Consider the following 134,857-nt stretch of genomic DNA (forward strand, 5'->3'; position numbering starts at 1 on the left):
AGAATGAATGTTTGGGAGAAGTCAGGATGACCGAGGACAGGGGCACTGACTAGTTTGCCTTTCAGCTTTTCAAAAGCCTACTGACTATCATTTGTCCGTAGAAATTCGTGACCTTTTTCTGTCATTTGGTGAAGACACTTAGCCGTATCTGAAAAAATTCTAATGTACCGGCGATTATAGCCACACAAACCTAAGAATTATCTGAGCTCTGTTACCTTCTGGTAGAGATAAAGACCCATCCGTGTGGCAAATGCCGTTTTAGGGCGATCTGATTGCTCTACCTGCCAATATCCAGAACATAAATCCAAAATGGAAAACCACTTGTTTCCTGACAACTGTTCCAGTGAATCATTAATTCGGGATAAAGGATACGCATCTTTGATAGTACATGCGTTTAACAGTCTATAGTCTACAGAAAATCTAGTGGTCCCAACCTTCTTTCTAACCAAAACTATTCCGGAGTACCATTGTCCTTCTGAGGGCTTTCTTTCCAACACATCGTTAATAGTTGATCTACTTCATCCCTAAGACCTATTTATTGGCATTGCAGCACCAGTGTCAATCATGTGCTTCACAATATTTGTATGTCCAATATCTGAATCCGAAAGGTGTTTAAATTCCAATAATAACTCTAAGACTTTGTCCTTATGTCCCTGCTGAAGACTCTCACTAGACCTATTTAATAACTTTTCCAATTCATTACTGAGAACACAATCCTCATCACTGTCTACCTGACTTACAACTTCAGCTCCGCTGAGATTTCCGACCAAGTACCGGCATTAGTTACTTGGACACGGTCACTTACATTCAAAAGCCTAGCAGGAACTATCTTATCAGATGTTACAATACTTTCCTACCAGAGCTTTTCTCGATCAAGAAATTCTTCACTTGGTTCAATAATGCCAGTAATCTAACAGCTGAATCATAGTTCAGTACTTCGCCCTGGATTACTACTTCCGATCTTGGGGCTATGCTAATTTTATCCTTGACTGCTACCTGATAAACGCCTAACTTTCCCTTTAGTAACAAAGGTATTTGTTGATTATCCTTTTCTATCACTCTTTTGCCTAAATCAACTTTGCAACCCTTTATTTGCAGAAAATTTAGTCCAAGAATAACTTCCACTGATAACTCTGCTAACACCTTCAATGACCGTGTGAAAGCTTCCCAACTAACAGATCACAGTGCCTTACCAATGGCTTTTAAAGACTCATTTGCCACTGTTATTTCCTGAGTGACCTGTCGTACACTTGGCCTATCACGAGACTTAAATTTCTCAGAAAGAGTATCCGACACCAAACTAACTATAGCTCCCTTATCAACAAGAACCATTTATCAACAACTCTACATAGAGCCCTGCTTCACTATTTAGTGTATTCGAACCAAGGTACACAGATTTACGTTTCCATTTACCACTACGGTTGTGCATACGCTTAACTGAAGGTCCTGGCGGTCCTTTGTTGTTCTGTCTCCTATTTCTAGGAGCATTAAAATTTCTCGCTATGTGACCGGGCTTACCACAATTAAAGCAAGGAAACTCCGACCTATTCTTAAATTCATCTAACTCTTTACGCATACTTGCCAATGGTCATTGAAAGATGCTAACATGCCCTCCTTTTTATCTGACAACCTATCATGAGACTCAGACTCTCTTACCATCTGGTCACTGTCGTCTACAACTCTTAAATGGGCTTTTCCTACTTCAAATTTCTTTTCTGCCTTGTAAAACGTTTCTAACTCTGCAGCTTAACAGATGGCAGAATTAGGTCAGGGGTCGTGATTGTTTGATTTTTTATACGCATTTCGGTATTAATCAATGCGTCCAAGAAGTGTTCTATAGCCAACGTTTACTTAATTTCTCCTGGGGCAGTGGGGGTACACCTCATTCACCAGCCGGTGTATCATTTCTTAACTCAGGAAGCGACTCCGAAGCCCTTTTTCAATTGTAACCTGTACAACTCTGACTGATTTTGGGGAGTAAACCTCTCTTCTAGAGATCGAACCAACTGGTCAAAATGACTTTTCTTGATAAATCCTAAAGAACACCTTGAGCGTGACCCTTTAATGAATATGCTAAGTATTACCCTTTCTCTTGATCACCCCAACCGTTAATAGAGGAACAAAATTATGTAACGTGCAGGGGGTCCTACACGCCAGACGGTACCAGGGTCACTTCCCTGGATTTGTTGTGTATCGTTGGTTAACCCTAACAAATGGTAACGTGTATCCTGGTCTTAATTTAAACTAAGATATAAAGGCCTAACGAGAATGAAAAAGATTACTTCCGGTAAGTATACTATATGGGACCCTTAACCTAACAATGGATTACAACACGAGGGACGGATTATTTAAATTAAATATATGACTGTTCGCCTATTTGCCTTACAGTACTTTAGTACTTTGATTCTAAGGTAATATATGAAATTATGGTATCCAGTGCGCTCCTGGTCCTTGTTCAGACCCACGGTGTCACTGGTCCAAAGGGGCAGTATGACGTTGTCACCTTAACTATATACCACAGGACAATATGTCACCACCTTATTTATATAGTGCAATTGGCTCATGCTTATGTAAACTGGTAAGCTACTTCTTATTCAGAAATAGTTATAGTTACCTTTTCTTATGTCTTAACTTTTTTTTTTTTTTTTCTTTTTTTTTTCTTCTTTCTTTTAATAGCACTCAGATTGTTGTTGACTTTAAAGGGGGGAAAAAAATATAATATATAAAACAAAAAGAAATAATTCAACTAAGAAAGAATAAAATGTAGTGAGTTATAAAGAATTTGAGTTCAGTTTAGTTGTGATTACATATGCTAAGAAGGAAGTCTAAAGATAGAGTCAAAAATAGATTACAACTTAAATGTAATAAAATTCTTAAGGTAAAAAAAAACAAATTTTAACATCACTTCGATCACCTATATTAGGGTCGATGCTGATGGTTTTATGTCAACTTTCTCCTCATTGTGCCTTTTTATTTAAATTTTATTTTGAGAGAAATAAACTACTGTACAATATTATTCAAATGTTTGTATAAAAGTTCATCTTTATAGTATTTTAACATAAGTATTTGTAATAAGTGTTCTTCTTTTGGCATATATCTACAAGTCCAAATACTATGTGCATACCCATAAATATATGGAATCAAGTCTATATCTATATCAAACAGTATACATGTATTTGTATTCATACTAAAATTTTGACCTTTTTTTTCTCATTTTGTATAATACTACAAACTAAATTTCTGAAATATGTCAAAGTTACACATTTTGTAAATAAATGTTATAACGTCTCAACATGTTTATTACAATAACAACATTTATATGTTTGCCTGTAAAAATTTCTCCTTGAGAGCCACGCCCCTGTTGGTAGTATCATATTGACAACTTTATAAATAAAATCTCTTATATACAGATTGTTCACCCTTTGTAAGTTATTCCATATATGTTGGAATTTTACATTCGGGTATTGTATTTCAACCATGTTTTTAAGATTGTTTAGTTCCAACAGCTGCAAAAAGATTCTTTAAAAACTTTTGTTATTAAGTATAATATTACTTTTATATTTTAGATATATGAATTTCAATCTTTCATATTGCCCTATAGTAACCACAGAGTGTCTATACACATTTTCTGCTAAATTTGGAAGTATTGCTCTTGTGGTGATTCCTATAAAGTATATGAATAATGATGTCCATATAGATTTATTTCCAGTTAAAACTAGGGATATTCTGTATAATAGTAAGGCTTCACATTTCATTTTGATGTCTGGAACTTGTTGCCCACCATCTTTATATTGTTTGATAATTGTTGTTCTATTTAAAAGCTCAATACTGTTCAAGAAAAAAATCATAAATTACTTTATTTATTTTCTTTATATAATATTCACTAGGTGGATATATATTCTTGCAGTATACAAGAATTTGCTAAGTACATAAGTGTTGAGAATTAAAACTTTATGTTTATATCTAAGTTTTCTTTTTTCCATTTGTTTATCTGATTAATTAGTCCATAATATTTCTTTTTCCAGTTAATTTCCACTGCATTTTTTCCATACCATATTCCAAGGACTTTGATTTCGTCTTTAATTAATTTGTTTATATTGTCAAAGTTTGTTGTATTAGGATTTCCAATTTTTAAAATTTCTGTTTTGTTTTCGTTGATTTTCGAGCCAGATACCAACCAAAATTTTTCATAGTCTGTAAGATTCGTCGATTTTATCGAACAATCATCGGCGTGTTGAAAAAGTTTAACATTTGAATTATGATTAGGAATTTGTATTCCCTGTATATTATTGTTTGTACGAATTTTGCAAGCTAATGTTTCTATTATAAGAGCATATATACTCATACTGATTGGACATCCTTGTCTTATGGACCTTGAAATTACGAACTTGTCGCTAATTGCACCATTGATAATAACGTTACTTGATATGTCGGTGTAAATGATCTCAATCCATCTTATAGAATTTGGCGGAAAATTCATCGCTCTTGTATAACAAATTCGTGCTCAACACGATCGAAAGCTTTTTCCTGGTCAAAGGCAATTAATATACCACTAATGTCATTTAAGTCCATATACTCCAAAATGCTTTCTATGGATAAAAGATTGTCTGAAATTAATTTTTCTGGTCCTGTGCCTGTTTGATTCTTATCTAACAGTTTGTTTATTACTTTTGATAAGTTTTTGCTTAAGAATTTGGTAAGAATTTTATAATCGACACATAACAGACTTATTGGTCTCCAGTGTTTCAGGTATTTTCTATTACCCTTATTTTTATAAATTAATGATATCATTGCTGTCTTCATTGATTCCGTTAGTTCTCGGGGCCTCGGTGGCCGATTGGTCTAAGTAGTTCTACTACTGTAATCACTAGCCAGTCAACACTGAGGTTGTGAGTTCGAACCCCGCTCGTGCGGGTGCACTCAACTCCAATCTTAATTGACTAGGATTGTCAGTTTTCCTATCGAAGGTCGGTGGTTTTCTCCGGGCACTCCGGCTTCCTGCACCAATAAAAACTGGCCGCCACGAAATAGCCCAAAAGCGGTGCTTAAAAGTGGCGTTAAAACACCAAAAATCAAATCAAATCGTTAGTTCTCCGTTCAAAAACACGTTATTCAATACTTCAACCAGGTCTTCCCCTATTCAATACTTCAACCAGGTCTTCCCCTATTATATTCCAGAGTTTGATATAAAAGGACTTTCCGATTCCATTAACTCTGGGAGATTTATTATTTTTGAATTCCTTTAATAATTTAAAACATTCATCTTGTGTTATAAACGTATCAAAGTTTGTTTTATCTTCTTCTGTTAGTTTATTTAGTTCAAGGTCTTCTAAATAATCTGTCATTGATTGTCTATCAATGTTTTGAGACTTATATAAATCGGAATAAAAGTCTGTGACTACTTTAATCGCCTCACTTTTAGATGTGCATGACTTTTCGTTTTTGTCTAATACACTTTCTACTTCTTATCTCCTCTTTTTTCCTCTGCTTATTTAAAGAAATCGATGTTATCTATATCTTCTTCGTAATAATCTTGTCTTGAGCGTATTATTGTACTCATTTTTTCCTTATTTTCTAATTTAATTATAATTTCACTCAAGTTATCTATGGTGACTTGGTCAGGCTGAGTTTTATTTTCTTTATTTTCAAGTTGTATATATGTATCTGAAAGTTCTTTTCTTTCACGAGCTACTAATTTTTTGGAGAAACGTATTGTCATTTCTTTAATTTTTTCTTTCCATTTTCCCACAAATCTAATATAATATAGTTACTCTTCCTTTGTTTCCAATTTATCCAGAAGTTATTTATGTATTCGATATAAAGTTCTTTGTCCAATAAACTATCATTCATTTTCCAATAACCATTTCCCCATTTAGTTTTTTGAAGTTTCAAAGATATATAAACTATCTTGTGGTCACTAAATTGATAGGATATATGCTTTAGATCTCTTATTTGATGCTTTAAGGCTTCAGATGTACATATTTTGTCTATTCTAGTTTTAGCACCTCTATTACCTATAAAAGTATAACTTATTTTTTTTGGATATTTATATCTATAGCTATCAAATATATTTAACATGGTACACAATTCTTTATATAACAAAATTATATTGTTATCAAGTACTACATTTGGGTTTTTTTGTATCAATCTGTTGATCAATACAATTAAAATATCCTAACATAATATTTCTGTGCGATTCTTCATTTACACTTGCACAGTATTTTACCATTTCTCTATAAAAACTTCCTTGTTGTCCTGTGGATTTTGTAGGACTATAAATGTTCAATAAATTTAGTACTTTGTCATCAGTTTTAAAACTAGTATATACCAATCTACCTTTCAATATATTGTTGTTAAAGTAATGGTTTGTACATTCAATATCTTTTTTTACCAATGTTACCACACCTTTTGTATGCAACTCTCCTTGAGAAAAATATATTTTAAAGTCTGTATTATTTTCTAAATCGCTAATAACATTTTGCTTGATAAAACCACATTCCTGCAAACAAATGATTTCACAATCACCATAATCTTTAATAATACCATCTATTTTTGTTTCAAAACTCCTTCTAATATTCACACTTATAATTTTCAAAATACTTAACATTAGTAGTGTGCTATAAAGAAATGTTAGTTTAGCATGCATCATTTTGAAGTTTGAGTTGTTGGTGTTTGTACCTTTGTTTTCTTTTGTGAGTATTCTTGCTTTTTGCCATCTCCTGTTGAATTTCTTGACCTTTTATTTGCCATTGTAGTTTTGCTATCTGTTTTCGGTTCATCTTTTTAGTCTTATCACTGTGTGTTTCACCTTTTTTTGTGTATTTTTTTCACTTTTTGTCTTGTCTTTATCGCCTGTCTTTTCTTCAAGTTTCTTTTTCCCTACTTTAAATTTGTCGGTTTCGGTTTCGTCTGCTTCAACTGTTTTTTTGCTTAGGTTCACAAGACATTTCTATTATTTCACCAATTTGTAACTCATTCTGTTGTATGATTTCTTGTTTGTTTGTATTGTTGTCCTGATTTTGTTCTGTTCCCATGATTCTTCATTTTCCCAATTGTTTTCGTATGTTGTGTTCTCTATTTGGTATTGATTATTTGATTCTAAATTGTTATCAAAAATTTCACTTGTGACAAATTCCTCCGTATCTTCTATATTATCTTTTTTCGGTGGTGGAGGAAAACCCTGTCCAAAATACCTAATTCCCGAATCAAAGCTACAGAATTTAGAACGTGTTTAAGAGTTGTCTATATTTTCTGCTTCAGCATAATCAGAGGTATGATATGGGTTTGGGTTTTCTTGATCACTATTGCCATTGTCATTTGTGTTATTTGTATTATGTACATTTTTGTAATTATAACATTCTGTAGATTTGTGTCCATAACGGCCACACTTGAAACAATAGTCTTTTTGTTCCCATCTACGTTTTGGTTCATTTCCACAGTCTATAGCAATGTGACCGTAGCCATTGCATTTGTAGCATTTTTTCAGATTTTGTTGACCCTCATATCTTATAGTTACAAGCAGCCCCTGAATGTATATTTTTCTTGGAATCGGTTTTTCCAATGATGCAATTCTGACAATTCTGACTCCTGACTGAATAGAAGGAAAGTTTTTAAAGGTAGGCGATATCAATTTGATTATTTTACCATATTGACTTATTTTTTTGTGGACAATTGCAGGTTTAACTTCGAACGGCATACCGTATATAAGGACATCTATGAAATCTTTTTTGTTTTCCCATTTGAGAGGACCAGCCTTTTCTGTTGAAAATTCAGTGTTTCCTATTTGAAATTTAGCAAATTCATTCAAAAAACTTTGCAGACTTGTGGTGTCTTTGCAAGTTACCATGTATTGTTCTTGATTTATCCTTTGAAGGCAAATTATTAAGTCTTATACGTTAATAATTGTTTGAAAATGCGTCAGAATATCTGTTTTTCTCTACATTTTCTTTTTGTATTATGTTACTTAAATCTTCTTTTTGAAGCGGGCTTGTTTTTATTATTTTTGCAGTCAAATTCCTTGCAATAGATTTGTTTATGGTTATTCCATCTCCATATTGACTATCACCATTTTGACTGTTAGATTCATATTGATAACCGTCATAACCATAATTTTCAGTTTCCATTTTGCATATATATAATAGCAAAAGGAAACCTTTTAAAACAGGTAAATATTGTTCACTCGCTAATGAATGAGCGACACATTTAGTAAAACAAGAGTATCGAGTGTTCTTTTACGGTTTATCGTAATACTTGTTAATTTATGTATGTTTACATTTTGATTATTTAACATAAAACAGTACTTATCTCTATTTATTGTCTGTTTCCTCAAAGTGGAATTTCGAGAAAAAACACTAATTTTCACTAAGACTCCGGAGCAGGTGAGAAACACGTCTGTTCACCTGGACATGGCGAATTCACTCTCTTTACTCTAGGAGCTCTGACGACCGAACTGATTGACGCTGTGAGAAACTCTACTTATAAACTTGAATAATCTCTAACCAAAACGCATATAATCTCTAAACAGAAATAAATATATTCCGTATTACTAGTATGTTTTAATGTAACGGCTATAGTACTTTATTATCAATTCTAATATGACGTTCTTCTTTGGCTTTGGATACAAAGCCATGTTCTAATTCCAATAAAACATGGGCTGCACGTGATTGACGTCACAATTGAAATTGCAACGTCAGTTGAATTTTTGAACAACGCCGGAGATCAAAATGGACATTTGTGTTAGAGTTGCTCACTAGGAAAATAAATAAAATCAGTCTAAAAGTAAGTTTAAATGTATCTGTTCATTTTTTATCGTTAAACTGTTGATTTTCTATAACGTTTTTGGTTCATCAAATCAAAATGGCTGCCTTTCAAGCATGTATTATAGGTCCGCTTCGAAGTACAAAATTTCAATATTTTCCTATTAGAATCGAAATAATTCTATCATGCCATGTTCTATGCTAATTTTAACATGGGTAGGCATTATATTTGTCAACATTTAATACCTCGCTAACACTCGGTATTAAGATATTGACAAATATAATGCCTACCCATGTTAAAATGAGCATAGAGTATGGCATGAAAGAATTATTTCTTAAACACTTAATTTTCAATTAGGAAGGATCGGAACCAGTAACTAAACTTCGGAAATCGCTTTCCGTATTTAAACCGTAATTATCGTACTTTATGAACAAATAAAAGTAAAAATTGAATTTATTATGTGAACCTTCACTGGATTTAAACATTTGCCGTCTTTCTAACAGAGACACTTTGAACTCCCTAATATTATTAAGGTAACTGAATATTTTTCGTCATAAGCAACACGGGGTGATATAATGTGCACCAGAAAAGTCAGCATATCCTACTCCGCATGTGGCAGACGTTGGGTTTCTCATGGAAAGTACAAATTCGGTGTTAAAAGTCTATTCGGTATTGAATCTCTGCCATATATTCCATAAGCGTATGAGTTCTTATTAAAAATAGCTAGCTGAGTTACACATGACAGAACGACCGTATAAACGTTGATTTAAATCATCTGATGTTTCCAGCTGTTATATTGGTAAATAATTCCATATAACTAATATAAGTCATAATTTTCTTATTTGTGCCCAGTATAAGCCGTATTTGGTGTTAATTTTTATTGTATTGTATGATGGATTGACATTGATTGTTGTTATATTATTAACAATTTTCCCCTGGGTAAGGCTTCATGCGGACACAATTTTATTTCTAAAATATTGTAAGTTCCTAGCAATTTTTTTTTCTATTTTGAAAAAAATAAGTAAATTTTCTGTGGAATAGCTAGGTATTATTTACAATCCAAAGTCACGGGACCCAATATTTTCAAAGTGGTAAATTCCGAAATAGATTGGGTACTTCTATTAAACATGCGTACAGTTTTTACAAAAATGTTAAATTTAAAATATGATTTAGGAACCTTTATTTTCGTTTTTAGAACTTAATTTCTACATTGTGTAGCTTACTAGAGTTATGGATCTTAGATCACAAATAAAATAAATGAATTTCATTTTTTATCTTATGTTAGGATTGCTAAAAATGCTTGTATTATCACCCTGTATATCACGATACCAATAAATCCGGAAGTTGTGCGTTGCGAAGCGATAATTCAGACAACACTTTGGAATGCTTTTCTTAAACTAATGTAAGTACATATTAAGGTAGCTGGGGTGTCTTCCTCCATCTTGGATTTTGAAATAGCAGATAGTAATCGGTCTAGATCTTTAATGAAATGTGCAAATTTAGAGAGTAGTATGTAATTCATGTGTAAGACTTGTCATGTTAATATGAAAAATTATGTGTTTTATCATATTTATGGCTGTATTTTACAAAAAACAGAATATTTTTGTTTGATTCACTTTTTTCGAACTTTGCCACATAAGGGTAGATAACTCAGATATAAGGGGACATAACTCAGATAAAGTTACTTTTATAATAGAATGTGTTGTGAATTTACCTATTTTAGTATGTAGCAAGAAAACGAGTCTGGTGACCCCATTTTTTCTTTTTCTTATCTGAAAGCATATTATTAGAGCTATCTATTCATATTTTATCTAAAAATTCTATGGTGTAGTTTTCTTTTTTCGACAATTTTGCACAACCTGTAGCGTGATAAAAAGCCCGGTGACCCATACTTTTTATTATATTTTTGAAAAAAGCATGACATAAACTACATTTTGACAAATAATTAAAAAATTCTACGGATTTTAATTTAGACCCCCCATCTACCTTAAGCTGTACGTCACGCTAGTTTATTGAGGCCTTCATAACGTTTTTATACCTTTCAGACTCTGTATATGCCATTTGACAAGTGTCTAAAATCAAAACGCACAGATATGGTGTCAATTATGCTCCATCTTTAAGCTAAGCTATGCTGAATAGTTCATCTCACATTTATTTTTGCGAAACGATACTTAATTAAACAATCATTAATTATAACACATACAATGAAAACCAGCCTTCTCTAAAATTAGGAATAAACAATATACCATACTAGATAAGTCCATCTGATACTGTATTTTGCGTTGTGACAAATCGGTCATTTTCCTTGTTGATAACAACTAGTTAATCTCGTTCTTTTGTTTTTAAATGCATCGTAAAAGGCGAAATCAGGTCTAGTAACCGCTCGATTCCGTCCGTCCATGCTTCAGAATTCCTGTTTACCGAATACTTAAATAATTTAACACATAAATTGCCCATGTGTATGCATTTTTGTCTCATTTTTCTAGGGAACTATGGATAAGAGCTTCCTGAATATTACTATAAGTCTTCATGCGAACATGCTATACCGTGTTTCATCGATCCTCAACTTCCTGTTTACTGATTACTTATATATTTTAACACTGAATGGCCATGTATGAAATTTTCATGAATTCATATGTGTTTGTTACATTCATTTTTCACTATTTATTCATTGGTGTCAATTTTGAACTTAAATACACACAGGAAAGGAAAGAACATAAATGTATTTCATATTTACGAACATGTCAAAAGATTAGACTAAATAGATATAAGAAGATGTGGTATGAGTGCCAATGAGACAACTCTCCATCCAAGTCAAAATTAATAAAAGTAAACCATTATAGGTCACAGTACGGTCTTCAACACGGAGCCTTGGCTCACACCGAACAGTAAGCTATAAAGGGCCCCAAAAAATTACTAGTGTAAAACCATTCAAACGGGAAAACCAACGGTCTAATCTATATAAAAAACGAGAAACGAGAAACACTTATGAACCACATCAACAAACGACAACTACTGAACATCATATTCCTGACTTAGGACAGGTGCAAACAAACGCAGCGGGTTTAAACGTTTTAATGGTACCAAACCTTCACCCTTTTTCTGAAACAATAGTGTAACATCACAACATAGAAAGACACATTATAAAATATCAACTGAAATAGCTTAACTCAAGTAAAGGACATATTAACACCATTGAACATACACTGAACAAATAAATTTGACCTATGACACAATGTAAATACAAAATAAATAAACTAAGGGAAGAATAATAAAAGTAACATGTTATATCGGTAAGAAATGTTAACCAATTAAAGAAAAACAATATGCTCGAACAAAAATATCAGCCATTTGCAAAAACTTAAACACAGGTAAATGAAAATAATTTTGTTGTTAGGTATACGTGTACAGTACCAATAGAGAAAGGAAATATGTTTACAAAATAAATAAAACATACTTAAATGAATGTTAATTTAGACAAAGCACAATTCAATATAACGACGGATCCAAGATTCTGTAAAAGTTCAAATAAAGGAAAAATATGTTATTCTTAATTTTTTTAACAACAAAGGGGTTTGGGTATGGGTGCTCCAGTCCTATCCAAAACTATTGGGAAAAAAAGACAAAAAGTCGATAATACTTGGTGAAGATATTTTTGTCGTTGTTTTTCTTATCTCTTCCCCCCCCCCCCCCCCTATTTTCGGGCTCGAAATATGGAAATCTGGAAAAGCATCAGAATCACACTTTAATTTAGAAGTGACAAAACTTCCGCCATTTCACAGACACGCCAAACGATAAACAAGATACATCTCGAGAAATATCGAAAGACCTCTACATGCGCATGAGTATACGCATCATATTTCAGTCTTATGCATGCTGTGAACGAGATTCCAATCCTTTTTACAATACAACCTCATGATAAAATGAAGCATTTTTCTGATGAATTTCATTGGTCGATTATTAAATATGAAATACAAACTTTAATGTGCGTTCAATATAAAATGCCACTTTCGGCAAATATGGCAAACGCCGATTCTTTTTTAAGGTCTTTCCACAGTTTTCCAACAAGAGGATCTTTTTGTATTACTTAAGATTATTTGAATTTTCGCCATTTTTCCTCTTCAAAAAAAGAGTACGCCACATATCAAAATGATTTTCGATATCACGTTACGTATCGGGTTTTTCTTCGGGAGCGTACGTCAATGAAACAGCAACCCAGCGAGGACATAAACTGGGAATGGCCTGAAATCCAACGCACCGTGTAGAGTACCACACTTGCTGTACGTTAAAAAATCCATGCAACAGATAGGCGTCCAATATATCTGTCTCTATCCAATGTACCTTCCATTCCAGTGGCAGCTCAAATTTCCCGTCCTTGATCGCGGTCATCCTTCGTTTTTAAAACCTACTTATTGTTAATTTCCTCTCGTCCTGTATATGAATAAAATATTTGCAACTTAGCGTTAAGCAAGCAACAATCAATTTTGTTCTTATAAACTATTCGACATCGACCGTGGCAGACTGACCTATCTTTTCTTAAATTATCTCCCCGAACGCTCAAACGTTGTTATGAGAAACTGTATCAAACCGGTACAATTTTAAATAAAAACAAGAGAGCACACGCTGAATTGTCTCGCCTGCTTTATTTATCATGATTAAATTTCATACCATACACCCAATATAGCTATTCTAATGCTTATAGTATCTGAAAAACAGACATTATTACAAAATTTGAAAATTGACCAATGAACCAAAAAAATGGGGTCAAGGTCAGATGAACTTTGCCAGACAACATGAACACCATTCAATTATTCCATACACCAAATATAGTTGACATATTGCCTACAGTATCAAATAACAGGCCAAACCACAAAAACTTATTATTGTCCAATGAACCATGAAGTTGAGATCAAGGTAAGATAAAAACTTCCAGTCGGACATGTACACCTTACAATCATTTCACACAAAAAATATAGTTAACCTATTGCTTAGAGTATCTGACAAACAGATCAAACCACAAAACTTAACATTGTCAATGAATCATGAAAATGAAGTCAAGGTCAGATGAAACCTGCCAGTCAGACATATACATCTTACAGTCGTTCCACACGCCAAATATAGTTGATCTTTTGCTTATAGTATTTCAGATAAACACCAAACAAACAAAAAATCAACATTGACCAATGAACCATCAAAATGAGGTCAAGGTCAGATGAAATATGCCAGTCTGACATGTACACCTTATAACCATTCCACACACTCATAGTATATGAAATACTGACTTGACCACAAAAACTTAACCTTTATCGCTGATCCATGAAATGGGGTCCATGTCTGGTGAACCCCTTTCTGACGTACATGTAAACCTTGCAAGGATCCCATATACTAAATATAGGTATCCTATTACTCATAAAAATTGAGTATTTCACATGACAAAACATCTCTGAAAGATATTTTTAAGCAGTCGCTGAACCATGAAAATTATCTAGGGTCAAGGACAACGGACATATGACAGACGGAAACTTCGTAACATAAGGCATCTGCATACATGGTATGAAGCATCAGGTCTTTTACCATCTGAAATATAAAGCTTTATACAAATAGTTTACGCCGCCGCCGGATTGTAATCCCTATGTCGTGCATTCTGCTACTTTTATCGCAGGCGAGACAAAATTCATTTCACATTTAAAATACTTAACTATATACTTTTTTATTCGGTAGATAACATTTTCAACCAAAAAGAGCACTTCCGGTTTTTGAAATTGCCTACCAGATTATAGAACAATCATATATTTTTGGATGCAGCAGGGCATGAGCTCAGGTGAAACTTTTAACCAAATAGTGCTCTTCGTATCATCTGTTAACAAATGTAACTAGTTACAAACTATTTGATATTACGAAGGTACAGGCTTTTACAAAAGGCTGTTCTAAACACGACAAAGATCGCCCATCTGTTCGCTGCATGAACAAAAAGCCCGCTTTGATGTGCAGAAAATTAGCATGAAGATTTAAAACTGTAGAAATTTTATGTGTTCCGGGTTCGAAAAGTTCTTGTCTATATTATATGACAGGTGATAAGCCATTAAATCATTATACGTCCTTGTACTAACTGTTGACTTGTGGAATGCGTAATCTTGACAAAACAAAAAGTAAAGACAGATAAGGGCAACGAAACTAAAAATACTGAGCTACTGATTATATAATTTTATCTCAAGAACTCCCATTTACACACGATTTGAATTTAAATGCACTGCGCAAAATTATCTTACTTAGAAAATAAATGGCAATTGATCTGATCACGGGGCTATTATATTCAAAGTTCACGATATTCCTATTGGTTCGATAAATTAATCAAAATGTGTATCGTTTATCATACTTTATGATTGAGTATTTTGAAATTATTGAAACTGGACAATTTCGTCTAAAATTATTGAAACTGATCAATTTTGTCTATCAGTACTTTTTATTTATTGACACTATTCCAAGCTGAAAGTTCAAAGCCAATTTCAACAAATAACAATGCATAAACAATGTTTTCTCAGACTACAATATCAACCAGCACACATTCAACGTATTTTACATAAGACTTCTAGCCTTTATTTCCTTTCTCTGTTTGATTTGACGACTTTTGTATGGTTTCTTATAAAACTAAGAATATGTGGTATGATTGTCAATGAGCCAACTCCATCAGAGATATAAATGACATAGAAGTAAGCAACTATGAGTCTTGCTTATTATCAATTGTTTTGACTTGTCATGTTTTACTTAACTGGTCTTCTTTTCCTCATCTCGCCATCTTTGATTCTTTAGTTACAGGACTATTGATCTTCAAACATATTTCTATGACCAGGTCCTTATTTCATTACAAGTACAAGGATAGAGAAAGTATGCTTGTCAACATTACTTATGCAATCGAATCCTCTTTACTTTCTCTTGATGAATAAATCTTTGGAAGTCTCCAAGGATATTGGAATTCACAAGTTTTGGAGTAAATACGTCTATTTAGTAAGCTTCATAAAAGCAAAATATCTCCCATATTCCCATCATATATATGTAAATTGCCTAGTTATTTTAAGTCTCTCTCTGATATGTGAACTGAAATTTAGTTAAATCTTGCTTATATATAGCGTATGACCTGGCAAGCTTGGGTTTTCAAACAATCCATCCTGGAGATATTCTTGATAAAGATACTGACTGGTGAGAGTAAGGACAACTTTTATGATAATCCTTACTCCTATTTCAGTTGTCCCTTTTTGATTACTATATCCAAATATGCAACCCATGTAGTGTAAAATTTATAAAGAAATTACAATCAAATATACGACATAACCTAGACAAGTTAAAGTATTTTATCTGATAATCGGACATTTTACTATACAAATGATGGTGTACAAATAAAACTTATGCCAAATCTGTGCATTATACAAATATTGCCTCCAGTATCAATTATGAGCGATCAGTTTTTATTCAAAATGTTTCTTGCATCAAAGTTCCTTTTTGTTGTTTCTCCGGAACGCATGAATGACGATTTCTTGAGAAAAAAAAACATATCAAAGTAAACAAACATTTAAGCGTCAAGTTCATATGCTGGATAAAAAATACATACTATTAAACAATACACACGATATGGAACAGTACAGTAGATCGGCGAGCACACTGATCTTACTGCTTATATAGCTTGCAAAAATAAATTAACTTGTATTTTACGACAATGTGGAAATATTGTATATTCATATCAATTATCAATACTCGTTATTTTCTACTAAAACGACCTTGAGTATCAACGAGGGTCTCGCGCGGTCAACGTAAAGCCGTGATGAAGAGGCATAATGATGTGTTACTGTTCGTCCGTCCTTCCGTTCGTACCGAATGTCCATCCGTTCATTTGTTCGCTAAAGAGATATAAGGTTTATCCACTCTAACTTTGGTTTGAATTTTGCAGAATGTATTTTACGCATAATTATCCTTCATTATTTTATCTGTATGATTCTTTATATCATAATTGTATGTATTTGTCAAATTTTATTGTAGCCCTTGACTAGCTTATGAGTGTACTGTGAGCTTATAATTAGAGTGTAGCACTGCATTTTCTCATATAAACAGGATACATGTATATGCAATTTGAGCTTGTATTCAGTAACTGCAAGGATTTTTTTCCATAAGGTCTTGTTTATGATTGTTTTGTTTATTCTTTTGTTTGTTATCTGCCATACCATTATTTTAGAGACAAGTGCTTCTCCTGTAATGATATTTATTATATATTAGTTCTATTTTAAGCCTACTGATCGCGTTAAAATGCGGAAGGTTGAGTTCTAAAAGACTATTTCAACCCCGCCACATGTCCATTCGTCGGTCTGGAACATCTTCGGTATTCATGTTATTTTTGAAAGATTTGTTTTTCATGGCAAGACTTTGATAGTCTCTGATAAATTCATTTTTATCTTACACCGTCTATTGGAAGTCAACTAAGTCGGCTCTCATTTATTGTCGTTGACTTTGATGTCTCATTGTCATATACGTATAACCACATCTCCTTTTATTCGTCATTAGGATTTTTTTAGCAAACGAACGTGGATAAAACTTAATTCATCGTGGTTATGTTGGGAAGATAAATAAAACAAAAAATGTGTCTATGCATAGAGATTGATTAGGAATTAAAGTGCTCTCATTGTTCAACAGCAAACAGTTTTGGGGTAACTCGAAAACGGTGAAAGTGACGCCACCCAAATTCGAGCTTCATATGTGTTTGGTGGTATTGTGTATAAGTTTCAAAACATTTAGTTGAGGAAAGTAAAGTTAGAGTGCGGAAACGGCAAATTTACAATTTTTTTCATTTATAAAGGGACCTAACTCAAGAAAAGGTGAAATTATAGCTTCATCTGTATTTGATGTGAGTTGCGGTATTTTATTTCATTTTCGTGCAAAATTCAGTCCCAATCAGTCAGTTTATAGATGTAATACGAATTTAATGTAAATAAAAAAAAAAAGTATATTTCCGGAAGATACCACTGATCATTTAGACGGGCTTTGGCTACGATTTTGACATTATATGTTAAATAATTTAGGTACTTTTTATACACTAAACATTTACAAGAACGAAAGGTTGAATATTACAATTAATTCAACCTCATTAAGATCCGTATGTTTGCGATCTATATATAACGTAACGATTGTTGGAAATTGACTGAAACAAGGGAAGGCAGCAGCAGGAAGATCAATTTCTTTAATTGATTTGAAAAATATCAGTCTTATATAGGTTATGAGTTAATGATTTACATTATGTTTCTATCTATTTACTCCAAGATGTTGTTAAAAGAAATTGGATACCCTGCATTTATTATGCTTTTCAATAACATATGGTCAAATCGCTGAAAGACCTCCCTCCTAAATTATTAAAAACTATCATTCTGCATTGACAATATTAATATCTTGGTGTAAATTAGATACACCAAAATCGGGCTTATGCCCCATAGGTGTAACTAATACTTAAATGAGAACAAACTTCACTAGGAAAATCTACATTATACGGTTGCACGTGCTAACATGTCTATTTGTATTTTTGTTAACCTGTTTGTTTATATTTATTATTTTATCAGGGTCGCATTCCAATCGAGAATTTTTGTAGGTCATGTCCGATGTCGATGGCGTCCAGTCAGAAACACACACGAAATGTTGATATTTTATAACGATTCCATACATTGTGTATTATTATACTTTACTGTAGTAACCACTAATAAAATAACCATCACAAATAACCCCTCTTTCCCGCGGGTGACTGCGCGTAGGCAGAATAACTGTTAGGGAATATGCACGTCGAAAAAATAACCCCATATTTCCCGCGGGCAAATGCGTGTAGGCAAAATAACTGTGTGGGAATGAGCGCGTAGGCAAAATAACTCCTTTAGCGGCAATTTGCACGACGTCTTTCAAATAAAAACTTCACGTTCAGTTCAGTATAATAATACAGTTATGGCTTTCATAAAAGTTAATATCCAAAATTATTACATCTCGAATAAACTTATTTTTCCTCGGTCCTACAGACCTCGAGGAAAATAACCCTTTTCTCGATTTAATAATTTTGGATATTAACTTTTGATGAAGGCCATAATTGTATATTATTTTCTATGGAAAGTTTGTAGTTCTGAATTACGTTAAAGTATATATTATATCAAACTTGAGACTTTGAATCAATTCGATGGGCGTTAATTTGGTAGACAATATGACCCTTTAAAGGGGCTTTAAAGCTATCAAATTCATGTTCACCGATTTGAACAAAATTCTCATATTTTATTTATAACATACTAAAACGTATATCCAAATTACAAAAAGGTCCAAAAGAAACAATTAAAAATGATTGATTGATTGATTGGTGTTTACGCCACTTTCAGCACTATTGTGCAATTTCTTGACGGTCAGTTTTTATTGGTGGAGGAAGCCGGAGTGTCCAAGAGTACCATTGACCTTCGGTAGGAAAACTAACAATCATAGTCAATTAAGATTGGAATCGAGCGCACATTCCACGTGCGGGACTTGAACTCACAACATCAGTGTTGACAGGGTTCGACTACTTTTTTTCCCTTAGTAGTTCGACCACATAGACTACTGGGCCACCGATGCCCCTCAATTTCATAGAACGACATATCGCTGATAGTTTGTATATATATTTAAATAGTAATGACCTTCTTAATAGACATTTGCGGAAACTAGGTCTATACCTAGGATTACACTTAGACTTACGATTACAGTTGACGAAAAACAAGGGGTTCTCTCAAAATAAAAAAATAAACCCAATTGAGATACTTGGTAAAATGAAATGATGTTTTTTTTATCGTGTAAATAATTCTTTTTGACGACACATAAATGTTTTTAATTCTCCGAATGCGTGTTCAACCTCTACTCTATAGTGTGTAATATGTTATTTAATTTTCTACACTTCCTCTGCATATTCTGGGGTTTGTCTCATGTAAGGTGTCAATACTGGATATCTGTTCGGATATATTTTGTTGCCTAGCAAAAACAACTCAGTCGGAAAAGGTAGTTCTTGTACTTTATTTCAACATATATTGCTTATGCCAAAGAAATCTGCACTCAACATAACATATCCTGTCTTCATTCAATATTACAACTTGAGTGTGAATGCAGTGACAATGTCTGTGTCCTGGGAAATACTGTTCTTGTAGTTCGGTTATTGGCCACAAACTTTCTGTCGGGAGCACTTCTGCAAACGGAATTTGTGGTCACACACCTTGTAAGTTCTGCCAATAATCCAAAGAAGGCAAATAGATAAGACAGTTATATGTTTCTTGAAATAGGTATACATGTATGTGTTTCATCTTTGGTAGTCGAAACACTAAGGTCAACTATTTCAGAAATCATATGATAAGACGGGTACGATTGTAACCATAACATAAAAGAAGAATTATGTTTCCGGGGAAAGCTTATGATCCCGACCGGTTCTCTGTCTGAAGAGACCATTAACATCGGCTACAATTTAAAGTAACGTTTCAGGAGTTTCACCGGTAAAAGGAAAATCGTTTGATTGCAAAACAAGTGAACACATTTCTCCCATTCCAAAAGTATACATCATTGCCTATAATATTTCCCTGATTGTATTAAGATTGGTGTGTCGGTGGTCAAGCTAGGACTACCAGGGTTATAATCAGATGACGAATGAAATGTGTACCTTACATCTGGTGGAGTCTACATCAGGGCAGGTAATGCTGAGATGGTTAATCTGTGTTCCTCATCCATAACGGGGAAAAATAAAATAAATGCACGAAATGCATATACGTATTATTTATTTTAATGCTTATATTCTGCCATTGTTTGATTATTGTTGCAATATATGGGGTAGTTGTAATGAAAGTGGAATAAATAAACTGAATAAGTTATTAACGAAATCTGCTAGGGTTATAGTAGAAGCTGACATAATGACATCCTCCAGTTTATTGTTTAATAGTTAAAATTGGTTAGATGTGGAAAAACGAATTCAATATCAAAAGGCTATACTTGTATTTAAATCATTAAAGGATATGGTTCCTAACTATTTACGAGAAAACTTTCATTTTACTGATAATCAAAATTATAATTTACGCTCAGCTGATGAAAAACTATTAAAACTTCCGAAGCCAAAAACAAATTTTTGAAGAAAACTTATATATTCTGGTTCTCAAATAAGGACTGCCGACGGTCATAAAACCCGATATAAACATAAATATGAATATAAATAGAAGCTAGAACGTGTAATCGGATTTTTCTATGTCTGTTTGATTTCATTTTATAGGTTAGAAATTTATGTAAATCATCGTTTTACCTGTATAAGAAAGAGTTTATTGTGGGACAGATCAGTCAACGAAATGGTTATTCCTAGTGTCTCCATTTTTTCACTTTTCAATATTGACACACTTTTCGATTCAATGAATGCACTTGCTGACAACTACATGCTGAATACAAGCGCAACCTATCTCATTTAAAGGTCAAATTAAAGGTTACATGAATACAGATTCAAATGAGTTGAATTATTGACTTGCAAGTCAATAATACAACAGTGTTGTTTTAATATAAATATAAGGATATGTGGTATGGTTGCCAATGAGACAACACTCCAACAATGAGCAAAACCCAAACCGCATATAGTAAGCTATAAAAGGCCCCGAAATGACAAATGTAAAACAATTCAAACGAGAAAACTAACGGCCTGGTTTATGTACAAAACAATTAACGAAAAACAAATATGATATACAGCAACAAACGACAACCACTGAATTACAGGCTCCTGGCTTGGGACAGGCACATACAGAATATGGCGTGGTTAAACATGTTTGCTGGCGACAAACATTCCCCCTAACCTGGGACAGTGGTGTAACAGTACAACATTATTTTGATGAAATTGAACCAAACTGACTGTCGAAAGCGAAATATTATTTCTTTATACCGCTTTTATATATGTTTGAACCAAAAAAAATCATATTTAATTTTGTTGTCGAATTCGTAAAGATTATTTCCCTCACACGGTTAGTAATTTCTAACCGGCCAATCACCTATGCAATAAATACCTGTTGTGTGACGACTGTCATTATATATAAGGCATACATCAATCAAACTTAAGGTAAGATGTTATTAACAACCTTTCTATCTATTTCCAAGCAGTGGGACGTCTAATAATTAAAATATTACGCGTGCATTATATTTGTGTTCGTCGTATTTTATTGGAAGATACATTTATTTATCTAAGTAGATTTATGGAATAAACTGTGTTGGGGTTTTTTGACCATTTATGTAATTTATGTTCTTTGAAAAGAATAGTATCATACATTAAAGACGGATTATGCAATGAAAGGTGTGCAAGTAAGTACAATTCTACCTTATCGAACAATTTCTTGTTTTCAGCAAGAAAACGGATAGGTCCTCTTTGTTTTGTTACATATTTGCTTTACATAATATTTTAACATTTTCTGTGTGAAACACCACAAAAATAAATTTAACGGCATGTTAAACAATGTTCGGTTATATTTACATATATTGTCTATTCAATTAACACTTATAGGCATCGAAGGTCCGCTCGTGTTGTAGATGATTAAATTTTACTCTTTTACATTAGCTACCTAGAAAACGTCTTTGTCTCTGTACATTACAATAGGTAATTGCTGCTTTAGTCATAAAAAGTCTGTAGCTGTTCTGTTACTAGGAAAAATATCTGGCAAGTATATATTTTCAAGCGCTAGTCAAAAATCCGTGCCGTCTCTAGTTCTTTTCCATTAGCAAGACAATTGATTGATTGATAAATCATTTTTAGGGGGAAAAAAGAAGCTTTTTGTCAACACTGGCTTTCTCTGTTTGATGGGATGAAGGAATGAAAAACTAACATGTGTAAGAATTGAAAACTGTCTTTTATTATTAAAATGGCGAAAGAAACAATTAAAGATAAACAGATATAATTAAATCAATAAATCATATCAATAAGCAACATGTATATGTATAATAAAAAAAACCTTAGTGACCCATCCCATCAATGATTGGGTTACATTCGCCATCGTATTGTTACACAAGAACTTTCTTTGTTACAATATCCCCCATCCATGCCAGTGTCCATAATTTTTCCAAAACACCCAACAAAGGAAACAGAAAAATCAACAATATCTCTTATCTATATGTATATAAAAACTTTCGTTCTGGTTCCTAGAGGCCCATGTTCCAAGAGCAGCCAATTAAAAGCACATTCAATCTTGCCTCCGAACTCAACTGATGGCTAAACTACTTGTAACTCAACTATGAAACTGGTCTAATCTACGTGTATCACCAAACACGCCTCCTCCTGGTAGCCAGAGGCCACTGCCACAAAATCAAACGGTTCAAATATCGCCTCCTACACCTAAGAAGGCAAAACAACTACTAGGGTCCCATGTCTCCAAATGATAGGCCTCTAAATATGTACATTTATGCAATGTCTCACATGTTTTCCCCTTCAAGTCTTGTAACTTGCAAGTAATTCTAATATTATCTTAAATTTGAAATGGGAGCTAAAAACCTCATGCCAAATGATAAATTTATAGATATATGTATTACCAGCTTTAACATGGTTACCAGAGGCCCATGTCCCCATGGCAACCAACACATATAAAGAGCAAACATTCACAATCTTGACTCCTTATACACATTGCTACATACCTATTTTTCCAGTTTATGGAAGTACTAAGTGACAAAGGTACATGTCCCCATTGCACTTATGTTAAATCCGTAATGTTATTTTCCCTAATTCAATGTAACCGATGTGACTGTGTGTCCTTTAGAAAGTCCCAAGTTCGATTTGTGATTTCCTAATTAAAACATTTTACTTTTCACTAATCAACTGACAGAGGCCCATGACCACATATTAACCATATATGTATAAAAAATTACTAAATTCAGTAAATACTATATTACAATATTATTTCACCACATTAAAAAATTGTCATATTATCTGTCAAACACATATTTGAATGTACAATAAAATTGATTTTAACATCACTACCTACCTTCATACTAACATCATGAACATAATGAAACAAATGTCTATAGAAGGAAACATAAAACACAAGGAAATACAAAAACAACAAAACAAAACAAAAAACTTGTTAATTGTGTAACCCTATCAAACTGAACTGTATATAATAAATAACATAAAGAATAATTAAGACAGACAGGACTTCAAATTTCTGGCACAGTGGCAAAACAAATGGGACCCTTCAAATTTTTAATCATGGAAGAAAAGCTTTGTGCTGCATCAAAGGCCCTACCCCTATGATACAACACCAAGAACATGCATGAAAAGCTGACCCAAATGTTAAGAACTAGCATCCGTATATATATACGTTGTGTTTTATATATATATATATATATATTTAAAAGCATCAGAGTGCCATCTTCCCATTAACTGAATACAATCATTTGAAATGCCCATTACAGCTGCAGAAATAGCTGCCCCAATCCTAAATTCCTAAATGTTATAAATAAAAAAATAACCTTTTAGCGCCGGATTAATCCGTTCACCTGTATTTTCGATAGTCCATTTTAGCGATAACTTACCTGGTTGAATAATACCCACCATATTTCTAAAACAGTTATTTATGCTGGCTTAAGGTTTAATGGCTTAAGGTTCAAGTTGTTCGTATTGACAATGTGATAAAACATGTACATTAGTCACGGTTGTTGAAACAAACAGGAAATAAAAGTGCAATGTGTGATAGTTTTTCTGGAAACTACCATCAAATTACAAACAAACAACATATATTAAAATAATAAGTATCGATGGTACTGCATCTCAATCTAGACAAGATAAATCGAAGGAACAGTTCTTATCGCAATTTTATGAACAGTATTATTGTTTAAGGGATATATCAAGAGCTGTTTAGACCTTTTCTTAGATAAAAAAATCCTGGATAGACACGATATGTTTTATGCTGTTCTCTCTTGATACTACACAAATCTATTATTCTATTATGAACGATTTTTTGTCGCTAAAATTGGCATTGATAATTTCATTCTTCGCTGAAGAGAGTTGAAAATTTCGCGCTTAAATGGGTTATACTTGAGCGCTAAAACGTCTGATTTTTTCGCTAAACTGTCCTATATCAATACACTACAGTGTCCTGCGCCGGTAGATATTATTGAAAACACAACATTGTTTGTGATCCAAGAACTATAAGGGGTTATAGCTAGGACATAATATATTGACTATACTATTCCCAGGTAAAAGCAGAGACATATGAACTTACTTTAAATAAAGCTAATACTAACAATGACCACTGCCCTTTCCTCGATCTTGATATCTATATCATTAATGGAAAGCTTAATACTAAAATATATGATAAAAGAGATGATTTTTCATTTCCTATCGTTAATTATCCATTTTTAGATGGTGACGTTCCCTTGTCACCATCTTACGGTGTTGATATATCTCAACTTGTACGATTCGCTCGTGTATGTAACAATGTTTTAGATTTTAACGAGAGAAATTTATGTATTACTGAAAAATTATTACACCAGGGTTTTCGATATCACAATCTAGTCAAAACATTTACTAAATTGTATCATCGGTATAAGGACATCATTCGTAAATATAGCTCAACATGCAGACTTCTTATACGTTCAGGTATTTCACATCCAATTTTTTATGGAAATATTCTTTATAAAGCACAAAAATGTCAGTATTCACCTCTGAAGCTAACAAAACCTTTAAATAGACTTATTAAGAAGGGATATAGTTACGATACTGTTGTCAGGTCATTAAAGATTGCATATTTTGGCGTTAATATTGATTCACTTATAGGGTCTTTGCATCGGCACTAAACACTTTTATTTAAAAACCAGTTGTTGGCATGACACGGGTTATGTTCTTCTCATATATGTTATGATGGTATGATACTAAACCCCTAACGGGAAGGATTGTGCCTGATATTCATATGATGAAGACATAATCTTCCAATCAGTTTAATTGAAGTCTGGAGCTGGCATGTCAGTTAACTGCTAGTAGTCTGTTGTTATTTATGTATTATTGTCATTTTGTTTATTTTCTTTGATTACATCTTCTGACATCAGACTCGGACTTCTCTTGAACTGAATTTTAATGTGCGTATTGTTATGCGTTTTCTTTTCTACATTGGCTAGAGGCATATGGGGAGGGTTGAGATCTCATAAACATGTTTAACCCCGCCGCATTTTTGCGCCTGTCCCAAGTCAGGAGCCTCTAGCCTTTGTTAGTCTTGTATTATTTTTAATTTTAGTTTCTTGTGTACAATTTGGAGTTTAGTATGGCGTTCATTATCACTGAACTAGTATATATATTTGTTTAGGGGCCAGCTGAAGGACGCCTCCGGGTGTGGGAATTTCTCGCTGCATTGAAGACCTGATGGTGACCTTCTGCTGTTGTCTGTTCTATGGTCGGGTTGTTGTCTCTTTGACACATTCCCCATTCCCATTCTCAATTTTATATATACAATGTGTGTCTCTGGTTAAAGTAATGTTAAGAATTATTTTTTTGCTAGTGAATTGGTCTAGTTTACACGTCAATAAAGGTGGAAATTTATTTAATGCTCCAATATCTATGCAATGACTCTTCCACTGTATAATTTAAATGCAAAATTTATAAAAAAAAAACTTCAAAAATAACTTCATTTTGAGATCTTGTCCTAAATATTTAGATAGGAGTCCAGGCCTTATTCAATAAGATACTAGTATTTCACTAGATGTTGTCTTATTCAAATGTGGGTAAAATATCTTTTGAAGGATAAATCCTTGACTTATCTCGAATTTGTCCAAAAACTATGTCTTAATTGCCAATTTAAGTCAAATACATGTACATTGTATGTCAATTTCAACATGCATATAGTATACATGTATCATACATAGTGATATCAAAAGTTACATATCTGCAACAAAAGTGTCAAGATTATATCATCGTATCGTTTAGATTACGTACCGACCGTGCAAGACCCTCATGGGTAGTTAAGGTCGTTAAAAACTCCCCTCATCATCGTATCTTATTTTCAATAAAATAAATATATTTTTTTCAAGACTACATCTATACTATTTTGTAATTATAAGAGGCCAAATAATGGGTTTATTAAACCTCCTATTAGATGGTTTACATGCTTAGAAAATTTATTTAAATTCACTTTGATATTTTGTAAATGTAAACAAACTTAATAGATTTAGGACGTTAAACATAGAATCATGTGCATAACAGTGTAGCCGAGACCATTGATTGGCGCGCAAAAATATCCCATTGACTGGGTCAGATTAGGTGAACGTTCGTCTGTAACGCCCAAAACTCACGACGTATTTATTATAGACATTTAAACTGTGAGGTCACCAAAGGGTCTCAACGCCTAAATAAAATAATTCGAAAAACTAATCAGGAATAACCTTTGTGTTTTGATTTATATTGAATACCTTCACTGAACTGCGGTCAAGCTTAGCGAAAGGTCGTGCAACATAATCAGTCAAACAAACTTTATTAGATTAACTCGTTAAGGAACGATCGTTTTCATTGGTCAATTCAAACCTTCGACCTCACACCTGCGAAAATAGAACACGCGTACTATAAAGCTGAATGGACTGATCAGTATTCACGTAGCCGGTCAAGGTCGTTAAAAACTTCCATCGTCGTATTCCCGAACATGATTGTGTTCTTGATTATCGCATGGCAATTCTAGCTTTTATACATGTGCATGTAAAATTTTAAACTTTAATCTTAACAGTCACGTCGAAATATTTAATTCAACTGTCTCCTCTCAATTGGTCCTGGATTAAGGGAGTTACCATTTTATTTTGATTGGGGGTGAAGGACTTGGATGAAACATTTTGTCCTGCATTTTTTTTAGTTGTTATCTCTGTCCTGTCTTTCTATTTTTCAGTCTGTTAGGTCATGACTATATTTATTCGTTTATCATGATTTTTTACATAAATCTTCATCCTGCCTTTTTTTGTCAAGTTGCTCACCCTTCCTTATCTTTTATTCAATGGACTTGATGAATTAACGTTGTACTTGAAATGAAACCGTACTTAACTACAAAAATAACCAAATTACATACTAAAGATATTGCTCGATTTTTATAGTAAATGGGTTTGTGTTATAAACTGTCATGTTCATTATTCATATTCTTTCATAAGTTTTAGGATAGTGTGATTTTTTTTCTGATTTAGTTTACTTGATTTTGAAAAAAAAATCCCGAAATTCTAAGTAAATTCAGAACATGTAACCAGCCATGCTTTGTTTAGAGAAAAAATGGAGATGGCAAACCATGGCACAGTGGAAGGAAATGTACTTTATAAACTCTAGCGATATACTTTCTTAATTTATAATTAACTGTTTTGCTATCCTCGGTTGAAAATTATATATTGTAAATATTTAAATAGTTGCATAGAAAACAATCAGTTTTAAAAAGTGTGGTTATTCACTAAATGTATTGATAAAAGGTGACTCCATTTTTGTACATACTTTTACAGTAGTCATCCTTAATTTCTTAATATTTCGTTTATAAGTTTATCATACATGTATGATTTTGTATTTCATTTTAATACGCACGCACGCCACACGTTACTTTGGCGGATTGTTCAACAATGTTATGCAAAGCTCTATTCTTACGGTATGAAATTAAAGGATAAATTTTCAACCAATCAAAATCGAAAACAGTACATTTATATAGTTCCTTATAAACTACGACATTTCGCACAAGTATTTATTTATTTTTTAGTTCCACACATGCAAAAATAAAATCTTCGCCGATGAAACATTTCAAACCTTTTTACACCAACATGCCTTCACTGAATTCATTTGAATTTCGTGGTGACCATGATAGTACATTGCATAGTACATCTATATTCACGTGCACACATGGTACGATCTTTCGGGACAATTTGCTCGTTTATGACACGTCATTTCTGAATGACCAAACGCTTAGCTTCTTTATTTTCGTTTTATAGCATGAAAACAATAAAAGAGGAATGTGCAACCCATCATAAATTTGAAATGGATCAGTATTATGAGATCCTTATTATAAGTAACTACGACATTGTCAGGATAATAACCTAGCGTCAATATGAAAGAAATTAAAGTGGTTCATACATTCATCCGTATAAAAGCGGCACATGTATTTTATTTTATCCTTATATTTTTCATAGTGCGGTACAAGTGCTGCATGCATAAAGAATATTACTTAACACAAATTATTAGTATAATATTTCGACCCCACTATTTGAAATTCACAAAATACTTATTTAATTATTTCGACCAAAAATAATTGTTTTTTACGTTCGTAGTAACGTAGTACATTCCATTGTCGGTCACCTGTGTCAATTCACGTGCACACAACAATTGTTGTTGTATTTAAATCTTTCGGCCAATGAAGTGAGACGTTACAAGTTGTTTGTTTGTGATACGCCAGAATGTTGTCAATGAATTATCAATCGCTAAACTTGACTGCATTTCAGTGTAAACGTTCTTTACTTGTGTTTTCGTTATGTTTTGATAATCAATTTTTATGACATCGCACGTTCTTTCAACAAAAAAAAAAGGATTTAACTGGCTTTAAAAGTTACAATGCATGTGTTGATTATTATCTTTTTTTTCGGACGTCAAAGCGATTTAACAATTGCGGTTGCATGTCCAATTATGTCATCTTTTAACTTTTATCTGGTCAAAATTTTATTTTAGAACGAATGCATGATCAACTTTAAAAAGTGTGCGTACACAAAACATATAGACAAAATATACTTCTGTCCTGTCTTTTTCGTACTTGCAAGTTATTAGACAATAAAAAGGCTATTTGGATCAAGCCTTGTGGAATTTGCATTTACGTTTTTGAATAGGTAAAATGTATAGTTTGGTGAACTTTTCTGCTAACTACTATACTTGTGAAAAACCCTTGGCAACAGAAACATTTTCAGCTTTTTTTTTAATCGACCCAATTTACATAGTAATGGACGACTTCGTACATTTTATGATCGCAAATAAAATATGTATATAATATACTGTGCACTGTAGTTCGTATATATACTGAAACCCTTTGGCAACCCCACAGTTTAAATGTTTATAATAAATACGTCGTGAGTTGTGGGCGTTACAGACGAACGTTCACCTAATCTGACCCAGTCAATGGGATATTTTAGCGCGCCAATCAATGGTCTCGCCTACACTGTTTTGCACATGATTCTAGTTTAAACAAAATCCGTTACAAAAATCCCTTTAGGGGTCCGTAGGTGACATATATTTATCATATAGATATAGGGTTTTGAGCTTGGAAATTACTGTGATATTGGTTATTTATTCATTTAGGCCTTTATATATCAAAGGAAAATATCTATTCCTAAAAAGTATACCCTCTGTTTTCAGAACAAGTTCAAAGATCCCGCCCTTTATCCCTATCCGAGTTAACCCTCTTTGCGAACCTGCCATCATGTTTACTTTTTATTTTTTATTTGTACTCGTATTCGAGATAAATGACCTTTTTGCCATTAGACGTTGAACACTCAACATTTTATCAAGTGTAGTACAATGTACTTCGGAAAAATACGAAGAAGCGACCAGATTGCGATTGTGTCTTCCGTTCCTCAATATTTTTTTATGTCGTTTTTTCACAATTACAAAATCGTTTGATACATCCAGAGGCTCTTTCGATCCTGTATACTATTAATGAAAAGAAAGGGTGTAAATATCCATTTCATCTATTCGGAGATTCTTACATATCAGGAATGTTACTTGAATAACTATTGTGATATCATAATCTCGAAACAAACCAAAACTATTTGGAATTAAAATTGTAAGTCGATAATACTTTTTTCAGGATTTTCTTAATGAATAATCTTTATGTTTCAATTTTCTGATTTTTCAGAGAAAACCTTATTTCTAGGTAATAAAGATACCAATTGTTATTTTGTCTTGGTTAACGCACAATTTAAGCACACAATTTCAAAATCATCCGTGAATACAACTTCAATTTCTTTTAGTTAGTTCTCCTCATTATATAGAACTTATATTTTATTAAGAAATGGTGTCATTAACTGAACATCTGACCATACAGCTGATCTAAAACCAACTTTGAAAGTTAAATAAATTTTGAATTTGAGGAATCCTTTTAGTGACAAATTTAAACATTTCTGACAAATAAATTAAACAACTGGTTAAAATTGATATTCTTTATACTTGGAATAGTGTCCCGAGTGCCGTGAAGAAATTTCAATTATATGCCCAAAGACAAAAGCTTTGAAAATACATTGTTAATAACAACCTTTCCACCCGATCCTGCAATGTTAGCCAGTAATAGTGGAAATCTATTAGTAAAATTAGTCCGCTAGTAGTACTAATAACAGTATACTTTTATACTGCACAGTACAAATGTTAGAAGTTGTAGAACTAACAACGTACAATATATAGATATTACTTAGTACAAACACGGATCTTTTCCGGGATATTATGGCGTAGTATTACAGTTTCAGTGTTACCACTAATAAGGTTAACAACGTACTTGTTATATTACCCGGATCAACGCCGGGAACAACTTCTGCGGTAAGCGACTGCTTATGTCAGTTTTTGAAACAACACAAATTGTAAATATTGAGTATTACGATATTAGTCGTTATAAGCGACAGCTTTTATAGTTAAAACAATACTCTAAATAGTCCTTTTCTTTTCTTTTTTTAACGAATGCTTGCTATTCTAAAAAGACTGATTTTGCTTACTCGGAATCATAAAAAGTTTATTTATTTTGTAAAAACGGCTTTTTATTTGTTGGCTTTAGATATATACCTCCACATGAAGCTAGGCAATAGCTCTTTGGCCAATAAACATCAGACTGAAAAATGAAACTATATTCATTTTTTTCTTCCATCTTTTTAGGTTTTATTGGAAAATAGTTGCTATGACGGATCAGTTAGATGATACCTCAGTTCTCACTCCAGCATGATGCAAAATGTATCAAAATAATTGTTATGAAAAGTATGCTTCGCATTATGTCGATTGGATACGAAATTTATTAAATAAGCATTATATGACATAAATCGACATAATGCGAAGCATACTTTTCATAACAATTATTGACAATAATCTGTACATTGCATGTGCATAATATGTATATATAATTTTTTGAGAATATGTTCATGTGCCATGGTATTGTTTACTATTTTGAGCGCTCTTGAATAAAGAATATGTTATAAGACAATACACCTTATCGCTATTTGTCCGCCATTACTGGACATCACACAAGTTCCCGTAAAATTTTGACGTCATAATAGAAAATGTCTGACGCCACAATGGAAAAGTGATTGTTGTATGACGTCAAAAGTTCGAGCGGGACAGATTCTCGGGTCAAGCGGGAATAGCGATAAGGTGTATTTCGCAGTGTAATTTTTTTTAAGATATAGTTTTTCGTTTACATGAATTAAGACGCATTTTATTGAAAAAGCAGTTACAAATATATATCAAATTTAAACCAGGATTTATAAATGTTTTAACCTATTTATCGCCCCGTTTATCACTCGATTTATTTTTTAATATTCTAAATTATTTTTATTGGAATCTAGGCTAAACCTCGGTGCTACTTTTTGGTATGCACCCAGATCTACAACGTACGTCACGAGTCACGTGTTATTTGTAAGTTTCCAGCCGCCATTTTTGGAATTTTGAAGCGATCAAAGGTGAGTATTCTATGATTTATTTGCCATGAAATCATGTATCGGTAAAAATATATAGACAAGCACATAACAGGGGTCGATACTGACATGGTTTAGCATTACTGTTTCATGTTAACACGACCTAACTTTTCAAACACTCTCAAAAACCGTGAACGGATCCTGCATCGTCTGTACAATGTCAACATTGACATTTGTGAAATTACTATCTTTTCCCTCGTAACAGAATGATAAATATCCGAGGGCGGGGGGGGGGGGGGGGGGGTTCAAGTCAAATCGGCACCTGGTTAAATCGGCATCTAGTCAAATCAGAGACATATATTTATGGTCAAATCCAATAATATTTCATTATTTGATACAATATAAACAGATAAATAATTCAAAAAATCTCAGTAAAAATGTATAAATGATCTTTCTATCTTTAAATTATTGTTGAGGTTTGGCTTTATCTTTTTAATTCATATTACTCATTACATCTACATATAGCATGTATAGTTAAAAATCACCAAGCAGTTAGAATACATATTATAAGTTTTCTCAACAATCTATGACTGACGTTTTGAATAGTTATCTTTTCAATTGATATTAATAACTTTTATCAATTACAGTTATTATTACATAATTAACATGTATGTTGTTTTAAATCTAAACAGGTTGTTATTGATGTTTTTTTACTTTAAAAACTTAGTAAAATACATGAAGCCATTACACAAGCTGTTGTTGTTTGATCATGAGAAAATTAGAAGCAGGAAAAGGGGAAATTATGAGTCCCTTTCATTACTTTCACTAATCAACCTTGAATGTCAATTAAGGTGGGTTTTTTTCAGGAAAGTTTAAACAGCATTAAACCATTAATAATGGAAAATTCTCCTTTAGTCATGTTGGTTAAAACAGAGACATATACCGGTATATGTCTCTGGTTAAAACATGCATAAAAATATCTATGAATACCGCGAATACACATCAAGTTGAATGGAAAAAATACATGCACAGAAACCCCCCAAAAATGAAAATAAGTCAATATTTCTAGACAACGCCTTGTTTATTTTAATCTATTTGCTTCAAATACTGAAAATATTTAACATGGGTGGCGAAATGACTACATCGGGTGCCGATTTAACAAGGTACCAATTTGACCAAGTGCAGATTTGATCTCAGGTTACAAGGAGACAAAATTCAGCTAAATACCAAAATTGCAAATACAATTACACATAACCCAGAGATCATTATTTGCTTTCCAAAATAAATTACTGTACCAATCGGAATTTTAACCTGTGACCCTTTGCACAGAAAGTCTCTGCTCTACCAACTCAGCTAAATGAGTAATCCACAAGCACATGTTTAAGTATCAACAAGGTAAGACCTATAATGACATACCGTCAATGTCAACATCATTGACCCTGGCTGTGTAAGTGTAATTTCATTCCACCCTGTTTTTATTCCAGGTGACTGTTTTTCACTAGAGAATATTGGATGTAAATAGTGTGAAAGCGTCGATCTTGATATCATTGTTTTTGTCCAGCCTGTGACTATTGTCGCAGAAAGCTCGACATAGGGATAGTGATCCGGCAGCGGCGTTAGCTAACTTCTTAAAAGCTTTATATTTTAGAAGGTAGAAGACCTGGATGCTTCATACTTTGTATAAAGATGCCTCATGTTACGAAGTTTCCGTCTGTCACATGTCCATTGTCCTTGACCTCATTTTCATTGTTCAGTGACTACTTGAAAAAAAAGTTAAGATTTTTTGTAATGTTAATTTCTCTCTCATTATGAGTAATAGTATAACTATATATGGTAAGGTATGTGCGTAGCTTGCAAGGTCCTTATGCCCGTCAGACAGTTTTCACTTGACCTCGACGTCATTTCATGGATCAGTGAACAAGGTTAAGTTTTGGTGGTCAAGTCCATATCTCAGATACTATTAGCAATCGGTCTTATATATTCGGTGTATGGAAGGACTGTAAGGTGTACATGTCCAACTGGCAGGTGTCATCTGACCATGATCTCATTTTCATATATAGTTCAGTGGTTATAGTTAAGATTTTGTGTTTTGGTCTATTTCTCTTATACTGTATGCAATAGGTCTTCTATATTTGGTGTATGGAAATATTTTATGATGTACATGTCAGTCTTGTAGGTTTTATTTGACCTTGACCTCATTTTCACGGTTCATTGCTCAGTGTTAAGTTTTTGTGTTTTGGTCTGTTTTTCTTAAACCATAAGCAATAGGTCAACTATATTTGTTGTATTGAAGAATTGTAAGCTGTACATGTCTGTCTGACATGGTTCATCTGACCTTGACCTCATTTTCATGGTTCATGGTTCATTGGTCAATGTTTAGTTTTCTTGGTTAAGTCTGTTTCTTAGAAACTATAAGCAATAGGTCAGCTATATTTTGTGTATTGAATAATTGTAAGGTGTACATGTATTTCTTGTTTGGTTTATATGACAGTGACCTCATTTTCTTGGATCATGTTAAGTTTATGTGATAGTTGTAGTAAAGCTTTATATTTAGGACTATCAACATAATATCAATGATTAGTAAAGAAGGCGAGACATTTCAGGATGTGCACTCTTGTGTTTATATTAGACCAGTTTATTGTTTAATACATAAATTAATAGGTTAAAATTAGAATAGTTTTCAAGGAACCAGTTTCATTATAAATAGATATTGACATTGAAGATATGATTTTATATCGAAGTCTACCAAAACGCAAATGCACAGAAAAACTTTGGCAATCCAGTATATATGAATATTACAATTTAGTGACAATTTAAAAGCATATATTATATGATTTAATTGATGGTTTTCATTAGAAAAATTATCAAAATTTAATTTGTAAATAAATCATTATATTGTGTTATCATGTAGTGTTCAAAGTGAGTACTAAAATAGTTCATCAGAAGACATCACTTTATATGAATCTTAAATACTTAAGTGTGATAAATCCCAGTTCAAAGTAACTAGTGCAATCCTTCCAGGTACAAAATCACTAGTCAGTAGTGTAATAATTCCTGGTTCAAAATCACTAGTGTTATTGTAAGCCATAATAGTGTCCTGTGAAAAAGTGTCCAGTTGGACAGTTTTTCATAGAATTTTGGTATTTAATAATGTCCATTGCCATGATATATTGTCCCTCAAGTGGACAGATTTTTACTGCAAAAGTTATGAAATAGTGTCCACCCACAGGACAAGTTTTCATACTAGTTGCTATTAAATTGTGTCCTCCAAGGGGAGTAATACAAAGGTCATTAAAAAGTTTTATTGTACTTGAAATTTTAATAAAATCAGAAGGATTGAGTAGAAATTGATTTATATAAACAAACAAATAATGGATGGAAGTGAATATAGATACATTTAAGTTCTAAGAAATACCCAGCTAATGCTAATAACAATGAAAGAAGAACAATAAGAAGGGAGTGTGTAAAGTATAAAATCAAATGTGAAGAACTTTACTATATTTATCATGAGAAGAAGGCAAAAGAAAATATTGAATTTTGGTATTAAATAATGTCCATTGCCATGCAATATTGTCCCCTAAGTGGACAGAATTTTACAGCAAAAGTTATGAAATATGGTCCACCTACAGGACTAGTTTTGGTAGTAATTGTTATCAAATTGTGACCTCCAAGGAAAATAATATTGAACAGCATCTGTTACTTGTTTGAATTTAAATCATTATAAATGTATATATATATATATATATATATATATATGGCAGTCAGCAGGGTTTAAGAACATCTGTTGTTCAACCTGCTAGTCAAATGCGTTTTGTTAAAATATACTTTTTCACTTTTTTGGTCTTTTGGAAAATGTTGTTTGTGCTGTATTTAGACCACTCTACCAAGAAATTTGTTTTGCATGCACACGTATAAAAATTGCGGTTTTTATCCAACGCAATCATAGGTTTGAACGTTGTTTTCAATTTAGACTTGTATATATATATATATATATATGTGTGTATATGCTCGGAAACGGGCCCTTTAATTGGATTCAATAAGATATTCTTACTCGTATTCTTTTCAAAAAATTTCTGTCCAATTATGCATTTGAATTTTGTTAATATTAAAATAGATTAGTTAATAAACAAGTTAAAACATACAGTTTAAAATTTAGAAGTGTGTTCATTATTTGAATTAAAGACAGAGTGTGTATAATTTTATGTAGTTGCAGACTTTTTGATTAATTTCGTATTAAAATTAAATTTCTGGGTAAAACCATGAATTTCAATATATATATATATATTAAAAAATAAGAAGATAAGGATGGTATGAGTGCCAATGAGACAACTCTCTGTCAAAGTAACAATGTATTTAAAGTTAGCAATTACAGAATTATAGTATTAAATAATGTCCATGTTCATGGACACTTTTTCATACCTGAGGACATAATTTCATAGGAAATTGTGTCTGGGACACATTTAAATAAGTAAATATTGTCCATGGACAGTATTTACTATGAAATAATGTCCGGTGGACATTATTTCATGGGGGACATTATCAAATCCTACATTATCATTCCTGGTTCAAAACATTTATGTGAACATTCCATGGATGAAAAACACTAAGTTTACTTTGTCCATTTTTTACATAAATCAGCTATGCAAGTTAAATAGTTAATTCAAATATGCCCAAAAAATACCAAGCCCCATTTTTTATACATTTCCCCTTCAAAAAACTCTCTATAGAATTTTATCAAGAGTGGTGAATATTTTACTCTGGACCTGGATTAAACACCCTAGTGAATTTTTGTTGGTGGATTATAAACATTAGGGATTTTCATCCTCCACTGGCGGAATCAAACCACTGTTACAACTGCATGTTGGGTTTTACTTTTAACCAGTCCCTTGATTTTTTTGTGTGTTGCTTAAGTGTTTTGTGTGTGGTTATAAATACACTTTGAAAATATGGAAAAAAAATTCAAAAAGTTATAATTGCCATATAATAATAATAGTATAGGTAATATAATAATTACATATTGTGTGAAAAGATTGATTAAATGCTAATGGTTTGTTTATATTTTCTTTGTTGAAGCTCCCTGCCTAGACTGCAGTTTTGGGCAATTGAGGGGGGGGGGGGGAAACTTGAAACAGCAACCAAGATACAGATACATGTATGAACAGTTATTGAATATGTAAAACTTTTATTTTAGCGTACTCAACATCACCTGATTTTGTACTTGAATTAACGTTTTCTGGCTTTCTAATGAACATTGAAAATTTATACTACTCTTATTGGAGACTCAGTTGCAGCATACATTAAATTTAAATTCAAAAGAACACACATTCTAAAATTGAGAATCATTTGAGAACTGAAATGGGGAATGTGTCAAAGAGAAAACAACCCCACCAAAGAGCAGAAATAATCCAAAGGCTACAAATAGGTCTTCATCTCTAGCCAATGTAGAATAAACAAACAAACAGCACTATGCACAAGTCCTAGTCACATGTCAGAATAGGTACATTGTAAATGAAGAAACTAAGCAAAATGACCATGATACATAAATTTACAAAGTTCTACTATCAGTTACTGACATGCCAGTTCCAGATTTGAACTAAACTGAAATTTGACAGATTATGTCTTCATCATATGAAAATCAAGCATAATCCCTCCTGTTTAGGGTGTAGTATCATACCATGGTTAAAAATATGAGAAGAACATAAAATTGAGAATGGAAATGGGGAATATGTCAAAGAGACAACAACCCGACCAAAGAGCAGACAACAGCCGAAGGCCACCAATGGGTCTTCAATGCAGCGAGAAAATCCTGTATCTTGCCAATACCGGTACCTGGTTTTAGAATAAATGTGTTTACATCTGATTTAACGACCCTATGAATGAATCAATATTAATTCCAAAATATGCCATCTTTAATTACCCAAAAACAGTATCCTAAGTACTATATATCCCTTCTAAATAAGTCAGATTAAACTTTTATAAACTGAGGTTTACTGGGGTGACTGACAACATTTTTGTGCTTTGTATAGAATATTACCATAAAATATTTGATGTGAAATTTAATTGCACATCCAAAGTGAAATACCTGAACGTATAAGATGTCTTCATGTTGATCTTTATTTATGAATGATGTCCTTGTACCGATTATAATATTTCGTAAATGTTTTGACTAGTTAATGTGATATCAAAAACTTTGATGTAATAATTTTCAGTAATACAGAAATTTCTTCCATTAAAATCAAATATGTTGCTACATACACGAGCGAATCGAACAAGTTCAGATATGTATAAACGTTACTCCATAAGATGGAGAGAATTGAATGTCAATAAATGTTTCTTATAATTAGTTCCTGAATAAATTCCAGTAGTATTGCTTTTTTCAAAGATAATATTGTATTATGATGTCATTTTTTTGTGGGGAAAAAATCCCTCTAAACTATTCTATTAGTTAGCTAATTATTCACATACATGAATAAATCCTTATTTTCAGGTACAGATGCCCTTAAAGTTTTTGATGAAGTTAAGAGCAAGATACTATCCCATCCAGCAGTGATACGGTATGACCAATTCCCAGACAATATGACAAAGAATAACAATTGGACACCAACAGTTCACATATGAGAAGATGTTTTTAGGGTAAACCACATTGCCGGTCTTCAAATGACACAGAAATTAACAACTATAAGGTCACCGTACCCCTTCAACAAAGAGCAAAACCAACACCACATACATGACATAGTCACCTATAAAAAGCCCCAAAATAAAAAAAGTAAAACAATTCTAACGAGAAAACTAATGGCCTAATTTATGTAAAAAATAATATGTATTACTCAGCAACAAATAACAACTACTGAATTCGTAACATATGTTCCTGACATGGGACAGGCACATACAAATGTGCAGGGTTAAACTAGTTTGAAGACGCCAACCCTTCCCCTAACCAGGAACAGTGGTGTAACAGTACATCATAACAACAAACTATAAACTTTAAATCAGTTGAAAAAGGCTTAACTCATCTCATGGATACGAATAGAATTACATGTAACAAAAACACAAATTGGACATGGATGAGTACTTGTACATCACAACAACTAGAAAACTAACGGCCTAAAGTAATTAATGAACAAAAAAATGAACGAAAAACAAATATGTCAAGAGTTTTGTGCCGACCATCTTGTTTTGAAAGCCGACCACCTTTCCATTTTAGGAGGTGGTCAGCTTTTTTTTCAAATTCCGTTTTTTTTTTCGGTTCCACACCGTAAAAATTTAAATACTAATTGCGCCTCGCTGATTTGTTTTCATAGACAAAAATGGCAGATCGTCAAATTTCAATGTTTTCTTTTATTAATCGGGGGAAGAGAAAGTCAGATGACGATGGTGATAAGGAAAATTCTAGGCCAAATAAGTCAACTAAAATGGATATTTGTGTTGAAATTGAAAAAAAGCATCAAAACAACGGAAAAGGCACGCAAGCGAAGATAAATATGAACAGGACTTAAAATGGCTAATCGTCACAGAGGAAGATTATTACTGTTCTGTGTGCCAAAAATACAGCAGTAAAGCGAGGAACAGGACAGAAAATTGGATCGATAGGCCATGCATTCGCAGGAGAAGGGAGTCCTGCAGAAGCCATCTAGCTAGCTGCTATCCGAGATGCACAAAACTAATTTGTCAAATCAAATCAAAGAAGAATATTTGACAGTTTATGTGACTACATCTATTTATTTTTGTTCAATTCCATTAAATGTGAATACAATACTAATCCTTCTTTTTGTGACCCCCACCCACAGTAAAAAAAAAAACGGTTGGAAATGTTTTAAAAAAATCAACACCCGGTTGCAAGTGTTTTTTTCAAAACACCCACCTTACCTTAGTGAAAAAAGGGGAACACTGTATGTAACACAGCAACAATGGCAATTAAATAACCACTGAATAACAGGGTCCTGACTTGGACAGGCACATACACTAAGTATAGATCTGAGAGTACTCACAGTTACTGACAGCTAGTTCATGTAGTTCAAAGCCAATAACAACTAATAAAAAAAATCATGCATCTAAGACTAATTAAATTATCAATTAATACACATGCAACATCCATATATATGTATATAACTATATGATATTTAGTTTGATTTTAATTTACTGATAACAAATCAATATTAATACCAATAAAAGCAATATTCAAAGATCTAATTACAGTGTTGATTTTGGTAACCTTTTCGAATAAGTTTTTTTAAAGGATCTATAAGTTTACCAGTTTGGATCGTTTCTAAATTTCTGGGCTAGGAAAACAATTTAACATATGATCAACGTATACATTTGTACTGATATTTGTTCTTTTTTTCTTTTGAGGCAGACTTCATACATGTACAGGAGCTTCTAAGGAGGAGTTGAAAAGAAGATTGCATTATCCTTAACTTCACATTTTGCTATAAAGATGATTTCCTTTTATTGAATAATTCAAAGTATGGTGACTTTGTTGAACGCATGTATCCCATTGAACTTGAAATAAAGGATACAACAGATACAGGTAAATCTGCCTCATATCTTAACTGACATCTAGAAATGGACAATGAGGGTCTGTAAAGAACAAAACTTTTAAGACTAAAGAGATGATTTCATCTTACTAATTATGAACTTTATATTTCTGCAGTTACCACGATCCCAATATGGCGGAGGTAGAAATAAGTAAAATCGATTTCTGCTAATTTTCCGTTTAAATGTGTTGTTTTCAAGAACTACTCAGCCGCCAGGTTGATCTGTACGGTTTTGTTGTGTATGTGTGTTATAAATATCATGTATCATATGGCCTCATTACGGAAATAATATCCATCAAATATTTTAGGAAGATAATCGTAACTTAAATAAAAAGATAATGGTAACTTGTGGACAAATCGCTTGAAAGATTAATTGTAACTGCAGAATATTTCAATGATAATAGCTGTTGATTTTGATTAAAAAAAAAGAAAATCATCACTGGTGTTAAACTGATCATAGAAACTGCAGTTACCACTATCCCAACATGGCTGAAATAAGTAAAATCGATTTCTGTTAATTTCTCTGTGTAAACGTGTTGTTTAGGAGAATTAGTCTGCTGCTAGCTATGTTGATCTGTTGATGGGGACAGCGACTATATCTAAATGTTGCTTGAAAGTTTGATAGTGTTACCAGAAATAGTGCATACATAGTTATCTTAAACTAATTTACTTTTTGCTTTGTAGATATATATATTCTATATATTTCGCAAAAGTTTAAATTGAGGGTAAATATTGATTGGTATTGAGTATACTTAAAGAGGTAAAACATGTACATGTATTCATTAATTTAAATGATTTTAAAGTTTTATTAGATAAAAAAATCAATCAATCAATAACCGTTTTAGCATGCCCTTAGTACTGGCAACTTGGCTTGTGATACTCTCTGGGACTTGCAGTTCACTTACAGATATATCGACCTAGTAGTAGTTATAAGATTTTAAATAGTTACAATGATCTGGCGCTGCAACAGATGTGTATTTGACAACTCATATTAAGTCTTTTTTAAGTGATTCTCTAGACCAAAACCTAATATGCTACAAATGTCAATTGCCATAATTTGATCAAACTATCTTCTGTTTTTCTGGACAACTTGATATATCCTCTCTCTGAAACACAATTTGTTTTGACCTGCATCTCATTTTAGAATATAACTATGATTTCCCATTTTATGTTATGGCTTGATGGACAGACTGTATATCAAAAAGCTGTGATTAAAATAACTTGTCAATATTTTATGCTCAACCTATATATACCCATCACAATTTTCACAATAATTAAAAAATAAACATCACAAAAAATATTCATTTAAATGTAAAGTCCTATGCATACCAGTTATTTTTATTTTAAATGTGAACTGTAGAAGCTAGGTCATTATTTGTATTGATATGCCAGGAATAGATTGTCATTATTCACAGTTATACTGTGGAACTTGCTTTTTCCCCAATCTGTCAAAATTATATTAAAAAATGTCTACTTCTTTCAGGTGAATCCTTGCTGGGTCATTGAAAAACCTACTGGAAGTTCTTCTGATACTGGAAATTGAAATCAAATGGTCAGTATAATTACATTACCAGCATTGTATAAAATTCCTGTGGTAAAGAGGATATCGATTGCTTGGGTAAATGTCAAGCATTAATACATTGTACTTCATTTCCACTTGATATTGACATTGTTGATGTCGGTGAATAAGATGATATTATATATGATGTTTTACTGTATTACAAAGGAAAATAATAGATTTGTAAATTACCCAAGTTTATTCTGTTTATTTCTATCTTAATTTTCTCTTTCCTTTACAAATGTTGTTTTAACTTAATTAAGTGAGTGTTGAATGTAAAAAGATAGAGATGTGGTATGATTACCAATATGACAGCTATCCACAAATGATGTGGATATAAGGGACAATAAATAATGCCTTCAACAATGAGTATTAAAGATCTGAACTTGACAAATTAAAAAGAATAACGACCAGATTTATGACAAAATAAAATGAAAAACAATTAATATGGAAACTAACCACTGAATTTCAGGCTGAGCCTCCTGGTTCCAGATTTTGGACAAGCACATACAGATTTTAATTTGGTTTAACTTGTGAGCACTTAACCTAGGAATATTAACAATATGTAACAAAAAATCTCTCCTTTGGCTTACCTTCTATTGAGTTCTTGCATAAAGTTTTCCATTTATCAGGAAACTGACTTATTTAATTCAAGAAATCCACAATTATTTCTTTTTATTTTTCTCTTTATATATTGCATTTTTTCCTTAATATATCAAAAGCTATAATAGAAGAGAAGAGAACGATACCAAATGAACATTCAAAAGACCAACAGACAACCAATAGTGCACAAAACATATAACAGTAAAGACTGAGCAACAAGGACCCCACCAAAAACTGGGAGTGTTCTCAGGTGATCTGGAAGGGTAGGCAGATCCTGCTCCACATATGACAATTGTATAGATGTAGAGATAATTTAACTTGGTTTAACTTGTGAGCACTTAAATATCAAAAATGGTCTAGTTTCTGGTGTCAAAATTTATGAAACCTGAAACTGTATTAAATGTTTCTCTTTTGTTTGGGACAGAATTAAGTATTTGTTTATGTGCATCACTAAAATATGCAAGACAGGCCCTACACCTGACAACCTCATGTTTTTTTATATGACTGCAAAAATATTTTGGGGTTTGCATAATGCTATGATGCTGTCGTTGTCGTCGTTGTCTGATGACACATTTGGTTACTGGACAATAACTTTAGTTAAAGTGAATTGATCTCCATGAAATTTTACAAGAAGGTTCAATACCACAAAAGGAAGGTTGGGATTGATTTTTGGGGATATGGTACCAACAGTTCAGGATTTAGGGGCCAAAAACAAGCATTTTTATAGTTTCTGGACAATAAACTTGAATGTAAGTGTATGTGTAGGATTAAATAGTGTCCCCCATGAAATTTTGTCCAGGACAGAATTTTATTATAAAATATTGTCCACTTCTGTGTAAAAGTGTCCCTTGAAAAGATATTCTATTTTAACCTTTGTTGGATATTTTTTCATAGTGAAATCATGTCCAAATTGCATAAAAGTCTTGTCTAATACCAAACAATTTAATTACAATAAATAATAAGACTAAATCGACATTTGTTTTAAAATATACAGTAGGAATCAATAAACTGTTTTAACATCTTTGGATTGTCATTTTTAACAAGATCAATAATATCATGAATAATATTCATAAATACTCGAGTGTCGTTTCTTCTTGCGCATACGTTTCCTGTATGAAATTATAAGGCGTATTACGCCTGGAAATAAGGCGTAAACCAGGCGTAAGTGGTACTAACGTGTCTAGATCCAGGCGTAAGGGAGCAGGAAACGTAAATTTGTAGTCCTTACGGGCGTAGAAAAAAGTGGTAAACCTGGCGTAAATTGAAATAAGCAAGGCGTAAATTTTCTTACGGGCGTAAAACTGTTGGTATGGCATAAATCATAATACCCATAATGCTTTGTTTAAAGGATCATGGGAATTTTTTTCAAAATTTGGCTCTTTGGTTTTAGTTTGCAAGAGTTGGACTTATGGCAGCTTCATATGTTCAGGGATAATTAGCTTGTTTTGTGCTTTTTGAAAGAATTTGAAATTGGAAATATGGAATCAAATTGATTAATAAAAATTGTGAAAAAATGGAAAGTAAAACATGGTAAATAATAATTATGTGAGTATAACCTAAGTTATTAAGTTTTAAGTTCTAACAGTAATTTTGAAATCCCAAAACCTTTATCCTTGGATAATAACATTAAAATCTTTTACATGAAGTTAAATTGCAGTATTATCATTATATTTTAAAGGACATTAATTTATAAAAAAACTTAGTTAATTAAAATGCTTAAGTTTTATTTCAAGAAAAATTAATTGTCATAATTCTTATTTAAACTTTAAACTTATTTGAGCCAGTGGCAGTGTCTGTCTAAAATGTATTTATTTATATATTAGCTTCTTCAATGGTTAATATTTCCAGTTTTATGTCAAACAATGAGAAATTAAAGCAACAGTACAGAAGTTTGTATTAAATACACAAAAGAACACAGCTAGGGTAATACACTGATTTGAAATAAGTGTAGTATTATGCAAGGATATTACACCTGGTTTATTTATTGACCAGGCGTACTCATTTGCATATTACGCCTGGTTTTCTCTGGACCAGGCGTACTCATTTAAATATTACGCCTAATTTTACGCCTGGTTTCCGCCTCAGTTACGCTTGGTTTCCGCCTGGTTTATGCCTGGTTGACGCCTGGACATGCATTCCTTAAACACTGCAATGACGCCGGGATAAAGTATGATTTTTACGCCTGGTTTCCGTGTCATATACGGGCATCACAGTTCGTACAGGTTGGGTCTTGGAGGCATGTATATAAAACATTTCATTGTTTTTAATTTCAAATTGCTTGGCCTTCCTTCTAAATGATCTTCTTTCATTATTATTAAACTCTGAAGGGTATTGACCATCAAACAAAAAGTCATATAGCTGTTTATATTCACCACTTTCCATTTTTGTTCACATCTGTGTTGTCTTGATTTAAATTTCAATTATGATTTGACTAATTGATTAAAACATTTCAATGATTGCTAAATTATGTCCCTTCTTTAGGGACAGAAAAAACAGCTACACTATGAAAAATTGTCCCATGTGACATATTTTTATAAAACATCTATGAAATTATGTCCAAGTACTAGGGACAATTTTTCACTAAGGTAGACACTATTTTATTGTCCAGCCTTCGACTCAAGTCGAAAAAGCGAGACATAGCGATCCTACATTCCATCGGCGTCCTCGGCATCCACAAATATTCACTCTGTGGTTAAAGTTTTTCAAATTTTAATAACTTTCTTAAACTATCCTGGATTTCTACCAAACTTGGACAGAAGCTTGTTTATGATCATAAGATAGTATCCAGAAGTAAATTTTGTAAAAATAAAATTCCATTTTTTCCGTATTTTACTTATAAATGGACTTAGTTTTTCTGCCAGGAAATATTACATTCACTCTGTGGTTAAAGTTTTTAAAATTTTAATAACTTTCTTAAACTATCCTGAGTTTGTACCAAACTTGGACAGAAGCTTGTTTATGATCATAAGATAGTATCCAGAAGTAAATTTTGTAAAAAAATTAATCCATTTTTTCCTTATTTTACTTTTAAATGGACTTAGATTTTCTGCCAGGAAACAACATAATTATTCACTCTGTGGTTAAAGTTTATAAAATTTTAATAACTTTCTTATACTATTTTGGATTTGTACCAAATTTTTACAGAAGCTTGTTTATGATCAAAAGCTAGTATCTAGAAGGAAATTTTATAAAAAAAATAAATCCATTTTTTCCGTATTTTACTTTTAAATGGACTTAGATTTTCTGCCAGGAAACAAAACATTCACTCTGTGGTTTAAGTTTTTAAAATTTTAATAACATTCTTATACTATTTTGGATTTGTACCAAACTTGGACAGAAGCTTGTTTATGATCAAATGCTAGTATCTAGAAGAAAATTTTGTTTTCTTCCAGTTAACATTACATTCAGTCTGCAGTTAAAGTTTTTAAACATTTATTAGATTCATAAACTATCCTGGATTTTTACCAAACTTGGACAGAAGCTTCTTACAATCAAAAGATAGTATCAAGAGGAATATTTTTATTGATTTACTTCCTCATTTTTGTTGAGCCTGTGATTAACAGAAAAAGTAGGCGAGACACTGGGTTCCGCGGAACCCTTACGAATTTTAGTTTACAATATTGATATTCTGTCCCGTGAACGAAATTTCACAGATGAACTGTGAAATATAGTTCAAGAAGACACAATTTCATGGGACAATGGATCTCTCTGACATTATACCACAAGGCTCCATATCACAAAGGGAAGGCTGTGATTGAGCTTGGGGGTAATTAATTGCCCCAAACATGCAGGACTCAGGGGCAAAAAAGGGGCCAAAAACAAGTTTTGTTTTCTAGTTTCCAGACAATAATTTGTGTTTAAGTGTATGGATCTCCCTAAAATTTGCCTACATGGTTCCATTCTACAAAGGGAAGGCTGGGTTTGAGTTTGGGGGTTATTGCTCCAGGGGGGGGGGGGGGGTTCAAAAAAGAATTTTTTTCCAATTTTTTTAAGGGGTTCATATTTTTTTTTCAAACTTTTATTAATTTCAAATTTTTTGTAAAGTTTTAAGAAGAAATCTTTAAATGCACAGTATTGCGCAATTGATTTTTAAGATCTTTGACAACATTTGTTTCTTGTCAGAAACCTATATTATGTCAAAAATTTGATCAGAATCCAAATTTAGACAGTAGCAAGCTTGAATATTGTGTCCAAATTTGCCCCAACTGTTCATGGTTCTCCCTCTGCGGTCGTATCAGGCTGCGCTCAGCGAAGCATTTCATTAGTTTCTTTGTTGATTTCATAGGTATAGGGAAATCATGAATTTTAAATATCGAATAAAGTAAATATGTCTTGTGGTCTAGTGTGTTTTAGTTGCATTGCATATCATATCTGTTATCCCATGTAAAAGAAACTTTTCTTACGTTAGACTATTTTTTTTTCACAAAATAAAACAAATTATTTTTTCATATCACAACAGGGACAGCATTTTTTTTTACCACCACCACCCACAGAAATAAAAATAAATTAGAACAACACTCCCTTTGCATTTTGGTATTTCAAATACAACCACCCACATAAAATTAAAAAAAAAATACCTTCCCTGGGGGGACATAATATTTTCTGGAACAGCCCTTATATGTTTTTTTCAGGGGACATAGTATTTTCTGGAACAGCCCTTATATGTTTTAGTATAAAAAAAATAGATTTCAAATTTTATCTATTTCAAGTTGATAAACACAAAAAAACCTGTGATAAATTATCTATATTACTCCAACCCAGCTAGATATCAGATGTGGTATTAAGTTTGCCAAACGAGACAACTCTCCACCAGAGACCTAATGATGTAGATGTTAATGATAAACCACACATTGAAATGCCTACCTGCTCATTCTGGATATGACATCAAATTTTTCATTATCGAAACAAAATACATTTTACTATCTGTAGCTAGTAACATTATATTTATACTCTTCATAGATTAGTTTTTGCAAAATTAAACTATCTCTTGCAGACGGATTCTATAATCAGAGGGGAGATGTGAAAAAAATCTTTATTAAAGTAGGTTGATAATTCAAATTGAAAAATTCAATTTTAGCACTAACAGGTGGTTTTGCATTTCATTTATTAAAAGTATTATAATTAATAGCCATGAAACAATGATTTTATTTTCAGGTCATTTTGGAAGAAAATTGATAGAGGAAAGATACAGATTACAAGAATTTCATATTTGAAATGCACTTAATAATATTTCTTTTGTATATGATCACCAAATTTTGACAGTCAAATAAGGCCAATTAAAATTAATTGATAGATTTTCATCCCCCCCCCCCCCCGCCCCTCTGAAATTGTCCCGCCCCGATTTTTTTTATTTTTAAAAATATACGATTTCCAGATTTTGTTCATTTCCGTTACCGGTAACCGCTGATAATTTCGATTCATTTAAACTTCCTTTTTCAAATTTCGGTTTTTCGTATTTCTTCGAGTAATATAAGTCGACATATTCTTCTGCTCAATGATGACAACATTATCTTTTGAGAATATAGATTGATTACTAGAAGGACATAAATTATTCAGCTTATGAGTAATTGGCGTTGTCCAAGAACAGTAATCGCAGTATGTCATAAATTTCAGTGAATATAAAACCGTGGATTATTTTATTTATACAATGACATTGTGTAAGGAAATTTAGACTGTGAATGATATCCAAAGCGCAAAAATCGTGGAACGCATTGATAAAAAATCATGACTGGAATAAAGAAATTAACACAAGCACGAAATTGTGCGATTTATGACGTATATTGAGTACAAAGAGTCGGCCAACGTACAAAATGTATTATAGCTGCCATGGCTTAGATTTACCTCCAAAGCTGTCATTTCAGCCCTTCAATAGAGTTATTAAACAACTTTTTTTTTTTTGGTTCAGTTCATGTTTTACATTGTAATTATATTTGCACCTTGCATAAGAATCTTAAAAGCATGAACCCTAGTATTTTCAACACAGTTTGAATTTTCATTTCACTCTGTACTCATAATATTTGTGTTGCATACCAATGCATATGCTTCATTTTATGGGCACTATAAATCATAACTTAGAAAGCAAAAAATGATCTATGTAGTCTAAAAGAGAACATTTTTCCACGTTTTTGCTATTTACTAAAAATCGGTTTCTAAAGCGGCAATTACATGTAGAACAATGGTTGCCAATCGGAAATATTGATTTAAGAATTAAAACAAAAATGTAGAATTCCTTATATAAACATGATATAAGCTTATTATTACCCTTGTACATTGTGTATATGAACAACACGTCTCAAAATGGTTTAGGAGGAAATAAAAATTAAAAAAATAAAATCCTCCCACCCGCCCCATTTTTTTCAAAAATCTGGATGAAAATCTACTAATTAATTTTAGTTGGCCTAATGGTATCATTGTTATCTTTGCCATATAAACAAATATACCTGGTAAAATTTGTTCATTAGAGGAAACTTTAATTACAAATATCTATTCACATTAAATTTAGATGATTTTTTTACCAATTTTTTAATTTTAAAAATAAATCAATTGTTTTTATTCTGTGGGATTTAAAATGTTTTGCCATTTATGATAATCTATTTATTTTGAATAGTCTGAAATACATTTCATGAAAATTTCAAATTCAAAATAAGGCCTCTACAGTGCATACTCCATCACAAATTGAGGTAATGTTAGTATTAATTCTGAGGTAAAGGAGTAGGGGCATTAAGGCCCGGTTTTGGCACAAGAAAATAAAATGTTTGACAACTTTTTCAAATTGGCACATAATGTTTGGAAATGCATTGAGTGAAGAAATATAAATGAAAAACATAAGATTGTTTATATGATGACGTCACAGTTACGTCATAATATGTACCGTTTTCATGAAAAAGATGAAAAATGCAGAATTTGCGCAATTTTTCATCGTTATTTCCATTACGGAAACATTGTGCACAGCCAAGAAACAACAAAATAATTGAAGAGAAGCTTTATTATAACTATTGAAATAATCTCACCAAATATAAAGTTGTTTCTTGGGTCCGCACATACTTTGCCAATCTTAAATATACTTAGAATTTGATGAAAAACAAGGAAATTCAAGAAATTTTATAAAATATACAAATTTCGTCATGGTTTGTTGCCATGGTAGCTCGTTTAATGTGAAATTTGTTTTTATTTTCTGAAAACCTTGTACCTTAGTCTAGTTAGGACAAATTTAAGGATATGTATGATAACTTTTAAATTTGCAGTAATATTTGGGCCAAATAAGGGGCTTATTGCCCCTGCTCCTTTGTTGCATTTATTATTTTAATGTGGTCAACATATTGCTAGGTCATCATATTAGTGTGTCCAGCATATCGTGGATTCATGAACAGTAATGAGTGCAAATTAGCATAAATATGTGGTCAATTTATGCTGAGACTACATAATTTTTTATTTCGGTTATTATTATTATTATCCACAGTTGTTGTGCATCATAAATTTTTAGAAATGTCTTCTTATTACAGGATTTTAACAAAAACTTATATATAGATGTATTAAGATAAATTTATTAACTTGTATTAGGACGTCAGCAAAAATTGATAAATAATATAGGCCTATTATGTATTCCATGGGACAGATTTTGTTTTAGTCCATTTTTGTATAAATGTTGCACCTTTATTTTATCTTTTTCTAGATTTTATATGTGGCTCCACTCCTCACCCATTGACATGCTGGTTAAAAAGTAAAGAACACTATATATATATATGAATATTTCAGCAAATTATGGTGGCAAATCTGTTAATTTTTTTAGAATAGTCATAAATTTTGCCAAATTATGCAAAAAATATTGTTTTAACAAAAACCCACATACATTTTAATGGAAAAGCCCTCACAAACTTTCATTGCTTATTAGCATAGATGCAATAAGAACATTAACTAGTTGATTTATAAATTGTAATGTTTGTGACTCATGTTGACTGAAATGACATTGTATGAAATAAAGTGTGTGCCAAAAAATATTATTACTAGTTTGAACCCAGTATTATATGCAAATTATTAGTACCTTACTGATGAAGTCAAAGGGAACTATAGGTTTGCACGCCGTTTGTCTGACTATCAGATCAAGTTAACAGTTTTCCACACTTTTTCGTCAGGCTTGAAGATATTTATTTGATATCTCTTGTATAGTTCTGATTGTATCGAATGATTGTAAGGTGTACAAGTCAGTCTGACAGCTACATGAACTGTACCATATTTTTATGGTTCATTGGTTAATGTTAAATTCTCACAGTTTGGTCTGTTTCTTAGATACTGTAAGCAGTAAGTCAACAGTATATGATGTATGGAATGATTGCAATCTGTACATTATATATGGTCTGATATTGAACTCATTTGTATGGTTCATTGGTCAATGATCAATTTTCATACTTGCTGGTACTTTGATTTCTCAGATGTTATCAACTATCAGATTTAGTGTGTGGTACGATTGTTTGGTGTATATGACCTTGATCCAACAGAGATTGTGGATTTAAGCAATTAAAGATTATCTGGCTTTCAACAATGAACAATCGAATAACTCCGTCTCATAGGTGTATAAACAATGTATGAGGGCTTTTAACTAACTCCGACTCATTTAGGTGCATGAAGATTGTATAGAGTTTACTTATCGAAAAACTGTTTCATTGATATGTGAACGTTATATAGGTTCTATGCTTATCTGATAGCTCGAATAGCTCTGTTTCATTGGTGTATGAACGTTGTATAGGGTTTATACACCTCAAATAAATTTGTCTCATTGGTATATGAACGTTATATAGGGTTTATACCCATCGAATAACTCTGTCTCATTGGTGTATGAACGTTGTATAGGGTATATACCCATCAAATATTGCTGTCTCATTGGTGTATAAACGTTGTATAGGGTCTATATCCATCAAATAACTGTCTCATTGGTGTATGAACGTTGTATAGGGTAATATACCCATTACATAATTGTCTCATTGGTGTATGCACGTTGCAGAGGGTTTATACCAACTGAATAACTGTATCGTTTGTGTATGACCGTAAGGTTGTATATTGTTTATACCCATCGAAAAACTTTGTCTCATTGGTGTATAAACGTTGTATAGGGTTTATACCCATCGAATAACTCTGTCTCATTGATGTATGAACGTTGTATATGGTATATACCCATTATATAACTGTGTCTCATTGGTATATGAACGTTGTATAGGGTTTATACCCATCGAATAACTCTGTCTCATTGATGTATGAACGTTGTATATGGTATATACCCATTATATAACTATGAACGTTGTATAGGGTTTATACCCATCGAATAACTCTGTCTCGTTGATGTATGAACGTTGTATAGGGTATATACCCATCAAATATCGCTGTCTCATTGGTGTATGAACGTTGTATAGGGTATATACCCATTACATAATTGTCTCATTGTTGTATGAACGTTATATAGGGTTTATACCCATCGAATAACTCGGTCTCATTGGGGTATGAACGTTGTTTAGGGTTTATAACCATCGAATAACTCTGTCTCATTGTTGTATGAACGTTATATTGGGTTTATACCCATCGAATAACTCTGTCTCATTGGTGTATGAACGATATAGGGTTTATACCCATTGAATAACTCTGTCTCATTGGTGATTAACGTTGTATAGGGTATATACCCATTATATAACTGTGTCTCATTGGTATATGAACGTTGTATAGGGTTTATACCAACTGATTAACTGTGTATCATTGGTGTATGATCGTTGTATAGGGTTTATTCCCATGGAATAGCTCTGTCTCATTGGTGTATAAACGTTGTATAGGGTTAAATTTATACCCATCAGATATCTCTGTCTCATTGGTGTATGAACGTTGTATAGGGTATATACCCATTATATAACTGTGTCTCATTGGTGTATGAACGTTATATAGGGTTTATACCCATCGAATAACTCGGTCTCATTGTTGTATGAACGTTATATTGGGTTTATACCCATCGAATAACTCTGTCTCATTGGTGTATGAACGATATAGGGTTTATACCCATTGAATAACTCTGTCTCATTGGTGATTAACGTTGTATAGGGTATATACCCATTATATAACTGTGTCTCATTGGTATATGAACGTTGTATAGGGTTTATACCAACTGATTAACTGTGTATCATTGGTGTATGATCGTTGTTTAGGGTTTATTCCCATGGAATAGCTCTGTCTCATTGGTGTATAAACGTTGTATAGGGTTAAATTTATACCCATCAGATATCTCTGTCTCATTGGTGTATGAACGTTGTATAGGGTATATACCCATTATATAACTGTGTCTCATTGGTGTATGAACGTTGTATAGGGTATATACCCATTATATAACTGTGTCTTATTGGTGTATGACTGTTGCATAGGGTTTATACCCGCTGAATAACTGTGAATCATTGGTGTATGAACGTTGTATAGGGTTTATACCCATCGAATAACTCTTTTTCGTTGGTGTATGAACGTTGTATAGGGTATATACCCATCAAATATCTCTGTCTCATTGGTGTATGAACGTTGTATAGGGAATGTACCCATTATATAACTCTGTCTCATTGGTGTATGAACGTTGTATAGGGTATATATATACCCATTACATAACTGTGTCTCATTGGTATATGAACGTTGTAAAGGATTTATACCAATTGAATAACTCTGTCTCATTGGTGTATGAACGTTATATAGGGTTTATACCCATCGAATAACTCTGTCTCATTGGTGTATGAACGTTGTATAGGGTATATACCCATCAAATATCGCTGTCTAATTGGTGTATAAACGTTGTATAGGGTCTATATCCATCAAATAACTCTGTCTCATTGTTGTATGAACGTTATATAGGGTTTATACCCATAGAATAACTCTGTCTCATTGGTGTATGAACGTTGTTTAGGGTTTATAACCATTGAATAACTCTGTCTCTTGTTGTATGAACGTTATATAGGGTTTATACCCATAACATAACTGTCTCATTGGTGTATGAACGTTGTATAGGGTAATATACCAATTACACAACTGTCTCATTGGTATATGCACGTTGTAGAGGGTTTATACCAACTGAATAACTGTATCATTGGTGTATGACCGTTGTATATAGTTTATACCCATCGAAAAAACTTTGTCTCATTTGTGTATAAACGTTGTATAGGGTTTATACCAATCGAATAACTATGTCTAATTGGTGTATGAACGTTATATAGGGTTTATACCCATCGAATATCTCTGTCTCATTTGTGTATGAACGTTGTTTAGGATATATACCCTTTAAAACTGTGTCTCATTGGTATTTGAACGTTGTATATGGTTTATATACATCGAATAACTGTGTATCATTGGTGTATGACCGTTGTATAGGGTTTATATCTATTGGATAACTTTGTCTCATTGGTATATGAACGTTCTATAGGGTTAATACTCATTGAATATCGCTGTCTCATTGGTGTATAAACGTTGTATAGGGTATATATTCATCAAATAACTATGTCTCATTGGTGTATGAACGTTGTATAGGGTCTATATCCATCAAATAACTCTGTCTCATTGTTGTATGAACGTTATATAGGGTTTATACCCATCGAATAACTCTGTCTCATTGGTGTATGAACGTTGTTTAGGGTTTATAACCATTGAATAACTCTGTCTCTTGTTGTATGAACGTTATATAGGGTTTATACCCATTACATAACTGTCTCATTGGTGTATGAACGTTGTATAGGGTAATATACCGAACACACAACTGTCTCATTGGTATATGCACGTTGTAGAGGGTTTATACCAACTGAATAACTGTATCATTGGTGTATGACCGTTGTATATAGTTTATACCAATTGAAAAAACTTTGTCTCATTGGTGTATAAACGTTGTATAGGGTTTATACCAATCGAATAACTATGTCTAATTGGTGTATGAACGTTATATAGGGTTTATACCCATCGAATATCTCTGTCTCATTTGTGTATGAACGTTGTTTAGGATATATACCCTTTAAAACTGTGTCTCATTGGCATATGAACGTTGTATATGGTTTATATACATCGAATAACTGTGTATCATTGGTGTATGGCCGTTGTATAGGGTTTATATCTATTGGATAACTATGTCTCATTGGTATCTGAACGTTTTATAGGGTTAATACTCATCGAATAACACTGTCTCATTGGTATATGAACGTTATATAGGGTATATACCCATCGAATAACTCTGTCTCATTGATGTATGAGCGTTGTATAGGGTATATACCCATTACATAATTGTCTCATTGTTGTATGAACGTTATATAGGGTTTATACCCATCGAATGACTCGGTCTCATTGGTGTATGAACGTTGTTTAGGGTTTATAACAATCGAATAACTCTGTCTCATTATTGTATGAACGTTATATAGGGTTTATACCCATCGAATAACTCTATCTCATTGGTGTATAAACGTTGTATAGGGTATATACCATTACATAACTGTGTCTCATTGGTATATGCACGTTGTATAGGGTTTATACCCATCGAATAACTCTGTCTCATTGGTGTATAAACGTTGTATAGGGTATATACCCATTATATAACTGTGTCTCATTGGTATATGAACGTTGTATAGGGTTTATACCAACTGATTAACTGTGTATCATTGGTGTATGATCGTTGTATAGGGTTTATTCCCATGGAATACCTCTGTCTCATTGGTGTATAAACGTTGTATAGGGTTTATACCCATCAGATATCTCAGTCTCATTGGTGTATGTACGTTGTATAGGGTATATACCCATTATATAACTGTGTCTCATTGGTATATGAACGTTCTATATGGTTTATATACATCGAATAACTGTGTATCATTGGTGTATGGCCGTTGTATAGGGTTTATATCTATTGGATAACTATGTCTCATTGTTGTATGAACGTTATATTGGGTTTATACCCATCGAATAACTCTGTCTCATTGGTGTATGACGTTGTATAGGGTTTATACCCATTGAAAAACTCTGTCTCATTGGTGATTAACGTTGTATAGGGTATATACCCATTATATAACTGTGTCTCATTGGTATATGCACGTTGTATAGGGTTTATACCAACTGATTAACTGTATATCATTGGTGTATGATCGTTGTATAGGGTTTATTCCCATGGAATAGCTCTGTCTCATTGGTGTATAAACGTTGTATAGGGTTTATACCCATCAGATATCTCTGTCTCATTGGTGTATGAACGTTGTATAGGGTATATACCTATTATATAACTGTGTCTCATTGGTGTATGACTGTTGCATAGGGTTTATACCCGTTAAATAACTGTGAATCATTGGTGTATGAACGTTGTATAGGGTTTATACCCATCGAATAACTCTTTTTCGTTGGTGTATAAACGTTGTATAGGGTATATACCCGTTGAATAACTGTCTCATTGGTATATGAACGTTAAATAGGATTTATACCCATCGAATAACTCTGTCTCATTGGTGTAAGGACGATATAGGGTTTATACCCATCGAATAACTCTGTCTCATTGGTGTATTTAAACGTTGTATAGGGTCTATATGCATCAAATATCTCTGTTTTATTGGTGTATGAACCTTGAATATGGTACATACCTATTACATAACTGTGTCTCATTGGTATATGTACGTTGTATAGGGTTTATACCAACTGATCAACTGTGTATCATTGGTGTATGACCGTTGTATAGAGTTTATTCCCATCGAATAACTCTGTTTCATTGGTGTATGAACGTTGTATAGGGTATATACCCATTATATAACTGTGTCTCATTGGTGTATGCACGTTGTATAGGGTATATACACCCATTACATAACTGTGTCTCATTGGTATATGAACGTTGTATAGGGTTAATACCCATCGAATAACTTTGTCATGGTATATGAACGTTGTATAGGGTCTATACCCATCAAAAAACAATGTCTCATTGGTGTATGAACGTTTACAGAGCATATATTTATTGAATAACTCTGTAGAAAAAGTAATTTAATTTGGCATTTCAATTAAAGTTGTCTTTTAGTATGTCGTTTTACCTGTGGTGCCACCGGTCAAGTAACCGCTAGATTGATTGATTGATGTTTGTCTACATCCAGGGACAAATATTTCATTCATGTTCAGGACGAGATCATATCAATACAATAGTTATGTAATGTAATCGCTAGACTCCGTCTGTGCAACAAACTATTTACGTTCATTGGCAATTATTTCATTCATGCTCAGAACGGGAACAAATTAATAATGTGAATACAATAGGTTGGTCATATAACCACAGGACTCAGCCGTCTGTCCAATTGACTGGACAGAGTTCTTTTCTCGGCTTCAACGAGACGAAATCCTTTTGTATTTGGTCTGCAGCTTGGTAATGTTGTAGCCATTAAATAAGTACAACCGCTAATATATGTCCGCCTGTTTCGATAATATATATTTTATAAGACTGTATCTAAGAACCACTGACAATACTTACAGACTGTACGTAAGAACCACAGACAATACTTACAGACTGTATTTAAGAACAACAGACAATACTTAGACTGTATCTAAGAACCACAGACAATACTGACAGACTGCATGTAAGAACCAAAGACTATACTTACAGACTGTATCTAAGTGCCACAGACAATACTTACAGACAGTATGTAAGAAACATAGACACTACTTTCAGACTGTATGTAAGAAACACAGACAATACTTACTGACTGAATCTAAGAACCACAGACAATACTTACAGACTGTACGTAAGAACCAAAGACTATACTTACAGACTATATATAAGAACCACAGACAATACTTACAGACTGTATATAAGTACCACAGACAATACTAACAGACTGTATCTTAGAACCACAGACAATACTGACAGACCGAATGTAAGAACCAAAGACAATACTGACAGACTGTATGTTAGAACCAAAGACAATACTTACAGACTGTATCTAAGTACCTCAGACAATACTAACAGATTGTTTTTAAGAACCACAGACAATACTTACAGACTGTATCTAGGAATCACAGACAATACTTACAGACTGAATCTAAGAACCACAGACAATACTTACAGACTGTACGTAAGAACCAAAGACAAAACTTACAGACTATATATAAGAACCACAGACAATACTTACAGACTGTATGTAAGAACCAAAGACAATACTTACAGACCATATATAAGAACCAAAGACAATACTTACAGACTGTATGTAAGAACCAAAGACAATACTTACAGACCATATATAAGAACCACAGACAATACTTACATACCATATATAAGAACCACAGACAATACTTACAGACTGTATGTAAGAACCCTAGACAATACTTACAGACTGTAAAATTAAGTACCACAGACAATACTAACAGACTGTATCTTAGAACCACAGACAATACTGACAGACCGTATGTAAGAACCAAAGACAATACTGACAGACTGTATGTAAGAACCAAAGACAGTAATTACAGACCATATATAAGTACCACAGACAATACTTACAGACTGTACTTAAGAACCAGACATTACGTACAGACTGTACGTAAGAACCAAAGACAATACTTAAACTATATATAAGAACCACAGACAATACTTACAGACTGTACATAAGAACCAGACATTACTTACAGACAGTACTTACAGACTATATATAACAAGAGTGCACACGCTGAAATGTCTCGCCTTCTTTACTAATCATTGATATTATGTTGATAGTCCTAAATATAAAGCTTTACTACAACTATCACATAAACTTAACATGATCCAAGAAAATGAGGTCAAGGTCATATAAACCAAACAAGAAAATCATGTACACCTTACAATCATTCAATACACTAAATATAGTTGACCTATTGCTTATAGTTTCTAAGATACAGACTTAACCAAGAAAACTAAACATTGACCAATGAACCATGAAAATGAGGTCAAGGTCAGATGAACCATGCCAGGCAGACATGTACAGCTTGCAATTCTTCCATACAACAAATATAGTTGACCTATTGCTTATAGCTTAAGAAAAACAGACCAAAACACAAAAACTTAACACTGAGCAATGAACCGTGAAAATGAGGTCAAGGTCAAATAAAACCTGCAGGACTGACATATAGATCATAAAATATTTCCATACACCAAATATAGTTGACCTATTGCATATAGTATTAGAAAAAAAGACCAAAACTCAAAAACTTAACTTTGAACACTGAACCATGAAAATGCGGTTAAGGTCAGATGACACCTGCCAGCTAGACATGTACATCTTACAATTATTCCATACACCAAATATAGTAGACCTATTGCATATATTTTAAGAAAAACAGACCAAAACACAAAAACTTAATTATAGCCACTGAACCATGCAAATGAGGTCAAGGTCAGATGACACCTGCCAGTTGGACATGTACACCTTACAGTCCTTCCATACACCGAATATACTAGACCTATTGCTTATAGTATCCGAGATATGGACTTGACCACCAAAACTTAACCTTGTTCACTGATCCATGAAATGAGGTCGAGGTCAAGTGAAAACTGTCTGACAGGCATGAGGACCTTGCAAGGTACGCACATACAAAATATAGTTATCCTATTACTTATAATAAGAGAGAATTTAACATTACTAAAAATCTAAACTTTTTTTTCAAGTAGTCACTGAACCATGAAAATGAGGTCAAGGACATTGGACATGTGACCGACGGAAACTTTGTAACATGAGGCATCTATATACAAAGTATGAAGCATCCAGGTCTTCCACCTTCTAAAATATAAAGCTTCTAAGAAGTTAGCTAACGCCGCGGCCGCCGGATCACTATCCCTATGTCGAGCTTTCTGCGACAAAAGTCGCAGGCTCGACAAAAACCACAGACAATACTTACAGACTGTATCTAAGAATCACAGACAATACTGACAGACTGTATGTAAGAACCAAAGACAATACTTACAGACTGTATCTAAGTACCTCAGACAATACTAACAGACTTTTTGTAAGAACCACAGACAATACTTACTAGTTGTATCTAAAAACCACAGATAATACTTACAGACTTAATCTAAGAATCACAGACAATACTTACAGACTGTATCTAAGAACCACAGACAATAATGACAGACTGTATGTAAGAACCTTAGTCAATACTTACAGACTGTATCTAAGTACAACAGACAATACTAACAGACTGTATCTTAAAACCACAGACAATACTTACAGACTCTATCTAGGAACCACAGAAAATACTTACTGACTTTATCTAAGAACCACAGACAAAACTTACAGACTGAATCTAGAAACCACAGACAATACTTTCAGACTGTATCCAAGTACCACTGACAATACTTTCAAACTGTATCTAAGTACCACAGACACTACTTACAGGCTGTATATAGGAACCACAGACAATACTTACAGAATGTATATAAGAAACTCAGACAATGCATACCAAGGTTTGCTGTGGGTAAATTATTTCAATTTGCCTTACATATTTTATCATCTATATTTCATAACTCATTGTCTCGTGTACATGCCTTATATCTTTCATTATCTATATTTTACTGATTGTTTCATGTACATTTGCCTTATATCTTTCATAATCTATATTTAACTAAATTAGACTAATGGTTTTGTTTTTTCTGCTTGTATAGGTACAGTAAAAGTACATTTCAAAGGCAAAACATCATATTTAACTTCTAAAAACACACAAGAGTGCACACACTGAAATGTCTCACCTGCTTTACTGACCTTTGATTTTATGAGTCTTATAGATTAAGGTTTCACTACAAGTATCACAGACAATTCACATTTCAGATAAATCCTGTCAGACACACATGCACACCTTACAATAATTCCATATACCAAATATAGTTGATCTATTGCTTATGTAGTACTTGAAAAAAAGACTAAAACACAAACAAGAGGCTCTCAAGAACCTGAATCGCTCACCTGTTTTTTTTTGCTTAAAATCTTTCCACAATGATAATTTTGCTTTTCAATATATATCAATGAGTGTAGTAAAAATTCCATCTAAATGTTCTTTGTATCTGTCATATCTTCAAAAGCGAAAAAAATGCATTTTGCCCCCTATGTACCATTTTAGTCATATGTTTCTTGACGTACAAGGAAATAAAATAAAAAAATTATACTAGATATTCTGAAACTCATTCAGCCTATGTTTTGCTGAAATTGATTCAGCAGTTTTAAAGCAAGCAAACTAGATGAACAAATTCAGAAAAATTGTCTTTAAAGGGCAGTAACTCCTAAAGGGGTCAATTGAAAATTTTGGTCATTAAACTTTTTTGTAGATCTTATTTTGCTGAACATTTTTGCTGTTTACAGTTTATCTTTATTATTACCGGTAATAATATTCAAGATAATAACTAAAAACTTCAAAATTTCCTTAAAATTACCAATTCAGTGGCAGCAACCCAACAATGGGTTGTTAGATTCATCTGAAAATTTCATGGCTGATAGAACTTGACCTAATGAACAATTTTACTTCCTATCAGATTTGCTCTAAATGCTTTAGTGTTTGAGATATAAGCCAACTAGAGGCTCTAAAGAGCCTGTGTCGCTCACCTTGGTCTATGTGCAAATTAAACAAAGGACACAGATGGATTCATGACAAAATTGTGTTTTGGTGATGGTGATGTGTTTGTAGATCTTACTTTACTGAACATTCTTGATGCTTACAATTATCTCTATCTATAATGAACTTGGCCCAGTAGTTTCAGTGGAAATTATTTTGTAAAAATTTACAAAATTTATGAAAATTGTTAAAAATTGATTATAAAGGGCAATAACTCCTTAAGGGGTCAATTGACCATTTTTAATTTTTAAACTACATACACTTATGATGATTGTTTACAACTTTGGTTAAATTCATCTTAGTAGTTTCAGAGAAGATTTTTGTAAAAGATAACAAAAATTTACGAAAAATTGTTAAAAATTGACTATAAAAGGGCAATAACTCCTTAAGGGGTCAACTGACCATTTTGGTCATGTTGACTTATTTGTAGAACTTACTTTGCTGAACATTATTGCTGTTTACAGTTTATCTCTATCTATAATAATATTCAAGATAATAACCAAATATGGCAAAATTTCCTTAAAATTACTAATTCAGGGGCAGCAACCCATCAACGGGTAGTCCAATTCATCTGAAAATTTCAGGGCAGATAGATCTTGACCTGATAAACATTTTTACCCCATGTCAGATTTGCTCTCAATGCTTTGGTTTCATAGATATACCGGTAAGCCAAAATCTACATTTTACCCCTATGTTCTATTTTTAGCCATGGTGGCCATCTTGGTTGGTTGGCCGGGTCACCGGACACATTTTTTAAACTAGATACCCTAATGATGATTGTGGCCAAGTTTGGTTAAATTTGGCCCAGTAGTTTCAGAGGAGAAGATTTTTGTAAAAGTTTACGGACGACGGACGCCAAGTGATGAGAAAAGCTCACTTGGCCCTTTGGGCCAGGTGAGCTTAAAACTGCATTTTACCCCTATGTTCAATTTTAGCCATGGCGGTGGCGGCCATGTTTTTTGACGAAACAGAAAATAAAACATGAACTTTATTATAGATACCCTAAGAATCATTCAGCTTAAGTTTGGTTGGAATTGGTTTAGTAGTTTCAGAGAAGAAGATTTTTTAAAGTTAGATAACATGATAAACAAATTGTGAAACATTTTCCTTAAAATGCAATAACTCCTTAAGGGGTCAATTGACAATTTTGGTCATATCAACTTATTTGTAGATCTTACTTTGCTGAACATTTTTGCTGTTAAGTTTATCTTTATCATTAATAATATTCAAAATAATAACCAAAAACTGCAAAATTTCCTTAAAATTACCAATTTAGTGGCAGCAACCCAACAATGGGTTATCAGATTCATCTGAAAATTACGAGGCTGATAGAACTTTACCTAATGAACACTTTTACCCCATGTCAGATTTGCTCTAAATGCTTTGGTTTTTGAGATAGAAGCCAAAAACTGCATTTTACCCCTATGTTCTATTTTTAGCCATGGCGGCCATGTTTTTAGACGAAACAGAAAATAAAACACAAACTTTATTCTAGATACCCTAAGGATCATTCAGCTAAAGTTTGGTAGGAATTGGTTCAGTAGTTTCAAAGGAGAAGATGTTTGAAATAGTTTACACCAGACGGACGACGACGACAGTGAGCTAAAAACTTAACATTGACCAGTGAATCATGAAAATTAGATCAAGGTCAGATGAAACCTGCCGGACTGACATGTACCCCTTACAATCATTACATACACAACCTATAATTGACCTAATGCTTCCAGTATTTTAGAAATGGATCTAATCACATAACTTTAACATAAAATGAGGTCAAGGTCAGAAGAACCCTGTCTGACTGAAATGTAGACATTGCAAGGAACCCATATACCAAATAAAGTTATCCTATTACTCATAGTATGTAAGAAATTCACATGACAAACATTGTTTTTCTTTAAGCAGATGCTGAACCATGAAAATGAGGCTGAGGACAATGGACATTTGACAGAGGGAAATTTCGTAACATATGGTATCTGCAGCATCTAGGTCTTCTAACTTTTGAAATATAAAGCTTTATACAGACAAAAAATGAAATGAAAGGTGTTTTAAGAAAAATGATCCTGTAACATGATCAAGCCATGTATCATAATTTAAAACCATTACATATTGCATAGACTGTATCTAAGAACCACAGAAACAGCATACACGCTGTATGTTTGAATATTGGAAAAATACATTCAGACTAGATCTTGGAACTAGACATAACATACTGAGAATATCTAAGAATCACAGACAATACATACATGTATACATGTAGACCCTTTCTAAGAAACCCACATAATTCACACAGATTGTATCCTGATCTAGTTTTACTTAGTTAAAATAGTAGTCATCATTTAATAAAAAATCATTTCACACATGCTTAGCTACAATACTAAGTCCAATGCAGGCTTTATATTGCATTCCTTCTGTAAACAGGAAATGTCAATTTGAATATGACAGTACAACCCTGTTGAAGCAATTTTCTCTCTTGTTTTCTATCTTTTGCTGTTTTATTTTCTATATGATGCAAGTTATATTTATATCTATTATTGGAACAGCTTTCCTTTTAATATACATATTGGATAAAAAATCAATCAAAAAATGTTTAATTAGTTTGGTTCTTTATTATAAAACTTTTAATTTTTCTAAATTTGTATATAGGTAAATGAATACATTACCATAAATACCTGAATTAAGTTTACACAACATTAAAAGAAAATTATCTATACATTAGTGACATGCATAAAGCACAATTTATATTTATCATGCATAATATTATGGTATAAAACAAAATAGACAAAAAAGTAACCAATTAAAAAATATAGAGCAAGAGGTCACTATGTGGTTTTGAGAGATTTTTTTTTTAATAGGAAGACTAATTCAATTGACATTTTAATCTATTATAATTTATAGACCAAACAAATTATTAACAAATTTACCATTTTCAAACATTAATAATGCACAAGCAATTTATCTTAGAAAGAGACAATATTTAATGCATTTCCTTTTATACATTTAAATAATTGTAAATTAATAAATTGTGACTTTTTGACTTTCTATCTTGTAACTCTTAGTCCTTTGACTTCTTTCTGTTTTTCAAAACATAATGTCAACAATCAACGAGCATAAAATGTGAATAGTCAATTCCAGTTTAAATATTCATCATAATTTAAAGTAAAATTATTTGTAATAATGAAGTATTTAAAGTAAAATTATTTGCAATAATGAAGTATTAGCATATCATAATCATTATGTATGTTTTTCTGTATTTACAACATTTACACATTGTGAGGTATATTAAACTAGATGATAAATGCATCCTCTATACAATGAAGAAAATCCCCAATGAAAAATGAGATTTAGAACTAACCTGAATTATACAAAAAGAATCACTGGTGTGACACTTTCCAAAGTTTTTTTGTATGGAGTCTTCATAATTTTTTTTTTTTTAGAAATTTGTATTTAATGTATGCCAAGATTCTCTTATCTTTATTTAGAGAGGCATCCATAGTGGACAGTCCTTATGGTATATATATTTTTTTCAAAACTAAACATAATTGGGGGGGGGGGGGGATTTATACTACACATATCAAGAAGAAAAAAACCCAGTTCATACCTACAAGGTATTCAAGAATGACATCTTAATATTAGGAAATAAAAAAATTATAGAAAGTAGTTGTCAATAGTACTCAAGTAGGAAAAGGTATAAAAAAAAACATCTAACACATTTCTAATAAACTGCTTCGCTGAGCGCAGCTGGATACGCCCACAGAGGTCCAACCCTGAACAGCTGGGGCAAAAATAGACACAATATTCAAGCTTGATACAGGTCTGAATTTGGATTGTAATTAAATATTTGACATATTATAGGTTTCTGAATAAATGTAGTCAAAGAACTTGAAATTGGTTATATGAATTAAATTTATATTCAATTAAAGATTTCTTGCTGTTGTGCAATACACTGTGCTGTTGCACAATACTTAGTAAATCTGTTGTCAGACTATAAACAAACAATAACTTATCAATGTTATATCAGAAATTTATAAAAACCTAAAGGGAGGTTATCTTAATAGATATAAATCAGTCATCAAAGTTTAATGAAAACTGCTCTAAGCAGTTTAAGGATATTGTCCAAAAACTTGAAAATCACCCCTTTTTTATGAATAAAATCTTATAACTTGGAAACGTAAAATCTTAAATTTGTAATAATCAAATGGGAGCTTACAACTATAGATATAAACAATTTACCAAAGATTCATAAAAAATGCTGAAAGCATTTTTGAGTTATTGTCCGAAAACTGGAAAATCCCCCTTTTTGTAATGAATAAAACCCCATAAATCAGAAACATCTAGTCTAAAATTTATAAAAATCAAAAGGGAGCTCATGTCGATAGAAATAAACAATTCACCAAAGTTTCTTACAAATTGGTGAAATTGATTTCGAGTTATTGTCCAAAAACTGGAAAATTCCCTCTTTTTTAATGAATAAAACCCACAAAACTCGGAAACGGTAAATCCAAAATTTATAAAAAATGAAAGAGAGCTCACGTAAATAGATATAAACAATTCACCAAAGTTTCATGCATATTGGTTAAAGCATTTTTGAGTTAATGTCCGACATGTTGACGACGGACGGACGGACAGACGGACGGACAGACGGTCAATGGTATACCATATTACGTCCCGTAAACGGGCATATGAAAAGGAGAAATTATAAAACAGATATATCAGAACAATACATTTCCTGAATGTTACATTACTCTATCATAGTGGTAAAATATAAAACAAAAATTCGTAAGGGTTCCGCGGAACCCAGTGTCTCGCCTACTTTTTCTGTTAATCGCAGGCTCAACAAAAATGAGGAAGTAAATCAATAAAAATATTCCACTTGATACTATCTTTTGATTGTAAGAAGCTTCTGTCCAAGTTTGGTAAAAATCCAGGATAGTTTATGAATCTAATAAATGTTTAAAAACTTTAACTGCAGACTGTATGTAATGTTAACTGAAAGAAAACAAAATTTCCTTCTAGATACTAGCATTTGATCATAAACAAGCTTCTGTCCAAGTTTGGTACAAATCCAAAATAGAATAAGAAAGTTATTAAAATTTTAAAAACTTTAACCAAAGAGTGAATGTGTTGTTTCCTGGCAGAAAATCTAAGTCCATTTAAAAATAAAATAAGGAAAAAATGGATTTTTTTTTTTACAAAGTTTACTTCTGGATACTATCTTATGATCATAAACAAGCTTCTGTCCAAGTTTGGTACAAACCCAGGATAGTTTAAGAAAGTTATTAAAATTTTAAAAACTTTAACCACAGAGTGAATGTAATATTTCCCGGCAGAAAAACTAAGTCCATTTATAAGTAAAATACGGAAAAAATGGAATTTTATTTTTACAAAATTTACTTCTGGATACTATCTTATGATCATAAACAAGCTTCTGTCCAAGTTTGGTAGAAATCCAGGATAGTTTAAGAAAGTTATTAAAATTTCAAAAACTTTAACCACAGAGTAAATATTTGTGGACGCCGCCGACGACGACGCCGACGGAATGTAGGATCGCTATGTCTCGCTTTTTCGACTAAAGTCGAAGGCTCGACAAAAAACTCAAAACTAAGTGCAATAAAACAAGTCTTCTCTGTTCTTTAAAATTGTTCTTGCCCTTCACTCTTTGACACTTGTATGGCAAGCACTAAGATTAGTCTTGATAAACCTAAAATAAAATGGCTTTCATGTAAAATTCACAAAATCTGGTTCAATTATAGAAATAAACATTCATTCTAAATGAAAAAAAATAAGTTTAAAATTGAGAATGGAAATGGGGAATGTGTCAAAGAGACAACAATCCGACCATAGAACAGACAACAGCAGAAGGTCACCAACAGGTCTTCAATGCAGCGAGAAATTCCCGCACCCGGAGGCGTCCTTCAGCTGGCCCCTAAACAAATATATATACTAGTTCAGTGATAATGAACGCCATACTAAACTCCAAATTGTACACAAGAAACTAAAATTAAAAATAATACAAGACTAACAAAGGCTAGAGGATCCTGACTTGGGACAGGCGCAAAAATGCGGCGGGGTTAAACATGTTTATGAGATCTCAACCCTCCCCCTATACCTCTAGCCAATGTAGAAAAGTAAACGCATAACAATACGCACATTAAAATTCAGTTCAAGAGAAGTCCAAGTCTGATGTCAGAAGATGTAACCAAAGAAAATAAACAAAATGACAAAATAAACTGTTTTGATCACATTTCCACAAGATGACCTGGCTTTTCTTTTGATATATTAAACTCAATTTGGAATGGTGTCTTCGTTTCTGATCTTCCAGTTTGGACATGTTGCAAAAAATACCTTTTTTGGTTTAAAAATATTTTATCAAGTATAATTCATTATACGACTGGAACATCTTTAGCTTGAAAGGTAGATCAAACTATCAAAAAATTAAGTGTGATTAAGCGTATCTAAATTTTTTAGAAAAAAAAAACTATTAAAATCAAGGGCAGATAATTACATTGATTTGATAGGACAATTTGTTTTGTTTTTATGGGCGGATAGACAGACAGGGTGATTCCTGTTAATCACCTCAAAAACTTTGTGGGATGTATAATAAGATGGATAAAGTACAAGATTATATCATGGCAGGAGGTTTTAAACAATAATCTTCAATAGAATTAGCATACAGTACAGTGTAACAATTATATCAGAATTATTTATTTTTTTTGATTTTGGATCTGGAAAATTAAAACTGTACCAGTAAGGTCTCTTCTTATTTTGAAATTTAAGGGAAAAAAAAACTAAAAAAAAAAATAATTTGAGAAGACAGTAAAAGTTGATTTTTTGTTCAGGTCTTTAAATAATTCCATTTCTGAATTGATCAAATGTTTAATTAATCCCATGGAAACTGTTTGTAGCAGCATGTCCAGTCTGCCTTACTTCACCAGAGTACTAACCAGATTTTCCATTGGTCAATAAAACATAAAATTTCCATGAAAATTATGGTAAAGATGAATTTAAACATTATCCAATACGCCTGAATTATTAAACGGGTTTTAATGAAGTTGTTAATAGATATAAGAAGTTGTGGTATGAGTGCCAATGAGTTAAGTTTATATGTCTCAAATTAAAAGTATTTTTTTCAGATCAAATAATCCTAAATAAATTTCAGTCTTAAACATAGCATTTTTTTTGGGTGATTGATACCATTGTAGGTCCTGGATTTCTTTCAACATCACCAAATAACACCTGCTCACTAAAACCTTCACTGTTGTTAAGGCAGATGTTCTTTTGGTTAAAATACTACTCTCAACTTCATTACACTCTGAAACAATATACACATAGATATATATTTATATTATTAGATACAGAACAGAGATAAAGAGTTTTCAGTTGCATTATATACACACTCTTTAACTTGTCAATGATTGACTTAGTCAGATAAATGAAAAACGGTAAAAATCTTGAAAAAAATACAATTTCAACAACTAAAGATTGCTTAAACATGTTAAAAGTACATTAATAGTGAATGATTAACTGCAATAATTTATATAATATAAAAAGAACTTTTTACAAACACAAATCACCATGTTTAAGATTTTTTTATATATTTATACATAAATTATATTCAAAAGTAAGACTTTTAAAGAGGCAGTATATGCAGAAATAGCATTTTTCTTGAAAGAAATCAAACCTATCAACATATTTGTTTGTGCAAATGTAAATACATGTAATGCCTCTTTAAACTTAATTTAAAATTCAAGTCTGTTGTCAGATTGAAAATGGTGACAATAATGTATACAAAAATATTGTTATTTACTGTATCCAATTAAAAAAAAAAATCATCTATTATAGTCACTACCAAATGCTCTTTGTGTATCATTCTCATCACAGAAACTCCCCTGTTCCTCAACAGCATTTTCTTTATTTGGTATCTAATAAAAAGAAAAAGCAAATTATATTGAAATTGACCACTCACACTACATATATGATGTATTTAAAAATAAATGGGGAATGTGTCCATGGGACACAGATGGACACAGATGATGCCCCCGCTTGCACATCATATAAAGTTATAAAGGGACATAACTGAAGAACGGTAAAAGTGAACTATTTGGTTGAGGCAAACTAAAGTTAGAGAACAGAAGCCAATTAACTTTGGGACGTATCGACGGACAAGGGTAAAACTTAATGACCCCTCCACTACGGCGGGCATAAAAAAAGAATTAAATGCTTGTTGATACCTGTATGTCCTTTTATTCCACGGGTTCAAATTCACTTTAGGCAAAAGAAGGTCCAGCCTGACCTTTGACCAATTATACTTAAAGGTCCTCCATTATTTTTTGAAGAGCCAATTTTTATTGATAATTCAATTCATAAAAAACCAAACAGACTCATTCTGTTTACTAGTTATGGTCAAATATTATATTCTCCAGTTTCCTGGTATCTTGTATGACAACCCGTCACGAGGGTAAAGAATGTAAGTAACCACATAAGTTCCCTTTCAGTATAGTTGCATATATTAAGATCATTTTAATACTAAATTTTCATATTTTTGCTCAATATGTTTTTGTAATTTTTTTAAACTGCAAATATATTAAAGTACATCGGGTGTAACTAACTACAGGTGGGAAGGTCCAAACCAGTAAATGGAAGGTCACGGACCTCGGACCAACACCAATTTGAACACCTGTTGTCTAGTGTATATAAATCTTCCCCAAGTTCAAATATAAATAACACCATACAGCAGAATTAAATCCATATTAATTAAAGATGTTTGCTAGTCAGGTTTTAAAATTATTGTCAGATTTTGGAATTCCTCTAGTTCTGTCCATTTGAAAACCAAAAATTATTTTTGCCACTTCACTCATTTTTCTTTTCATAAATCTTTATAATGCCGGAGAGAAGCCATTTGTAAAAATCTTATCAAATTCTTGTAATTTTAGCATCCTAGCATTTTGTAATAGTGTTTGTGAAGTAAGATTTGTCAATGATAAAGATATCAAAATTCAAGAGAGAATTTTTCCCTGCAAATTTTCAATAGCTTATATCTCAAAAACAAGCATAAACAACACAGTCCTTTAAGTATTTTAGCTCTTTTAGTTGTGAGTGAGTGAGTGAGTGAGTTTACAGGGGTTCATATTTACTTTAGGCAATGGAAGGTCCAGGACCTTTGACCAAACAGACTGAAAGGTCCTCCTTTATTCTTAGAAGGTCCAATTTAAATTGAACTTGAATTTTGAAATTGAATTTATAAAAAATCAGAAAAGGCTAACACTTCCAAAGCACTCATCAGGTGTAACTGTTTAAAGGTATGATATCTAAAAACCCAAAAGGGACCATGTATGCAATGTTTTGGCAAAGTTTTTAACTAATGATATCTAGGTATGGTCTTTGTTTGATTATAATATATGTTAGACTCAGATTGACGTCCGGTCTCTAATCGACATCCAAATTTGACGTCACGTTCTAAAATCAGTGTCCAATATTTTAACCCTCTAATTGACGTTCAATGTGACGTTATGAATCACAAAAACGACGTCTGATCGATGAGAGTCTCCTCTCATCGCGATGTCTATAAATTTCATTGAATCATTTATTTTCAAATTGATCTTTGTTTATATTATCTGTATCTTTTTGTCTTTTTGTGAAAAAAAATGAAAACAACACGTTATAAATTTAATGCGTCCGAAGCGCTTTTCTTGATTTACCTTCATCAAAAACTAGTAGCTTACCGAAACAATTACTGTTTTCTTTTATTGGTATCAAAACTAGAAGCTCTCAAGAGCCTGTTTCGGTCACCTGATTCTACTTTGGTTTTGGAAATCATGTTAAAATAGATTAAAATCATAACAGATACCCTAATAATAAGTGAGGCCAAATTTGGTTTAATATTGGCCCTGTAATTTAATAAAAAATCCTGGTGGCCATCTTGAACAGTAAATCAGCAACAAAGTAGCAACACTTCATCAGCACCTCATAAGAAACATTTATGCCATGTTTGGTTTCATTCCATTCAGTGCACCTCTAGAAGAAGCATTTGTATGTATTTCAAATAGGGTCTTATGTCAAAGGAAGTCCCCCCACTGGCGGCCATCGTGGATGAAGGATCAACTTCAAAGTAACAACACTTAGTCAGCACCTCATAAGGAACATTCATGCCATGTTTGGTTTCAATCCATTCAGTGGTTCTCTAAAAGAAGACATTTGTATGTATTGTCCGTAGGGTCCTTTGTTAAACACTGTTCCCAGCTGGTGGCCATCTTGGATCATGGATCGGCTTCAAAGTAACAACACTCGGTCAGCACTTCATAAGGAACATTCATGCCATGTTTGGTTTCATTCCATTCAGTGGTTCTCTAAAAGAAGTGGTTCTTTAAAAGAAGACATTTGTATGTATTTCCCATAGGGTCCAATGTTAAACTAAGTCCCCCCGCTGGTGGCCATCTTGGATGATGGATCAACACTTGGTCAGCACCTCATAAGGAACATTCAAGCCATGTTTGGTTTCATTCCATTCAGTGTTTCTCTAAAAGAAGACATTTGTAAATATTTCCCATAGGGTCCTATGTTAAACTAAGTCCCCCGCAGGCGGCCATCTCGGATTATGGATCGGCTTCAAAGTAGCAACACTTGGTCAGCACCTCATAAGGAACATTCATGCCATGTTTGGTTTCATTCCATTCAGTGGTTCTCTAAAAGAAGACATTTGTATGTATTTCCCATAGGGTCCTATGTTAAACTAAGTCCCCCCCCGCTGGCGGCCATCTTGGATGATGGATCGGCTTCAAAGTAGCAACACTTGGTCAGCACCTCATAAGGAACATTCATGCCATGTTTGGTTTCATTCCATTCAGTGGTTCTCTAAAAGAAGACATTTGTATGTATTTCCCATAGGGTCCTATGTTAAACTAAGTCCCCCGCTGGTGGCCATCTTGGATAATGGATAGGCTTCAAAGTAACAACACTTGGTCAGCACCTCATAAGAAACATTCATGCCATGTTTGGTTTCATTCCATTCTGTGGTTCTCTAGAAGAAGTTCAAAATGTAAAAAGTTAACGACGACGACCAACGCCAAGTGATGAGAAAAGCTCACCTGGCCCGAAGGACCAAGTGAGCTTTTCTCATCACCTAATAAAAGGACAAATTTAACATCAGAAAATGACAATAAGACAATCACAGACATCATTATTACTTTTACATGTACATGCATAGTAATATTTTGGTGAAAGACCTTCATATTCTTGATCTACGTTGTCGTTTTCTTTTATTGTTCATATAAACAAATAAATGTTGGTATACATTGTACGACAATAACCCAAAGACAAAGATAATCAAAAGATATCTAGAGGGCAGTACATCTATACAGACTCAAACAATAGAAAGAATAAAAACGTACGGCAAATTGTTGAAAAGTATTATAATTTGGTTATATTTTTCAACAACTTTTTTGAGTTATAGGTTCAACCCACCTTTGATAAAGATGAGATTTCACTGCGACACGTCCATAAAACGGACGTCAATTAGAGAAGCCAAAAAATGGACGTGGATTTGAGAACAACAAAAAAGACGTCGATTAGAGGGACATAAAATTGGTCGTCGATTTGGAATGTTATTTTATTGTGACGTCAGATTTGGACGTCGATTTGAGGAACAGACATCAATTAGAGACTGGACGTCGATCTGAGTCTTACATATATACAACAATACCTGATAAAAACTATGTTCCAGTAAAGCTTTGTTTGGTAGGACTACAGCCACATCCTCGGTGACCCCAAATACTAGATCACTTGTCTTTACCCTGTATCTATTAAAAATGCACTATATTAAATATGAAATGAAAGTAACTAAAAAATTAAACAGTCTTAAACTAAAAGAAAAGGGATTTCAGTAGTTGTACAATCATTAAGTAATATTGTTGGTAGGTTTTAATTTTTTTTCAGCTCATGTGTAAGTGAGTCCACTTCAAAATTATATCAATGGCCATTCATTATCTCTTTTTAGTTTTTTTTTTGTATCAGTGCTGTATCAAATAGACACAATTCATAATCTCTCCATGCATTATAGTGACCAAAGCATAATACCGTGCAGTTACTTTCGTGCATGATGATTAGGTCAATTGCCTTGTTTCTAACGATCTTATTATTCTTTAAATACGGTTTTACTAAAAAAAGCTATAAAACCAGGTTAAATCCATAATTTCCTTCATAAAAAATGCCTGTACCAAGTCAGGAATATGACAGTTGTTTTCTGATTCGCTTCATGTATTTGAGCTTTTGATTTTGCCATTTGATAACGGACTTTACATTTTGATTATTCCTCGGAGTTCAGTATTTTTGTTACTTTACTTTTTACATGTAACTTGCATATCTATCTTATCTAAATATCATTTAATTCCTCTTGAAAGAAGATGTATCATGTGTAATAGGGCCATGTTTCTAGACATTCAAAACAATAACAGCATGCATTCTTGTAAGAGATTTACCAGGAAAAAGTACAAATGGGTTCAGAAATACACATTTTAAGGTTTAATGGCAAAATAATTATCATTCTTATGTAGGTATCTTAAAATAAATATGTAGCTCCAACTCAAACACCTTTGTATTTTTTTTCTGCAGAAGCCCTTTGTAAAATTGTTAACAAATAAAATAATGCATAGTGGAGCAAAACAAAAGATAAACAAATAAAGAGTAATGCAACAATGACCAACCCTGTTTCATAAGTGCCACTTCTTCATCTGTGAGACTAAATTAAGAATTAAGAATTTTAAGTTTTATTGTTTGGGGATTAATTATTTAACATTTGATATTTATGAATAAAAAATACAGCATTTATTTTCCATCATAGATTTTATAAACACTTTATTTTGGAAAATATATATAACATTTATCATGCATGTACCTGGTATAAAACAAAAAGAAAATTTTGATTTCATTCATGTCAATGTTGAATTTATAAGCCAAATAAAAAAAAACATTAAATGTACAAAATACTATCTGATGTTTTGCTATGTTCTCCGGCCATCATTTATGGTATAAATTTATTAATGACTATATATATATATATATATATACTATTATAAATGGCCATTTGTAGTCATACTATTCAAAATAATATGCTAACTGTTTTTTCTTTTTTTCTACCAATCTCAACTGAAGACACACTCCTCCTTTTAAATGTATGGACTCCAATTGATTTCTTCATTTCCATACACTGTAATCAAAATTAAAAAAAAAAAAACTTTATTAACCAATAACAAAAAATATGATATTTTTTAAAATATTAGCTTTTATTTTTGTGATATGTACACTTCACATAAAAACTGCATTTACAAATATAAAATGTGTGTAACCTGAATAAACTAGCACTTTGAGTCAACTCACACAAGGAAATCCCCCATCCAGCACTGCTATTTTTATATTTATTATAAATCTTTATTGCAATTAAGTTAAAAGTTGAGTTGCTTGAAAACGGGGAAAACTTTTTTAATTTTTTGGTGTACCTCTTTAACATTTTTGAATGATGATTCCTTATAGAATTGTATAACAGTATTGTTGATTCTTTATGTTACAAAAATGTAATCTCTACACAAAGTATGGTTATTTTCTGAAGAAACAGATAGCCTTTTGAAATACTGTGGATTCATTATTATTCGTTGAATACCAATTTCCGTGGATTTCGTGGGTACAGGTAAACCACGAAATTAAATGTTCAACGAATAACATATTTTCAATAAGGGTTTATGAAGACTTTTGCAAAACCACGAAATCAAATATCCACGAAAAAGTTTTTCCGCAATCCACGAAAATAAGAGAATCTACAGTACAGCGGATGGCTTGTAGTTTAATTATTATTAAATTTCACAGCCAGCACCGTCATATTAAACGTAAAGGGAGATAGTAACTAAACTATAGTACATATATGTAAAAGACCCTTTCTGCAAATTTCGTTAAGAGTGGGCTCTTTGGGGCAGCTGTAGAGGCAATATTTGTTCGGGCAATTTCCAAGTATATTTCATTTGTCTACATGATTTACTTTCTTACGCTTGATTTGTTCAGTACAGTATACATTTTGTCTTGTATCTACAGTATATCCTGTTTTATTTTAGAAAATGAACAATGTGTCACTCTCATGAAAGAATTTTAAGCGTGCATGACTTTCCAACATATAGACTATTATAAATAAGTATCGCACAACTTTTTCAAATCCTGCAATCAAAATACAGGGACCCTTTCTCATGCAGTGTATAACTAAGTTCGAGTACATCTACATGTATGCTGTTTATTAAATGTAAAGTAAATCTGAAAATTCTGTTTAAAAAATCAGACGACACGACCGTTTAAATATGTGACTGTTTATATATATATAATTCTTAAGAAATAGGAGAAATATAATATTTTTGTTTATGTATCTCCCAAAACTTTGTTTGTAGGGTGTATAAAAACAAAAAGTGACAGACATTCCTCCAGCATATGTTCCATTCATTCTTACAATATTAGACATTATTTTCATACCTTAATATCAAACGTGGTTTTAGTTTGGTCTGACCTGTTGCATGCACAGGAAGTCTCACCACTTCAGCATAGGTCATCTTTGATGAACTAGATGCTGTATGAGATGGTGAAGTTGCAACCCCAGTTATGCACACTCACTGTGTTCTAATGGGGGCTTCCATCAATTCCATTGGTACAACTTGCTTCAGGTTGGAATTCCCTAGAATTAAAATGCTTCTCAACCTTTTCTGAAGTTTGTAAATCATATCTAAATAAATAAAATCGGTATACAACAGTTTGTCGGATCCACCACAGATTTGGCAATTTTTTCCATTTAATAATAAAGGAGCATAAATACATGTAACTCAAGAACAGTTACAGTGACGGGAGTAGAATTCAAACTTGATCTGTGTTTTGTGGTAATAAGTAGTGTATAAGTTTTATAACATTTGTTGGGACAAACTAAAGTTAGAGACAAGAAAAGAAAGATTCAGCAATTTTTGCGTTAATAAAGGGGCATAACTCACGAACGGTCAAAGTGATGCCACTCAAATTCGAATAAATTGATCTGTGTTCTGTGAAAAAAATAATTGAGTGCAAATAAAGTAAGAAAATGGAAACCAATTTCTGTACAGACAGACATATGTATGGATGGACATCATGACAACAGTAAAAGTTAATGCCCCTTCGACTAGCAGTTGGGCATAACAAAAAAGTTATAATTATATTATTCATTCTGTCTTGGGATTCAGTTAATTTTCCAGATATTTTTTTTAACTTCAATCTATTTATATAGTTTGATTGGTGATTCATTCAGTGGTAAAATAATAAAAAAATCACACCAGATACATCATCTAATACAGGAATAGATAATTGTCACTAAATACTTGTGGCAAACTATTTTTTTTTAGACCAGATACATTATCCAATAAGAAAATAGATTGTCACTAAATACTTAGCTCTGTAGAGAACAGATATAACGTAACAGTGCCCAAATTGCACTGAGTACACAAATTGCACATATTCAACAAAAACAGCTGTGGAAATCTTACAAGTTTTCTTTAAGAATAAACACTTAGTATTTTTATAATTTGACATTACACACGACTTTTAACATAGCTGAATATATTTAAATATACACAAAACGTTCACAGTAAATATCAACAGATGAAGCTTTCACTGGAAAAAGTAAATCTACGGAATCGTCGTCATGCGAAGTTCTCAAAAAGTCATCATTTCTTATTAAATGGATAGTAAGCATGGACTAATGTCAAATTGTTCTAAATATTTGAAGAAATGGAACAAAACATCTAGCTGTTATTCAATTCTTAAGGATGTGAGTTTAAGCATGGCCGGCTGGCCGATGCAATTTGGGTACTCCTCGTAATGGAATCCTGGATCGTTTGGAGGTCAGTTCATACTCATTTTTCAATGATTCAATATGGATTCAAAATTAAATAGGTGTAACTATATAGTAAACAAGTATACATCTACAAAATAAACACAGATTGGAAACTTTTGTCTGCATCATAAAAAAACGTAGGTGAAAAAACTGTCAAAATAGGTGCAATTTGGGTACCGTCATGTTAGTTCTTCAACGTCTTCTCTAATGAAGAATTTGTGCGTTAGCAGGTCCATGTATCTGTATCTTTATATTTTCTGCCAATCTGTATCTTGTTATATAGCTTCTGCCAATGTAGGCACACCTCTTCCGAGTAGTGTATTTAACAACATGAATAAAAATATCTTCCACCAATATCACTGTACATTATTTACATTCTTGACGATAAAATTGGGCTTAATGTCAATTTAGACTGCATCAGGAACATATATATTGACATATACTGTTCCCAGACTGCATCAACACCTTTAAATACTTTAAAATCTAAAACATCTATCTAAAGATATCACTGTTTAAGAGTAGACAACAATTAATCACTTAAGGGTTTATATAAAGTTATTATCTACTTCTACTTCAATATAGGCACACCTTCAGTATGATGCCATTTGATGGTGTTTTCAGTTTGGCAAGCCGCAATCCCGGTAAAGGTTTTTTTTTCTACACCGAACAAATTTTATTTGTTAATTCTAGAACTGAATTTGATTACACTTTTATGTTAATATGACAATCTTGCAATAGGTACTAATATTAGCTGCCTGGTTTTTTTTTATATAGCGTATTTCAAAAGAGAGAAAAAAAGAAACTTTGTTTTTGTTTACCTTTTCTACCTCACACGTAGAGAGCTAAAATAAAATATAAAACGGAATCAAAATCGGAATTCTTCCGGAGTAATCTCGTTTAATCAATCAATTTTTTAAATAAAATCTTTTTACACGTTGGCGTTTATGTTGTTTTCTCACTTTTGCAAGCATTTTATACACCGTTCAAGTTAATGTCTTTAATGAAATTGAAGGATACGGCGTTGCAAACAGCACTGTATGTAAAACCTGAGACTACATGTGTTATAGTAGTCTCAGTAGTAGTCTCAGGTAAAACCGAGTACATCGGGAAAACTTGTGTCGACTCGTTTTACATTTTCTAAAAATGATTTCATTACCCTCAATATCATTACCAGCTGATTACTATGACCAATCTGAATGTCATGTGGATATTTCTGTTTTGTTTCTTCTTTCAATGGCAATGCTGTCTGTGCCTGACTAGTTGACATTACTTCCTGAGTTGTGACGCCGATATTTCGGCTAAGTCACGGTTTATCATTTTTTACCCGAAAAGGATCAGACAGCAAAGCCCTTCTTTTACCTCTTCTCGTGTATTGTGTGACTGATTTGGAAATTTTTCCTTATGAAAATCATGTTGGTGCCATTCAACACGCCATTTTCTTTGAATCAAAACAACCCTTGTCATGATTTTTGATGTCCCCGAATTGAACATATTTTGTTATAACTACCAGCAGGTAACATCTATACTGTACAGTATAAAAGTATACTGTTGTTAGTGTTACTAGCAGACTAATATTACTAATAGATTCCCACTAATAGTGGCTAATATTGCAGGATCGGGTGACCTTTCTCTAAAATTGTCCGTTTATAAATTTTGAAATTATAAAGAAACTTAAGTTTTCAACTCCCTCAGGCAAAGTTGACCGTAGATGGATTTGTGTATTTTTTTAGGTCCTTTTGGTTATATAGCTCTTCAATCGTTTCGGTTCTATACATCCTTGGCTTTCAAATATTCGGCTTTAAGCGTTCCTGATGAAGGTTAATCCAGAAAAAAACGCTTCGGATGCATGAAATTTATAACGTGTTGTAAAATGTTTTAATCAGAAAATTTTTATTTTTCAAATCTCTGACTATATTCTTAATCTACTGTTTAACACCATGCATTCTATGAACAAGAAAAGTCTTCTTCTTTAACCAATGAAACATATACACTATTTAGTAGTTTAAAATTCAAATCTTGAAATTTTCAGAAACCATGCAGAGAATGATGACTTTAACTCAGCTTTTATTCTGTGCAATTGTACACAAGGTTTTAAGTTTTGAATGTGATATATCGCACAATGTCTGTGAAACATTTCTAAATATAGAACACCGCCTGACCATGATGCATCCTACAGAAAAAGCCGTTTATCCAAAAAAAGGAAAACTTTATAAATATGACGTCACTAACACGATTGATGCCACACAAATAACATTAGATGACGTAATTACAGCAGACGGATGGGAAACTGCTCGTTTGGTTGTAGTAGCAAATGGGACAATGCCAGGTCCTCCAATTATTGTCTATGAAGGTCAAACCGTTATTATTCATGTAACAAACCATTTGAAATCTGAAGATGTTACAATTCATTGGCATGGACTTCCACAATTAGGAAGTCCCTTTATGGATGGTGTGCCTTTTCTTTCTCAGTGTCCAATATCCGCAGGTCAAACATTTATTTATAAATTTATAGCATCACATAAAGGAACCTACTGGTATCATTCTCATGTCGGATCTCAAAGGTCAAAAGGACTGTTTGGTGCGTTTATAATTAGGGAAAGAAAACCTGTTGAAATTGAGGAACATATCTTAACAATTCAGGAGTGGAATCATGATTGGGACTCTGACATGGAAGACGCTAGAATGGTGTTTGGTGGATACGACAACCGTGAGAAATTTCAGGTGTCAAGATCTTTAGATGGACAATTTTTCAGTTTACTAAAAGCTCATTCTGGATTGATTAATGGAAAAGGACGATTCTGGGATCCTCATAAAAATACTCACAATGAAGCTCCTCTTGAAATATTTACTGTCAAAAACGGAACCAAATACAGATTTCGAATAATTGGAGTTGGTGCTCTATATCCTTGGACCATATCAGTAGACAGTCATAAAATAGCTGTTGTGGCATCTGATGGTTTTGATGTAGAACCACAGATGGCCGATTCTGTAATTATTAATGCCGGTGAGAGGTATGACGTCATCATTGTCGCTGATCAACCAGTAGGAAATTATTGGATAAGAGCAAAAACTCTAGAATCGAACCGTAATACATCTGTTGAAGCTATACTCCATTACCAGGGGGCTTCAGATACCGAACCGTCATCAACTCCACGTAACTGTACAGATGTCGATAAATGTTTGGTAGTAAATTGCTTTTTCACATATTATCCACATAATGAATTTACATTATGTTTACCTGTTGACCAGTTAAAACAAAATTCCGACAACGATCAGGCACCTAAAGTAGTTCAAGGTAAATTTAAAGAATTTTTCTTAAATTTTGCTTTTCCCGGAGACACATTTACCCCGGGATCTGTGAATGGCAGAAGATTCATTTCGCCAACGACAACAGCACTGACAAATCCAAAGGATATGGACTATCCATGTGATAAAAGTGATTGTGACGAACAAAAAATTTGCACTTGTACATATTCATTAAATCTTAAATATGGAGATACCGTCCAAATGGTATTTCTCAATATGGGCAGCGGGAAAGGGTGGGCACATCCAATTCATATGCATGGGCATACTTTTTATGTACTGAAAATGGGATATGCACAATACGACAACAGAACTGGAGAAATGATTGGAGAAAATGAAGATATAGATTGCAGAGGTGGTGTAGCCAAGAACGAAAGTTTTTGTAACGATGCCACATGGAGCAATCCATCATGGGTTGATGGTAATATACCGGAGCTAGAATTGAAGAAACCAGTACGCAAGGATACTATTATTGTGCCAAGTGGGGGATATGTTGTAACACGTATAGTTGCCGATAATCCAGGAGTTTGGTTTATGCATTGTCATATTGAACTTCATGCTAATGATGGGATGGCAATCCTTATTAATGAATCTTATGCTAATCATCCATCTCCGCCAATCAATTTTCCACGCTGTCATAGTTATTAAGAATATGATTCAACGATTACAAAAAGACAACAAGATGATGGAAACTTTGATATCAATGGTGAGTCTTATTTGCATATAAGCAAAACGTACCAAATATAACGAAAACAATTTTCTCTGAAGCTAATACGTAACAATAGCATATTCGAAATAACAAAATGCTGTAACAGGAACAATTTGTTAGATGAAAATATAAAAGAAGTAATTGACGTCCGGTACTAGAATCACAAAAAGTCAAAACGAATTGATACAATGTGCATCGACAGTTACCATCTCCTGCTACGTATGAACCTCCCTTTTCACATTTATTACACTAAACCAATTTTGATCTGAAACCGTCATTTTGATCTTATCATAATGTGAAAAGTCTGAACAATAAATTATTCGGTCATGTTCAGTCCCTCATTTAATTTTCAGACTTAACCATTGCGGTAAATTCAGTATTATCGAGTACATGTAGGGATTGTGTGTGAAGTATCAATACATATATACACAATTTTTTCTATGATTTGAGGAGAAAGTACGTTTCCATGCAAATAGAAATAAGATGTTGGTCGTTGCGACACAAAAATTAAGACTATTAAGTTTTCTATTTTAAATAGTCGATTGAAATACTTGTTCTCTTATCTACCGGATACCTAAAACAACTAATTGTTCATAAAACAATTGTTTTATTGATCTACAATGTGTACATTTGTAACTTCATACAGTAGTTAAATTTATATGACTCTGCATATAAAGTTAGTTTATTGAAACAGTTTTGAAAGAGGGGCGAAAGATACCAGAGGGACATTCAAACTCATAAGTTACCTTTGGTAAATTTTTTTTTCAGATCTCTATACAGAAAGAAATTATTGGATAATGTTTGGTGTTCTATGTGCAGTGATAGTATTGCAGTTTATCATTATATTGTGGAAATGTTGTTGTGAACGATCAAAGGACAAACCTGAAAAATCATATGACATAAATGGTCATTTAAATTCTGGTTTTACTTCGAAAATATAATAATTATTGTTATACCATTCTTAAATCTACTTTAACTAGCAATTAATTTCGCATATCACTAACAATTTGATAGTGTGCAGTATTGATAGCGATTTTAGTTATAACACAAATTTGGTTTTCATAGCTATTTGTTAACCTCTGCAAAGACCAATTATATTATGCAAAACGGGTTGCAACTACTTATAACTCGATTTCTCAAGAACTAAAAAAAAAAACTCTTCGTGGTTGAATTTTACTTTTTAATTTGAAGTGTACATATATATCATTCGACGAAATCTGTACCTGAAATTTGACATTGTAGATATATTATTGTTACTTCCAAGTGTTTTTTATTTAAAATCTCGAAGCATTTCTCTTACTCTGGAACATCCGTCTGGTTGTGCGGATATGGCATATTAATGGTTTGATCGCAGGCTATAATGATTCAACAAGGCATTATTTCAATTCATACTGAACATAAATGTTATCAAAGCAGACACGAGTCTCCATCTTGAGTATACGTTAATGCACCTTTTGTTAAAACACGTTCAATCGTGTTTTCAATTCGTGTAGGTTTTCTTTGTAAAAAGCCTAAATGAATTTGCACCTACTTCTGATCATTATGTACATTATGTAAGAGACTTGACAGTTACCAGGGTTTTCCCAAATTTGTAATGTAAATAGGTATTGATTTATAGAATACCTTATGTTAAGTACATTTATAAATCTCTCACAATTGTGTTAAATAGATTTATATTTTCATCTTGGTTTTTGCTTACGTAAGTATGCGCTTTTGGTGGTACTAATTACAGTTTATTAAAAAAAACATACAAGGATTTCAATCCTTATTTAGTGTAATATATATATACATATATAGATGATAGACATGATTATTCAGATATGTCTACCTATGTGTAGTGACAACTGAAAATTATACCTTGTCCATCGGATTTCTTATCAATTAAGAAATACAAGGCGTTAGAATATTCATGAAGTGCCTAGAAAATCAACCTAACAATGTTATAGTAGATCTAATTCTTTACTTCCTCCCCGATCCTGGCTGGAACCTGTACTTTTACTTCTCACTTCTACGGCAACACCGCCTAGTTGGTCGAGTTGTCTAGGGCACTGGAAACAATGCAGGCGGTGTTGCCACGATCTCACAGAAGTTCGAATTCCGCTGAGGGAAGAACAAACATTTGATTACGCTAATTTGCAGATCTAACATTGTTGGGCTAAGTTTGAGACAAAGTATAAAATTGCCTAACAATTTAATTTTAACACACTATTTAGTATGTAAATATTGAAATGTTAAATATAATTACAATGCGATAAAAATAAACGCAATATTTCGCTAGACAAACCAGCTTCATCGAGCGTGCATCTATCTAGGTGAAATCGGATGCAAATAAGAAACTTTTGCAGCTCATTGTACATTGAATTTTGCTGCTTAATAAATAAATTTTGAATTTGGATGAAGTTCAATATTATTTATTTAATTACGAAATATGTTGTTGAAGTAAGGTAAGTTTGCACCGTCCATTGACCAATATTACAGAGATATTAAGGACGATGTTACATAATAAAATTATTCTTTATCTTTCCTGTATCTTTTCTCGTCTTTTTCATTTAAACCATCAGGTTCTAAAGTATGGAGCTGGTGGATCCAAAAGTTTTCTCTTCTATTATAGATTTGTATGCTATGTTTTGCTATTTATTAGCATATGATATTTATTTATTTCAAACAACAACACCATAAACGGCACTTGAAGAAACGAACTTGTGCAATAGCAAGAATAAAACAATAGAAAATTAAGTCAGTGATCTCTCTACATTTTTTCTCCGATTAATTCCGATAGTTATTCATAATCAGTGTCAAGGAAATATACAATTGCATTCTGAGTATAGTTTGTTGATAAACACATGATTACTTCTAAATTCAATTCAAAACGAATTTAACTTTGCTAGATACGTGCATGTTGAATAAATTCTACCAGACACGCCTAAGACCAAACGTTTGAAAGCCGTACACATTTAAACGTTCGGACCTGTTAAGAATAATAAAAAGAACCAAAACGCAATGAATTAATACACAAATATCTCTTTTTCAAACAAAAAGCGTCTGTGGTTTACTTAGTTTTATAAAGGTGCAAACAGAACCAATCTGATTTAAATACCGACCCTGCTTCCGCACTTCTCTTGTAAGTATTCACAACACTTAACTAGTGTACCCTTTGCAAAGCTTCCCTCGTTCATAAATGAAAGAAATTGAAGATAGTCTATGTTTCACCAACAGGGTAAACATAGATATCATGGATATCTTGTTTAAGGATTAAACAAATTACACTTTGTAAAAATAAACTTTGATATAAACAAAACTTTCTCTTAAACTGACATCAAAATTTGTTTTTATGACAACACATCTATACATATTGTGGAGGTTAATGTCAACAGAAGCTCGCCATTCCTGAGGAAACCGGTTGTGCTCATTTGCATATCGATCTGTTTCTTTATTCGTTTATCGTTGATTTGATACAGGGTCTTTTCAAATGCAATGAAAAAAGAAAAAATGTTAAAACCGTGGATTAGTTCAGCAACACTTATCAGGCACTTAGTACACAAGCACCGCTTATCGACAATTTCTTATCAGTGATTTTGTGCGGTATTTTAATTTAATTCAGGGAGGTAAAACAATTTAGTATAGGATAATATTATATAATATGCAAAAAAGAAGGCGATACATTTTTAAAATTTTTGAATATATAAATGACGAATGAGAACTAAATTTTGGAACAAAAGCGATGATTTCAAGTTTTCATTGGGAATTTTCAATATTTGTGTAGCAGTATTCCAGCAGCAACTGTAAATGGAGAAAATATCTCGAAGTCAAAACGATATACAAGGGCTTGCATTCCGATCATGATTTCATTGACACAGAAATGTTGCTATCGAGAAAGCTATTGAACCAACTCTAATGATCCTTAATGGTTAGGTTGGATTCGTCAAAAGTTGAAATAATCCCTTTGAATTTTTTAGGACGCCATTTCTAGTTTGTTCGATGTTCTTGAATATCTGTTTCACAGATGACGACGAATATGTTCAAATTGTCGAACCACAATCCCGTCCTTTTTTCCTCGAATGTGACATAACCGAATAAGACTTATCCTCAAGCGTGTACTTGTCATGGAATAGAAGATCATTTATAATATTAGTTCCATAGGAAAAAAATATTATGGAATATCATTTCTACTATTTGTTCCTAACGGAATAACGAGTATATAATATTTGTTCCTTAAGGAGCACATATGGTCAACCCCGATTTTTAGAGGGGTTCCTGTTGCACAGTCCTTAGTTTTCTGTGTTGAGTTTTGTATACAGTTGTTTGTCTTTTGATCGTATTTGGCTTTTGGTTTACTCCACCTCTCTCTTATGCCATCAGTGAACGTATAACTGGATTTTTACATGGCATTAGCAACAGATTGAATATTCCATCCGGGGCACATGAGCTCAATCCTTTTTTTAATGTGAGGATTGTTTATGGGGCTTTAGTTTTCCGTGTAGTTTTTTCTGGACTAATGTTTGTCAATTTGTCTTTTTATCTGTTGACCAGTATGTTTTCTGTCTTCAACTTATTGTTTTCGCTTTCTCTCTTGGTATCGTCTTTTTTTTTGGCATATAAGATGATACTGTAAATAAAATAAATAAAATAAATTAAATACCGCACAAAATCACTGATCAAAACATTGTGGGTAAACAGTGCTCGTGTACTCAGTGCTTGATAAGTGTTAATGCTCTCCAACTTTGTACTTCATTTGGCCTTTTACTTTTTTTGATTCGAGCATCACTGATGAGTCTTTTGTAGACTAAACATGCGTCGGCGTACAAAATTTTAATCCTTGTATCTATGATGAATTCATTTACTGAACCAATGCATAGTTTCAACATGTTTTAGAGATAATGTTTAGAAAACCAAAGATTTGTATGAAGTTCAAAAGCTTTATACTAAATACATTGTACATGATGATAGGGTTCTGTAGAGAATTTAGGTTTATTATTGACAGTCACTTGTAAATGGGTAATATAGAGGGAAAGCGACTTCAAGCATCATCAAATATAAGTATGATTATTCATTTGATTTTGTTATTGTAGTGTCAAGAAAAGAGTGTCAGCTGAGATGAAATAAACAGGTTACCCGTAGTAGTTTCTCTGACCGTGCGAGGCCCTCGTGGGTAGTCAAGGTCGTAGAGTACTCTTATAGAAGTAAAAACAAGTTGTTACAGTTTATAGTGTGACTGATTTTATAGTACAAAATGAATTTAACAATAAAAGAATAACTTACAGCTTATCTTTTATCGAGAAAAGATTATTACTAAGGACTAAATATACACATAACGGTTAAAATGTATTAAAGAAATGTTAAATTAATGATTGCAAAGTATGAAAGCAAATTGAACATTACACACGTAAAGAAAATGTAATATATATATAATGGTTATATAAAACACTAAGGCGTCGACTTAACTAGTTTGATAAACCTTAATACAAGGATAAATTTACATATACTATATTATTCATCATTTAAATTCACAGATACATATAGCCGGTGGGTAACTATTTTGTAAGTACTTAGTAGGCAATATGCCATAAAAGTGGATTTGTAGCAAAATTATACAAGAGTATGTCCCTTGATCATGTATCATGTGCCTGTAAGACAAAAATGATGACCAAAGCTTGTTCCGTGGTATACACGTTGGAAACGATCGGTTCTGGCATTGGCTCAGATACACGTAGCTCAAACTTTTAAAAATACCAACTCAAACTTGTAAAACGGGAAAGTCCATAAAAACTGACAAAATCAAACTTTATCAAACAACGGAACGAGTGAAAAACAACTTGGTAAAAGCCTTTTTCGGAGAAAATGGTACTGGTTTTACATCTAGCTGAACCTTTCACATGTTTCACACAGATTCTGAAAATACAATAACTTAGTATTGCAGAATCTTCGCGAGCAGAGCGAAATCCATTCAGGGGTGTCCGGTGGGGAAACTTTTTCCCCGAAAAGGCACAGACAAAAGTTCATCTACACAAAAATATGCAAATAAACTCATCATAGATACCAGGATTGAAATTTTGTATTTGCGCCAGACGCGCGTTTCGTCTACAAAAGACTCATCAGTGACGCTCGAATTAAAAAAAGTTAAAAAGGCCAAATAAAGTACAAAGTTGAAGAGCATTGAGGACCAAAAATTCCTAAATGTTTTGTCAAATATAGCTAAGGTAATCTATTCCTGAGGTAGAAAAGCATTAGTATTTCAATCAAAGTACTGAAGTACTGAACATCGGTTGACTGCAAGTTCTTGTGGATGGTCACAAGCACTTGTCTCAGAAAAAAAAATCACATCTCTATACCTGAAAGTGAGGTTAATGTACAGATATAATTTTTTTTCTTAGACAAGTTCGTGCGTGGATGATAAATAAATGACAGGGAATTCAACCTCACAGTAATAAATATGATATTGAAGTGATACAAATCAGTATACTCTGGTTTCTTGTTATATATTATATTAATATTTGTATATTACAGTTACATGTATATATAATTTTCATCCATTTGTATATCATTCTATTCTAATAGTTCAGTGCAAGTGCATGGTGGACACTCTTCTGTAATAATTCGATTTTTCTAATAGATTGGATTTGAGTAGGCATTCATATTTTCCCGCCAAACTTTCAATCTCCCATGCCGAGTTATCGGTCCTTGAGAGAGAACGAGGACCGATAACTCTGCATGGGAGATTGCAAACGTTCTTGAGATATTCTGCAACACATTTTCTGTGCGTGTGCATAGATATTAAAGATTTTTTACTTATATATATATTTCTAACGACAAAACATTTTCATATTATTAATTTATGTTCTAAAAAAAATATTTTGAGGAGTATCCATTGAAAAAATGAATTTATAACAAGCGATAAGGAATGTTATTTTGCACTCGATAATGTCCGCGTATTTATCATGTTTATAGATCGGTTACAATCCCAACACGAAAGTTACGTAATGGAAATCTAGGCGACAGCAATACACCGGAATGCCCTCACGGTCATCCGATGTAAAAATTCAAAGTTTTGTAAACAGTTAATTTATAATTATGACAATATAAATGATAATTCATGTCAACACAGAAGTGCTGACTACTGGGCTGGTGAAAGACGGAAAAGACTGTTACATAAATTATATGTACATTAATGGTGGTGACTTGAGCATTGATGATGTATTCAGAAAAGATAATCATAAATCAATCGGTGACCGAAAAAAAACACCTCTTGGAAGAGAAGTACAATTAGAGATCACAGAAACCAAAATATTAGAACTATTAAAACCTTAACAACTAAAAACGACAATTTAAAAACGGAACGTTTTAGCACGAACGATCGATTAAATAAACACCTTGTAATTTAAGAACAAAAATTTTTACAGTACGACGCAAATCACAAGTTAGTAAACCAACAGTCAAATTTGGCTATAATTCATATACAGCTAATGTAAAAAGTTTTGACTCAAAACTTGAGCGGCATAGTAAATTGTGCATTAATCTACAAAAGAATATTAACGATCTGAAATGGAACTCTCAACAATCGTACGCTTCTAAAGATATCCAACTCGGAACCCCATATTGTCCGCACACTACACAGGTGAACTCTAAACAAAATGTGGTCATTTATCACCTATATATATATATATATATATATTATATATAACTCGTCTAAACATCAGCCCAACAATGTTAGATCTGTAAATTTGCATTCGCGATTTTTTTGTTCTTCCCTCGCCGGGATTATATACCCAAATTTACAGATCTAACATTGTTGGGCTGTTATTTAGACGAATTATGTCTACAGAATGTGTTTTCAGGCTTGTATCACCATTACTTGTGATCTGACGGATAAAATCTGTCGTAGAGTTGTAACTGGTTCAGACGTACTTATAATATAATTATTTCTGTGACTGTATCCTACATTAATTTGTAAAATCCTCTACGATAAAAAATTTCAGCTGATCTGTAATATTCCATCTTCATGCCTTATATATCATGTACTGTGTTACGACGCTAGATAAAAACAGACGAGGAAAGGTAACACCCGGCCACCGAAAGCTTGATTTTTATCGAGCCTAGGTGGTCGAATGGTCTAGCGCGCCTGGCATAGTGCAAGGCGATTTGGTGCCACGATATCTCAGTAGCATGAGTTCGAATCCCGGCCAGGGAAGAACAAAAATTTGCTTCCGCAAATTTACAGATCTAACATTGTTGGGCTGTTATTTAGACGAATTATATATACAGAATGTGTTTTCAGCCTTGTATCACCATCACTGGTGATCCGATGGATAAAATCTGTCGTAGAGTTGTGACTGGTTCAGACGTACTATATACAAGTCTAAATTGAAAACAACGTTCAAACCTATAACTGCGTTGGATAAAAACCGCAATTTTTATACGTGTGCATGTAAAACAAATTTCTTGGTAGAGGGGTCTAAATACAGCACAAACAACATTTTCCAAAAGACCAATAAAGTGAAAAAGTATATTTTAACAAAACTCATTTGACTAACAGGTCGAACAATGGATGTTCTTAAACCCTGCTGACTGCTATAGGCGATTCCCAAATAAATTGATCACCAGATGTAACAAAGGATCTTAATAGTAATATAATACCAAACAGAAAACAATAAACTTGCGGAAAAGATGGTATACCACAAACATCAGGTGCAAACATTTTTACACCATATCCGGATTTCGACAATTAATGTCTCTTCAGTGATGTTAGGGATCGAAACGGTATTTGGAAGGCCATATAATTTACCTCAATTTAGGAACGGATCATATAAACCCCGAGGGAAAATATAATACAAGCCCAAACGAAAAAATATAAACAAGTCTAAATTGAAAACAACGTTCAAACCTATGATTGCGTTGGATAAAAACTGCAATTTTTATACGTGTGCATGTAAAACAAATTTCTTGGTAGAGGGGTCTAAACACAGCACAAACAACATTTCCCCAAAAGACCAAAAAAGTGAAAAAGTACATTTTAACAAAACGCATTTGACTAACAGGTCGAACAACGGATGTTCTTAAACCCTTATATATATATATATATATATACAAGTCTAAATTGAAAAAAACGTTCAAGCGTATATATATATATATATATATGACATGCGATCACACGTACAATGTAACTCATATACAAAACGGAGAGACAAATTATCAAACAGTAGTGACAACAAGTAATAGCTTTTCTAAAAAACTTGCCGTTTTATAGCTTATTATGTTGAAAATTGGTTTTGTTTTTGCTCTATAGTTTCATCAGTTAAAAATATTTATCTGAATATAATTTGTAATGGGTAAAAAAAAAGTAGACTAGAGGAAAAGCCAAGAGTATTTTTTATGTTTATAACTTTCTGTTCGTGCGCAGTGATTTTTAACCCCTAGAAAGTCTAAATGGTTAAGCAACCTTGAATGGAATCAACGAGTTTACAGACGATGTTCAATATGAGCTAGACTCGTTATAATCATTCGAAATGAAATGAACTATAATATATTATTTACTCTTGTTGCCTTGGTTATTTTGCTCCTTGTACTGTCTAGCCTAAAACTTTTAGCTTCATGGAATCTTACAAGCGTTGTCTTCTACTGTGTGTTTACGTACTTTATTAAGAAACATTAACTGTTAGTACTATTTCTGAACAGTAGCTCAAAAGTAGGTCCTTTAATTATTAGTCAAATATTGAGCAAGGTGATAACTGTATATATGTAAAGCTGATTCTTTACCTAACATTTCAAATAAATACAAGTCTGTTAAGATATTGAATTTTTTCATAGATGTCAACTGCTGTTTTCAGGGGGAAAGATTAAACATATAAGTCCAAATAAAACATTTATCAATAAGACATCAATGATTGATTATTATATTTCCTATAAATGATAGCATATATATATAGGCAACTAAAGTCTTATGAAATCCTTGTTGAGGGTTCAGTTAGTTATACACTCGATCATTTGCAAGTTGTAGCCGAAATATTGTTACTACGTAATTCTCATAAAGTACCAAATTCATTTAGAAACTACCAGCATAGTACAAAATAACTGACTATCAAATTGACGTGTTTAAATATAGATTCTACCACTGCATCGAGTGTGATACGATATTTATCCACTCGAGACAGTTAAATTTTCAAATTTAAAACGCGAGGCTCGCCGAGCGTTTTAAATGTTTAAAATTTAACTGTCGAGAGTGGATAAATATCGTATTACACGAGATTTGGTGGTGGAATCTGTTTCTCTAATGATTTTCAAACAATATGCAGGCAAACTTGTTCCTTCTTTTTGCATGATCTGCAAAAAGATGTGTTCTTTCTATGTGACGTCATCAGGCATGGTCGCCTTTTTTCATGCCGTCACAATAGGAAATTCAGAGGAAAGCAAGAAAATTCGACGTCATAATCGGATTTTAACCAATGAAGAACTGAGATCAAACGTACCACACGTTGATTAAATTTTTTTTATACAATGGGTGCAGAAAGGGATAAATTGACGAAGAATTAGAGAAACAATTTTTACAACTTTTGATTCAGTGTGATATATACTGTATATTCTTGTATTCTTGGTCTTCATACAATTACAGAATGTGTTGACAAAAGAAAACTTGTATTCCTACAAATATTATGTATCTTAAAAATTTCGTTTTTATCTAAAAGGATATTTTCCACTAGTTTGTTTACCTTCTGGTTGATAACGTTTGGTTTTGTCAGTTTGTATGGACTTTCCTTTTTTGAATTTACCTTGGAGTTTGGTATTTTTGTTATACCTTTTTAAAAACACTTAAGGGCAACACTATGTCTTTATTCCTGATGTTGTTGATATTTTTAAACAGTATAGACTTATTAGTTTCTTTTTAAATTATATTGAAGTTGAAACATTTCCTTCAAAATAAATTTGGAAGTCTATTGTTTGTAGTGCAGTTGATGTAAAACCGTTAAACAATTGGTTAGATTGGGTTAATTCTGAAGATAGCATCACGCGTTTCAAAATATACACACTGACTATTACGGAAATTTGGCAACACTTGAGTTCCTATAAGGAGATTAAAAATTTCTGTTTTTATCACTAAATTAGTAACTGAAATACCAAATTCAGCAAATAATACATGTTATCTATGTAGAAGGAATTTAGACTTAAGAATGTATGACTACGAAATCGTGTTTTAAGTATTACTCGGTCGGAAACCACAGACAAATGTATCAAACATGGATGAATCTGTCTCTTAAGCTATGTCACACACATGTTGTCAAATGTTAACGCGTCAATATCTTTTAATATTGTTTGAATAAACAGTCATTTATCTCTTAAGTATATACTTTTTTTCTTGCTGTGTACATACTGATACTTTGTTTTGACATTTACTTATAATTACTAATTGTGTGTTAATTAAATCTCATTTATGAGGAATGGAAGATATGAATGAAAACGTTTCATTTTTGTGTACAAAAGATCAGAATTTTGTGTCAATATATCATATTTTCCCTCCGCTCGTCTTAAAACTAGACAAAAATATTGCCTTTATTACACTTATTGTGATTATAAAGCAAAATCAATGTTAAAAAAAACCCAGAAAAATCAAAAAAGTACGCAGTTTGAAAACTGTCTGAAAATGTGCAAGGTAATGCAAAGGCACTTATATAATAAAAAGGCATCAGCATTTTGCAGTAGGTTTCAACAACTTAATCTTGTTTAAAAATATTTCAAGTTCTCCAGTTCTTCCACTTATGACCCCGCATTGAAGAAGATGAATTAATAATGCTTTTTCTTTCATCAATTTATTTATCAAACATTCGAGACATGACTATATCAACAAAATCATGTTTATCATCAGTAGTGTTTGTATTGCAAAAGTCAACCCACTTAAGTTCGGTGAACTGGTATTTTAAATGACATTTTTATTTTTAACAAATATTTTTTTCTGTTGATACGATCTGGCTCCAAGGTTATTAATCTGTGCTAGTGTCTTGAAATAACCCTCCACTGTGTATGGTAAATTTAAACCCACCCCATGTCTCCCATGACCGCTGGGTTGGATGTTTATTTACCTACACAAGGTAAAACATACTAGCTGTCGTCTGGTCGCATTAATATATAAAAAGTTCTTGCAGCCCCAAATTGCGGTTCTATATTCAACAACAGGACTTACAAGTGAATCAAATAGTTTTTATAGAGGTCATATGAAATGCAATTACTGAATATCTTATACTTAGCTATGCCAGGGATAAGCTCTATATAAAAACAAGGAGATGTGGTATGACTGCCAATGAGATAACTTTACGCCAATGTTTAAAGGAAGTGGATGTAAGCAATTATGGGCAACCGTACGGACTTCAACAATGAGAAAAACCCACACCTTATAGTCAGCTATAAAAGGCCCTGACATGAAAAATATTAAACAATTCAATTGAGAAAAGTAACGGCCTAATTTATAACAAAACAATTCACGAAAAACAAATATTACAGACATGAACCTACGACAACCACTGAATTACAGGCTCCTGACTTGGGACAGGCACATACTGCACGTGGCGAGGTTAAACATGTTTGTGAGCGCTCAAACCTCCCCTTAACCTGGGACAGTGGTGTTACAGGTCAGCACAACATAAGAGCAAACTTTAAAAATTAGTTGACAAGGGCTTAACTCATCAGATCGACACACAGAAGAAAACATCTAACAAAAACACAGACCGGTCGTGGCCTAGTATTTATACATCCATAACGATAAAATAAAAAGACACAAAGTACAGATATGAGAGTACTCGCAGTTACTGACAGCTAGTTCAAAGCCAATAACAACTAATAAAAAAATCGTATCTAAGACTAACATATCAATCAGTGCACATCCAACATCCAATGGATTTACTGTCAAGACGTCATTAACAGCCAGAGAAAAACATGACCTTGTGCAATGTCTGTTTGCTGACTTAGCAACTGCTTATGCAGTAATGCATAAAGTCAAGAAATTCATCGTTCAAATGAGGCCGGTATGAAATGGACAACGTTACTTTTACATGCTTTGATAGTCATTTTATTGTAAGTACACCAATGATTTAACTCATCTATTAAAAGTAATAAGTTTTGTAACTCATTGTCAGTGTTTATTAACAAAACAATGTCGTCAGCATACAAAAAATGCATACCTTTCAAATGATTTTAAGTACATAGCTAATAAATTTATGAAAATATTAAACAACAGAATGTTTTCCATATTAAGATTCGGTTCAAATTTCTTATAATAGTTGCATATCCGTACCCTCGGGGTCACTTCGATCTTGTTGTGGTAGGGATGAGAAGCTGACATATCAAGTACCCATTTTTTTCATATATTTTGAGTAGACAAAAATAAATACCTTTTTTGACAAACAATAGACCTATAGCTATATTATGCAATTTTATGCTTATTGATCTGTAGTTGCCAGCTACTTTTCGGTTACCAGTACCTTTCTTAAAAATTGCAGTTATATTGGTTCACTTCCAGTCCTCCTGGAATCTTCCGGTTTGTATTGAAGTTTCGAAGATTTGGACATTCTGGTACACAGTGAATTGCGTACTTCTATCGGTATATGGGGTGTGTGTTCCATCAGTGCCTAGTGATTTATCTAGCAGTCCCTGAGGGTTCACGCATATAAATTAGTTAGAAATATAGTCTATGGAGGCCTGAATATTCGGAAGCTGAATTATTGTAGCCTGGGATCCTGGCCAACTGCTATCGACGAAGTATTAGATTGGGTCAGGATGCCAGGCTAGAATTATTGTTCATTCGGAACACCTATTCATCTTATCTGTATTAGCTTCCTGCAATTAAGAGCACCTCCATACGTGACGGGGTATCTAAGATATTTAAAACATGGCAATAAAGAATTTTCACAGATCGCTAATTCACTTATCTGATAAATGATAATAAACAATCCAACAAGTTACTTTTAAAAAAAAAAAGACAATACGTGAACCTTAGAACTTTTTTATGCTATTTATTAATTCAACTAAATTAAAAATTATATCTCAGTGCTTTCATGGCCATGTGTGTGGAAGATGATATTTTCTTTTTAAATTATTGTTAATCATGACAATACACCTAATCGCTATTTATTCCATTCCGGATAAGTTCTAAAATTACACAACTTTTTCATCCAGTTGAAGCTATCTGGGACCCTGTTTAAACAAACACCATGCATGATACTTTTTAATGAGACCTGTTTAAAACATCGTAAATACTTCAAACAAAATATTTTTTGACTATAATTTGAGTTTGGAAAAAGTGGATCATAATCTATCAAAGTTTCCTATTGATCGCTTTCTAAATTTTTCCCTCCCTCAGCTCGTTACTGATGACCTTTGTTTGCTGCCTGTTGACCCAAACAGGAAGTTGTCTAAATGACTGTTTTTTCCGGATTGGACTAAATAGCGATAAGGTGTATATGAGAGTGGTGTTAATTATAAAGTGAGATGAAAATAAAAAGGGAATGTGTCCATGGGACACACATGATGCCTCTGCTTGCATATCATATAAAGTTTTAAAGGGACATAACTGAAGAACGGTAAAAGTGACACTACCCAAATTTGTAGTTGATCTGACTTTTGTGGTAATAGGTATTGTGTATAAGTTTCATAATATATAGTTGAGGCAAACTTAAGTAAGAGAACGGAAACTTTTATGTTTGTAAAGGGGCATAACTCTAGAACAGTAAACGTTACACAACCAAAATTCTAACTTGATCTGTGTTTTGTGGTAATAAGCATTGTGTATAAGTCTATAATACCATTTGGTTGAGGAAAACTAAAGTTAGAGAACGGAAATGAAAAATTCAGCAATTTTCATTTGAAAAGAGGCATAACTCTAGAACGGTTAAAGTGACACCACCAATTTCAAACTTGATCTGTATTTTGTGGTAATAAGTATTGTGTATGAGTTTCATAACATTTGTTTGAGGCAAACTTAAGTTAGAGAACGGAAACCAACTCAGTTAATGGTAAAACGTAATGCCCCCACCGGTACGTAGGGGGGCATAAAAAGAAATGGATTCCCAGACGTATGCTTTCTTTAAGAATGATAATGATTCAAAACATGGACAAATGTACCTTCTTTCAAAAATTCATAAAATAAATCTAGACATAATTGCGAACTGGTCAGATAGTAGGAGACATTAAATGTTCCTTACCGACCAATTATCAATAAGTGTAACTCTCCCACGAGACGCATTGAGAGATTTCTTGATCTAATCATAAAACCATTATTGAAGAGGCTTAACTTTTACATTCGAGATACAAAAGATTTCATTAATAAAATTGAGTCTCACGAGGTCAAAAAAGCATATAAACGCATGCCAATTAACAAGAATACCTTGCGAGGTAGTAGTTGGGAGACTTTTGAAAAGGGACCCATGCTTAAACAATTTTAAGCAAAAAATCCTGAAACACTGATAAAAGAATTATAGACAACAAACATTTATTTAGTTAGCAAAAACGGTTTAAAGTCTTGAGATTTATTACGTATGTTGGTTGAAGGAACCGCATTTCATAATAATTTTTAATTTTAAAACACAAGTTCATAAATTCAGATATATTTATTAAAAGAATGTTGGTCTCAGTATATTATGTATTTTCAATCTTAATTCTTATTTTGATATATAATTGCTTAAACAAATACCCGAACGTAAGATCAAATACACTAGCTCTTTTTCTAACTTTCCAATGTTTACAGAATCCATTGTATGCTTATTCAGTGTAAAAATCTAGAGTAAATTGTTTTGTGTATTTGTATTTTTTTCTTTTGCATAACATAATTTTTAAAGACCTCATGAAAGATTAACATGCAATTGTTAAATCTATTTCCTTATTTAAAAAAGTATATAATATATTTTTTATTATTAAGAATATGATTATTTCCTGGGAATACAAAACAAACAGTCTTTATTTTATTTGTTTTATTTTCAGTTTTTGAAACGGACATTTTTGTTTATCTGATTTGTCAAAATGACATGTGCATAAAATTTATTGTTACAAATCAACAAATCCCAAAGCCTATGTAGAAACCACAACACCATTAATATCTGGCACTAATGTTCGATACCATAGGTCGTTAAATCTTGACTATTTAACTTTCACTTGTTTATCAAACGTTGCAACTGTCAAATTTAACTTTGCTCAAGTAAACACTTAATACGATGCATAAATATAGCTTTAACATACATGTTTGAAAGTGATCTATAGATACATTTAGTTTATTATCATATATCAGATAAGAGAATAAGCGATTTGTGACAATTTCTTTATTGCGACGTTTTAAATATCTTAGATACCCCCGTATGGAGGTGCTCTTAATTGCAGGAGGCTAATACAGATAAGATGAATAAGTGTTCCGAATGAAGAATACTTTAGCTTCCGAATATTCCTCCATAGACTATATTTCTAACTAATTGATAACCCGAATAATGTCAGTCGTTATATTCCGCCGATCTCCGTCTAATCTCCGATTGCTACATTAACCTCGATAGGCTATAGGCCGCTAGAGGGCGCAGAATTATTCGAGTTAACTAATTGATAGATCCCTTTCAAACATGTATGTTTATTGTAAAGCTACATTTTATGCATTGCAAGTGTTTACTGATTTGAGCAAAGTTGACAGTTGTACCCTTTGATAAACAAGTGAAAGTTAAATGGTCAAGATTTAATTATAACGACCTATGGCATCAAACATCTGTGTCCGTAGATATTCACAGAGAGATATTTAAAAATAGTGCTGTGGATTCTACATAATGAGTTCTAGTGGGCTTTGGGATTTGATTTGTAACAATAAAATCATTATGCACACTTGTCATTTTGATAAATCAGATAAGAAAATCTGTTTCAAATGAAAATAAAACAAGTAAAATAAAGACTGTTTTTTCATATACAGTTTCCTCTTTACAGTATTCTCTATCAATTAAGTTATCTTGTAAGTTAATTAAATGTTTAGTTAATTCATTGATGTCACTATTATTTCTTATATTATTCACACACTGTAATACTCTTAAATTTATGTGTGTTTTGGATGTGCACTAGTAATTGGTTAATATTGATATGTTTCTGTGTTTTTAATATATGTGACTTAACATAAAGAATTCCATTATTATGAAATCGTCCACCTTTGTACACTTCGGTATCTAAATAGAGGGTGGTAAAAAAGGGGGGTCTGAACACGGAAACACGTGAAATAACAAATCGCAAAAACGTTGCACGGAAAATAAAACTCTGGAAAAACGGAGTCAAGGAATAAATCGTAAATATTAAGGAAAAAAAGTACAAAAATGTATTACTCAGCCGTTCTTGGAGATCATGCAGTCAATATAAATGGACATGGCGACCCTGCATGTGGTCACCTTTTAGCGTGCGCTAGTTGTATCCGATTTATCATAGTAATACAAAAGTCAATAGACTATTAATATTAATCTTGGGACCAGCCGGTTAATTAGTTTATAATTTAAAACAATATCTGGGCTGACTTTGAATTAGTCCCGGTTTACTTTTTAATCAAATGCGGGTCAGGCACGAGAAATTATAGAGTACCGACACGAAACACGGAAAATAATTAAGGGAAAGCACATCGAACCAAACACGATAAAACGAGAAATAAAACGTCGAAACACGAAAACACGTTAAATAAAAAGGCCGAAAACGTTGCACGAAAATAACCCTTTATACCACCCTCTAAAAAGGTCATACTAGATGTCAACACCTCATATTAGAACTTAAGTAGATGGTCAATTTCGTTTGCTAGCTAGGTTTAAGAAATCTTCAACTTGCTCTAATTTGCCTGTGAAGACCATAACATCGTCATCCCTATTGACAGTGGAATTTGATGTTTTCTCTCCATTGGAACTTATCTAAGATTTTAATGAATAGGACAGACAGATGCAGATCTGTGCATGTTGGTAAAAAAAATACCAACCATGGGCGCTCCTATAATTTGTTTTTATAACAGTCCATTAAACTCAAATTCATTGTTTCTTAGAATTAATTTAACAAATGCAGTTAAATTTATTTTGTTGATAATCTTAAAAGTATATTCTCCTGTGTGTCAATTAATTCTAATGCATTGATAATAGTTTCTTCTAAATTATCAATGATCATATTTGTGTACATTGACGTACATCATAGGCAATAAGAATGCATTCTTTTTTGACCTCGTGTGACTCTATTTTATTAATGAAATCTTTTGTATCTTGAATGTAAAAGTTATGCCTCTTTAATAATGATTTTATGATTAGATCAAGTAAGTATCTCTCGCGGGAGAGTTACACTTATTGATGATTGGTCGGTAACGAACATTAATGTGTCCTGCTAGCTGACCAGTTCGCAATGCCTCATTACTTATTTCTAGATTAATTTTATGAATTTTTTGGAAGAAGGTACATGTGTCCCCCATGTTTTGAATCATTATTCTTTAAGAAATTATATGTCTGGGAATCTATTTGTTTGGGAGTCATATACCGCCGTGACATATACACCTTATCGCTATTTGTCCGCCATTACTGGACATCACAAAAGTTCCCGTAAAATTTTGACGTCATAATAGAAAATATCTGACGCCACTATGGAAAAGTGATTGTTGTATGACGTCAAAACTTCAAGCGGGACAGATTCTCGGGTCAAGCGGAAATAGCGATAAGGTGTATTATGTCCAGAGACATATATACTAAAAGTATATATGTCTCTGTTATGTCCAAGTCATAAACATGATAAATAGTGTCTATTTCAGTTTTTGATACTTATGATATAATCCTTTCGTGTATTAAATCTAATCCTCTAGACCTTGTCGTGTATCATGAAGCTTGAAATATAATGACATATTCAAGCGGTTGTTCCCTGCCGCTCAGAACCCCACTTGACCCAACTTCTTCTTCTTCTTTCTGTAACTTCCTCCTGTGGTTAGGAGCACATCAATTTCTTGATTATTCACAATGGGGTTATATTACACGGTCGAAAATAGCTAAAATCACTTTGTTTTTTTATAATATAAAACGCAATTGCATATTTAAAAGACGATGGGCTTATATTACACGGAAGATATTAAAAGTTATTCACTTTGTTACTTCGTTACTAATAGTCTAAAATCTAAAATGTCACTGATTCACTTTATGACGATAATAAAACCGTGGTCTGACACTACTAAATATCTGTATGTCTCTTTTTCAAAATATCCGCTACCACTTTGATATAACGATTGTCTGTATATCTATGAATTTCCCTATGTCAACGTATTCCTAAGTACATCTATATCTCAACTGTACTCTATGTACTTCTCACTTCTAACTGATCTTTATACACACTCTTATTTTGTACTCTGAAAAGTATTGAAAAGAAGTTCAACTCCATGTGATGAATGATAAATTTTATAATGATAAAGCATTGATCTACGGAAGCCGATAAGGGCCATTCAAAAAAAAAATTTTATGTCGTAATTACGACATAACATGTCGTAATTACGACATAACATGTCGTAATAACGACATCACTATGTCGTAATTTCGACATAACATGTCGTTTGAACGACATCGCTATGTCGTAATTTCGACATAACATGTCGTTAAAACGACATCGCTATGCCGTAATTTCGACATAACATGTCGTTATAACGACATCGCTATGTCGTAATTTCGACATAACAAGTCGTAATTACGACATCACTATAGCTATGTCGTAATTAAGACATAGCTATGTCGTAAAAACGACATCGCTATATATATATAAAAGAATATGTATTATGATTGCCAAGAGACTAAATGACACAAAAATAAGCAACTATAGGTCATCATAATGCCCTCAATAATGAGAAAAGCCCCCGCATAGTCAGCTATGAAAGAGGGACGAAAGATACCAGAGGGAGAGTCCCCGAAATGACAGCTGTTTAACAATTTAATTCAAACGAGTGAAAATAACGGTTTTAATAATGTACAAACAAAGACCGAAACACGAATATGTAACACAGCAACAAATGACAACCACTGAATTACAGACTCCTGACCGCTATCTGATAATAACGACAACCTTATAGTTTAACTTTTCACTTTTTGAAGCGATAGGAATTTCAAAATGGTCGCCAGTAAAGGCAAAGTTTGTATCGTAAACAAATTCATCTTTTTTTTTTTTAGAATATTGAACACTTTATGCAATCAAGCTTAATTAAAGTTATTCACTAGCACCTCAGACTTGCACATACTAGAACTTTATTTATAATCAAGTCAAATGAGACCCAGTTGAATAGGGGAGCAATTCAAGCTCCCTGGATCCTCTAATTATGTTTGGCATTGCAGGTTCTGAATAAGATGAATTTTAAGCTTTTCCCAATAAAGACTATGTTAAACTTTGGACTCATAGTGCTCAGACCCACGGATCTCTGTACCTTCATTTGTACACACTTGAATCTTAATGAACTACTGAGGCTTGAAGCAAATTATAACTGTATTGCTATTGTTGGTTCTTAATGAGATTCTTCAAGCGTCCTCCCCATTGAAGCCCTATTAAAACTTTGTATCCCAAGTTCTTTTAACCACTGTTCCCCAGGACAACTATTCCTACAAACTTAGAGGGAGGTTTGGGATCCCGCTAACATGTTTAACCCCGCCACATTCTTAATATATGTGTCTGTCCCAAGTCTTTAATTTACATATTTGTTTTTCGTTTATTTTTGTACATAGAATAGGCCGCTAGTTTTTCTCGTTTGAATTGTATTACATTTGTCATTTCGGGGCCTTTTATAGCTGACTATGCGGTATGTGCTGTGATCATTGTTGAAGGCCGTACGGTGACCTATAATTGTTAATTTCTGTGTCATTTGGTTTCTAGTTGAGAGTTGCGTTTTTGAACAAACCAGCGTATCCCAAAGCCTTGATAACCTCTGTAGGCCCCAAATAAGACGAAAAAAAACATCAAAATTGGAGAGAAAACTGAAAAAAATTGTTTCTAACCTCAGGGATATTAACCCTTGGCATGCTGAATTGTTATCAGAAATTGTCTAAATTTCGAGTATTTGTAAAAATATGCAAATGATATGCAAATGAGCTGTACCCTGATGCTGATGCATACTGATTGCATTAAATCTAAGATAGCCAAGGGTTAATATCCCTGAGGTTAGAAACAATTTTTTTCAGTTTTCTCTCCAATTTTGATGTTTTTTTTCGTCTTCTTTGGGGCCTACAGAGGTTATCAAGGCCTTGGGATACGCTGGTTTGTTCAAAAACGCAACTCTCAACAAGAAACCAAATGACACAGAAATTTACAATTAAAGTCACCGTACGGCCTTCAACAATGATCACAGCCCATACCGCATAGTCAGCCATAAAAGGCCCCGAAATGACAAATGTAATACAATTCAAACAAGAAAAACTAGCGGCCTATTTTATGTACAAAAATAAACGAAAAACAAATATGTAAATTAAAGATTGGGACATACACATACATAAAGAATGTGGCGGGGTTAAACATGTTAGCGGAATCCTAACCCTCCCCTTAAGTTTGTAGGAATAGTTGCCCTGGGGAACAGTGGTTAAAAGAACTTGGGGTACAAAGTTTTAATAGGGCTTCAATGGGGAGGACGCTTGAAGAATCTCATTAAGAACCAACAATAGCAATGCAGTAATAATTTGCATCAAGCCTCAGTAGTTACTGTACATTAAGATTCAAGTGTGTACAAATGAAGGTACAGAGATCCGTGGGTCTGAGCACTATGAGTCCAAAGTTTAACATAGTCTTTATTGGGAAAAGCTTAAAATTCATCTTATTCAGAACCTGCAATTGAAATGCAGGACTTCATAATTTACACAAATATGTACATGCCAAACATAATTAGAGGCTCCAAGGAGCTTGAATTGCTCCCCTATTCAACTGGGTCTCATTTGACTTGATTATAAATAAAGTTCTAGTATGTGCAAGTCTGAGGTGCAAGTGAATAACTTTAATTAAGCTTGATTGCATATAGTGTTCATTATTCTAAAAAAAAAAAGATGAATTTGTTTCCGCTACAAACTTTGCCTTTACTGACAACCATTTTGAAATGCCTATCGCATCAAAAAGTGAAAAGTTAAACTATAAGGTTGCCGTTATTATCACATAGCGGTCAGGAGTCTGTAATTCAGTGGTTGTCATTTGTTTGCTGGGTTACATATTCGTTTTTCGGTCTTTGTTTGTACATTATTAAAACCGTTATTTTCATTCGTTTGAATTAAATGATTAAACAGCTGTCATGTCGGGAACTCTCCCTCTGGTATCTTTCGTCCCTCTTTTATAGCTGACTATGCGGGGGCTTTTCTCATTATTGAGGCCATTATGATGACCTATAGTTGTTAATTTCTGTGTCATTAAGTCTCTTGGCAATCATAATACATATTCTTTTATATATATATATATAGCGATGTCGTTATTACGACATAGCTATGTCGTTATTACGACATAGTGATGTCGTAATAACGACATGTTATGTCGAAATTACGACATAGCGATGTCGTTATAACGACATGTTATGTCGAAATTACGATATAGCGATGTCGTTATAACGACATGTTATGTCGAAATTACGACATGCTATGTCGTAATTACGACATAATTTTTTTTTTTTGAATGGCCCTTATCGGCTTCCGTATTGATCTGTGTTAACCTCTGTTGATGTAATTTATCACACAAATTCCTAAAAATTGATTCAACCTTAATCAAGAAATTACTGTCATTTGGAAGTATAGAACCCACTAGTTTTCTACAGTCAACAATTAATTGGCTTAGTGTTTCCCTATTTTGAAAATTAGTTTTCCATTGATCAATCCCTATTTCATTGATTACAGCCTGTTTTAATGGGGCATAAAAAGTCCTTCGGACCCCTTCCAGAGATGGACACCTAGTTAGAAAATGTTGAAGGTTTTCTTCCTCAAGCTTGCATAGCGGGCAAATTGGGTCTGTACTTCCTATATTAAATTTAGCTTTAGTTGCTTGTAAGAGGTAGGTCCCAGTTAGTATTCTAGCTTTTGTTATGGCTTTTTTTGTATCCCCTGGAATTTCTATTGCTGTTTTCCAGACTGGATGTATTTTCCCTATATTGATAGTGTCAGTACAGAGTCGGATCAGAGTTGATTTTTCTTTGCTTAAAGATCTAAATTTATTGCTCCAAAATGTATTAATAGCATATCTGACAGTTTGTTTCCATTTTATTTTTGTTGGAAGAATTGCTAGAAGCTCTTCAATGCTTGGTAGGCTATATTGAAGCAAGACATTTTCTGTTCTGTGTAGAAAAGTTCCATTGCAAATCTCAAGTCGGTACTGGCGCAACAAGATATCCCTTAGATTTTGATTATCTGACGCAAAGATTGAGTGCAGAAGGCTTAATTGTCTTTTGTGAAGCTCGGCCTCTATAGGGAGGGCACCTAGTAGTGAGTATACTGCAACTGAAGCTGTTCTTGTGGGTAGAGCCTGGATATTTTTTAAGCCTGAAGGATAAGTGGAAGTCACCCAAGGCGTTGATCTGGCCGGTGGTAAGAGGTAAAACTTCGAGACTGTAGAGTAGGCGGGGTCATATGTAAATTCTATAAATATTATAGGAAATCCTTGGATTCAAGCCATTTGTGCCGTGTAGCACCTGTTGACATCAGTGAATAGGATGTTCTTCGGACTAGATTAATGCGGTCTTTTACATTTATTATATTTTCATTTTTAGATGATCTTAAAATACCAAGATGTGAGGCCTTATCTGTCTCTGAAACGGACCTGTCCCCAAGAGACCAAGAACATATGGATGTTTTCCTGGAGTTTGTGGAATTTTCATTTTGTTTAATGAGAACGCTCTTTTCAGGGTGGATATTATATTGGTGTTCTTTCGAATATGTATCTACTACGTTGAGCATGACTTGCATTTCTTCATCCGAGTTAGATCTATAAGAGTAGGATATCATCTACACACGTAGGACATCCTGCATAATTAGTGCCTAGATATAAACCAATAGTTGAGTCTTCTAACTGTCTTAAGAGGTCTTCAATATATATTTTATAAAGATGGGTGGACAGGATACCACCTTGACGGACTCCCTGTTGTACTGGAAAGCTATTACTATGTTGGCCTTTCCAATTAACCCTTATTTTTTGAAGTAAGGTCATTGTACATTTCGTATATAGTTTCCCAAATTTCAGGTGGAATGTCTTTTTGAAAGAGTTTATCAAGAAGGATGCTGTGTTTGACCACGTCAAAAGCTTTTTGAGTATCTAATGCTGTTAAGAAGAGAATTTCCTTCATCCTTTTTGCATTCATATGTGCCTCAGATATCAGTAGAGCAGCCATGGTGGGGGAGAGACCAGAGGTAAAACCAAACTGTTGTGATGATACATTTGAGATTGGATCTATAATTTTTTCCAGGAGTGCATGTTCAAATAGTTTTCCTAGAACAGAGGAAACTGTTATACTTCGATAGCTATCCATTAATTTGCCGTCTTTTCCCTTTTTACAAATTGGTGTTATTATGCCAGATTTAAATTGTTCTGGGGTTTTTCTATCAACTAATATTTGATTAAAAAGATTCTGAATATATGGGATGATTACTTCATCAGCTAATTTCAACTTGATGCTCTGCAAATAGGCCGATGATATTCATCTCCAGCTTTTCCTGAATTAAGATTTTGAATAGATTGAAAAATTCTTCCTCTGTAAAATTAATTTTAGTTTCAAGATTATTTTCTGTGAGTTCCTAATTATATCGCAGCGGAGCTGGCACATATGGAGATATTCCTCATTATAACTTGTAGTTTTTTGGCGTGGCTAGATTTTTATAATATTCGGCCAGAACTTCTCTTTGTGTCATCTGGGCAAGTAATGTCTTTTTCTTCATGACGAATGACCTGAGTTATAGAATTTTTGTTATTGCCTAAATTTCTTTTTATTAGTTGAAAGAAGGTTTTTGATGAACTATCTAAACAAAAATAACAAGTACCGCCCGGTGTTGATTTTATGTTTATAGTTTATAATTGGTTCACTACTTCCGGCTTTTTTTATTCTAACTGGAATCCGCTTTGTGTTGTATGAACAGAGTGTAGTCAGTCGAGAACCAGCTTAATTTTTGCATCGATTGAAAAGTTTTGAACTGTTGAAAGGTAGAAGGAACAATGAGCGGGGGTCTGGTGCCCAGTAAAAGTACGATATACGTTGGCAACCTTCCCTTTTCACTGACAAACAACGATATACACAAAATATTTGAAAAATATGGACGTGTTGCAAAGTGAGTTATAACTGAGAATTTACTGTAACACTCTCATGTTATAATAACTTTCTGAAAAATTATGTCAGAACTAAAAATCAAGATCAAGGTTCCCCTCTGTTTATCAGGTTCAGTGCATCTACACAGTTGGAAAGCAGGTCACGGTTTGACCCCAAGTCTATCAGCATCAATACTGTCAATAGAGGTCACGTGACCGTTAAAATTCAGTAAAACCACGATGAGACAAACCTCATTTTTACTCACTAAAATACCACTGTCGTGATAAAAACTTATTGATCTAAATAATCTTGAATATACATAATTTTAACTCGTCAAAACTTATGCATCAATTCAAAGTCCTTTATTCTTAATTTTATCTTCAAACTTGAAGTTATTGTGAAAATTGTCAAGTCTCCTGAACGAAAAATCTAAATATTTTTGAGGAAACTAAAAATAATGGGCTGAATTAAAATTTAATAAAGCATCTCATTAAGACAAACACTCGATATGAATATCTAGGCAATAGAATTTTGGATACGCAAACGTCAGGTTATTTTCAACACGAAGCCAAGGATTTGTATAGTGATTACTGCTTCATTTTAAAAAATAAAATTACAACAACTTTATGACTATCACTATACAAATCCCTGACGAATCGGTAGTTTTTTTTGCCGATTTGTGCAAGTGGTTATCTCCCTTTGATATCACCAGTCAAAAATAAAAACCCAACAAAATGAATAAAAAGGAGTTTACTTTACAAAAATCAGGAAGAAAATAAATAAAATTCGATTTACAACTATGTTATTATATTATTAAGAAGAGATACTTCCCTACTTTTCAGAGAAGGATAAGATGTAAAAATTAAAAGACAAAATAATTAATATGAGTGAAAATTAAGAAATGTAAACCTATACATTTTTGATTCAGCCATGCTGGATCTAAGCGATCAATCTGTTTTTGGATATGGTGCAGAATACTAAGTTGAAAACATATCTTGAAACTTATTATGTGTTTTTATGACTTGCAGAAACTTTCTACACCATTTTAATCATCATGTGCCAACTTTTGACATGTTATTTGCCCTTAAATTAAGAAAAGAATGGTCGAACAACCCTTTTATTTTAGATATACACTTGCATATAGTTCCTTTGTAAATCAAAATTTATAATGATTAACTATTTAGGAATTAATTTGAACAAGTATTTATACATCAATTGAATCAGTTGATAAGAATTTGAAAAGTATCATATTAGTATCTTATGCTTGTGTAAATTATTGTTCAATGAAATTTAGGTTAACATGTGTATTAATATATCTAAGTTGATTCCCACACTTTTTTGAATTTGTATTACTCCAATTCTTTCCATAGGCAAGTAAGGGTCAGTATGATTATCAACTGTCATGATTTTCAAATAATTATACTCAAAGTAGTAATATTAATTGGAAACAACCCCAGTCTTAATTCAGTTAATATCTCTTGACCTGTTACATAATTAAATAGACACAATTTATTACACACCTAACTGAATACACACATTCTTGACCTCAATAGTAAACCTACAAATGTATTATTTATTTTTATCTACACTACATTAAAATTTTCTGTTAATTTTGCTAGCTAATCAGATGTGGTTTTTTTTCAAAGAAAAGACAAACATTGTAAAAAATATGTATAAAAAATGCAAGCAAATTTTATTTCACTTGTAAAAACAGTGTCATTATCTTCTGACATATAAGTCAATAATCAAGTTCTAATTAATTAGTTACAATTATCAGAAATTTGGTTGAATCAATAAACAAAATTGCATAACTCTGACCTGAGCATTTTCTGCAATAAAATTTATTTGTTTGTTCTACATTTATATCCCATTATATTGCTATTTGACAGTAATTGGAAATATCTCAGGATTAGTTATTTGTACAGTTAAATTTGAATACAGGAAATGTATTTTTTCTTAGTGAAGAATGGACACCAATTTAGATAAAAAATAGTTATTTTTTTTAATTTTAGTTGTTGAGAAAGTGCATTTCCAAGGCCTCTTTCTGGAAATTATTAAGTCAGTTACTATAAATGGCATATTAAAAATATATATGACTTGTTTGTTCCTGTCAACATGGTCAATACCATTAGATTGCAAATATTTATAATAAAAAAATCTGACAGAGTCTTAAATATCTATCAATATATCTATCAATATTTGCTTCAATATTGAGAAATTCCCTCCCTTTGGACAATAACATAGAAATTTTACAGTAAGATTGGAAATGAAAAGAGAAAAAAATGTTGAAAAAAAGTATGGTCAGAATGAATATCTGACTAGCATTGAATATGGCTGGATCACAACATCGACGATGCTTTGATTGTTTAGCTATATCGATATAAATCAGCTCTGGCTGATGTAATTTTTATACGACCGCAAAAAAATTTTGCGGTCGTATATTGGTATGACGTTGGCGTCGTCGTCCGAAGACACATTGGTTTTCGCACTCTAACTTTAGTTTAAGTGAATGGAGGTTAGAAACAATTTTTTTCAGTTTTCTCTCCAATTTTGATGTTTTTTTTCGTCTTCTTTGGGGCCTACAGAGGTTATCAAGGCCTTGGGATACGCTGGTTTGTTCAAAAACGCAACTCTCAACAAGAAACCAAATGACACAGAAATTTACAATTAAAGTCACCGTACGGCCTTCAACAATGATCACAGCCCATACCGCATAGTCAGCCATAAAAGGCCCCGAAATGACAAATGTAATACAATTCAAACAAGAAAAACTAGCGGCCTATTTTATGTACAAAAATAAACGAAAAACAAATATGTAAATTAAAGATTGGGACATACACATACATAAAGAATGTGGCGGGGTTAAACATGTTAGCGGAATCCTAACCCTCCCCTTAAGTTTGTAGGAATAGTTGCCCTGGGGAACAGTGGTTAAAAGAACTTGGGGTACAAAGTTTTAATAGGGCTTCAATGGGGAGGACGCTTGAAGAATCTCATTAAGAACCAACAATAGCAATGCAGTAATAATTTGCATCAAGCCTCAGTAGTTACTGTACATTAAGATTCAAGTGTGTACAAATGAAGGTACAGAGATCCGTGGGTCTGAGCACTATGAGTCCAAAGTTTAACATAGTCTTTATTGGGAAAAGCTTAAAATTCATCTTATTCAGAACCTGCAATTGAAATGCAGGACTTCATAATTTACACAAATATGTACATGCCAAACATAATTAGAGGCTCCAAGGAGCTTGAATTGCTCCCCTATTCAACTGGGTCTCATTTGACTTGATTATAAATAAAGTTCTAGTATGTGCAAGTCTGAGGTGCAAGTGAATAACTTTAATTAAGCTTGATTGCATATAGTGTTCATTATTCTAAAAAAAAAAAGATGAATTTGTTTCCGCTACAAACTTTGCCTTTACTGACAACCATTTTGAAATGCCTATCGCATCAAAAAGTGAAAAGTTAAACTATAAGGTTGCCGTTATTATCACATAGCGGTCAGGAGTCTGTAATTCAGTGGTTGTCATTTGTTTGCTGGGTTACATATTCGTTTTTCGGTCTTTGTTTGTACATTATTAAAACCGTTATTTTCATTCGTTTGAATTAAATGATTAAACAGCTGTCATGTCGGGAACTCTCCCTCTGGTATCTTTCGTCCCTCTTTTATAGCTGACTATGCGGGGGCTTTTCTCATTATTGAGGCCATTATGATGACCTATAGTTGTTAATTTCTGTGTCATTAAGTCTCTTGGCAATCATAATACATATTCTTTTATATATATATATATAGCGATGTCGTTATTACGACATAGCTATGTCGTTATTACGACATAGTGATGTCGTAATAACGACATGTTATGTCGAAATTACGACATAGCGATGTCGTTATAACGACATGTTATGTCGAAATTACGATATAGCGATGTCGTTATAACGACATGTTATGTCGAAATTACGACATGCTATGTCGTAATTACGACATAATTTTTTTTTTTTGAATGGCCCTTATCGGCTTCCGTATTGATCTGTGTTAACCTCTGTTGATGTAATTTATCACACAAATTCCTAAAAATTGATTCAACCTTAATCAAGAAATTACTGTCATTTGGAAGTATAGAACCCACTAGTTTTCTACAGTCAACAATTAATTGGCTTAGTGTTTCCCTATTTTGAAAATTAGTTTTCCATTGATCAATCCCTATTTCATTGATTACAGCCTGTTTTAATGGGGCATAAAAAGTCCTTCGGACCCCTTCCAGAGATGGACACCTAGTTAGAAAATGTTGAAGGTTTTCTTCCTCAAGCTTGCATAGCGGGCAAATTGGGTCTGTACTTCCTATATTAAATTTAGCTTTAGTTGCTTGTAAGAGGTAGGTCCCAGTTAGTATTCTAGCTTTTGTTATGGCTTTTTTTGTATCCCCTGGAATTTCTATTGCTGTTTTCCAGACTGGATGTATTTTCCCTATATTGATAGTGTCAGTACAGAGTCGGATCAGAGTTGATTTTTCTTTGCTTAAAGATCTAAATTTATTGCTCCAAAATGTATTAATAGCATATCTGACAGTTTGTTTCCATTTTATTTTTGTTGGAAGAATTGCTAGAAGCTCTTCAATGCTTGGTAGGCTATATTGAAGCAAGACATTTTCTGTTCTGTGTAGAAAAGTTCCATTGCAAATCTCAAGTCGGTACTGGCGCAACAAGATATCCCTTAGATTTTGATTATCTGACGCAAAGATTGAGTGCAGAAGGCTTAATTGTCTTTTGTGAAGCTCGGCCTCTATAGGGAGGGCACCTAGTAGTGAGTATACTGCAACTGAAGCTGTTCTTGTGGGTAGAGCCTGGATATTTTTTAAGCCTGAAGGATAAGTGGAAGTCACCCAAGGCGTTGATCTGGCCGGTGGTAAGAGGTAAAACTTCGAGACTGTAGAGTAGGCGGGGTCATATGTAAATTCTATAAATATTATAGGAAATCCTTGGATTCAAGCCATTTGTGCCGTGTAGCACCTGTTGACATCAGTGAATAGGATGTTCTTCGGACTAGATTAATGCGGTCTTTTACATTTATTATATTTTCATTTTTAGATGATCTTAAAATACCAAGATGTGAGGCCTTATCTGTCTCTGAAACGGACCTGTCCCCAAGAGACCAAGAACATATGGATGTTTTCCTGGAGTTTGTGGAATTTTCATTTTGTTTAATGAGAACGCTCTTTTCAGGGTGGATATTATATTGGTGTTCTTTCGAATATGTATCTACTACGTTGAGCATGACTTGCATTTCTTCATCCGAGTTAGATCTATAAGAGTAGGATATCATCTACACACGTAGGACATCCTGCATAATTAGTGCCTAGATATAAACCAATAGTTGAGTCTTCTAACTGTCTTAAGAGGTCTTCAATATATATTTTATAAAGATGGGTGGACAGGATACCACCTTGACGGACTCCCTGTTGTACTGGAAAGCTATTACTATGTTGGCCTTTCCAATTAACCCTTATTTTTTGAAGTAAGGTCATTGTACATTTCGTATATAGTTTCCCAAATTTCAGGTGGAATGTCTTTTTGAAAGAGTTTATCAAGAAGGATGCTGTGTTTGACCACGTCAAAAGCTTTTTGAGTATCTAATGCTGTTAAGAAGAGAATTTCCTTCATCCTTTTTGCATTCATATGTGCCTCAGATATCAGTAGAGCAGCCATGGTGGGGGAGAGACCAGAGGTAAAACCAAACTGTTGTGATGATACATTTGAGATTGGATCTATAATTTTTTCCAGGAGTGCATGTTCAAATAGTTTTCCTAGAACAGAGGAAACTGTTATACTTCGATAGCTATCCATTAATTTGCCGTCTTTTCCCTTTTTACAAATTGGTGTTATTATGCCAGATTTAAATTGTTCTGGGGTTTTTCTATCAACTAATATTTGATTAAAAAGATTCTGAATATATGGGATGATTACTTCATCAGCTAATTTCAACTTGATGCTCTGCAAATAGGCCGATGATATTCATCTCCAGCTTTTCCTGAATTAAGATTTTGAATAGATTGAAAAATTCTTCCTCTGTAAAATTAATTTTAGTTTCAAGATTATTTTCTGTGAGTTCCTAATTATATCGCAGCGGAGCTGGCACATATGGAGATATTCCTCATTATAACTTGTAGTTTTTTGGCGTGGCTAGATTTTTATAATATTCGGCCAGAACTTCTCTTTGTGTCATCTGGGCAAGTAATGTCTTTTTCTTCATGACGAATGACCTGAGTTATAGAATTTTTGTTATTGCCTAAATTTCTTTTTATTAGTTGAAAGAAGGTTTTTGATGAACTATCTAAACAAAAATAACAAGTACCGCCCGGTGTTGATTTTATGTTTATAGTTTATAATTGGTTCACTACTTCCGGCTTTTTTTATTCTAACTGGAATCCGCTTTGTGTTGTATGAACAGAGTGTAGTCAGTCGAGAACCAGCTTAATTTTTGCATCGATTGAAAAGTTTTGAACTGTTGAAAGGTAGAAGGAACAATGAGCGGGGGTCTGGTGCCCAGTAAAAGTACGATATACGTTGGCAACCTTCCCTTTTCACTGACAAACAACGATATACACAAAATATTTGAAAAATATGGACGTGTTGCAAAGTGAGTTATAACTGAGAATTTACTGTAACACTCTCATGTTATAATAACTTTCTGAAAAATTATGTCAGAACTAAAAATCAAGATCAAGGTTCCCCTCTGTTTATCAGGTTCAGTGCATCTACACAGTTGGAAAGCAGGTCACGGTTTGACCCCAAGTCTATCAGCATCAATACTGTCAATAGAGGTCACGTGACCGTTAAAATTCAGTAAAACCACGATGAGACAAACCTCATTTTTACTCACTAAAATACCACTGTCGTGATAAAAACTTATTGATCTAAATAATCTTGAATATACATAATTTTAACTCGTCAAAACTTATGCATCAATTCAAAGTCCTTTATTCTTAATTTTATCTTCAAACTTGAAGTTATTGTGAAAATTGTCAAGTCTCCTGAACGAAAAATCTAAATATTTTTGAGGAAACTAAAAATAATGGGCTGAATTAAAATTTAATAAAGCATCTCATTAAGACAAACACTCGATATGAATATCTAGGCAATAGAATTTTGGATACGCAAACGTCAGGTTATTTTCAACACGAAGCCAAGGATTTGTATAGTGATTACTGCTTCATTTTAAAAAATAAAATTACAACAACTTTATGACTATCACTATACAAATCCCTGACGAATCGGTAGTTTTTTTTGCCGATTTGTGCAAGTGGTTATCTCCCTTTGATATCACCAGTCAAAAATAAAAACCCAACAAAATGAATAAAAAGGAGTTTACTTTACAAAAATCAGGAAGAAAATAAATAAAATTCGATTTACAACTATGTTATTATATTATTAAGAAGAGATACTTCCCTACTTTTCAGAGAAGGATAAGATGTAAAAATTAAAAGACAAAATAATTAATATGAGTGAAAATTAAGAAATGTAAACCTATACATTTTTGATTCAGCCATGCTGGATCTAAGCGATCAATCTGTTTTTGGATATGGTGCAGAATACTAAGTTGAAAACATATCTTGAAACTTATTATGTGTTTTTATGACTTGCAGAAACTTTCTACACCATTTTAATCATCATGTGCCAACTTTTGACATGTTATTTGCCCTTAAATTAAGAAAAGAATGGTCGAACAACCCTTTTATTTTAGATATACACTTGCATATAGTTCCTTTGTAAATCAAAATTTATAATGATTAACTATTTAGGAATTAATTTGAACAAGTATTTATACATCAATTGAATCAGTTGATAAGAATTTGAAAAGTATCATATTAGTATCTTATGCTTGTGTAAATTATTGTTCAATGAAATTTAGGTTAACATGTGTATTAATATATCTAAGTTGATTCCCACACTTTTTTGAATTTGTATTACTCCAATTCTTTCCATAGGCAAGTAAGGGTCAGTATGATTATCAACTGTCATGATTTTCAAATAATTATACTCAAAGTAGTAATATTAATTGGAAACAACCCCAGTCTTAATTCAGTTAATATCTCTTGACCTGTTACATAATTAAATAGACACAATTTATTACACACCTAACTGAATACACACATTCTTGACCTCAATAGTAAACCTACAAATGTATTATTTATTTTTATCTACACTACATTAAAATTTTCTGTTAATTTTGCTAGCTAATCAGATGTGGTTTTTTTTCAAAGAAAAGACAAACATTGTAAAAAATATGTATAAAAAATGCAAGCAAATTTTATTTCACTTGTAAAAACAGTGTCATTATCTTCTGACATATAAGTCAATAATCAAGTTCTAATTAATTAGTTACAATTATCAGAAATTTGGTTGAATCAATAAACAAAATTGCATAACTCTGACCTGAGCATTTTCTGCAATAAAATTTATTTGTTTGTTCTACATTTATATCCCATTATATTGCTATTTGACAGTAATTGGAAATATCTCAGGATTAGTTATTTGTACAGTTAAATTTGAATACAGGAAATGTATTTTTTCTTAGTGAAGAATGGACACCAATTTAGATAAAAAATAGTTATTTTTTTTAATTTTAGTTGTTGAGAAAGTGCATTTCCAAGGCCTCTTTCTGGAAATTATTAAGTCAGTTACTATAAATGGCATATTAAAAATATATATGACTTGTTTGTTCCTGTCAACATGGTCAATACCATTAGATTGCAAATATTTATAATAAAAAAATCTGACAGAGTCTTAAATATCTATCAATATATCTATCAATATTTGCTTCAATATTGAGAAATTCCCTCCCTTTGGACAATAACATAGAAATTTTACAGTAAGATTGGAAATGAAAAGAGAAAAAAATGTTGAAAAAAAGTATGGTCAGAATGAATATCTGACTAGCATTGAATATGGCTGGATCACAACATCGACGATGCTTTGATTGTTTAGCTATATCGATATAAATCAGCTCTGGCTGATGTAATTTTTATACGACCGCAAAAAAATTTTGCGGTCGTATATTGGTATGACGTTGGCGTCGTCGTCCGAAGACACATTGGTTTTCGCACTCTAACTTTAGTTTAAGTGAATGGATCACTTTGAAATTTTACCATAAGGTTCAATACCACAAAAGGATGGTGGGGATTGATTTTGGGGGTTATGGTACAGACAGTTAAGGAATTAGGGGCCAAAAAGGGGCCAAAAATAAGCATTTTCTAGTTTCCAGACAATAACTGTGGAACGGTGTATGGATCTCTCTGAAATTATACTACAAGTTTCCATACCACAAAGGGATGGTTAGGATTTGCTTTGGGGGGTTATGGCTCAAACCGTTTAGGAATTAGGGGCAAAAAAGGGGGAAAAACAAGGTTGTCCTGGTTAATGGACAATACTTTAGTACAAAACATAATTTAAAGCAGTGTAAGGGAGATAAATCAAATACATCATTGAAATTATCTCCCTTACACTGCTTTTAAATTATGTATAAAGTAATGGTTAATGAACAATTAAGATAATTTAAAACAGTGTAAGGGAGGTAATTCAAATACAACGTTTTGGTTACTTCCCTTTCACTGCTTTTAAATTATGTTTAAAGAAATGCATATTTATAAAGGAAGACCAGTAAAAATATCTACAAATGTTGCATCTGTTTTTTTTTACAAAAAAATCCATATGAAAGATTTGACACTATATTTTAAATTCTATTATAAAATAGATTAAGTTAGCACTATAGTAAATTTAAATGGATAATTATGGTTGCAAACTCCATTGGAAATTTGAATTGAGATTATGACCATATCTTGAGGAAAAGAATTTTTTGTGGGAAAAAAAGGGGGGGGGGGGGGATAAAAAGAAATTGTGGGGGGTCAATTTTTTCTCATCTCAGATTTTTAATTTTGGGTCCAGTTTTCAAATTGGTCTACATTAAGGTCCAAAGGGTCCAAAATTAAACTTTGTATGATTTTAACAAAAATTGAATATATGGGGTTCTTTGATATGCTGAATCTAAACATGTATTTAGATTTTTTATTTTTAGCCCAGTTTTCAAGTTGGTCCAAATTGGGGTCCAAAATTAAACTTTGTTTGATTTCAACAAAAATTGAATCTATGGGGTTCTTTGATATGCTGAATCTAACCATGTATTTAGATTTTTATTTGTGGACCCCGCTATCAAATTGGTTCATATTGAGGTCTAAAGGGTCCAAAATTAAACTTCGTTTGATTTCATCAAAAATTGAATTCTTGGGGTTCTTTGATATGCTGAATCTAAACATGTGTTTAGATTTTTGATTATGGGCCCAGTTTTCAAGTTGGTCCAAGTTGGGGTCCAAAATTAAACTTTGTTTGATTTCAACAAAAAATGAATATATGGGGTTCTTTGATATGCTGAATCTTAACATGTATTTAGATTTTAGATTTTTGGCCCAGTTTTCAAGTTGGTCCAAATTGGGGTCCAAAATTAAACTTTGTTTGATTTCAACAAAAATTGAATATATGGGGTTCTTTGATATGCTGAATCTAACCATGTATTTATATTTTTTATTTGTGGGCCTGCTATCAAATTGGTTCATATTGAGGTCTAAAGGGTCCAAAATTAAACTTTGTTTGATTTCATAAAAAATTAATTATTGGGGTTCTTTGATATGCCAAATCTAACCGTGTCTTTAGATTTTTAATTTTGGGTCCCGTTTTTTAAATTGGTCTACATTAAGGTCCAAAGGGTCCAAAATTAAACTTAGTTTGATTTTAACAAAAATTGAATTCTTGGAGTTCTTTGATATGCTGAATCTAAACATGTGTTTAGATTTTTGATAATGGGCCCAGTTTTCAAGTTTGTCCAAGTTGGGGTCCAAAATTAAACTTTGTTTGATTTCAATAAAAATCGAATATATGGGGTTCTTTGATATGCTGAATCTAACCATGTATTTTGATTTTGGACATTGGACCATACTAGGTAAATTAAAAAAATTCAAGTTCTTAGACCACATTCTTTCTGTGTCAGAAACCTATGCTGTGACAAATATTTAATCACAATCCAAATTCAGAGCTGTATCAAGCTTGAATGTTGTGTCCATACTTGCCCCAACTGTTCAGGGTTCGACCTCTGCGGTCGTATCAAGCTGTGCCCAGCGAAGCATTTTATTATAATGGTATATGGGATCACTCCTAGAAGAATTTTTTTAAACACTTCTAATAATGTTTAATGCAATAAAACATATTTTATACAGTTTGATTACCTTTCTCAAAATGAAAATAATAAATAGTACTGATCATTTATATTTTATATTTTATAAAGTAGGACCAAGAGTCACACAATAAGTTTCTTCAAGTAAAAAAGCCTTTAAACTCGAGCCTATGTTTCTTAGTTGAACATTACAGTACTGCCTAGAAAATATCCTACTGAAAAAAAGGATAAGTTTACCAAAAATATTGACAGAATTTCTGTAAAAAATAATACTTAAAATTATAAGTGAAAGTGACATAATTTTGAATTTTAAAATCATTATTATTGTAAAATTCAATTATTAGATTAGCTAGCACAGCTAGTAGTTCTTGCCCTAATTTTTCAGGGTATTTTATAGAATATGAAAGTAAATTTTTTGAAAAGAAATGGGGCTTCTACTCTTCAGGTTGCTGTATCGGCTGGTATACATATTTATAAACAAAGTATTGTATATTTTACCTTAATAATTGGATATTTATATCACTATATCACAAATGAAAGTTGGTGGGACAAATCTTGTGCATTTTACTTAATGATCAATCGATAGTTAAATTTGACAAGAATTTGTCATTTGAATAAATTCAATTTTGTAAGAAAACATATCTATGACATGTATGAATTAACTTCTTGTTTGACTTGATAAGCTAGTTTCTGCTCTTATAAAGTCTTATAAATGTAGCTTACTTAGTAAAGAGATAATTAAATAAGCAAGGTTTTAACTTATAAATATAATTAACTGACCTTCATTTCCTTTTTTCATATGTTTTCTCCTTCAGAAATTTTCTTTACAAGGCATATTCTATTGCTATTTTTTGTGCTTTTGTCCATATATAGGCTATCATTAATTTGTCAGATTTATTTCCAGTAAGAATGAAATTTTCTAAGACATATAGTTTCAAATGCAATAAAGATGATCTTTGTTTCACTTTTCCAATGTGTAAACTTTCACTATGCACATGACCCTGACACATATTTTGTTAAGGTTATATGACTTATATGACGTATGTTGAAAAAAGAAAACAATGTCACCGTCAATGTGTGTAGGGGATCAAGAAGGGTTTTGATTACTTTGAAATGGAGGTATTGTATGTAATTGTGAAAAACAACAATTATCAATCACAATTACATTCACATCTTTAATAAAATCAGTATTTTAGAGTTCTTTGGAAACAGGTACAATGAAAAGAAGTTGAACTTCACTGTTTTCAACTAGAAACGCAGCCAAAACCAGGTACAAATTGACATGACTGGTGGTCACTAAAATTGATGTATTACAGTAAAAAATGATGGCTTCAAAATTGTGTAGAAATTTGAAATAGGTTTCATTTAAGATTAATACCATTCTTTTCCGTTTTTGGATACGCAAACGTCAAGTTATTAAAATTCGATGTTTTTGGCAAACAAAAACGATGGCTGATAATTTTTAGAACAGACAGGATAAAGAAATAGCAAAAAAAAGCTATTTTGGATAATGTTTGTATGTCGTATTGAAACTATATTGGTCGCAAAACCTACAAATTTAAAAAATCAATTATAATAAAGGCATGACAAGTTGAAAAAAATAGTTTAAACGTCAATTTTATAGCCGATTGTTTTGGCGGACTTTTTGACGTCACGGATGACTAGCGCCACCTAATTAATTCCCCCTGCTATTGTTGCTGATAGAGCTTGACGACAACGGACGTTTCCAAGGACTTGCTTTCCAACTGTACAGTTTGTGCTTAAAAAAATGTTTAATACAGTCTTAGGTCAAAAGTTTTTCAATTTTTGGAAATTTCCCTAATTATATTTCATATTAAAAAAACAGTTTTGATCAAAATTCTACTGAAGATATCACTTGTCTAAATTGAATGATTTTTTTTTCATTTAATACAGAAATGTCTGCAGTTTCTTGCAAACATTATGAAATATATTTATGATTAATATTTTTAGAGAAATCACAGTTTAAAGACAAGTATGAATATTTGCATGAAAAAATCATATCATAGACATACATGTATGACTGTATAGGAAAAAATTACACTTAATTTCAATATTTGTATACCAATAATGATTTCTCAGAAATGATATGTTATAAAAATATTTCATATTTACCATAAACATGATAAATAACTACACATTTAAGAGTTTAACATTAAAAATTTCATCAAAATTAACATAAACAAGTCAGAATTTTGTGACTTGTGAAAGTCAGAATATTTGGTGTCATGAGTTACCTCCCATCATTTTGAAACAAAAACTGACTTCTACAAGTCAGATGAAATATTATGCAATTTTTTCCTCAAAACAAAAATTGAAAAATTTTGACTTCTACAAGTCAGAAATATACCTGATTATCAACAAAAAATATGAATAAAACCCTAAAAACGGAATCATATGAAATTAACCATTTTATGTATGTATGTATTTGTGATAAATTGTGAAAAAAAATTCTGTATAAACAATGGATTTACCTGAAAACCAGCATGAAAAGATAGATTTTGGTATTTGTTATGCATCATACAAATATTCATGGTAACTTACTGAATAGGTTTGCCACAAATCTTAAAATACTGAAACTTCACAATCCACTGAACAGAATTTGACCTGAATAAGTCAGGCATATTCTGACTTTATAAAGTCTAAAAATGCTATTACTCCTTTGTTAAAATGCATAATCTGACTTTCACAAGTCTTGACAATTCTGACTTGTTTATGTCAGAGCTCTGACTGTTTGCCTTCTAGCACTGGGCTTCTAAAAAAGACAATTTTTTTAATTGAAGATCAATTTAAAATTTGGGTTTAATTACAATAAATTAATACTGTTTTCATCTATTTGTTTTTCCAAAAAAATGTAACTGTCTTTAAACAATTTTTAATTGAGAAATGTCATATTTAAAATCAGAACCAGTGCCCATTATCTCAAAATAGAAAGAGACAGATCTAAAACTTTATATATAGTAACAGATAAGAGGCTTTGTAAGGAATGCACATGTACTCTAAACTTTACTGAAAATGAACAACATTTATTATTAGTTGTCCAGCATACAATGATGAGAGAGAGAGAGAGATATTTTTCTAAGAGATAAACAATATCTGTCATAACTTTTCAGATCTCTCAAATATGTCAAATGAAACAAAATTTGTCTGTCCTAAAATATTTAGCTTGTTTAGGGAATTAAATTATCAAATGTCTAGATGTTAGGCAAATCATGAACTAATATAATTAATAACGATGATTATTGTACAAATTTTATGGTTCTGGTCCTGGAATAAATTGTACATGTACAAGATGAAGAAATATATGTAGGGTTATAACTATATGAACTTTTAAGATTTCGTTTCAATGTAATTTTTATTGCATAATCATAGTGTATTGTTTTGTGTGTATAATTGTCATGCTACCCATCAAGGGCCCTGAATTGGAGTCTAAACAATAAATAATCTCTTATTCTCTATTCTCATTCTCTATATACATGATATAGTTGTTACATTAATTAACTTTAAATCATATTTGAATAAATTGAATCTCGACAACCCGTTTTACATGTATATAAAAACCATGTTAATTTCAACTTGCTGGTTTGTTATAATCACATGAAAGTGATGTGACCTGATGATCTGGTGTCAGGGAGGCAGATGACAAAGCTGTACTCCATGTTATCTTTCTGAATTTTTCTTAACTTTTCTAGTGATGCATATTTTTTGCATTAAAAAAAGTGGCTGAATAAGCAAGCATGGTAAAATTTGTAGTATAAGTCTTTAAAAGCAACATTAAACTTGTTTGAAATTTATCACATTGTAGTGATGTTGTCTTTCTGAATATAAACAAGAACACATCTCACAAGGTTCGTGTTCACAATCGAAACAGACGAAATATGATTTATACAAAAACATATGACATACGAAAAGACATGGGTCCATGTTTATCTCTCAAATACTATAAGTATTTCAAGTAAAAGGTAAAGTATATATGGTTGTATAGAATGATTGTAAGCCTTTTTACTCTAGTAAATGGAGAGCCTGGGTGCCTAAGTGGTCTGAGTACACTACTAGCCTATCAACACTGAGGTTGTGAGTTAAAGTCCCACAGGTACATGTAGCAGGTGTATTCGACTCCAGTTTTAATTGACTAAGATGGTCAGTTTTCTTACTGAAGGTTGATCATTCTCTCCAGGCAATCCTGCTTCCTCCAATGATAAAAACTGGCCACAACAAAATAGCCAACAGTGTTGAATTTGGCGTTTAACTCCAATCAATCAATCAATAGAAATACATGTAGGACTTTTGACAGGTGGGCTGTGACCTTTATTACAAACTGCATGAATTATGCAAAATCTTGATAGAATACCACTGTTAATGAAAACAAGAGAAGTACCGGTAAGAGTAGAAGATGGTTTAAATAACAAATACATTGTATTGCTTTTACTGCTTTTAGTACCTGAATTTCATCCATTTAGCACTAACTTTTTATACGACAGCAAAAAATTTTGCGGTCATATATTGGTATCACGTCGTCGTCGTCAGCGTCGTCTGAAGACAGTTGGTTTCAGGACAATAACTTTAGTATAATTAAATAGCAATCTATGAAATTTAAACACAAGGTTTTTAACCACAAAAGGAAGGTTGGGATTGATTTTGGGGGTTATAGTCCTAACAGTTTAGGAATTAGGGGCCAAAAAGGGGCCCAAATAAGCATTTTTCTAGTTTCCAGACAATAACTTGTGGAACGGTGTATAGATCTCTCTGAAATTATACCACAAGTTTCCATACCACAAAGGGATGGTTAGGATTTGCTTTGGAGGGTTATGGCTCAAACCGTATAGGAATTAGCGGCAAAAAAGGGGGGAAAACAAGGTTTTCCTGTTTAATGGACAATTACTTAAGACAATTTAAAAGCAGTGTAAGGGAGGTAATCCAAACAACATTTGGATTACCTCCCTTACACTGCTTTTAAATTATGTATAAAGAAATGTTGTATTGTCTTGAGATGATTAGCTGTCAATTTATTTTTAGAAGTTACTATTAAGGAATATTAATTTTCGCCATGATTATGTACGTCATTTTCTATTTTAAGACTTTTATGACGTATTTAAATGGGTAATTATGGTTGCAAACTCCATAGGAAATTTGAATTGAGATTATGACCATATCTTGAAGGAAAGAGTTTTTTTTGGGGGGGAAAAGGGGGGAAGGTGAAAAAAAATTTGGGAGGGGGGGGAGGTAAAAAGAAATTGTGGGGGTCATTTTTTTCTCATTTCAGATTTCAGAAATTAAAAAGAAAAAATCTTCAAATATTATTTTTTTGGCAAAAAAAAGTGGTGGTGGTGGGGGGTCAATATGCAACAGCATAGTGTATTGCACAAAAGCAAAAAAAAAGGCGGGGTAAAATTTTTATTTTTTTTGTGGAGGGAGGGGGGGACAATTCGCAACAGCAAAGTGAATTGCACAAAAGCAAAAAATTGAATATAAATTCAAATCATATAACCAATTTTAAGTTCTTAGACTACAGTTATTCTGTTTCAGAAACCTTTTACACATGTATGTGTCAAATATTTAATAACAATCCAAATTCAGACCTGTATCAAGCGCGAATATTGTGTCCATTTTTGCCCCAACTGTTCAGGGTTGGACCTTTGCGGTCGTTTCCAGCTGCGCTCAGCGAAGCAATTTTGTTTTTTTATTATTCATTCAGTTACAATTACAATGACGAGGTTTTTTGGGTAAAGATTGCATGAAATGCAATCAAAACCCTATGGGACTGACTTGATATCAAAATCTTCCAAGGTTTATAACTACCTTTGAGATACACAAAATATAGTGCATTGATCGAAAAATACTATACATTTTATCCATGAACATTTCCAGAAATTTATCAATGAAATATATGCTCAGATATTCAAGCCACAAAATAATGTTATACTTGTCAAGAAAATTATATAACTTTTGCAAGGTGCAGTAATCTAATATCTGTTCTAAAAATATCAATGATGTCATTGTTAAAGTCATCTTTAAAAATTGGAGTTATCTACCTTTATAGATATAAGAAGATGTGGTATGAGTGCCAATGAGACAACTCTCCATCCAAGTCAAAATTTATAAAAGTAAACCATTATTTGTCCAGAATTGTAGTTGAATCAACTACAACCAATGCTTTATACAATGCTATATTTAATTTTTACTTCCCACTGATAAATTAAAGCAATCGTTACCCTTCAATGCTTACAAGCACTTTGATTTTTTATGCCCCCGCCGTAGCGGTGGGGTAATTAAGTTTTACCCTTGTCCGTCTGTACGTACGTACGTACATACGTCCCAAAATTGGTTTCCGTTCTCTAACTTGAGTTTGCCTCAACCAAATGCTATGAAACTTATACACAATGCTTATTGCCACAAAACACAGATCAAATTTGAATTTTGGTGGTGTCACTTTAACCGTTCTAGAGTTATGCCCCTTTATAAATGGAAAAATTGCAAAAATTTTAGTTTCCGTTCTCTAACTTAAGTTTGCCTCAACCAAATGTTATGAAACTTATACACAATGCTTATTACCACAAAACACAGATCAAGTTTGAATTTTGGTGGGTTCCCTATTACTATTCTACAGTTATGCCCTTTAATAAATGGAAAAATTGTAAAATTTTTAGTTTCCGTTCTCTAACTTAAGTTTGCCTCAACCAAATGTTATGAAACTTATACACAATGCTTATTACCACAAAACACAGATCAAGTTGAATCAACTACAATCAATGCTTTATACAATGCAATGTTTAATTTTGACTTCCACTGATAAACACAGATCAAGTTGAATTTGGGTAGTGTCTCTTTAACCATTATTGATTTATGCCCCTTTAGAAATTAAAAGATTGCAAAATTTTTAGTTTCCATTCTGTAACTTAAGTTTGCCCCAACCAAACATTATCAAACCTATACACAATATTCATTACCACAAAACTAAGATCAAGTACAATTTTTTTGTTTCCGTTTTCTAACTTAAGTTTGCCTCAACCATTAATGTTATGAAACTTATACACAATGCTTATCACTACATAATACAGATTAAGTACGAAATTTGGTGAGAACGCTTTTACCATTCTTGAGTTATGTCCCTTTATAAACATAAAAATTGCTGAATTTTTCGTTTCCCTTCTCTAACTTTAGTTTGTCTCTACCAAATGTTATAAAACTTATACAAATTTGGGTAGCGTCACTTTTACCGTTCTTCAGTTAGGTCCCTTTATAACTATATGCTATGCAAGCGGGGGCATCATCTGTGTCCACATGTGGACACTATCCACATTTATTAACGACCTCAACTACCCATGAGGGTCTTGCATGGTCAGTATTTTTCAGTTGCAAATGGTAATGGTGATGACTTGAAGTACAGGAGAAATAATCAATATCTGAATAGTTGTGCATGTACAGAATAAATTTAAGCATGTTACAAGAAATTTAAGCTTAAATTGATTAATATAGCTTTGAAAAAAAAATATAAAGACAAAATCCTTTTTAAATTATAATGATTATTAAATGTCAACTCAATATCTAGTATCTGAGTATTTAATTAAACTTAAAATAGGCTGTAGTGATTCTTGATACTATTAAGGGCCGATATGTATTTTGCTGTAGTACATTGTACAATGTTTCCTAATTGTGTGTTGCAGGGTAACTATCTTGAAGGATCATGCAACAAGGAAAAGCAAAGGTGTTGCTTTTGTGCTGTTTGTTGAAAAAGATTCAGCCTTTAAAGCTGTGCGAGCTTTGAACAGAACAAAGGTATTTTACATATTATGATTTAATTTTATTTGTAATCATCAAATGATAAAAGTTTGATTAATTCTTTTAGCATGTTTAGTTAATTGCATTTGTTACAAAATTTGAAGCCTGGTATCTATGATCAGTTTATTAACTAAATAAAGTTGTTGTAATTTTATTTTTTGAAATGAAGCAGTAATCAGAAAACTATTGTTATAAAGATGAAAATGATTCATGTACCAAAGAGACTATCAAATGAGGAATTAATTTGATGTTTTTATTAGTAAAAAAAAACCATTTGAAAGAAATCACAATAATAAAACTCACATTTAAAAAAAATGTGAATTATATTGTACTACAGCATGTACAAGAATTGTATTAAATCAAAATATTATCAGTTGTTGAAGGTTCATTTTACAATTTCATGTTATAATTCTAACATTAATTCATTTAAGAATGATTTTACAATAATTTTGGAGATACAAATGTACATCATGTTATTATAATATGGTAGTATTTTTTGTACATTGTTGTAGAGAAGTCAGTATAGATGATAAACATGTTAACCGAATATACTTAAGCTGTCTATTCTGAAATCTAATTCCTTAAAATGGGATGTTTTCAGTGAACATTATGAGAAGACATAAACAAAATGTCAGTTTAACTTCTGAAAATTGCAAATTAAAGTATGTTTTTTTGAGGCTGAGAAAACCTGTATAAAAGATGAGTTAAAATTACAAAATAACCCTGTGAATAGATGGGTATATATCACTAAACATGATGCATTGTATATGGAAACTTAAATTTAAAAGAATTGTTTAATGTTTTAATACACCTATTTGTTTGTTTTTTTTAATCATCTTAGATTATGTGTATTCGAAAAGAAAGGATATGGGGTATCCATCCATGACACAAAATCAGCATATGCACAGCAAGAACCCCCCCCCCAAAAAAAAAACACAAAGGAATAGCGCTTTTATTGCTGTTTTTCATCTCAAAGTCACAGTGAGGCCCTCAACATGGAGCAAAAACTTTCACCTCACTGCAAGTTTAAGACCGCCTCTTGGCACCGGTTTGGGTAATATTCTTTGCAAATTGATGATCACTCCACAACTGTGAATTGAAGAACAATGTCATGGAGTAAAATAAATCAAACATTTACTGTCATCTAGCGGACAATCATACTGAAGTGTGCAAAAAACAATACAAACATTTTATAAGTTCAGGTATTTCACATGCAATATTTTATGGTAAAATTCTTTACAGAGCACAAAATTGTCGGCATTCACCTCAAAAGCTAACAAAACCTTTAAACAGACTTATTCAGAAAGGATATAGTTACGATACTGTTGTCAAGTCATTAAGGATTGCATATTTTGGTATTAATATTGATTCACTCATAGGGTCTTTGCATCGGAAATAAACACATTTGTTCTAAAACCAGTTGTTGGCATGATACAGGTTATGTTCTTCTCATATATTTTATGATGGTATGATACTAAACCACTAACTGGAGGGATTGTACTTGATTTTCACATGATGAAGACATAATCTTTCAATCAGTTTAATTGAGGTCTGGAGCTGGCATGTCAGTAACTGCTAGTAGTCCTTTGTTAGTTTATGTATCATTGTCATTTTGCTTAGTTTCTTTTGTTACCTATTCTGACATCGGACTCGGACATCTTTAAACTAAGTTTTACTGTGCGTATTGCTATGTGTTTCTTTATTCTACATTGGCTAGAGGTATAGGGGGAGGGAGGGTTGAGATCTCACAAAACATGTTTAACCCCGCCACATTTTTGCGCCTGTCCCAAGTCAGGAGCCTCTGGCCTTTGTTAGTCTTGTATGTTTTTTAATTTTAGTTCATTTATATGTTTTTGAGTTTAGTGTGATGTCCATTTTCACTGAACTAGTACACAATTTTATTTAGGGGCCAGCTGAGGACCACCTCCGGGTGCAGGATTTTCTCGCTGCGTTGAAGACCCATTGGTGGCCTTCGGCTGTTGTCTGCTCTTTGGTCGGGTTGTTGTCTTTTTGACATATTCCCCATTTCCATTCTCAATTTTAAACATTTGGACTACCACGGGGCACATCAATATATATGTTAGATAACTTGGTAGGAAATAACGTTATGTAAAGGGCAAATAAATACGGTTGACTTTGTGAGATGTATCACCACCAACTCGGGCTCTGTCAAAATTACATATTGGAAATTTGTACATATTTGAAACAAAATAGTTCCTACTCATAGGTTACATATATTTTTAGATGTTTGATAGAACTATTACATGTACAGTAGCTAAAGACAATGGAAGAGCAAAAGAATTCATCAAGAGGAAAGATTACCCAGATAAATCTCGATGTTATGAATGTGGTGTAAGTTATTTGCTAAAATTATACATGCAACACATAAATAACAGTGTTAATCAGAATGAAAAATGCTGGTGTTATTCTGTTATGGATTTCTATCAAATTTATGTCTGAACAATCTTATTGCACAATTTGAAAATCTTAAAAATATGAAAATTTTGAAGTCATCTAATGGTATGCATTCTGACCTTGTTACATGTATATATGTCTTTCAGGGGTTCAAATTAGTGGTGGTCCGAGGTCCGTGACCTTCATTTGTGGGTTCGGACATTTAATCCGGTAGTTAGGTACATCCGACAGACTTTTGTATATTTGCAGGTCAAAAAGTTACAAAAGCATTTAGAACAAAAATAAATATGAAATGCAACTTTACTGAAAGGAACTTTATGTATTTGCTTAAATTCTTTACAATTGAATTGATGTGTAGTCATGTGGCCGGTTGTCATACAAGATCCCAGGAAACTCAGGAATATAATATTAAAACATTACCAGTAAACGATATGAGTCTGTTTGGTTTTAGAGTGACCCCTTCCAAAAGAAAACCTGATGAAACAGGATACAAAGCGGGTGATTGATGAAGGGGATACAACAGGGTGATTGATGAAACTAATTTTACCTGGCTGTAAACCTACAGTTATATGAAAAAAAAACTGGAATTTCAGATCTTCCCGAATGTTGAGAAAGATTGTCCAGATTTTTGGTGTTTTGTATTTTTCAATTCTACACAACATCTTTCACCAACTTCAAGATTCTGTTTCTCAAATTCAATTTCTTTCTTTCAGGAAGAAGGACATCTAAGTTATAAATGCCCCAAAAATTTACTCGGAGAAAGAGAACCTCCTCCAAAGAAAGAAAGAAAGAGGAAAAAGTTTGAAGGAGAGTAAGTAAAATGGATATTTTGGAAAGCTAACATAGTAAATATTTTTATAGCAAAACATGTATAGGTTATCATGTTCTTCACATTGAAATCATAAAATATCAATTTCACGTAACTATGTGGACCTTTTTGGTGAGCTGCACAATTTGTTGAGAGGGTGATGTTTTACGATATCTGTACACAGAAAATCGAAAAAGTCAATTTTTTGCATCATTATTGTTTTTTTTTTCCTCCCTTAAACAGTTAACACTTGATTGTCTTAACAAAAGTAAGTTTAATAAGTCCTGCTGTTATATTCTGACATAGCTAATAACTTCTCCTCACACATTGTGATATCACTGATAAGTTCTACTATGGTCTCAAAGCCTCAAGTTTAGTATACAAAATACTCTTGCTTTTTATTTAATAAACATATAGTAGTTTGATAGTAAGGAATTGAAATGAACATGCACTAATAACCAATTTACCTGTTTTATGACTAATAATTATTATATTCCAGGGGGGTTACAGAAGAGGGGGAAGAATTGCCTATTTTATGACTGATAATTATTATATTCCAGGGGAGATACAGAGGAGGAGGAAGAAGAAGACAGTGATGATCAAACAGAAAACCCTGCATTAGACAGTCTGGCTGCTGCCATAAAATATCAGGTATAGGCTAGTCTAAGCTTCAGATCTACAGCTCTCAACTGCCAGTTTTTGGCTACACGTGCTGTCCTTGTCTATCAATTCATGAATATTCAATAGGTATATAGGGGTGTCAAAATTGTATCATACACGATAATGACCAGCCAGTACACACTGTATTATGATTTCATTAACCAGTATTAAAAAGATAAATATAACATCCCTGCACACAAATTAGAAATTTCAAAAAATTTCTTACTGGTAAATGAAATCTGTATATATAAAAAATATGAATAATAATAATAAAAAAATAAAAATCTGAAACAATCTATATTCAAATAAATTGTACTTTAATATACACACATTAAAAAAAATCAAAAGTTCTCATTAAGATACTATGTTTTAAATTGAATAACTGTGAAATTTGGTGACCAAAAAAAAAAAAAAAATAGAATAAACGGTTTCTTCTTCTTCCCTAAAATATGCAGTTAAAAAGAGTTTAATGTCAAAATGTATATAAGCGGAAAAAAAACCAAAAACCAAAAAGCAATTAAATATCTTTCAATTAGTATCGATGATCATGGTTTAAACTTAATGATCAGTGTAATTAACTTGCAGTTTTATTTTCAGTTCTTGAAACTGAAATTTTGTTAATCTGATTTGTGAAAATGACAAGTGTGCATAAATTTTATAGTTACAAATCAACAAATATAACCACCAAAGCTCATTAGAACTCATTATGTAGAAATCACAACATCATTAATATCTCTCTGTGAATATCCAGACACAGATGTTCGATACCATCGGTTATAAACTCTTGACAACTAAACTTTCACTTGTTTATCTACATACATTACTAAATAGCAGTACTGCTATATATTGTTTTACAATTGTAGACTATATCTATACATTTATAAAATATATTTTGTAGAGAGAACAGATGGAAAAAACATCAATGAGGTATGGTGAGAGTAGTATGTATTTTGCTGATGTTGAGGAGGAACCAAAGAAGAAAAAATACAAAAAGGATGCCTACTTCAGTGATGAAGAGGAAATAGATGATGATACATGAAATATGAACAGTTTCCATGACAACTGCTCCTCTGTGATGAACTCAAGTCTAATCCCCAGACTGAAAAAGAATGTGATAGCCACTTGTAAAAGTACTGACTATATTTGATTTAATTGTTTTCTTGTTTATGATGACTGTAAGATGTATGAAATCTGTAATAAACAATACAATATCTATTTCAAACTGTTTGTATGTTAGTATTCTTTGATTTTTTCAAAATGAGACAAAAGGGGAAAAAAACTAAATTAAAACTTACAGAGCTTATCCTAAAGTCTTTGTCCTTTCACAATACCAATTGCTTAAATATTTTACCAAATTGCAGTTTTAATTCACCTTTACAAATTTATCAACTGGTAAAACAGTTTTTATGGCTAATGAAAGGTTGTAAGTATATATGAAGCAAGTACAGTGTAATGAAAATTTACACTTACAATCCTATAGGACTTCAATAAACATATTTACACTTTTGGTATTTAGCTATATTTTGCCTCCGAATGACCTTAGATCTACTCCGAATCACCTTTTGAAGTCGGGCAACAATCACTTTTTAATTGTGACGTCAAATGTTTTGAATTTTGATGTCAAAGTTTACGGGAACCTGTGTGATTTTACATAATGGCGTACAAATTTGCATACAAGTGTAAATACGTCTATTTTACATCTGCTATTCAAAATATATAGATGTATTTTTTAAATAATATAGCAATTTGTAAAGTCATATAAAGTTATTAAATGTAGTCATTTTTGATTTTTTTGTTATATAATTATCAAGTGTAAAGTTTTTCACATTTTTCCTTTTAAAATGTTTTCTATATATAAGAAACAGACATTTAGTTGAATTAAAACATGTAATATTCATTAAAATATATGTGAAGTAAAAATATGTTGTCAATAAGATTCCATGGGAGATAATCTGATATCTATGAATTATTTATTTTCACATGAATAAGTGATTGGGCTCTTATTTCCCTTTAAAACTTCAAGTAAACATATTTTAGAGAAAAATATATTTCTCTAGTGGTCTAAATATTGATTGAAAGACAATTCTGTAACATTTAAAGAAAATTTACAATTTTAAAAAAGATTCTTTGAAAACTTTAAATGGGACATTATTATAGCAATTCAAAAATTACTACTGTAAATTCAGAAATTATTGCGTGCATTTATTATTGCGATTTTTTTAAAATTAACAAAAATGCGAGTTTAACTATTGCGAATTTTGGAAAAGCTACGTACAGATATAAGTATTTGATATCAGAATGCAAGTTTTTATTATTGCGATACTCAAGTAGTCGCGTTATTCGCATTAATAAAAACCTCGCAATAATTTCTGAATTTACAGTATATTACCTTTCATATGCCTTTACAATTGATATACCTGTAAAGAAATACATCTATTCAAATTCAATGTCAGATGTGAAACTCAAGTCTTCCAGGGCAGTAAGTTTGATACACTGCACTTGCCTCATACTAACAACCTTTCACTAGCTATGAGCTAAACTGTTTTATGGAGATGATCAGTTTGTAGAAGTAAGTTCAAACTGCAATTTTGGTAAAACATTTACCAATTGGTATTGTGAAAGGGCAACATTTAGGATAAGAGCAGTAAAACAAATGATTGCAGTGTCTTTTGGCTGTGAGATTATATTTGAATATTGTTTGTACCCTAAGCAGCCTTGTATGTACTGTAAATTGAAACATGAGTAAAATTGTCACATCTTTAAGTGTTTATCCACTAGATAAAAAAACTCATCAATGTTACTGGAGAGAATTGCAATAGATTTAATTTCCTTAATTTAGTTAACTCTTTTTATTATATTATTTGTTGTCAATCAGTGGTGTACACACAGATAATATTGTCTATTTGTGAATATGATAAATAATGACTTGTATAAGGTCATCAAAATTACCCATAATTTCAAGTTCATTATCACTTGACTCATGGTTTTTCAGTGCTAATGCTAAGACTCCCAACAGTTCAACAATCAGTGTAGATAATTTAACATCAATCAAAGGTTGGTTACTAAATCAGATGAAATGTGCAGGTATTAAATAAATGTCAAAATTGTTGTCAGTTGATACAATGATTTACCAACCCAAGACATGTAATATTCATCCCAGCCATTGGCCTCTGTGATTATCTCTAGGGTTGAAAAATCACTGTATCAACCAAACCAAAAGTCAATAATTGCATGGTGTTCACTGAAAAATCAAGCAAAAATTGAATTGTCAATAAGACATCAACCCATCATGGATAGCATTGCAAGAACTTTACCTGTGCCATTTCCAAAGGCCAATACATTTCCATGTACTTCAACATTGTACATTAACCTTTGTCAAATTGTAAAATCCATGTGCAAAAATCTGTGATCATACATATTACCGACCTTTTATTAAAAAAATCTTGCATGTGCTACATTGTACTTTGTTTCAATTTGTTAAGAAAGACCTTAGATGTTTTGCAAGACAGAATAACCTTTCCTTTACCATTATGGTTAGGTTGTAAGAACAGACCAAATTCTAGTCACTTCTGTGCCTGGTTAAATTGGCACCCAGTATAGTCAATTTGTTGCCTTGTCAAAAGAATACTTGGTTAATTCGGCACCCAATGTAGTTATATTGGCATCCATGGTTAACATATTGTTTTTTTACATGAAAAGAATCGTGGCAAGATGGTTGATGCATTCAAATCTGATCTGACTAGGATTGCCAAGTTTTCCTGCAGAAGTTTTGTGATTCTCTCCTGGTATACTGGCTTCCTTTTACCACTAAAAGCTGACTGCCTTGAAAAGTCCATGATATCTGAAAGTCTTGTTAAATAATCAAACAATTTGGAGGGTTTTTTTTTTTGTGTCACTTCTCTGGCTATCAAATTAGGTTTTTTTTTTTGTCAATTCTCCTGCTATGAAATTAGGTTTTTTTTGTGTGAATTCTCTGGCAATCTAATTAGTTTTTTTTTGTCATTTCTCTGGAATTAGTAGGACACAGTTTCCTGCTAGTATGCACAGTGTTGTCTTTTATTCTCGCTTTTCATACTTTATATGAAAGTAAGGAGATGTGGTATGATTGACAATGAGACAACTATAAGCCAGAGTTCAATTGAAGTGGAAATAAGTAATTAAAGGTCACTGTTCGTCCTTCAACGATGAGAAAAGCCCATACCATATAGTCAGCTGTAAAAGACTCAAACATGGAAAATGTGAAACAATTCAAACTAGAAAACACAAGGAAATGATATTGGGAATACATGAACTACTGTTATCTTGAAATATTTCTCTAGTCTGGCTGACTTCGAGATAACAAGAGTCGACTGTATATATAGCGTGTGTAAGGTGGATAGGAATCATCTGACCTTGACATGTCACGTGTTAGCAGTTCAATAATCAATGTTGTGTTTCAGAGCTTAGGTCAGCTTTGCATTTACTGTAACAGATCAACACAGGATGTTTCAAAAGAAGTATAACAAGTAGTGTTTAACTCTGCCACATTCTTTATGTGTCTGTCCCAAATCAGGAGCCTGTAGTATAGTGGTTGTAGTTAGATCATTTAATGTTGTAAGTTGTACATTACTGTTTGAAAGGGGTTATCCAACCTTTACATCATTTTCATGGTTCTATGATCTGTCTTCAGCTTTTTTGTTTAGGTGTTTCTCAGATACTACGAGTATAAGCTTAAGATAAACTATATTTGATTTACTGAATCAATGCAAGTTAACCGCATTACTATGGTTCATTGATCAACCTTAATTTTTTTAAATACTCAAACATGCAGTAAGTCCTTTATATAAAACACTATTACTATGTAGAAATTAATTAAAACCTTTACAAAATTCTTTCAAAGACACAAAAATTTGGTTAGAAAGTTTGGCTGTGCTTTTCAAATTCTTATTAAAAACGGGACAATACATCCTAATACTAACACAGATGTTGTTTATAAAGCCATTAAATTTAGATGTTCCATAAAATTCCATGTAATCTAATTGATCCTTTGAATCATTTTATTCTTAAAGGTTATCAATTTAACACAGTAGTAAAATCTTTAAATATTGTTTTTATATAGGTACATGCATTGGGAAGTCAGGAGCCTGTAGTACAGTGGTTGTAGTTGGATATTGGGATGTGATGTCCCGTTTTTTAATAAGAATTCTACA

At 32.5% G+C, this 134,857-nt stretch overlaps 2 protein-coding genes and 1 long non-coding RNA gene across 4 annotated transcripts; 2 read left to right on the forward strand and 1 right to left on the reverse strand.

Moving 5' to 3' along the window:
- The first annotated feature begins 21,976 nt into the window (after window positions 1-21,976).
- On the forward strand, window positions 21,977-83,944 carry LOC127728486 (uncharacterized). Its single transcript, XM_052235888.1, has 3 exons — window positions 21,977-22,104; window positions 79,563-81,542; window positions 82,314-83,944. The coding sequence occupies exon 2, from the start codon at window positions 79,568-79,570 to the stop codon at window positions 81,482-81,484; it is 1,917 nt and encodes a 638-aa protein (XP_052091848.1). The 5' UTR covers window positions 21,977-22,104; window positions 79,563-79,567; the 3' UTR covers window positions 81,485-81,542; window positions 82,314-83,944.
- Window positions 64,329-78,978, reverse strand: LOC127728586 (uncharacterized). Its single transcript, XR_007994192.1, has 6 exons — window positions 76,153-78,978; window positions 74,762-74,851; window positions 73,349-73,445; window positions 69,500-69,572; window positions 68,845-68,962; window positions 64,329-67,351 (listed from the first exon to the last, which is right to left on the reverse strand). It is a non-coding gene; the product is annotated as an uncharacterized LOC127728586 (long non-coding RNA).
- Window positions 83,945-106,555: 22,611 nt separating the features above from the next.
- Window positions 106,556-132,502, forward strand: LOC127728789 (zinc finger CCHC-type and RNA-binding motif-containing protein 1-like). 2 transcript variants are annotated; one of them, XM_052236412.1, is made up of 6 exons: window positions 106,556-106,792; window positions 125,671-125,782; window positions 128,030-128,137; window positions 128,914-129,011; window positions 129,569-129,659; window positions 130,567-132,502. In XM_052236412.1, the coding sequence occupies exons 1-6, from the start codon at window positions 106,680-106,682 to the stop codon at window positions 130,705-130,707; spliced, it is 663 nt and encodes a 220-aa protein (XP_052092372.1). In that variant the 5' UTR covers window positions 106,556-106,679; the 3' UTR covers window positions 130,708-132,502. The 2 variants fall into 2 exon arrangements, with proteins under 2 accessions (XP_052092372.1, XP_052092366.1); XM_052236406.1 differs by lacking the exon at window positions 106,556-106,792 and adding an exon at window positions 113,171-113,404.
- Window positions 132,503-134,857: the final 2,355 nt, after the last annotated feature.

This window comes from Mytilus californianus, unplaced genomic scaffold, assembly GCF_021869535.1.
Source record: "Mytilus californianus isolate M0D057914Y unplaced genomic scaffold, xbMytCali1.0.p SCAF_1, whole genome shotgun sequence".
Classification (NCBI taxonomy): Eukaryota; Metazoa; Mollusca; class Bivalvia; order Mytilida; family Mytilidae; genus Mytilus; species Mytilus californianus.

Coding starts and splice junctions, on each gene's coding strand:
- LOC127728486 (XM_052235888.1), top strand. CDS start 79,568: ATGCAGAGAATGATGACTTTAACTCAGCTTTTATTCTGTGCAATTGTA.
- LOC127728789 (XM_052236412.1), top strand. CDS start 106,680: ATGAGCGGGGGTCTGGTGCCCAGTAAAAGTACGATATACGTTGGCAAC. Junction 106,793..125,670: donor AAATATGGACGTGTTGCAAA/GTGAGTTATAAC, acceptor TGTGTGTTGCAG/GGTAACTATCTTGAAGGATC. Junction 128,138..128,913: donor CTCGATGTTATGAATGTGGT/GTAAGTTATTTG, acceptor TCTTTCTTTCAG/GAAGAAGGACATCTAAGTTA.